At 38.5% G+C, this 144179-nt stretch overlaps 3 protein-coding genes across 10 annotated transcripts; 2 read left to right on the top strand and 1 right to left on the bottom strand.

Moving 5' to 3' along the window:
• Window positions 1-5791: 5791 nt before the first annotated feature.
• Window positions 5792-13371, top strand: RGS20 (regulator of G protein signaling 20; the record flags this gene model as incomplete). The annotated part of the gene is made up of 4 exons (XM_081325598.1): window positions 5792-5937; window positions 11019-11096; window positions 11900-12134; window positions 13183-13371. The coding sequence occupies 4 exons, from the start codon at window positions 5792-5794 to the stop codon at window positions 13369-13371; spliced, it is 648 nt and encodes a 215-aa protein (XP_081181724.1).
• Window positions 13372-23297: 9926 nt separating this feature from the next.
• On the bottom strand, window positions 23298-74598 carry LOC308664822 (transcription elongation factor A protein 1). Of its 8 annotated transcripts, XM_081322360.1 has the most exons (17): window positions 72948-73160; window positions 70529-70560; window positions 69330-69395; window positions 66607-66654; window positions 63827-63897; window positions 62502-62575; window positions 59218-59319; window positions 58460-58636; window positions 37233-37295; window positions 35294-35399; window positions 33222-33309; window positions 32286-32434; window positions 30720-30776; window positions 29603-29757; window positions 28108-28254; window positions 25381-25452; window positions 23298-24172 (listed from the first exon to the last, which is right to left on the bottom strand). In XM_081322360.1, the coding sequence occupies exons 1-17, from the start codon at window positions 73014-73016 to the stop codon at window positions 24164-24166; spliced, it is 1485 nt and encodes a 494-aa protein (XP_081178486.1). In that variant the 5' UTR covers window positions 73017-73160; the 3' UTR covers window positions 23298-24163. The 8 variants fall into 8 exon arrangements, with proteins under 8 accessions (XP_081178486.1, XP_081178479.1, XP_081178480.1 ...); XM_081322353.1 differs by lacking the exons at window positions 58460-58636; window positions 59218-59319; window positions 62502-62575; ... (3 more) ...; window positions 70529-70560; window positions 72948-73160 and adding exons at window positions 42986-43064; window positions 44813-45303; XM_081322354.1 differs by lacking the exons at window positions 58460-58636; window positions 59218-59319; window positions 62502-62575; ... (3 more) ...; window positions 70529-70560; window positions 72948-73160 and adding exons at window positions 42986-43064; window positions 43153-43481.
• Window position 74599: 1 nt separating this feature from the next.
• Window positions 74600-86399, top strand: MRPL15 (mitochondrial ribosomal protein L15). Its single transcript, XM_081322361.1, has 5 exons — window positions 74600-74948; window positions 76223-76371; window positions 79286-79451; window positions 85439-85562; window positions 85950-86399. The coding sequence occupies exons 1-5, from the start codon at window positions 74832-74834 to the stop codon at window positions 86285-86287; spliced, it is 894 nt and encodes a 297-aa protein (XP_081178487.1). The 5' UTR covers window positions 74600-74831; the 3' UTR covers window positions 86288-86399.
• Window positions 86400-144179: the final 57780 nt, after the last annotated feature.

Below are 144179 nucleotides of genomic sequence, written 5' to 3' on the forward strand. Positions count from 1 at the left end.
TGCCATCGGCCTGGCCTTGCCTGAAAGCAAAGGGATGGAAGCTCAGGACACTAGGAGGGCATCGGGTTAGTGAAAGCTACTCTGTTGGTTGTTGTTTTTTTCTTTCCTTCCGACAAACACTCTTGTTTATTCCTCTATTAATCTTCCCAGAGGGAGACCTAAGCAGGAAACGGCGTCGCTCCCTCTCCCGCCCCTCTCTTCAGGCTTATTTTCCCTCTGTGTGTTGTTTATTGCTTCACATGTCAACTAACCGAGCTGGCATTTATACACGCACATGCCTGCAGGTGTTTCCACCAGCCGAAGTAATTCACGGGACCGGGAATGGAGAGTGAAGGTGGGGGGGGAAAGAGAGAGGAGTATCAATTCAGCCGCCGCCGGTTCATTTGAGCGACTTTTCGGGAACTGTCCGAGGTCCTGAAAGGACAGCAAGTGACGCTTCCTCCGTAAAGGGCGGTCTCTTTGGTTCCCAAAGCCTTCAGTTCGCCACATTTCTAGCCAGTCTCTTCGCTTTCGGGCAACAAAAATACGCAATAAGCGAAAGGACTCGGGAAGTTTGGTAACTGAAAAAAACGGGGGAGGGCTTTTGAGCGAGAAGAACTGGGGAATAAATCAATCGCGACCGTGCAAGTGATAGTGCCAACAGAGGTGAGCAAGGCAAGGATTTCCACCTGACTCCGGAGATCGAAGAGAAAGCTGTAAGTACTTCAATCACTACCCTAGAACGGGTTGCGGAAATCTATCGGAATGGCATTCACCTCTTTGCTCTTGCCGTGCCCTTAGACGCTGGGGACACAACGGTTAAAGATGTGTCTTGAGTTTTCCAGTTAGGAATACAAAGGTTTCCACTCCTAGGTTCAGATGTCACAGATCCTTGATGAGACTCAGAAACAGACGCATCGGACGCGAGAAGCCAGGCGGGAAGAAAGAACAGCGTGTTCAATCAGAAGGTCGCTCTCCTTGGAGGGCTGTGGAAAGTAGGGGCGGTAGTTTTGTCAGGTTGACGTTTGCGATTATTCTGGTTTTCCTAGGAAACCTTAAGGAGGCACGGTGGGAGAGGAAAATTTAACGGCATTGCCAACTCCGACTGGACGTTAATCTGGGGAAAAAAATGCCAGGCAAGGTCAGCATCAAAAAACTTAATATGATTCATTCGGAACTGAGGAAGAACGAACATGGGTTGGAAAAGAATTGTACAGTACGAACCAGGGGGGGGGGAAATACCTGTATTTGCACATAAGAAATATTCGAAGGAGGTGGATGGGTGGATGAGAAAGTATTGCGTTTATTCTTGTCTTCCAAGCTAAAAAAAAAAACCTTGCTGGAATAGATTCGATCTAGCAAACGCACACACACACACACACACACACACACACACTGAACACACGTTATTTTTGAAGAGGCAAAAACAGGAAACGAACGGAAAGTAACACACGCCTTCAGTCAGCCAAATCTTTCGCAGTTTAACACGAGAGGGCGCAATTTCGAACTAGCGAGAAGAGCAGGCAGGCAGGCAGGACACTACAAGTGATCCAAAGTTAGCAAACTTTCTATTGCCAGCCTAAAAGCCTAAAATAATTTTGAAACTAACTTCAAAAAAGAATAATAAAATAGAACAATAAATATATTTTCAGGTAGATGGGATGAGCCCATCAACATATTCATGATTTGCCAAAAAGAAAAGAGGTATCTGGCTGGTTGATCTCACAAATTCCCGAATTTAGGACCTACCTCTTCTTGAACAAAATTAGCACACTTCTTCTGCATTTCTCAACTTTGCAACTGGCTGAGGATGATGGCTGTTGTGGACAAAGACATTTGGAAGGAGGGGCTCTGTGGGATAGATAAGTGATCATAATGTCTGGATGAAATTCCAGTTCAGAAAGATTCTTTATAAATATCTCATAAAGGCTTAAAAGGTTTTAGACTGTTTATAGTAACTGGATAGTTCTAATTTTCACTGCTGGTGCTATTTTAATGTTCTGCAGAGCTTATTTGCTTAGGGAAGAAGGATTATGTGTTTGGGGAAATTATTTTCTAAGCTCCATTGAAGATGATCCTTTTGATCTCAAAAGGCAGACTAAAAGAACTCTCAGAAATACTTAAACCAGGGCTTTTTTTGTCATAGAATGCTCAGAACAGAGTTCTGGCACCTTTTTTGGATGGAACCTTCTAGGGTAGGCAAGGTGGGTTGTATGACACATGTGAGTTCCGGCACCTTTTTCTTTTACAAAAAAAGCACTGCTTAAACCTAGACCAGCATGTGCTTTAAAAAGTCAACATATGCTTGCAAATAATACATGATCAAATTTGTGGCTAGATTAGCTATTGTATACACAACAATGTGAAATTACAGCTTCCAATTCTTTAGCAGTTATTGACCTTTGTACATATCAAGTTCTCCCCAAGAACCTACATTGATGTAACGCATCAGTTTAATAAATGTGCGGATCCAACCAAGATGGCAACTGACAGATGGAAATTTTGTTAGTGCTCACATTTTCTAAGCGCTGTGCAAGATTTTTTGGTTGGCACCCAGTGTATCAATAACCACTGGGACCATAATAGCCAGTTTGTGTCATTGTTTTATTATTATTGTAGTTGGTTGCCCGATCAGCCACATGTTTAGACTGTATTTAGCACATTTGTCTTCCCATTGAGATTTTCCCAAGGACCTGTGATAGCCAGACATTATTTTTATAATATGAAAGGTATCGTTGCAGGAGGTAAACTGTTCCAAGTAAAGTGATTGTGTCAATATATATATTCTCCAGTTCTTTCTCTTCTCTTCTGCTGTCTCCAGGTATTGTAATGTCTACTATTCAGACTTCCTTTGTCTTTCTTATCAATAGTTGTTAAGTATGGGGTGTTCTATGGCATATGTTTCTCTGTCTGAATACTAAAGTCCCAAAGCACTTTAGCTTCCTCGTTTTCGATTGTTTTGTCTATTTTGTAGTCCCACCAGTTCTTGATTGCAGGTGAGAGATATTTTTTGCAGCTGTTTCAATGAACCACTGTTGCTTCTTTGCCATGCTGTTATTTGTAATCGGTCTGTGGGATCTTCTTGCGGCACCACTATTTCTTCTCTTTGCAGAGATAATATTTATTGTCTGTTGCTGTCTTCTGGTTTTATATGCAATTTGTTCTTAAAGCTTGGTCTTGTACAGCTAGAATTAGCTCTTTTGACTCTTTCTTCAACTTCCCTGCTCTTAGCTATTGCCAGAGTTATCTGTTTTGTCTGCTAGGTTTTTTTTAATGTACCGAGCATGCAATCTATGTTTTTAGTCTTTGTTTATGCGATGCGTAAGTAATTTTTTCTCCAATAGCTGCTGACCCTGGTTGCTCAGTCAATAATCTTGAATCTGTAGCCCCCTTGTCACCAGATCTCTAGGAACTCCAACATCTAGTTTGGTTCTTATTAACCTGGGCATTGACTGATCCAATATAGGCTTCAGTAAAGTTACGTCTGATCATATCGTTTATGGGAGAGACACACTTGGTCTGGCTGCTCTAATGAGACCTATCCAGCATGGCACAGCTCTCATCTTTCTCCCAGCATGCAACCCCCACAACCATATCAAAGTAATACCTCACTGGGGGTTATTACTATCATTATTAAAGCTATTTTAGTTCATTGCACAGTCGGCCAGATGTTTAGACTGGACTTGGCATTTTTATCCAGCTACTGAGTTCTTCCCAAGGGCCTGAAATAGGCAGATCTTCTTGTTGATGGTGTAAAGCAGGTGTGTCAAACTGCCGGCCCATGGGCCAGATGTGTCATGATGAAACTGTGCCCACCCCATTGCCGGCAATGGGAAAAAAGTCACAAGTTTGACACCCCTGGTGTAAAGGTATCAGTTATTATTATGATTGGTCACACAGTTACCAAGATGTTTAGATGATTTGGCATTTTTATCCATCTATTGACTCCTTCCCAAAGATCTGGGATCAGCAGTTTTTGTTGTTTGATTGTGTTAATTATTATTCTAAAATATCATTATTATGCAAATAACCTGACCAAGAAATGATATTCAGTTGATTCAGGGACTAGTAGTAGACTTAACAAGTAAACTGGAAACAGATATAAACTGAAACTTGATGTTTATAGAAGTATGTTCTTATAAATGACATTTATTTCAGGAAGATGAAAATAAAGCACAAAGAGCACAATGAAATAAAAATACCTCCCATTCTCTACTCAACATTTGGTTACTCAGTATTCTGTCATATAATTGAGTTACACTATATTGCCAAAAAAATCCTGAATCTGAAAGCACCTTTTCTGACTAAATTTTTTTATTAAAAAAGGCATAAGCTATGCTTTTTAATAAAATGTGTTAGTTGGAAAACGGTGCCACCAGACTCCTCTTTATACTCCGTCACTGGAAACTTGCAAAAAAAGGTTAAAGTTGCATTTTTATTTTCTCCTGCCCTCTTTTAATATCAAAAGCCTCTTCTTTGTTATATATCAAATTCAAAGCAAAGAATCTTGATGTTCAATCATTTGACCAATCAATGTTAGGGAACCTAAGCAACAAAAATAATAATAATACAACATGGTAGGCTATGAAGTAGCTTAATTTTGGACATTAGCTTGTAATTTATTATGCACATCATAAATTGTCAGATGGACATTGCAGACAGCTATATTTTGCTTCATAGTGAAAACGTTGAATAAATGAATATGACAGTTAGATGGGAGAATTCTAAAGCTAATATACTTAATTCACCCAAAGTGGATAACCCAAATTTATTACATTCATTTGCATTCCACCTTTAAATATGGTGTGTGCGTATGTATGTATGTATGTATGTATGTATGTATGTATGCTTTTTAAATGAGTTATCCACTATGGCTGAAATAATGTATATTATTTTTAGAATTCTCCCATCTAGCTGTCATATTCATTTATTCATTCATTCCTACTAAGTTGCAATGCTTTTTGTGTTTCTGATGCATTTTTGTGTTTCTGGTGGGTTTTATTGCATTTCTCACTGCTATTTGGCCATATAAAAGATACTGCCTTTGCTGTTAGGTGCTACTAGATGCATGACTCCTAGTGCTGTAGAACAGAAAGATGCTGTACAGCTATTTCTGCTTTTCCCTCCTTAACACTTTTTTCCTAGCCAGAAAACATGAAATTATCTGTTATCTGTTTACTTCTACAAAAAAGCCAGGACATTTACATGATACCACCTTTTTTCAATACATCTTCAAGAATATAGAAGACACAGGAGGAGAAAAAAACCTCATCCAGAAATTCTAAAACAGAAAAGGCAATAAATAACCCGAAACGTTAGAGCATTCAATAGGTTTTGTATTTCTGGAATAAAGTGTAGTATTTTCTCCTCCCTTTTCTTTTAGAACAAGTCTTTCTTAAATAGGAATACAAGTTCAGTTTTGGTATAATTTGGGAACAATAGTAAGCCGGAATAAAGCAGTATGTAATAATATACCATCTGTTTTATTATAGCTTTCATTTGTTATGCAAGCCAAAGAACTTTTGGAAATAATGATTAGGTTAATCTTCTTGTCAATCCTGAAAATATGCTTTTCAGACTCAACAACACTCTTTCTGCCTCATTCACAGGATTTTTGCTGAATGACAAAGCAGCTGTCAGGGAAATGAGGAAGCCGATGTGTTCCATTTGTTAAAACATAGATCTGTTTGCATTTCAAACAGCAATTAGAAAAACTACTGGTTGCCCTTGCAGCATGGCAGCTATCAGCAATCCAGCATATACATTTTTCTGGCATGTTTAACCTATTTCCTAATATTCTGTTTTGCAGCCCATGGGATCAGAGCAGGTGGAAATGCGCAAAAGGCAGACCTCTGCATCTCAGGAGATACCAAGCTCCCTACTTGCCCAGTCTGGGGTAGAGATTCAGGGCTCTAACCCCTGTTGCTTCTGCTGGTGCTGCTGTTGCAGTTGTTCCTGGTATGTCTTTACAATATATTCAATCCACCCACAGGGAAGATGACAGCTAGTTACCATAGGAACATAGACATACGTCCCTTGGGTAATCAGATAAGCAGGAAAGGAAGATACCTAGACTAAGCTAGGCAACAGCTGTGTGGAGATGAAAACAAAATCATGCTGTTTGCAGAGTTGGACCAAGATGCAGGATTGATGCTATCCATACATTATGTGTTTCCCATTTAATTTTCTAAACAGGAAAACTTCATTCACAAATACATTTTAGATCTATAAAGTTGGAAGTGGCTTAAATGGCTGACTCAGGTATGTCAAACTCGCAATGTCATGTGATGTTGCGTGACGTATTGCGACTTTTTCCCCATTGCCAGCAATGGGGTGGGCACGGTTTCAACATGAAGCATCCGGGCCGTGGGCGGGCAGTTTGACATGCCTGGGCTAAATGGACCAATAATCTGATTCAGGGTTAAATTAGATTATTCATAAAATGTGAATTGCACTGCTTAGTGCTCCACTTTTTTTTTACTTTATTTCAAGTACAATAGGCTATTGAATTCAGGAAGTGAATTATTTATTGGGATAAATATAAATGTATATGCAATGCTTGTAGGTAAAAAAAATGGTGCTATTGGAATTTTTCAAAACACCAGGGAATGGATTTTTTAAAAAGCCTGGAAAGAAGAAAATCTACCCAGTACTCAGTCAGGATTCTGCCAACCTGCTCCTACAACACAGTACATAAAATCCAGACATGGAGTAGCATGAAATGCATTTCATAGATGGCCGTATGTAGCTGTTATATTGTGAATGGTAGGTTCTTCAGTACAGAAGCATTTCAGAAGACCTTGAATCATTTGATACATAGTAGATAAAACAATGTTATTTTAACCAGCACTCTTGAAAGAAAGAAAATTAGATTATTGTCTCTGCAAAAGTGCTGGTAGATGAAGAAAATAGCTTCAACCTGAAATTAGTATTTGAAAATATTTGCTAAATGCAACTGTGAGGCAGAAAAGAAGATAGTACTGTAAAACTATTTATACACAAAGGCACTCATAATTCTTCAACAAGCCAGAGTCAAAGCAATCTCTTTTGAACAGAACAAATTTAAGATTCTTTGCTGATACATTTGGGGCTTGCTCTGTTGAGAACTGGCCTTACCTGGGCTTGAAAGCCAAGCAGTCTTCACTTGAATGAAAAATGTCAAGGAAATACAGTGCTGCAGCTAGACAGGGAAGTTGAGAAAATGCCCCCAAAATGACAGTGGCAAACCACTTCCTTATTCTTGCTAAAGAAATCAAACAGGCCATGTTGCTAGTCATTAGGAATCAAGCTTGATTTGCAAAAGACATGGAAGACTTATCCAACATGGAAGACTTATCCAACAGGGAAGACCTATCCAACAGGGAACCACTCTTTGTGTTTAAGTTATGTGAAGTACAAAATATCAGCCACAAACACACTGCAGCCAATTGGGATAACATAGAATCTGTAACCTAAAGTAGTGTGCCGATATCTCTGAGTTAACATATTTTTAGAAAAATTGTCTTATTTCTTACCCACCAGTCTATTTTATTCACGTTTTCGTCAATAAATTGTAAGACAGAACTTTTACTCATATCAACATTAAGAATAGCCCAGTCCATGTAGTGCCCGCTAGTTGTTCTGGATTTCATTTTCAAACATTATATTTACAATAATACTTAGATTGCTCAATGGGCTTGAAAGCTGTTTTTATCACTGGTTCCATATTTGCAGGAAAACTTTAAATGATCACAATTTATTCTCCCATAAATTTGAGACTGACAATCTACTGAGTAGATATATATGGTAACTTTAAGAAATCCAGAACAGATCAATTTGGACAGTTAATTATTTCTTTGACTTGAAAGGCATATATTTCAAATAATAAGTATATATATACAGTACTTCAAAGTTCTTAATAGTTTCAAACATTTATTTCTATTACAGGTATAAAGAAAAATACAAATCAATTTCTGCATAATAAAACTTTTCCTTTTTATTTCATATAAATAGTTATATTTTTTTTACTTTTAAAATATAGTTACAATGATGGAAACAATTGCTCAGTTAAGTATTAAAAATACTTGTTAAATCATCAGATAACTGTGATGCCAAAAAAAGTCCTCACACTTTTAGTGGCTTGGAATCTGACTAGAAATAGAATAATCTGAACATGGTTTATTTCTTTGGAATAACAATTTTGGGAACAAATACTGATGTGAAACAAGCTACAAATGAATGTTCTACTTATACTCCTAAGTTTACAAAAAAAGCATTTCTTCCAATAATCTGAATTGAAAGAAAAAATGAATAAGAATAGTATCCTTAAGTATAGAATCGTCAATATTTGAAGCATAAACTGAGAAGAGACAACCAGTTAGACTTTTGTGAAGCCATAACTTATGCTCTATCATTTCAACAACTTAGAATCAATACTTTTTAGATGAAATTATAAACAGTTTACAACTATAATAAATCTTCCATGAAGAAACGTCTACATTAAAAGATCACATCCATTAGTCTGAGGCATGACAATTTTATTTATCTGGAGAAGGAATGATGTCTCCTCATGGTTTTGTCAGGGATTTTAGGCTGACTTATTCCCACTCATTGTTGATCCAGATAATCTTGCTTTATAAATTTATTAAGTTCATTTGCATTCTACCTTTAAATATGGTAGCATATAAATAATACAACTATGAAAAACTTATCTTGGCAATAAAGGTGGAAGGCAGTAAGGAATTTTTCAATGTCATATTGATCGAGAAATGGAAGATGTATGGTATGTTTCAACCAAGACATGAAAATCTATTTCAAGTCCACTTTCAGTTATGGAAGTTTACACGGTGATTTGGGGCCAGTCACTAAGTTTTATCCCAACCTATCCATTTTATGCTGTTCTCGCAGAAAAAATGTAAGAGGAAATACTATCTGTGCTGCTTTGAGCTCTTGAATGGAAAGAGGAATATAAATCTGGCAAATAATAAATAAGTTCAAAGGCAGTATTTGAAAAAGCCAGTACAGATAACTGCACTCAAAACAAAAGCAAACAAGGGGGTGGGGAGTAGCATCTAATGATGTTTATGTTCTCATTTATCATTCCAAAAGGCATCCACCGGGTAGGCAGAGAACAGAACACATGCCGATCCCCACAAAAACGCTTAATTTCCATCCCGAATCCTGGGGGAAATCTTCCATTAAATTATTTATTAAATTTATATGCTGCCCATCTCGTCACTGAAGGAGCCTAAAACATATTCTACAAATCTAGTATGCTTTTTAGACATACCTACTAAGACCACCTGTCTGTCTCATTACTGCCTATCTAAATTCATCTGGGCCACCTCTTAAGGCTGTCTAACTCTTTCTTTTTTTTAACTTGGTCAACTGCTCCAATGCTTGCTCTGAAGTCTGTTACATGCCCTGCTCTTGGTGCTTTCTTATTTTCTATTTTTTCTCCATTAACAGCCCTCCCTTGACTGGTGGAATAACTTTTCAATTTAGGTGTATATTGATTCCCAGACAGCTTTTTTGTGGTCCTTGAAATTCTTGAGAAAATGTTTCTACATTTTTGTTCCCATTAAGTTTTGTGGGATGGGTTCAAGTGTATCTCAGATGATGATGATATCCACCAGATTACTGACACTTGAAGTAAGCATCATATTCAACTAAGGTTACCTTAAAGGAAAACAACCTTTATCTAACTGTTAAGTATATAAATACTCATTAGACTCTTAGTTGCAACAGGACTGAAGTCTGAATTTCCTAATTAAATTGTTTTTAAAGAAAAAAGAGAAGGGAATCTTTGAGTGGATAAACAGTGAGACATGTTCAGCACCATATGCTGTTTTCTTGACTTAGATCCATTACAACTTTGAAAAGCTAAAATATACTGTAGTAAGATTATTAAAGATAGAGGTTTCCCTGTCCAATCATGTCCAAATCTAGGGTCAGCGCTCATCTCCGTTTCTTGGCCAAGGGAGTTGGCGTTGTCTGAAGATAATTTTGCATGGTCATGAGGCCAGCATGGCTATACATCAAAGACGCATGAAACACTTGTTACCTTCCCACCAAAGTGGTATCTATTAATCTACTCACATTTCCATGCTTTCAAACTGTAAGGCAGGCAGAACCTGGGTAGGAACAGGGCCTCACCATGTTGCGCAGTGCTCAGGTCTTGAACCTGGGTTATCAGCTGACAAGCTCAGCATCTTTAAGTGCCAAGCCACTGCACCCCTTATTAAGATCATTACTCCTATCAAAATCAGATTCCCCCCCCCTTTTTTTTAAAATAAAATAGTCCAATTAGAGATTTTTGACACTGCAACTCCTTTCATCCAGAACTTTGAGATAAACGAGTCAGGAACTGGAACAAAAGTTTTGTAGAGACAAGGAAATTAAGACAACTATAAAGACACTGTCTATTTACATGATCTAGTATTGCAAATTGGGAAGAAATAGAAAGCCAAGACTTACCACAGTCTATCCCACTGAACATTTATCTAATTCTAAATCAAACATAAAATTTCTTTCAAGGCAAGAAGGTAGAGCAGTTCTTTCCAATGCAAGATTCCCTGTAGATTTATGAGTTCAAAAGAGGAAGCATAGGAAGCAGTCTAATAAAATTACGAGAAAGGGATCTTCTCAACATAAGAACAAATAGCAGTGTGGGGAGTACACATAAATAACCCTGAGTGGCTGGACATCAAAGTGCTATTTTGCTTTCAGATAAAACTCCCAGTGTAGCATTTTGCCATTCTTGTCCTCTTGTATTCTGCAGATTTTCTACAAGAAATCACATTTGCTAAAATATTGTTTTCTCTTCTGTCCGATATTTTTAAAATAAAGCACAGACAAATGATGTATTATATGAACCAATATTTTTCTACGATGCCTTATTGTTCAACACATCACATTTAGAAGAAATTGTGTGGTACTTTAGTGCAATTCTTTTACTGGGGGAAATAGAATGTAATCTATATTCAGGTATCAACCCTAGTGGTAAATTTAAAATCTCAGCAAATTGTTTATTTCAGTTTTACCACTCTGTTTTATTACAGTCTTACTGTTAGGAATCAAGATGAAAGAGCAGTAGCACATGAAATTGGATCAGAAATGATTCCGTACTGTGATCAAAGGTAAGGATTAACTGGGGAATAAAACCATTGTGTGGATTTAAAGATCTGGTAATTCTCAGACAGCATGATCATGGTGACTGGGAGTGATGGTAGTTGTAGTATTACATATTTGAATGAATGAATGAATGAATGAATGAACCTTTATTGTCAAAGTACAACCATGTATACATTGAGATTGGCTGAGCCTCCCTTCGTGCCCCCACAATTCACAGTGACAACAAACCCACCATCTTGTTACACCATGTGAGCTAACTGCATAACACACCACATTGCACATCACAATGGATAAGGTTATTACTAACCTTATACCAGTTTAGCATATTTTAGTTACCAAGATATAGATCACTGTATACATTCACCTGCAAACGGAGTCTAGTTAAAATGTGGCTATGAAAATATGAAAAATTAATGTAAGAGTGTTTTTCTATTTTAACATTTTACTTTATGAAAACATTAAAAGAATAAGACTTTTTTTACTTTAGTTCCTTATACTGCAGCAACAGGATAGCATATAACAGAGAATATGAGAATACTGGTCATACTGAGTAAATATATATAGTACATAATAGCAGTGGTTGGATAAGTAATAAACATACTATAATAACATAATAGATGGGAAAAATACTGACTGTATGTTAACAACATAAGATACCATTACTACTTTTGTTCTTTTTTTCACGTTTTAACTAAATTGCTTCAAATTTCAGATTTATCAATGCATAAAAACCTCCCAAATTCCACATTTTCCTCTCATACAGTGGTAACAACATTTACTATTTTTCATTCATTTATTTCATTTATAGCTCAATACATAGTTTGGAAGAAGCAAGTGCTTGGAGGCATTCCTTTGATAAACTGATGGCAACACCTTCAGGCCGAAATGCTTTCAGAGAATTCCTTCGGACAGAATACAGTGAAGAAAACATGCTTTTCTGGTTGGCCTGTGAGGACTTAAAACAGGAATCCAACAAGAATGTAATTGAGGAAAAAGTCAGGCGAATATATGAAGATTATGTTTCTATTCTTTCTCCAAGAGAGGTTTGTAACATTTTGCAATACCCTTGATTTTAAATGAGTCAACCAAAGATGTACGATGAACTGTTCCAAGTTGATCCTGCTCAGATGGCATATTTTAAAGATTAAGACTGTTACAAGATTGTTAAGATTTTTAAAGTTTGATAGTTTTAAAATTATTTTTTTATAAGATTTAAACATTTATTTTGTGAGGTGATTTGAGTGGGAGTTCTTCTTGGACTAAAAACTGAAATACTAAAATGTTAGAATATATTTGTTCTAACTGAAAAGAATAAATTATCTTTAAGCATACAAACAAGGATAGGGATAAGTGCATAAGTAGGGGACAGATATAAAATTTAAACTTTTCTTTCTAGAAGACTAACTTAGCTCAATTTCATAGGATAAGTTTTCAAAAGATTTATTTTTGGATTCTTTTCTCATTGCTAATGAAGTCCATCTACATAGTAAATTGCTACATACATAGATTTATTAAAATCTAACCTTGTTGCAATTATACAATGCCTTAGAATACCTTTCAGGTATTGATAAATACTAGTTGTGTAATATTCCAATAAACAATTATCACTTAAAATCATACAATAGATTTTTAACATACAATTCTTATCCTTCAATACAAAATTTTTAAAACAAGTGTTTATATTTCATGAAGACAAGGGATTGCACTTGTGAAAGCTCTTTGAATGTTTTATTTGATTTGTGATGGAAAATTGTTTTAATCCCTGATGGAGATTTATATACCTTAATATGATGGATTCCAAAATGTCCATGTCTGTTTTAAATCCATCCTGGATATGCTTCAAATGCTAACCATTTGAAGAAAACCTTTTTGTTTCTCTTTCTTCAAGGAAAACCAAAAATTATGGATTTTAAAATAAGATGAAAGTAGAACATTGTCAAATGTTTTAGTGGTAACAGAATGTCCTCCAATTATAAAAAATGTCTACACAATTTTCAGGACCATTGTGATACTATCAAATTGTTTTCATTGTTAGCAACAGAATTGAGGAAATATATTATTGAACACTTTAATAAATTCATTTATTAACAGGTCAGTCTGGACTCCAGGGTAAGAGGAATTATTAACCGGAATATAATGGAACCATCAATACATACTTTTGATGAAGCACAATTCCAAGTTTATATGTTGATGCTCAGAGATTCCTACCCTCGGTTTGTGAACTCTGCTATTTACAAAGACTTAGTTGTGTCACATTTTCAAACACCTGCTGAACCATAGAATTTAAATGAATTATTTTGCATCTAACTACCTACCTACACAAATAAAACTTTGGTCTATCATCCATTAATATGGGATTTAGAATCAACAAGCTGATTACATAACAGTAATTCAGTAACAAGTGTATCTACAGTATGCTGCTGTTACTGCAATGGTAACAGTGTTCCAAAGTTTACACATTCTAAAATTTCACATTATTTCCTGAATTTTAAGTAGTTCTGCCTAAATTATATATGCTGATGGAAGATATATAAGAAAAGTTAACAGCAGGAACATACACTGCAGTAAAATTCAGAAATTCATACAGCTTTTAAATGACAATTCCATGATCTATCTGGAGTACTTCACTATCCAGGTGTCCTGTCAGTGAGACTGGAACACTCTTCCCAGTGTTTTTATTTTAAAAATGAATTATTATGCTTGATTCAAGTTTTCTCCTACATCAGGGTATGGCAAAGGATAAAAGAACTACTTGGATCAAACAGGCGTCAGTTCTTTCCATTCTGCTCATTGTATAATCCATACTATGCCACTGATAAGATCTTTCAAATATTAAAGCAACTCATATCAAAGCTGTTACAAAGTTGTAAGGAAAAATCTGATCTTGAATTTTGTCCTCCAGAGCCTTACCACTGATGTTGGACAACAAAATCCAAGAAATCTTATGGCTGTTGGGGTTTTATCTGTCAGGATCTCTGATTTAGCCAAACCTACTTAAAACTTACATAAAATAAAACATTTTAAGTTTAATTTGTATAACAATAATGCTTGTTTACTGAAAGCTTACCAAAATTGGAATCTTTGACCAAGCCTAAGAGGATTTCTATGAATTCTGAAAATTTTTCTCAGTAAAACTTACTTGAAATGATTACTTTGCCCTGTACTAAGCAAATACTTGCTTTGATATTGAAATATTCACGATAACCCCAAAGGGGCTTTTTTTCAAAAGGCAACTGGACTTTGTTTTTCCTTGAAGATGTTTCGCTTCTCATCCAAGAAGCTTCAGAACTGAAGAAGCTTCTTGGATGAGAAGTGTAATGTCTTCAAGGAAAAACAAAGTCCAGTTGCCTTTTGAAAAAAGCACCTTTGGGAAAACCATGACCTGGGTGACTGAGAATCTCCATAGACATATTCACATAATAATTTATTCATGCTTATATGACAACTTGCATTGAGTTCTAGAACTGATTTCCTTCATTTTTCTCTCTACCAACAAAAAGTTCAGCTTAGGCATTATTCTTAGAATTCAGAATAATCCACTTCTCTTTTAAAGAAAAACCAAATTTTACTTACAAACGTAATGTCAGGAGTAGCATGACCATTTCTTCATCAGTAGCATGAGAGCATTTCAAAGCTAACAACAAAGCAAAGCAAAAGGCACAAACAAAAAAAGGCACTGAAGAGATGTCAACCCATGTTATTACTGAATTCATGATTGTTAATATTTCTAGAAAAGATATAGAAAACACATGAGAACTTGGTAATTACTGCTCTAAATTAAGCATCCAATATGTATCTCAGCTACTTTCGTTATGTAAACAGCAATCATAGTTTTAAATATTCATAAACTGGGAAGCCATTTTAATCTAAGAATATCAATTTGTTAACTATAGAACTTGTTAAAATCTTGCTTTCCAACTGATTTGGGGGGAACTCTGAAAATTGTTCCACTGTTTAAATTAGAAAACAGCCTGGGATTTTAAAGAATGCATACATTATAAAAAACTAATAACTCTGAACATCCTTAATAAAGAATAGCTTTACATTTATTTCATAATTACTTCCTGCTATTAAGAGTTCATAGAATTGGTATTAATCTTGCTTTAAAATTTTACCCAAATACCAGAATAGAACTATGTGATTTGTGCAGAAATGTATATTACTTAATAATAAGTTGGAAGGGACCTTGGAGGTCATCTAGTCCAACCCCCTGCTCAGGCAGGAAACCCTATACCATTTCAGACAAATGGCTGGCCAGTCTCTTCTTAAAAACATCCAGTGTTGGAGCATTCACCACTTCTGGAGGCAGGTTGTTCCACTGGTTAATTGTTCTAACTGTCAGGAAGTTTCTTCTTAGTTCTAGGTTGCTTCTCTCCTTGACTAGTTTCCATCCGTTAATTTTTGTCCTGCTTTCAGGTGCTTTGGAGAATAGCTTCACTCCCTCTTCCTTGTGGTAGCCCCTGAGATATTGGAACACTGCTATCATGTCACCCCTCACCCTTCTCTTCATTAAACTACACATACCCAATTCCAGCAACCGTTCCCTATATGTTTTAGCCTCCAGTCCCCCAATCATCTTTGTTGCTCTTCTCTGTACTCTTTCTAGAGTCTTGACATCTTTTTACATCGTGGTGACCAAAACTGGATGCAGTATTCCAGGTGTGGATGCAGTTTCACCAGCAACACCAGAATATATTTACAGCTTTAAGTATCGATTCATTAGAATACCTTGTGTGGTGTTGGCCATAGAATTAGAATTGAAGGGGACCTTATAGTCCAACCAGTACAACTCTCTACCCAGTACAGGTAGTTAGGGAAACTTCAACAGCCCATTTGAAGAGCCCCTAATGAAAGGTAGCCCAAGACTTACAACCATTCATTTAGTGACTGCTTGAAGTTACAATGGTACTGAAAAAAGTGACATATGAGTGTTTGTCACATGGCAGTTGCAGCATCCCCATGGTCATGTCATCAAAATTTGGACACTTGGCAACTGACTCATACTTATGATGGTTGCTGTGTCCCAGGGTCATGTGATTATTTTTGCAACCTTCTGACAAGCAAAGTCAATGGGGAAGCAGATTCACTTTTAAGCCATTTTACTAGCTTAACTGCAGTGATTCATTTAATAACTCAGTCCTAGAGGAGATCAATCCTGACTGCTCTTTAGAAGGCCAGATCCTGAAGCTAAAACTCAAGTACTTTGGCCACCTAATGAGAAGGAAGGACTCACTGGAGAAGAGCCTAATGCTGGGAAAGATCGAGGGCAATAGAAGAAGGGGACGACAGAGAATGAGGTGGCTGGATGGAGTCACTGAAGCAGTAGGCGTGAGCTTAAATGGACTCCAGAAGATGGTAGAGGACAGGAAGGCCTGGAGGAATGTTGTCCATAGGGTCGCGATGGGTCGGACACGACTTCGCAGCTAACAACAACAACAACAACAAGAAAGATTGTAAAATGGAGCAAAACTCACTTAACAACTGTCTTGCTTAGCAACAGAAATTTTGGGCTCAACTGTGATTGTAAGTCAAGGATTACCTATAGCAGCCTGTTACCAATTCACATTTCAGTCAGGACCTTTCTTGTGCTATCTAGCTGAACCTCATGCCTTGTGCATACTTCTTCATCCTTAATCACTGTATGCACTGTATCTTCACATACACAAAGTAGGAACTACTTGTTTTAGCTATGAAAGAAAGTGGAGCTAAATTCTGTAGCAACGAAAGGATTATGTAAATTTCACTCAGTAAAGCAATATTCACTATTATACTTTGATTAAATCTACAAAGAAAGTTTTAAAAATGTTCTTAAAATAATTACTTGTAAGTCAAATATATGTAATGATTGAAAAGTACGTGTAGAAGAAAGTTCACCGAATCTTTACCATCCTATTTACATTAATTTAAAAACACATGCAAATCTTCCTCAATAACTGGTCTTTTTGGGTATGAAGTATCCTCTAGCAAATAGCAATAAATTAAATATTATTTTTTCCCTTTTTCAGAAATAGATTTAATTATGAATTTTCTGTGAATGCCTTTTATACCCCTCATGAAGTAAAAAAATCAGATTGTATTAAAAAACAGATCCATTAAAATAGAATAGAGTAGATTTACTTTTCTTCTTTTCCAGCCTATAATCAGTATTCCCACTTGGGGACTGCAAAACAAAAACATTGTTAGGCTTCTCTCCACTGGGACAAAATACTCAGATATACTAATTTACTTTTCTGTTCAATGCAGCAAGCTGAAGTTGTGTTTTATTTTTCCATGTTAACCCATTTTTTTAAAAAAAGAAAACTTACAAGCCATCACCACACAATGCCAAGGGAGAAGATACAGAACAAAGCTGATATTTCACCTGTGACCATAAATTCCATTACCTTAGTCTGTAAATAAAATCAACTGTAACTGTATAACTCAAGAAAACATGTTCCACACTATTGCTCTGAGTTGCACAGAAGAAAGTATCTCTTGATATAACTTTGGTTCTCATTCTCCCTCCCTATTACCATTTGAACGACTGATAAACTGCTACCAAATCCATATTAACGTATAGTGACAACATGAATAATACTTTCCAGGCACTATTACATAAGTACAACAGGAGATTCAAATAAGTATATAGTTTTCCTCAAAATACACTGCAGTTTAGAGATATAAAATTTCATAAATATTAAAGGAACGAGAGAGGAAGTCCCTCTATTTAAAAGCTCAGAAAAATGTGTAAATTATTGATATATAAAATAATATAAAATTATAATATTGAGATACTATAAATACACATACTTAGAGGTAAGTCAGTATAATGCAGGGGTGTCAAACTGCCAGCCCGCAGGCTGGACGTGTCACGATGAAACCCCACCCACCCCATTGCCGGCAATGGGGAAAAAGCTCCGATACGTTGCGCGATGACACGTGACGTCGCGGGTTTGACATGCCTGGTATAGTGGATCTTGTTCAGACAATCACACAAAAAACTGCAATTAATTGAAAGAATATTTTGACTACAACATTTATTTATAACTAAATAAAACAAGAAATATAAAGGCAGTACTCTATTGCCAGGCATGTCAAACTGCCGGCCTGTGGGCTGGATGTATTACGCCAAAACAACGCCTACCCCATTGCCGGTTTCAGGCCCGGGTACAGCACGGAGACAGCATTGGTCGCTCTGGTGAATTTTTATTTTATTTTTTATTTTATTTTAATTCCATTTATATCCCGCCCTTCTCCGAAGACTCAGGGCGGCTTTACAAACTTAGCAGTAGCCTTCATTCTATGTATATGCCTGCTTATTAGGGCTTTCACACACCCCAAGCGGCATTATTACAAAGTCAGCTTATTGCCCCCAACAATCTGGGTCCTCATTTTACCTACCTCGGAAGGATGGAAGGCTGAGTCAACCTTGAGCCTGGTGGGATGCGAACCTGCACTAATTGCAGGCAGATGGTGTTACTTAAGGAGGCATTAGCCCACTGCTCCACCAAGAATGATCTCTGGAGGGCTCGGGACAGGGGATATTCCTCTGTCCTAGTCCTATTAGACCTCTCAGCGGCTTTCGATACCATCGACCATGGTATCCTGCTGCGGCGTCTCAGGGGATTGGGAGGCACGGTCCTTCAGTGGTTTTCCTCCTATCTCCTGGGACGCTCGCAGTCGGCGTTGGCAGGGGGGCAGAGGTCGACCCCGAGGTCTCTTGTTTGTGGAGTTCCTCAGGGGTCGGTCCTCTCGCCTCTCCTGTTCAACATCTACATGAAACCGCTGGGTGAGATCATTCGTGGTTTTGGAGTTGGGTATCATCAGTATGCTGATGATACCCAGCTTTTCATTTCGACCCCAAACCACCCCAGTGATGCCCTCGACGTGATGCCCCATTGCCTGGAGGCAGTTCGGGTCTGGATGGGGAGGAACAGACTTCAACTCAACCCCGACAAGACTGAGTGGCTGTGCATACTGGCATCCCGGGATATTCAGAATATTCCACCTCTTTCCATGGGGGGTGAGCTTTTACCCCCCGTAGATAGGGCTCGCAACTTGGGAGTCCTCCTAGATTCGCAGCTTACTTTGGAAGATCATATAGTGGCTGTTACTAGGGGGGCTTTTGCCCAGGTTCGCCTGGTGCGCCAGTTGTGGCCCTATCTAGACTGGGATGCCCTGTGTACGGTCACTCATGCGCTCGTGACCTCTCGTCTGGACTACTGCAACGCTCTCTACATGGGGCTTCCCTTGAAGACCACTCGGAGGCTCCAGCTGGTACAGAATGCAGCCGCGAGAGTTGTCTTCTGAGTTTCCCGGTACTCCCATGTTACACCTTTGCTCCGCGAGCTGCATTGGCTACCAGTTGTCTTCCGGGTGAGGTTCAAGGTTTTGGTAATGGTTTTCAAGGCCCTACATGGCATGGGTCCGGAGTACCTCGGGGATCACCTGCTGCCGGCGTCAACTTCCCTCCGCCCTGTGCGTTCCCACAGAGAGGGCCTCCTCAGGGTGCCACCGGTCAGAGAATGTCAGCTGGTGGCCCCCAGGGGGAGGGCCTTCTCTGTGGGCGCCCTGGCTTTATGGAATCAGCTGCCGGTTGAGCTCCGGATGGCACCGGACCTTCGCTCCTTCCGACACGGTCTGAAGACCTACCTATTTGAACAAGCCGGCCTGGCCTGATGGGGGATGTGCTGGGGTTTTTATTGTGGATTTTTATATTATTCTACTGTTTTAGCTCGGGCCCTTATTTAATTCTTTTTTAATTTTTGTATTCTGTATTTTTATATGTGCCCTGTTCACCGCCCTGAGTCCTTCGGGAGAAGGGCGGTATACAAATATAATAAATGAAATGAAATGAAATGGGAGAAAAGTCCTGATACGTTGCGTGGTGTCATGTGATGTCGCGAGTTTGACATGCCTGCTCTATACTGTCATTGCACAGATCTTTTTTTGCTAAGAAAGATTGAGTCAGTGTCACATTATTTCATCAGAAATCATCATCACAATATGGACTAGTAACAGACATGGATATGGAATTGAAGTTATATTACTGAACACTTGAATGTAAAAGCTATCTGCAGCAGTTATCTTAAAGGAAGGGTGAAAAAAGTAAATGAAATGGAAGGGCTAGGTCAGTAGGACCTTCTACTCAAGTCAGTTCTAGTCTCTTCAAAATAAATCAAAAGATATAACAAAAAGAGAAATCTGTAATTTACATATAACAAAGACAATAGTTCCAGAATTAAATACAGGATGTAAAGCTGTATTCACTACGTGGCAGTCCACCCATTTTGTTCAAAAAATGAATGTTCTAAATGAAAAGCAGAACAATTACAGTGCTGAGCATTTAAGCATATTCCTAGCATCTCCACTGAAGACTTTTTCAAAATAAAAATGAATCTCTAACGAACATGAACCAGATTTCAGCCACCAACATGATCCAGTGGTAGGGAGGCATTCTCAACATCAAGTTCTTAAGCTGTAAGGAATAACATCTCTCACTGCTGTTGTGAACTTAATATATATGGAGTAACTATGTAAAAGTAAATTCATTTCATTATTGTTAAAGTATTGACATATAGGTTGTATAGGGATTTCCAGTTTGTCCTGAAATGAACTCAAGCTAAGTGAAATATTTCTGAGTGTCAACAAATTTAAGTGTCCTTGACTCAGCATTTTGCAAGATTCAGATTTACCATCACAAAAAGTAAAATCTATTATAACAAAATCAATATACCACAGGGCTTGAGGGATGAAAACTATTATTATTCCAAGCTGGTGTTTATTGAGAAATAGGACACCCATTAGCAACTTGCAATATTCTTTTTTCTGCCAGTCTCAGTGAGAAATCAGTGCTCTTTAAAATCAATCAATTCCACAGAACATTAGTGCTGTTTAATTATTCTTTTCATTAGAAAATATTAACATTGTATGGACACTTTTATCTAGGAAAACCAATTGATCCTAATCTCAGTAGATTATACTTTTTGCCCTTTAAATTTATTTCATTAGTAAAAATTTCAGATACAATTAAATATATCGTATTTCTAGATTGCCCCAAAGAATTCACTCATTAAAAATGGTATCAGCATACACCTTGTATTTGGAGAAGAAAAATATATAACCAGAGGAAAATCAGAGCATTTTCATTCTAAGCTTTCCACTGTCCTAGTTTAGAAAACTTTTGTTAAGAAATCTTAAAAAGATGAGTTATATTCTATTTTTTAAAAAAAACAAGTTTTATGGTGCCACTTTAAATATGAATTTCATTTACTCATATGTTCTTTTGGTGAAACAAATCCACTTCAGTAGATAGAATACATTTCTGTGAGATTTTATAAATGTATATAATTATAGGGAAATTATAACTGTAACCAAAGGTTCCTAGCTACTGATTCTTCCCATTAGTATTTCCTCTAAGAACCAAATCAAAATGTTTAATAGTGCTACTTTGGGTAGATCTAACTCCCATATAGATTATTGCAGTCAACCCAATTGTGGGGGGAGGGGGATTAAAGGAGGAAATTGTTCCTGATTTTTTATGTAAACAACTGACTCAAGAATGGAGTCTACAAATATTCTGATACCATAATAAATATATAAAACTGAATTGTAAATGAAACATATAGTATAAAGATAATTGTTCTAGTATTACTTTTATTTCAATTATCTATTTTATTCACTGAGGTTTTTTTAAAAAAACTTTTGCTTACCTCCACACTATATATCTTTCCAACTACTTCTAGCATATTGTTAATTTATATTAGAATTAGAATAATTTTTATTATGGTTACAGACCAGCATTACAAATAAAACACACTAAATAATAATAATAGAAATCAATAGTTGTACCAATAGTTATAGGAGCCCTTGGAGCAATACCCAAAGGGCTGCCTGGATACATGGAAAGCTTGAACTTATGAGACCCCAATATCCTGACTTCGCAAAAAAAAAAAAACACTCTACACTCCCTTAACAACTCCTAAGTGCTTGGTTAGGACTTGAACTTTTAAGTTTTTACCAGTACCAGACTGTGAATTAAATTGAAGATTAAATCTTAAATAATAATTAGACCTGAATATTCTGACTTTGCAAAAATCACCCTACTCAGAACTGCCTGTGTACTCAGACCCTACCTTAACAGCTTTTAGGTCCTTAAATCAATAACGATAATAATAATATGATGATGATGGTAATAATAATAATAATGCTGCAGCAAAATTAAAGTGTCTGGTTCATTGATATTGCAAGATCAGGTGATGCGCAAATTGAAAAGAAACAATTAGAAAAAAATAATGAAATATTGTGATTTGCAAATTGAAGTTGTGTGATTATGGAGGAAGAAGTCAATGGCTGCACCAAAAGTAATAAGAGCAATACCAAAAGGAAGCAATACTCAAAGGGCTACCTAGATACATGGAAATTTTGAACTTATTAGACCTGAATATCCTGACTTTGCAAAAACTACCCTACTCAGAACTGCTTCTATACTCAGATGCTACCTTAACAGCTCTTAGGTCCTTTGATAGGACATGAACTGTTAGGTTTTTACCATTCTCAGACTGTGAGTCGAATTGAAGATTGACAGTAGTAGTAGTAGTAGTAGTAGTAGTAGTAGTAGTAGTAAAAACAATAATAAAAAGAAGAAAGGCAAGATAATATTTTACAATTACTAGTGGGTTGTTAGTGGACAAAGTCTGGCTAATTTTGCAGACAATAGAACAAAATTTAGCTACATTCAAAGAAACTATATTGATCCAATAACAGCAATTGTATGCTAAAAGATGGGCATTTCCTGGATCAGGTGAGGTCCTTATAGAAAGTATAGTGTAGTAGGACATGAACTGTAGTTTCGATAGTTCCTTGTCATCAGGGGCACAGTCTGAGCTTATATGGAATTATTTTAGATTAGCTGTCCAAAACTGCTATGGGAGGTGCATTGCAGCATGCTAAAGTTAGTGTTCTTCAGAGTCTGGAGATAATTATATAATGTAAGTATCTCTGTGCTTTAAAAAGAGAAGTTTGGTTGCTCAAAAAAACATTGTTAGGAAGAGCAGACTGACTTTGTTGGGCTTCCAAGTCTTTGATATGTTGTTTAAATGTAGTAAATGCACACGTGTATCCCATTAAGAGCACTTTCCTCTTAATTTAATTTGCCAATGGGGAAAAAGTCCCGATATGTCGCAAGTTTGACATGCCTGTATTAAACTATGCAATTTTTTCAACAATATTTTTTATTTTTGAAAATTGCTTTTAGCAAATATTTTAAAGACAGTTTGAGAAACAATACACCACCAAAACCTGTAGAGAAAATTTACAGTTTTATTTCTGACCTCTAAGGTCTAGGACTCATTCTACACTATTTTTCAGTAAAATGTATTTCTTACCAAATGTCTGTGTGATTGGTAAGTTACATAATGTTTTTGGTCATGTTTGGAAAACAAAAGAGAGCAAACAAAACAGATCAAACCAATACATTAAAAGGTAGATTAGAGTTCATTAATATAAAAATACTGCACACATTTTATGCTGTATAATAGTAGGGATATATCAATACAAATTTCAAAACTATTTGAAGTTTGATAATACAAAAAAAGGTTTTTGTATGTTATGGAACAAGAAATATTATGATGAATTGCAAAAATGATTTATAGAGCCTACTACCCACATGAGATATGGATTATTTTGTTAGTATAATGAAAAACTATTTGCTTTAAAACACTGAAACGATTCAAATGGAGTATGATATTGTGAATTTTACAAAAAAAAATTCAACCATGTATGTCAAAAGCAAATAAGTACAATAAATTCTTTATAAAATTAAGAAAAAAAAGAGTTACCCAAATTTCATTGGTAAAAGTTTAATGTAGAGTTGCTTATAAAAATGGAAAAAATATTACACCATACAACTGAGCATCCTGGCTCTGACTATTAACTACAGGGATGGTCATGTCAAAAACAAAATCTAATTTCAGAGTTATCTGCTTAAAAGGAAGCAAACAAACAAAAACATCTCTGCTAGGAATTGGATGCTTTACCTAGTTCTTAAAACTAATTATAAAATTATTTTTAACTGGTCCAACAATTTCTTCTTCTAGCAGAACTGTAAAAAGAAAAGAAAAGAAAAGAAATATTTATAAGATAGGCACACATAGCTAGGTTCACACCATTTGTTTTCTATGAATGCAAAAATTGGATATTTTGCTTCTTGGACACATCCTGAGTATTCTGTTTTAGCATCAGGATTTATATCAAAATTCCCTTCAATTTTGAGCATTTAATTAAAAAACATAGAGATATAGTAAATCTATTTTGCAGTTTTACAATTTCATAAGCAGAATCATATATATATATATATATATATATATATATATATATATATATGTATGTATGTATGTATGTATATGTATATGTATATGTATATGTATATGTGTGTGTGTGTGTGTGTGTGTATATATATATGTAAATTTTTTTGGCTTGCTAACAAAGAATAAAGCAAGCCAAAAAAAAAATTACACAAATATGAGCTGCCAATACTGTGGCTACTGCCTGTAGATGGCCTTGGGCTAGGCTGAAACAGGAAATAAGATTTGTCCCGTGTCTGGGACCAAGCAAGTGTATTCTAAATACTTAATAAACATTTAACATATATATATATGTGTGTGTGTGTGTGTAAGTATATGCATATGTATATGTATATCTATATGTATATGTATATACACACATACACATATATATATACACATACACACATATATACATATATGTATATATGTTAAATGCTTGTTATATATATATATATATATATATATATATATATATATATATATATATATATATATATATATATATATGTATTCCACTTTATTTACTATAGTTTTATTGCTCTTATAGATTTATTAAAATAAACATTATATTACTGTTTAAATTCAAATGTGCTACCTTCTGGAATATTTTAAAATATTTTAAAAAGTGATTCCTCATAGAGCAAATGTAAACCAGTAAAAAGTATACTTTTTCCAATAGAGGTCTGCTAAAAGCTTCTGACAAAACAATCTGTATATAATAGGTTTTAGAAATCTTGCTGTTTATTTTCCTCTATTATCATTTATGCAACATTTGGCAATATCTAACCATATAATTATAATATTTGCATTCCAATCTTACTTCTCTTTTAATATTAGGCTGCTTCATTTTCATTACTCTAATTAAATATATACAGAATAAAACAAATGCTTCATGAAACAAAAGCTTTAGCATTCAAAAAAAGCCAATACTGCACAAAATACAAACAAAGCTAGTTATTTTTACCTTCCATCTGTTTCCACATTCATTGCACACAACAAAGGTTGTCATAGGTTCATCAGCACTTCTGGTTTGAACCTACCAAAGAAAAACCCCAAACAACAGAAAATAGCAATGTTACTTGGCTATATTTATATAATGTTCTTATTTTGTTGTACTACAATAGCACAATCTGATTTACTGATAAAAATAACTAAACCATCCAATAGCCCAAACTATTCTAGTCACAATATAACACCTAAGTTTGAATAAAAACATATATGATAAAATTAAGTTAAATGCAGAATGAAAACACCATAAAAATTAGTCAGCTGCAAGATGGACATTGAAAATGAAAAACAATATGAATTAAGATACAATTAAAAGTTCATTTTAAAGCTTGGGAAAATACAAAGCTCTTCACCTAATGTCAAAATGATACTGATGTGGATATCAGGCAAGCCTGGAAAGGAATTCCATAACTGGGTTCCATCTCAGAAAAAAAAACTCTGTCCCTTGTAGAGACCCACCTTACCTCCTTTGGTGGGGGCAACTGGAGAAGGACCTTACTGGAAAATGTTACGGTTTGATTAGGTACAGACAGCAGAAGGTGCTCCTTCAAGTAGCCTAATCCTAAATAGGTTAAGGGTTATTATGATGAAAACCACCATTTTGAATTGTTTATTCAGATATGAATGCCCAGTTTGTTTAATCAAGGTTAGTTTTTTTAGTAATGTATGCTAATACTAACTTTTAATTCAATGTTACAACTTTAGTGACTTCCAAAATATTGAGTTCATAATTTTCATATGAAATATTAAGTGAACTCATAATCCTGTTTAACAGCTAAGATTCTCTCTTGTATGCCTCTGTGACATTTGCCATAATCTTTCCTCATGGCTTTAAGAACAATGACAGATGAATTTTTAACTCAAAAGTTCTCTAGCGAGGATAGCCAGTGGTAAAAGAAGAGAGTTTCTTGTTGTTAGATGCGAAGTCGTGTCCGACCCATCGCGACCCCATGGACAACGTTCCTCCAGGCCTTCCTATCCTCTACCATCTTCTGGAGTCCATTTAGGCTCACGCCTACTGCTTCAGTGACTCCATCCAGCCACCTCATTCTCTGTCGTCCCCTTCTTCTCTTGCCCTCCATCTTTCCCAGCATTAGGCTATTCTCCAGTGAGTCCTTCCTTCTCATTAGGTGGCCAAAGTATTTGAGGTTTAGCTTCAGGATCTGGCCTTCTAAAGAGCAGTCAGGGTTGATCTCCTCTAGCACTGACCGGTTTGATCGCCTTGCAGTCCAAGGGACTCGCAGGAGTCTTCTCCAGCACCATAGTTCAAAGGCCTCAATTCTTTGGCGCTCAGTCTTTCTTATGGTCCAACTTTCACAGCCATACATTGCAACTGGGAAGACCATAGCCTTGAGTATATGCACTTTGGTTGGCAGGGTGATGTGTCTGCTTTTTAGTGTGCTGTCAAGATTTGCCATGGCTTTCCTCCCCAGGAGCAAGCGTCTTTTAATTTCTTGGCTGCAGTCTCCGTCTGTGGTGATCTTGGAGCCCAGGAAAATAAAATCTGTCACTACCTCCATTTCTTCCCCATCTATTTACCAGGAATTGAGAGGGCCGGATGCCATGATCTTGGTTTTCTTAATGTTAAGTTTCAAGCCAACTTTTGCACTCTCCTTCTTTACCAGCAACAAGAGGCTCTTTAGTTCCTCTTCACTTTCTGCCATTAGAGTGGTATCATTTGCATATCTTAGGTTGTTGATATTTCTCCTGGCAATGTTAATTCCAACTTTTGATTCGTCTAGCCCTGCCTTTCTCATGATATGCTCTGCATATAAGTTAAACAGGCAGGGCGACAGTATACAGCCTTGCCGGAATCCTTTCCTTCTGGCAAATCCAAGATGATTACATTTTGCCCAGCATTACTCTCAAAAACAGTTTTCCATATAGATGTGTGTGGAATTACACTAATGGTTAAGTATGAAAAGTATGGGGGAATGATTAAGCCAGCAGGGTGACTTTGGACCAGTCACTCTCACTCAGCTCAACCCAACTCATAGAGTTGCAGTGGGGAAAATAGGAGGAAAAGGGAGTATTAGGTATTTTCACTACCTTGAGTAACTTATAGTAAAAGGATTAAAAAAAGAGATAGGTGATAGACAGAAAGAGATAAAAGTTACTAACTCCAAAAGCATATACTGTGATGGGCATGTAGAAATGTCTAAATCACAAACCACAGTATCTACAAAACACATATTTTTGAACTATTAAGGTAGTTGAATCTTTTTACTGTCTTCTTGATTCCCTTATAACAGATATGTCAAACACAAGGCCTGGGGGCCAGATCCGGCCCGCGAAGTGGTTTCAGGTGGTCCGCGAAGCCATCCTGGAAACAGTGAGGGAATGGCCCCCACTGCCTTGGCCCTGGCCCAGAGACCCTCCTTCTGCCAGAGACCCTCAGATCTGTCCCACTCCTGCCCAGGCCCCCATAAGCACCCTTGATGCGAACTATGTAGAGCTGGCCATGCCCACCCAGTAGGCAATACGCACTCTAGCCATGCCCACCCAGTAGGCCACACCCACCCAGGCCATACCCTGAGGGCAACTGCAATGCTGATGCGGCCCTCAATGAAATTGAGTTTGACACCCCTGCCTTATAATATGCTTTTAGCATATTATTTAGTATCATTTAACATATTTCACAAAATTGCAAATGTTGAATGCTACTTGAGTACAAATGATATACCTGGGTGTAAGTACAGTTCTTCTTTTTACATTTACCACAGGTAAATAGATCAGTCTGTGTTCCTCCTGTTTTAGCCATCTGGTGCTCTCTTATAGCTTCTTTGGTAAGGTTCTTCCTCATTTCTTTCAGTTCATCACTTGCCATCTCCTACAGTGACCACAAAAAAAAATCATATTAGTTTTACTCTTTTTCAATATACACACATACACACTTTATTTACTAGGCAGTAGCTTTGCCCTTTAATTTGTAAAAGCAAAAATATTACTAATATTTATGATGTATGCATTAGCCTTATTGACTAATTTTAGATTATTCTATATATTGGATTATCAGATTTATTTGGGAGGCTTACAAAATGATCATTTATTTTACTGAAAATCCTGTTTGAGGACTAGAAATCATTCCTGTACTTCAGCCTCTAAGTGCTATCAAAAGCTATAACCGAGTGCCTGCTGTCTGAAAACATAACAGAGCCCATGTATCTTAGATATTGTACAATAGTCTGTTATTATATAGAACCTTTAAATAATTTATTCTCCATAGCTGCCTGTGGGAAAAAATATATTTTTCAAATGGTTGAAGTGACATAAAGAAACTGATTATATTTACAGATAGTCTTCAGGTTACAAGGGAAATTGGGACAGAATTTCCATTACTAAGCAATGAAATCATAAATTTTAATATTCTGCTATTCGAACAATACTTAAGGTATTAGGCCTGCGACTACTTGAATTAGGTATATTATACTGAAGATACACAATTCAGGCAACCAAGTTAGGAGACATCAAAGATTTAAGGTTTTTGATCCCTCTGCTGCCTTTTTCTAACGGTTTTCAACTATAGATATGGTAGCCTTACTTGGACCATCTGGGTTTTAAGCTATAGCGAAAAGTCAAGAAAATGGAATAAAAGAAGGTAATGGCAAAGGATTCTATATTATTGCCAAGAAAACTGTACTATCACATCCAGGAAGCTGAGCTCAAGCTGAAGTATTTCTTTAAGACATTATACCCAATTAGAGCAGTGATCTGTCTGGCACAACACTATCTACATCAACTGAAAGTAGGTCTTCAAGATTTCAAGTAGAAGCTGCTCCAAGCCATATCAGGAGGTGCCAGGAACTGAATCAAAGGCTGCATGCAAAGCATATGTTGTTTCACCCATTTCTGCTATTCTGTGGAGACTTCACAGCAATAGGTTATAGCCTTCTATATTGCTCAAACTTGCAAAGTATAATTTTTAATACTTTTAAATTATATGGTATAATTTAACAATACATTCAGAATGTTTTCCAAAATGCAAATAATACTGTGTTTTAATTTTGAAATACAAAAAGCCAGATTTTTGCTTAAACAAATCAAGTAGGCAGGAAGACTCTGGAACTATTTTCAACTGAGATATGTAAATGTTGCTTTAGTGAATCAACTAAATGTGGATTCATACTTGTATTTTATATTAAGAAAATAAAAATTGTAATATATTGAATGTTTATTACCTCTGCTGTCATTTTAGCAAATCTATCAGGAAGTATATTTCCACATAAAACATTTTTCCTTAAATTAGGATTTTTTGTATCTTTAAGATTTGCTATCCTGCTGCGCACTCTATTTTTATATTTCATGTCAGTATTTTTTAGCTCCTGAAATATAGGTGTTCATGAATTAAGGAAATAATGTGATAAATGCAGAATTGATTTATTTTACAAATACTTGACCACATTTTATAATTGTCAATTTTTAATTAGAGCAGACAGTATTATATGTAAAATATTAACTAAATAGATATTAGCCACAAACTATCAAGTTTGTCTTGCTTACATGAATTAAATATGCACAAAAGCAATATGCTATTTTAATGGTGTATATATATATATATGTAAAGGTAAAGTTTCCCCCGCACATGCGTGCTAGTCGTTTCCGACTCTAGGGGCCGGTGCTCATCTCCGTTTCAAAGCCGAAGAGCCAGCGTTTGTCCGAGGACGTCTCCGTGGTCATGTGGCCGGCATGACTAGACGCCAAAGGCGCACGGAACACTGTTACCTTCCCACCGTAGTGGTCCCTATTTTTCTACTTGCATTTTTACGTGCTTTCGAACTGCTAGGTTGGCAGAAGCTGGGACGAGTAACAGGCGCTCACTCTGTTATGCGGCACTCGGGATTCGACCCGCCAAACTGCCGACCTTCTGATCGACAAGCTCAGCGTCCTAACCCACTGAGCCACCGCATCCCTATATATATATACACAATTTAAAGCACAAATCAATGTGCTTAGCAATATTTTAAAATAATATTTTTATAATCTCAGTTAACTCAAAGGCATGTATACACTTTGTCCTGTTATTAACAAAATCTATTAATATACACAACATTCTAAACATATTTTAACAAAAGTATATCCTTTTTACCACACAATTTATTTAAAGTGTTACCTGATCTAAAGTACTTTTTCTGTATTCAATAGTTTATAAAAATGTAAGTATATTAATGAACACAATACAGACTGATTTAAACAACAATAGTAGCCCACTGAAAATTAAAGAACAAAATATTTTAAAAGAGGTTAAGAATTAAACTACAGAACAACATCGAATTTTCATTATATAGCAAAGGATATCTTCTTCAATCTGAGAACCTAGTTCTTCCTCATCAGCACCAATAGCAATATAATCATCTGAAAAATAAATTAGTTGGGAATCAGTTTTATATACATATGTTCAGATGCAAATAAAATTGTGTTTAGTAAAATGTGCTAAGTAAATTATACAATAACTGCAGTAGATTCTCTCCACATCTAGACAGTATCATAAAAACAAGATAGAAAAAAACCAAGCACAAAAATAACTAAAATATTCGTAAGCTGGCTATCCAAACAATTCAAACATAAAACATCACAAACTAGGGGAGTACCATCCACCCTACCCCAAGACCTGAGTAAATAGATTTTCAACGCCTTCTGGAACATCACTGTGGGAAGCGTATGAGAGTCAGGGATGGCCTCATTACAGAAGGAAGGTACCCCTACAGAGCAGGTGAACTTCCTAGGTATTGAAAGAGGACACCATTTCATTGATGTGACCTAAAGCACATCACTCTGCAACATTGTATCAGATGGACAGAAAGTGAAGAAGACAGGTAGCTTAGGCCCTATACCAGGAGTCGGCAACCTTAAACACTCAAAGAGCCACTTGGACTCATTTCTCCCAGAAAAGAAAACATTGGGAGCCACAAAACCCTTTTGACATCTAAAATGAAGATAACACTGCATATATCCTTTTTTACCTTTATGCTATGTATAAAAAAACTATAGCGTGTTGCATTTATGAAATCAATGAACTGCTGCAAAGAAAACAAATTTTTATGCCGGAGAAAGAGGTGAAAAAAACCTTTCTCCTTCATCCCAACAGGTGAAAACAATTTTAGTAGCTTACCTGCCATCTTTAAATACAGCATAATTATGCCCATACCTCATCTCTTAATTTAAAAAATCAAAATATTTCATTAAAGGTTCTTTACTAAAAGTCCAGTAAGGACAACATATATTCATATTCTCTCTCTCTCCTCTCCCTCTCGATCTTGCTCTCTCTCTTTCTTCTCTCTCTCTTTCCTCTCCCCCCTCTCTCCGTCTCTTTCCTCTCCCTCTTTCTCTCTCCTTCTCTCCTTCCTCTCCCTCTCTCTCTTTCCTCTCTCTTTCCCTCTTCTAATTCTCTCTTTCACTCCCCCCTTTGAATTAGAAATTATTAACTTTTTAACACCTTTCACAGTGAAGACATCCATATGATATTAACTGGTCCAAGACATTTAACCAGGTTACTTTTATACTTCACTTCCCCACTGCTTTTTTTGTGTAACTTGTAACTTTCTACAGTACTGACACAAGACATCTCCTTATGTAATATCAAATGTGTATCCAATCCACTTGCTGTAAATTCAAAATTGCAACAATTATCAGTTCAGAGCTAAGAATAATAAGGCCATTCTCAAAAAGAAATTACATGACAGATTCACAGCAACTAAAAATAATAAGCACACGTACTGCAACATATAGTGGATCCTCTAAAAAATTGTTTTTCACCATGCACTTAATATTGTCTTATAGCAGGGTTCTTAATAGCCTTGCATTTTGTATTAAATAAAAGTAGAAAGAAAACATGGGATAGAATGAGAAATATATAATTCTTACCCCCCGTTTTGAGAGCTGCTGCCAACATTTCTCTGCATTTCATCCGTACAGAATCAGATGTGCTTGGAGCCCGGGGAAAAGAAGAGATATATGTGTCTGATGAAATGTTAGAATCCTCTTTCTTGCTGTTTGAATTGCTACTGGAACTGCTAAATAGGCAAACAGACAAAATACTTTTTTTGTTCTGTTTCATTACGAATCAGCAGTACCCACAAGGGATGGGTCAAAAAAGACAAGTTGGACCCATCACACTATTTTTACTGATCAAATGACCCTTTTAAATACCTAACTCTACCCTAGACACAAAATAAGTTCATAAAAAATAGTAGTAACAAGTAGCCTTTGATACAGTACTGTTAATTTGAAAATATTACTTCCTTGATTCCTACCGATCTTGTAAAGTGTCATGGAACATTAATTCATAATACTAACTGAAAGAAAATAACACACTGGGTAGCTACTGATGGGACCGTGAATCAAATCTTATGAAACTATAACAATATTACTAGACAGCACTATGATTCACTGGTATACTATAGGCATCAATATTATTCCAAATCAACTCTTCCCATCAAAATTCCTCTAGTATTAAATATATTTCCATTTATATGATGAAGTTCATAAACGCAGAAATAAATATTTGGTCAATGCCAAGTATTAAAGTAGCACAAAAATAATGCATTATTTCTCACTTAAATATTCCAATCTAAACTGACAGGACTTCATCTAACCAAATGTTAAATGTACCTGTACATGGTATAAAACTATTTTGTAATCTTTTTTCCATATATTCTTTCATCATGTCCTTTAAATATTACTCTTGATAGTTTGTACACTATTTTTCCTACTATTTTTTCCCATCCTAATGTTTACAAACGTAAAGAGTTATTGTTAAGTTTTCTTCTACCATTTAAGCAAAAAGGTTATAAGAAGTACCTTTCTTCCCTTGCTTCAGGACTATTTTGTGAAGATGATGCTGATTCTTTTTTCTTTTCTTCAGATTCTTTGTCATTTGATGGCCCATCTAAAATGAATATATAATACATAAAAAGCAATAATAGTTCCGTGGATGAAATAAGGGAATGCCAATCCAAGATAAGATTAGGGAGTGCCTGACTGCAATGAATAAATTTAAGTAATTAATTAATTATAGCTGATTAATTAATCAATTAGCTTTATAACAACAGGCCAGATAAATCTTTGCTTCCTGTTCTTCCCCTTTCTGTTTTGCCCTTTATGTAGCCATTTCATCCTACTTAACTACTGTCTAGTTTTGTCTAATCTCAAGATGTCACTTAACACTATGCATAACTGAAACTTCCCAACAAGCTTCAAGAGGCACAATCAGCTTTTCTAATTCTTAATATAAAAATTAAAATAATTTTATCATCACAAAGAACATTCAAAGGAAAAGAGAGCTCATGCTGCTATTTTCTGAAACTATATCTATTCTAAACTGCTCTTTTCCACAGATAGAAAAATTAGTATTTTTTTCTCACGGAGAGAAAGTGTAGCTAGAAGGGGGATATGTATGTAAGAAATAAATCTGTGAGTAAAAGAGTTACATTCATCTCTCCTAGTGTAGCAACTCTGAAATAGCTCACTGAACTTCTGTTGTGATTCAGGGTCAGCCTGTGGGTTCGGCAGTTGGGTCGGACGAATCAGAGGAGGAGGGGGTGTACTAGACCTTGCTGAGGGGGTTGAAGATCTTGCTGATGATAGCCCTCAGGCAGGCCCCTCCCACTTGGTCACCATGGAGACCCAGCTGTGTGAGCCTGACAGTGTGGATGAAGATGACCCACAGCTGGCCCTGTTCAAGGACGCCCAACGCAGGAGGCAGTCAAGTAGGAGTAAACAGAGGAAGGCTGTGGGGCTTCTCGGAAGGAGGCAGAGAGAGGCCACGCCCTGAACTCTTTATAAAGGGAATGTTTGGGGAGGGCTGGTTTGCTGAAAGCAACCGCTCAGATAGTGTTTCAAAGCTCCGGTATCTTGGTGTCTTGTTTGTTTTTGTAATAAATTTGGCAGACGTATTCCAGCCTCTTGCCGTCTGTAAAGGGGTTGCCTTTTTTGCAAGGCCGGTAGCAGGCTGGTACAGAACATTCTCTGCCCATGGAAGCCTTTAAATGGGGATGAAATAGGGATGTCATAGTAGTTTAAAATATGGGGCAAATAAGACAGGGAATAAAACCAAGAAAAGACTAATCACAGACAGAAATATGTATTATCAACGTTAATGAATCAAGAATCCAATTAAAAGGTAGATGTTGGATTACAAAGGAAATAATTATTCCATGAACAGTATCCTAATCTCCATGTCATGGTATACAATTTACACCATTCCAGTTATAGGCTAGCTAAGATCCTTGTCATTCACATCAGGCTGGAAAATTATAGATTTTGAGAGAATTTTCCAAGATAGATTCATCAGCACTGTTTAATCCAAGGTTCTTTTTTTAAGTTTAGTGAAAGGTTACTGTAGTAAGAATAGTTTCAATTAGGTTTCTATAGTTTACTGATCCATCTTCAAAATGCTGCGTTATTTTTTAGATTGTTATCTTTCTTATGTATAGTTTCCTAAATATATTAGATTATATTTTAATACTTTGTTTATATTTTAGGTTTTCGCTATAGCCTCACTGCAGTATGTCTGAAGGTAAATTTTTAAAAGAACATACATTTTGAAATGCTCTTTTCCTCATGCTTTATCTCAATTGTCTAACACACATAATTTATTTATTTATTTATTTATAATAAACTACTTGAGAATTTTCCAGGATACCCATACTCCACATCCACAAACACATTCCTCAGATCAACTAAGCAATTAGTAGCATGTAGAATGACCATGAAGGAATAACTCTTAAGGTATGCTATAGTTTCATTCATCACCACAGGCAAAAACCATAAGGAGAAACTGGATATACAAGATCAAGTAAAGGAGTTAATATTAAGATTAATTTGAAAATCATCTAGAAATGAGAAAATGAAAAAACTTAGTGCATCTGTACCTAATAATTTCTTCCATGATTTAATGAGGGATTTTGCTAGAGATGTAATTTCTTCATCTGTACTTTGTTTCCGAATTGCATTCACAGACATTCCAATTCTTGTAGACTGAAAATTAAACAGTTAAGATCATTAATGACAGGTATGTGCAAGATGAAATATATATGCCATTAAATCCCCCCTTCTAAAAATACATTGAAATAGTTATTGGTTGTGGTAAATATAAGAAGTTTTTAAATCTCTTATCAAATAGTTATTTAAAGTTCTAGTTGAGGTTATGGTGATAGATAAATGATATAAGATTTCTATATTTTCTTAAACGTACAGTATTAGCATAACAATGCAAGTTATTTCAAGCAGATTGATAAAACTTTAGGAACACTTTTATGATAAGAAAAAAATATTACATTTTACTTAACTAATTTATGGCTAGGGTATGATAGAGGTTAACGTTCCAGATTTTTAGCTGTATAGCTGTGCATAAGTTTCAATTTCAATTGCTTTGTGAAATAAAACTAAGTAATTTCAAAAAACCCTGACAATTTAAAGTTTCACATAATGATGGAGACTTGAGTCTGACATTTCTTACATGCAGCAGAACCTGTTTATGTGATTTCTTTTTGGTTTTTTTTCTTTTTATATATTTTCAAAATAAAGCATGCTGATCTACTACCATCTATTGTACTAGAAAAACGTTTATAAGGAATTCTTACAATTGAACAAACCAGCCATTGTTCATAGTTAAAAAGTTAATGCTCAATTGTCAATGTTTACACAGATTTGTTCTTTTTTAATTCTATCTTATCCACTCTACTTGCAATAAAAATAGCTATGGGCATGTGTGTTCTGGCGCTAACAATTTTATGTACACACATCAGTTTAGAATACTGATTTCTCACATGTCTGCACAACATAACTATACCTATTTTTATTTACATTATTAAACATGAATATTTATAACAGACTAGTAAGAAAATAGATGTCTTAAATAAATTTTATACTTTCACTCCCTTCGAAAAATCAGATTCCCTGATCACCTCATCTGTAATTTCAGGTCGCCCAGGTGACAAATCTCTTCAGTGATCTGATGAGGCAACTACAGTATCTTTCCCTTAAATGTCTTATGAAAAATAGATTTACATCCTGATTTTATGAAAAATTAGATATCCTTTTAATATACATATTTTTATCACCTTTCTACATTTTGTGGAATAATATTTTTATTTTTTTATACTTTTTAATATATTTTTAAATACCCAGAGTCACTGAAAGTTAGGTGGCATATAAATTTATAAATAAATAAATACAAGATATGAAACTCAACCATATCTTAATACAGGATATACAGGTAATCCTCAACTTCATTTAGTGACTGTTCAAAGTTACATCATTGAAAAAAGTGACTTATGACCATTTCTCACACTTATGACCATTGCAGCATGCCCACAGATACGTTTTCAAAATTCATATACTTGGCAAATGACTCATATTTATGACCGTTGCAGTGTTCCCAGGTCATGCAATCACCTTGTGTGACCTTCTGACAAGCAAATGGGGAAGTAGATTCACTTAACATCTGTGTTACTAACTTAATAGCTGCAATGATTCACTGAACAACTTTTGCAAAAAATGTCATAGAATGAGGCAAAACTCACTTAACAAATGTCTCGCTTAGCAACAGAAATTTCAGGGTCAACAGTGGTCATAAGTCAAGGACTACTTGTATAACCATTATAAATCTACTAGCAAGATGCAATAATCATAATCAAAAATATGTTTCCTTATCAATACATTTACAGCATTTATGTTTGAAATGAACATCTGACAAATCGCTTTCTCTTTGTAAGGAATCCAAAATATCATACTGATGAATGTTAGCTTCTGCATCTCTGTGTTTATAGCATAAACAAATTCAGTATTTGCAGGGGGGGGGAAGCATACCTGTAACAGTTCCAGAGTCATAGGCATATTCTTAAGTTCCTTGAGTAAATCAAGAGCCCCACCCTGTAAAACAGATTAAATATTAAATATACCTATTGCCATGTACTTATTTCATTCATCTTCAAATCTATAATACAAATGTTAGTGAAAATGATACTAATAAACATTTCAAAAGATTTATTCATGTTTGCTCCAAGAACAATGGACAACTCATCCTTAAAAACGTGAACTGGGTCGATCCTAAAATAAAATCTACCTATGTGAAGCCAGTGACATTTAATTAAAAATTTCTGAAGATTACTAATTTTTTCCAATATCCTGCACAGTAGTGAAATTCAATCTAAAAAAACCTATAGAATTAGCACAAAACCAAATAGTATCCAAGATGTCCCTAGGATGAGGAAGCTACATTGTTAAAAAAAATTCATTATATTTTCACTGGTTTACAGTCTGATTTCTATTTAATGCTGAGCTCCTAATTTATTTTTTAAACACAGTAAAGTGGGGGAGGGGAAAGTATACTTTACCAGAGCATTCAAACAGTTTAAGTTTTAGAGTATACTCTTATGTTGATCTGATTGAAAGATCAGATTTGTAAGATTTGTAAAAACTTGCTTCTCTAGCAACATGTTAGACCTGACTATTAAAAGAAATATTCTGGTGGAAATTATGAAATAGAACTGATTTATGAATGATTTAATCGAGTATAACTACAATATATAAAAAGGACATATTTGCACCAACTTTATTCTTGCTGCACAGAATTTTCCTTGTTGAAAGAATAAATTCCTTTTTGCTGAAAGAGTTTTAAAAAACTATCAGTTAATGTCAACTTCATAGTTATATCACAACTACTGAACGCTAAATTACAACACCCAACTATAAAAAAAATATCCATCCAAGAAACGGACAGATTAGACAGTTCCCGTCAGACTTTAGCTTCACATCACATACATTTTATTATGAAAGTAAGGAATTCTTGTGATGGGAAAGTATTAAAAAATGTCTTTAAAGCAACCCATCCTCAGGACCCATGAGAATTTAACCAGTTAGTAAGACTTCTCCACTTAGTACCCCAGGAATCAAGTTTGGTTTGGCAATTAAAAGTCTAAGTCTAGAAATTGGGTAACCATGAGTTCTAGTCTTGCTTTAGGCATGAAGCCAGCTGTATGACTTTATCATTGAGACACAAATTTGCAGACGACACCAAGCTGGCAGGAATAGCCAATACTCCAGAAGATAGGCTTAAGATACAGGAGGATCTGGACAGACTTGAACACTGGGCACTATCTAACAAAATGAAATTCAATTGTGAAAAAAGTATGGTTCTACATTTAGGCAGGAAAAATCAAATGCACAGGTATAGTATAGGGGGTACCTTGCTCAATAGTAGTAACTGTGAGAGAGATCTCGGAGTCCTAGTGGACAATCACTTAAATATGAGCCAGCAGTGTGCTGCAGCTGCCAAAAAAGCCAACACAGTGCTAGGCTGCATTAACAGAGGGATAGAATCAAGATCATGTGAAGTACTAATACCACTTTACAATGCCTTGGTAAGGCCACACCTGGAATACTGCATCCAGTTTTGGTCACCACGATGTAAAAAAGATGTCGAGACTCTAGAAAGAGTACAGAGAAGAGCAACAAAGATGATTGGGGGACTGGAGGCTAAAACATATAGGGAACGGTTGCTGGAATTGGGTATGCGTAGTTTAATGAAGAGAAGGGTGAGGGGTGACATGATAGCAGTGTTCCAATATCTCAGGGGCTGCCACAAAGAAGAGGGAATCAAGCTATTCTCCAAAGCACCCGAAGGCAGGACAAGTAGCAACAGATGGAAACTAGTCAAGGAGAGAAGCAACCTAGAACTAAGGAGAAACTTCCTGACAGTTAGAACAACTAACCAGTGGAACAACCTGCCTCCAGAAGTGGTGAATGCTCCAACACTGGAAGTTTTTAAGAAGAGACTGGCCAGCCATTTGTCTGAAATGGTATAGGGTTTCCTGCCTGAGCAGGGGGTTGGACTAGATGACCTCCAAGGTCCCTTCCAACTACTATTTCTTCTTCTTCTTCTTCTTCTTCTTCTTCTTCTTCTTCTTCTTCTTCTTCTTCTTCTTCTTATTCTTATTCTTATTATTATTATTATTATTATTATTATTATTATTTTATCATCTCAGCCCTAGGAATAAGGCAATAGTAAACCTTCTGAAAAATATTGCCAAGAAAACTGCAAAGACTTACCCATGGAATCACCAGGAGCCATGAATGACTTCATGAATATGGTTGTTTGAAATGTCTTTCCCTAACACACTAATCCTCATATGCTCTCTTGGAAAAAGTTAGGCATTCTACTTTACTACATTATCTAGCCACTTGTTATGCTTACTAGGGCCACAGCCTTAATACATAAAATACAATAAGTTTCCCCCATTCAAATCTTATACTGAAGCTCCAAGTATATATTCAGTCCCATAATCTCCCCTGCTGGGGATAGGGGGAGGAGGTGTATTAGCACAGCATTCAGATAGCATTTTTCCTTTTTCTCTTATTCTGTCTCTTATTTACTGTTATCCAAGTTGAGAAATTGTCTGCTTATTTGCTGTTTTTCTTTTCTACTCTCCCGTACATAGAGCATTCATCTCATATACAATCCAGTGGTTAGCATTAGTAACCAAATTATTCTATGATGGTTTTCCTAGAAATTATTTATATGCTCTGTATCTCTGCATACCATACGATAGAGTTTATCTATTATATCTATCACATTTATAATTGTGTGCTAATTTTAATTGTTTTTATTCTGTTTACAAATAATATGTAAGTTGTTCGGTCAAAAATAACTGGGATAGCATACAAGCCTAGAAAAACAGGTTAAAAAAGTTATGCAGGAAGTGAAGAAGTTGCCCCTCCAAAGACAAGGTCATTTAAGGAATACCATATAGTCCATAAAATCACTAAATTTTTCACTAAAATTTAAGACACTACAAGCATCACAAATATATGCCTGTTGCCAAGCCTTCAAGTTTTGATCATGTGACTATGGGGATGCTGCAACAATTGTAAAAGGGAAAAAAGATTGTAAGTCAGTTTTTTCAATGTTGTTGTAACTTTGAGTAGTAACTAAACGAGTAGCTGTAAGTCAAGGACTACCTGCATATTACTAAACTGATTTCCTTTCTTAAGCATTTCTGACAGCAAATCTCAATTAATTTCAGGGTAACATTTCTAAGAAACTGAAGCCATCTACCTAAAATACAACTGTAAAACAGGCATTAAAAACAAGATTCAAAAATACTTTCTAAACACTTTCTGAACAAAAATACTTCTGCACAATACAGAAATTTCTTTCATTAATTGTTCTTTCATTAATTTGCAAAAATTTAACCTGTACTACAAAATATGTCTAAAACGACAAAAATATTAACTTCCATTATTATTGCAGCCCTCTTCCCTTATTAAATAATACAAAAGCTACCCAAGTGTGGACAGCATGATGGAAAGCATATAATTTAAATAAACAAATCAATAAGTATTTTTGACTGGTTTCAGTCATGACCATGAAAGTATTTAGTGGCTTGCCACAATAGACATGTTTATCTCATATTTAAAGATATCCTCATTCACATATATTTATAGTATTGTTTACTTACTTGATTTTAATACATTGTTCTACAATATTTACAAAATAGATGTCACTACTGATTGCCAAGACATTGTTCTTTATCCTGGTGTTCTCAGATGTGTTAGGACTACCAGAACTCTCAGTCAGCCTATGGCAGGCATGTCAAACTCGCGACGTCACGTGACGTCATGTGATGTATCGTGACTTTTTCCCCATTGCCAGCAATGGGGTGGGCGCGATTTTAGTATGATGCATCTGGCCCATGGGCCAGCAGTTTGACATGCCTGGCCTATGGCAACTCCCCACAGAAGCATATAATTAAAAACAGAACAGTTTTAAGACTGCAGTAGGGATGTATGATCTGTAGTTTATTGAGTTCATGGGGCCTCCAAACTTTTAATGATAACTAAGTACCTAAAATATTACAAATGCCCCCCAAAAAACAAACCTCTGCAGCAAATGATAAATATACACAACAAACAGAAACCTAACCAGGCATTTATATAACATTATTGCTTATGAGTCTTCAAATTTTGATCCTTAATGTTAAAAAAAAATGATGGTAAAGTCTGGCTGTATAATACAGGTAATCCTCAACTTACAATTGAGCCCAAATTTCCATTGCTAAGCAAGGTAGTTGTTAAGTAAGGTTTGCATCATTTAACAATCTTTTTGCCAGTTTTTAAGCAAATCACTGCAATTGTTAAGTGAATCATGTGTTCATTAAGTGAATCTGGCTTGCCCATTGACTTTGTTTATCTGAAGCCAGGTGGGAAGGTTACCAATGATGATCACAAGACCCTGGGACAGTGCAGTTGTCTTAAATACACACCAGTTGCCAAGCACCCAAATTTGAAACATCCGCCCATGGTGATGCTATAATGGTCATAAGCATGAAAACCGGTCATAAATCCCATTTTTCAGTGCCATTGTAACTTTGGTCACTAAACAAATATTTGTAAGTTGAGGACTATCTGTTCTAGAAGATTTCCAATCTCAGCAACTGAATAATGTCACACAAGCATTAGCAACACAAACTCATTATATGGTCTAGCTAGCAGCTCAAATGCTTTACCCATAAGGGGAAGCTAAAATCAAGATCTATACCTAAATGCCAGCCCAGAATATGATAATCTTTTATGGGAAAATTCCAAATAACACTTTTGTTCAGAATGAACTTATAATATGGCCTAAGTATACATGAAGCCATAGTTTACATTATTAACTCTTCTCAGATAGACAGATCACATGCCCTATTTCTTAAGTTTCTACTAAACCTATTGGGGCACAGTAAATTTATCAACACTGAAAACCTTACATGAATCAGTCTTAGGTCACATCCATTATTCCACAGATACACTATATCGGCAAGCAATGGTCTCCAGGATCATATGGAATTTTTTTCCAATTACATACAAAGTTGCCAAAGATCAAACCTATATGCTAGTATGTGTTTTATGACTGAGCCATAATTCAGGCTTCATGTATCAGGAATTTAGAACTGGAACTTTAAGCAGACATTGTGGGGGAAAGGAAGATTCTACTGAAAAATTTCTAAAACCTGTGCGTGAATCCAATAGGAATTCTCCCTCCTTTCCTCTCTCATATTTTCATTTATACTATCATAAGATATGCTAATTGGGAGCCACGTTTCACTAAATTTGGTGGGTCTTATCTTTCTTTATAATTCAGAAGATTAAAAATCAGCTATAACCTAATATTTTTTTGAATTATAATTATGTTAATTTATTATGGAAAATAACAGATAGGGAAACTCTAAGCACATAGAACTAACTATTGCTAATCAAATATTTGTGAACTTTGAAAATAATTCTATCATTTATATTTTAAGGTTTGATGTAAAACTACTCAATGACACATGTAGTTCATTATTACTTTTTTAAAATACCACTAAAATACTGTATGATTCTATACTACAAGTCTTAATCTATACACAGAGGTGTTGCTGTAAATAATAGAGAAAACACTTTTGTGCCTACTCAAAAGCATCTTCTACTAAATTAAATATTTATCTCAGGCTTGTGAATATAGAATGGCAGCATAATGCACATGGAAAAATATTTAGTACACTCTGATTCTATAGCTAATAATAGGAAAAGCTACTGCTTACCTTTTCTTGTCTAATCTTACTCAACTGCTCTTGATTTTTGAATATCCATATGTGCAACTTTACCTCTGTCAACTTGAACCTATTCATTACACAATAAGGTAATTCATTACACTAAATATACTATAAAAGCATTAATATACTATCACTATAATAAAAGCAAATATTACCTTAACAATGCCACCATATCATGGTTCAAGCAGCTTAAAAGACTCAAATGTATTTGGAAAAATATCTGACTGCACAAATCTGCATATTAAATCCATAATAACATAAAGAATATGAGAGAGCTTCGGTCAAAAGTTCATTTTAATTAATAGCAGAAACTTCTTTCACTAAAAATTGTGGCAAGGCTGGCTTTGCTCTAAAATTCATTGTATGTATGTGTGTATGTATTAAATAAAATATATTTTAGCAAATAGTACTTCTTTGTGCAATATCTCCAATTTTATCTTTTCTGCAAGTAACTATATTTTAAATAAACTCAACATACATAAGTTAGAATTGTAATTATCCCCAGCTAATGTTTTCACTAAGTTTGTGACTTTCATGTAGCTTTGCATCTGAGTATTTTTATGGTTGTTTGGTAACGGTACCAAGAAGTTTTTTCTTGGTAGTCACTGAATACTTTTCCTATTTAATGCAAATCACATATTTCTTAACACCACCAAAATCTGAATTCTTCAAATATACTTCTTCACTTCACAGTTGGAACTTGAGATTGCTCAGAGATGCAGGAAGTTGTAGCTTAGCAATATCTAAAATCCAGAGGCTCCTCTCTGGAATAGGTAATGCTGTTTTAGATTAGTGTTTTAAACTTACAATTATTTAAGATTATATCTTATAATAATATATAGTGTGGACAGCATTTTGAATCAAAACTTTTGTTTATTGTAAATAAACATTACAATAAAACATTTTCAGATTTCAATATCCACACACAGTAGCAATTCAGTGAAGCCAACTGCACCATCTAAATTTTAACATGTTTAGTAACAATCTCAATGGATGCTCAAATTTACAACAGATAAAAGAACGCAGTATGGTGAATTATAACTGCAAAACGGAAGTCTGATATATACTTATAGAATAAGTGTCTTCCAGACATTTTTGACTACAGATCCCATAACTCCATATAACCAGAAAAGCCACATCGTCTTCGGGGAAAAGGAGAAAAGGGGCTGGCACCATTCTTAAAGAGAGGTAGCATAGGTCTTAAGCAGGGGTCTTCAAACTTGGCCCTTTTATGACTTGTGGACTTCAACTCCCAGAATTCCTCAGCCAGCTTTGCTGGCTGAGGAATTCTGGGAGTTGAAGTCCACAAGTCATAAAAGGGCCAAGTTTGAAGACCCCTGGTCTTAAGGATAGAACAGCTTTCCAACAAAATTAAACCCCATAACATCAATCTGGTTTTAAAACTCAGCGAGCCTTCGATTCTCTCTGAAGCTCCAGTGGGATCCCAATTTTCGATTTTCCGGAAGTAAGTGAAGAATTGGGCCTTTCTCCAGGGCAGTAAGTGCAGCCAGAGGACTTTCTCTGGATTTGAATGCGACGTACGACTAGGGCTCATTAACTGGCCCAGACACGGAGACTGGCTCCCGTCACGCGAACTGCGCTTTCCACATATGACAGCTGGAACATCACAAAAGACGAACTGCGTGCGAACGGAGCCTTGCCCTCCATTAGCCCCTTATTTATTTCCCCCCCCCCGTCCGGAAAAAGGCGGGCGCCCCGTTGAGGTGCAGCGCCGCTGATTGGTCGGACAGAAGTTTAAGTCGGGCGCGCGAGGGGGCTAACGGACATTTCTCCCTCCTTCCCGATTGACCTCACCGCGTTCTTCTTCTGCACCATCTTGTCCATCTTCTTAGCGATGCGGATGATTTCATCTTCAGTGGTCATGGCGGCTGCCGGGTCCGCGGCGCCGCCTCTCTCTCTCTCAGGGGCGACTGAGCAGAAGTGAGCTTCCACCTTCGATGCCGCTTCTACGCCACGAATGCCGAAGCTTTCGGCGCAAAGCAAAGATGGAGCCGCCAAATCGCTGTCGGGGGGTCGCTGTGAACATCAACCGGCCAGGAGCGACAGCTCGGCAGCCGTGGCGCCAGGCCGTGCTGAATCAAACCTCGCTAAAGAGAGCCAGGCAATGCTCCGGAAAACCGAACACATCGATTAAGGGTAAAAAAATAGGAGGTGGAGCTTCGTCTCACTTCAGAGTTCCGTCCGCTCAGCGGAAATGGAGGATTGAGCTCTTCGCGGGGAGGGAGGGAAAAAGAGATGGTCGTTGGCCAAAATGACGCAGAAGGAAAATCTTTGTAACCTCAGGATAGGTGGCTGTGAGTTGTTCCGTCTAGGGCAGGGGTAGGCAACCTCGGCTCTTTTATGACTCCTGGACTTCAACTCCCAGAATTCCTGAGCCAGCCTTGCTGGCTCAGGAATTCTGGGAGTTGAAGTCCAGGAGTCATAAAAGAGCCGAAGTTGCCTACCCCTGGTCTAGGGCAACAAATGGAAAAAAGGAGAAGCGGTGGTTGCGATCTCGAGGAGGTAATATAACTCTAATATTATTTATGCAGGCGTGAGGTACCTCCAGGTGTATTGGACTACAAACTCAACGTGCCCAAATAATGACTGGAGTTTGCAGTCCAATTTATTTGAAAGGCTGTGGATTGGGAAGGCTTGTCAAAGAGAAATGTATTTTCAAAGATCCAAGAATTTCCTGAACTTAAAAAATTGTACACTGCTTTTTTATCCTCTTTTATTGAAAATATCAAACTTTAAAACAGTATTTTAGAACAGCCATGGGTGCAATCTTCTCTGTAGGATATAAAACTGATAAAGTATTTGGGACATTTTGAATAAATGTATTTTAATCTAGAATGCAAGAGAATATATAAAATTCAGCAAGACTCTTTGGCAGCGGCATTTAGTATTTCTTGGCTGAAAAAAGTATCGGTGATTACTGATTTACTAATTTAAATTTTCAGAATGGTTTTGCAATTATATGTGCATTGGGATTTCATGAAGAGATGGATTTATATGTAGTAATTCTACTTTCCATTGTAACTGTAATAAAGTATTTTTCTGGCAAAGCTTCTGCCTCTGAGCTCATTTTATTATTCTTGTGAATTGTATGATACCACAAAAACCTATTGCAGAGGATTAAGGTTCACAAAGCATCTGTAGTTTTATTCTTGCAACGAGAATACATGCTACAAAATAAATGCATCTTTTACTTAGTGAGGGGAAAAAGTATTTGATCCCTTGCTGATTTTGTACATTTGCTCACTGATAAAGAAATGATCAATCTATAATTTTAATGGTAAGATTATTTTAACAGTGACAGTAACAAAAAAATCCAGAAATACACATTTCAAAAAAAGTTCTAAATTGATTTGCATTTTAATGAGTGAAATAAGTATTTGACCCCTTCGCAAAACAACCTAGTTGAGTGACTTTGGGCCTAGTTGAAGTGACTGTGGAAAATAGGAGGAAGTGGGAGCATTAGATATGTTTGCTCCCTAGAGTTACTTATAAAAATAATAAAGGTTAAATTATATATATATATTATATGCTGGTGATGACCTATAAAGCCCTAAATGGCGAGGGTCCGGGATATTTGAGGGAACACCTGCTGCCAGCATCAAGCTCCCTTCGTCCAGTGCGCTCCCACAGGGAGGGTCTCCTCAGGGTGCCGCCGGTTAAAGACTGCCGGCGGGTAACACCCAGGGGTAGGGCCTTCTCAGTGGGTGCGCCTGCCCTGTGGAACCAGCTGCCTGCGGAGCGTAGGACTGCCCCCAACCTTCGTTCATTCCGCCGGGACCTGAAGACCTGGCTCTTCGAGCTCTCTGGCCCAGGCTGAGAATATTTTTAATTTTAATTTTAACTGGGTTTTAATTTTCTCAGGGTTCTATTTAATCTCTTTTAATTTTGTTTTAACGTTTGTATTGACTGTTTTTTAAATGCCCTGTAAACCGCCCTGAGTCCTTCGGGAAAGGGCGGTATATAAATCTAAATAAATAAAATAAATAAATAAATTACTTAGTACTTGGTGGCAAAACCCTTGTTGCAATCAGAGAGATCAGACGTTTCTTGTAGTTGGCCACCAGGTTTGCACACATCTCGGGAGGGATTTTGTTCCACTCCTCTTTGTAGGTCCTCTCCAAGTCATTAAGATTTCGAGGCTGATGTTTGGCAGCTCGAACCTTCAGCTTCCTCCACAGATTTTCTATGGAATTAAGGTCTGGCCACTCTAGGACCTTAATGTGCATCTTCTTCAGCCACTGTTGTGACTCAGGGCCAGCCTGTGGGTCCGACAGCCGGCTCTGATGTATCGGATGACTCTGAGGGGGAGGAGGGAAACGAACCGGCTGATGATGGTTTGGAGGAGGGAAACGAACCGGCTGATGATGGTTTGGAGGCTTTGCAGAGTCCTCAGCCGGGGACCTCTTCTCAGCTGCGTGAGCCCGAGAGTGCGGAGGAAGATGACCCACAGCTGGCCCTGTTCAAGGACGCCCGACGCAGGAGGCAGTCAAGCAGGAACAAACAAAGAAAGGCTGCAGGACTCCTCGGGAGGAGGCTCAGGGAGACCACGCCCTGAGCTCTCTATAAAAGGAGTGTTTGGGGAGGGGCTGGTTGCTGAAAGCAACTTTTCCGCTTGAGAAGACAAGCTCTAGTGTTTTTGTTAACTGCGTAATTAAATCTTGGCAGAAGCCTTTTAGCCTTGGACGCTTTCCAGTCTCTTCTTTTCGAATAGGGGTTGCGAGAAGAGGGCTGGTTCAGAACAGTTTGCTTTCAGCCACCCACCCCTTATTACTTCGATGGAGCAGCTTCTTGCCGAGAATGCCCAGCTCAACCAGCAACTCACCTTGCTGGCCACTCAGGTGGCACAACTGCAGGCTCAGGTACATGCTGCCCCCCCACCCAGGAGGAAATGTCAGATAGCTATGCCGGATAAATTTGCTGGTAAACCAGAACTGTTTCCTGCCTTCCTGGGACAATGCCAGCTTTATATCAGCGTGAGAGCAGCTGATTTCCCCACTGACCGAGATAAGGTGGGATTCGTGTTGAGCCTTCTGTCGGGAGATGCAGCTCGTTGGGGCACGCCTCTGTTGGCACAGCCTAGCCCTTTGTTGGATAACTTTGGGGGGTTTTGTGACCATATGCGCCTCATGTACGAGGACCCGATTAAGGCGCAGACTGCCACCCGACGCCTGAAAGCTTTGAGGCAGGGTCAGCGCCCTCTACAGGCCTATATCAGCGATTTCCGGCTGCTTAGCCAGGATTCCGCCTGGAATGAGGCTGCGCTCGTGGATGCCTTTCAGGATGGCTTGTCAGAGGAGATGTTGGATGAGCTGGCCCGCGTGGACATTCCCTCAGACCTGAATGGGCTGATCCATCTTTGTCTGCGGATCGATGCCCGGCTGCAGCAGCGTAAGAGTCGCCGTGCCACCCCACAGACCCCTGCCGCCCCTGTTGTGCGTGAGCCCCCAGTCCAGAGGGAGGAGCCAATGGAGCTGGGTGCCGCCAGGTCCCGTCTATCGGTGACGGAAATGGACAGACGACGATCGGAGGGGTTGTGTTTTTACTGTGGGGACCCTGGACATTTGGCTGCTTCTTGCCCGAAGAAGCGTCAGCGGGCGTCAGTGACCAAGCCGGCTCTGAGAAAGTCCCCTGCTTTGCTGTCGGGAAACGGCCCGAGCCCGATCTAGACGGTGTGAACGATCGGGCGAACCACAACGGCCACGCCGAGCGACGCCGTTCCGACGGTGCCTGTGAACCTCCACGGCATTTGATTTTGGAGGCACGACTGATCCTTCCTGGCAAGCCAGAGGGGATTCCGGTCCATGCCTTAATTGACTCTGGGGCTACCACTAACTTTATGGATTCGGCCTTTGTGGCCAAATGGGCTGTTCCCCAGTGTCCAGTGGATCCGCCCATGCTTGTGGAGACCATCGATGGTCGAGTGCTCCTGTCCGGGCCTATTACGGCCGCCACGCAACCCGTGTGTATGGCCATCAGTACCCATGTGGAGGCCATTCAGTTCTACGTCACTTCGGAACTGCACTTCCCCGTGGTCTTGGGACTGGCGTGGCTCCGGGCGCATGATCCACAGATCTATTGGTCTCAGAACTTGGTCACCTTCCCAAGTTTGCAGTGCGTGGACCACACCCGCCATATCTGTGCCGGCCAGGTGGAGGGTTCCCCAGGGGTTTCCTTGCCTCCCGAACTGTCCGACTTTGCTGACGTGTTCAGTGAGTCAGAGGCGGACCAATTACCCCTGCACAGGCCCTACGACTGCTCCATTGACCTAGTCCCTGATGCGCCTCTCCCAGTGGGGCGTTTGTACTCCATGTCGGAGCCCGAGTTGGCTGCATTGCGGGACTTCCTGACAAAGAACTTGGCTCGTGGTTTCATCCGGCCCTCGTCCTCGCCAGTGTCTGCGCCCGTGCTCTTCGTCAAAAAGAAGTCGGGCGAGTTACGACTTTGCTGTGACTACCGGAAACTCAATGCCATCACGGTGCGTAACCGCTACCCGCTGCCCCTCATCCCCGAGCTCTTGGACCGACTCCGGGAGGCTAAGATCTTCACGAAACTGGACCTGCGTGGAGCTTACAACCTCGTCAGGGTTCGGCCGGGTGATGAGTGGAAGACGGCGTTTGGTACTCGCTATGGACATTTCGAGTACACGGTGATGCCGTTTGGCCTGACCAACGCCCCCGCTGTGTTTCAGCATTTTATGAACGACATCTTTCGGGATCTGTTGGACCAGTTTGTTGTGATTTACCTGGACGACATCCTGATTTACTCCCCGTCGCGTGAAGCGCATCATCAGCATCTCCGTCAGGTCCTGCAGCGCCTCCGGAAACATCGGCTGTTTGCCAAGTTGGAGAAGTGCCAGTTCTACCAGGTGACCATTGATTTCTTGGGCCACCGCATTTCTCCTGAGGGCATCGCCATGGAACCGAGTAAAGTTGAGTCGTTGCAGAGTTGGCAACCCCCGCGTCGCGTGAAGGATGTTCAGCGACTTCTTGGATTTGCCAACTACTATCGGACATTCATCCCTGGCTTTGCTGCCTTGACAGCCCCCCTCACCCGGCTCCTGCAGAAGAAGACTCGGTTCCAGTGGAACGCCCCCGAACAACAGGCGTTCCAAGCTTTGAAGGACGCCTTCATGAAGGAGCCCATCTTGAAGCATCCTGACCCGCAACGGCCGTTTGTCGTGGAGGCGGACGCCTCCGACATTGCCATTGGGGCCGTGTTACTCCAGGCAGCGACGCCCAACGGTACCCTTTTCCCTTGCGCGTATCACTCTCGGAAATTGAACCCCTCGGAGCGCAACTATACCATCTGGGAGAAGGAGCTGCTGGCCATCAAGGCGGCGTTCGAGGCTTGGAGGCATCATCTGGAGGGGGCGCGGCATCAGATCGAGGTCCGGACGGACCACAAGAATCTGGAAAGCCTGCAGACCGCTCGGAATTTGAACCAACGCCAGATCCGGTGGTCCCTCTTCTTTGCGAGGTTTGACTTCCGGGTGCGGTACATACCAAGCGGGCACAACCAGAGAGCGGATGCTCTGTCCAGGAAGCCCGAGTACACCCGAGTGGAAGACAAGCTTCCGCCCAGGACAGTGATCCCCGTCGAGTCTTTTGCTGCGGTGCGGGAGCCGGTGGATATACGGGCTCGGATCCGGGAGGCGCAGCAGCAGGAGGCGTGGGTGGCTCAGCGGAAGGAAGAGGTGGGGCCAGATTCGCCTTGGTCGGTCACGGATGGACTCCTGTATTATCGTGACCGGCTCTATGTTCCAGGAGGGCCACTCAGGGGACTCGTCCTCAGCCAATGTCATGATAACCCGGCTGCGGGGCATTTTGGCCTGTTCAAGACTCTGAACCTGGTCTCCCGTACCTTCTGGTGGCCCCGAATCCGACACGATGTCCAGTCTTATGTCACCTCCTGCGTCCCATGCAGGCAGGCCAAGTCAGCGACAGGGGCCCCGCCTGGTTTACTGCAGCCTTTGCCAACGCCCAAGAGACCCTGGGGGGCTGTGTCCATGGACTTTCTGACGGATCTACCCCCATCCTCCGGCTTCACGACAGTGTTTGTGGTGGTGGACATGTTGACCAAGATGGCGCACTTCATCCCCTGTCGCGGCTTACCGTCAGCTCGCGCCACTAGTCGCATGTTCATCCAACAGGTGTTCCGGCTGCACGGCCTTCCCGATAGAGTCGTCTCCGATAGGGGGGCCCAGTTTACAGCCCGCTTCTGGCAGGAGTTGATGCGGGCGTTGGACATTAAGGTTTGCCTCTCGTCCGCGCATCATCCTCAGACCGACGGGGGTACCGAGAAGGTCATCGGCATCTTAGAGCAGTATCTGCGCTGCTACGTTAACCTGCAGCAGGACAATTGGGTGGACTACTTGGCCATAGCCGAGTTTGCCTTTAACAACTCGCAGCACACCTCCACGCAGATGACACCGTTCTTGGCCAACGTGGGTTATCACCCCCGGTTTTTCCCCCTTTCTCCCGTGGACTCACCGGAGCCGGCAGCGAACGAATTCATGGCGGAGTTACAGGCAATCCATCGGTTGGTGCGACGGCAGCTGGAGAAGGCCAAGGCCGACTACAAGAGGTTCGCCGATCGGTCGAGAAGGGATACGCCTCCACTATCGGTGGGGGATCGGGTCTGGCTGTCCACCAGGAACCTGCCATCCACTCGGCCGGCGAGGAAGCTGGACCACCGTTACCTTGGACCGTTCCCAGTCGAGGCCGTCATCAACCCGGTCGCCTATCGTTTAACTCTGCCACGTTCCCTGCGCGTGCACCCCGTCTTCCATCGGTCCTTGCTGGTCCCCGAACGACCGGCCTGTCCACTTCGCCAGGCGGAACCTCCACCATCAGGAACTCGTGATGGAGGCAGCACCCCCGAGTACGAGGTCGCCAGCATCAGGGATTCCCGCTGGCTGAAAGGTCGCTTCCAGTACCTGATCGAGTGGAAAGGGTACGGGCCGGAGGACTTCACATGGGAAGACGCGACCGCCGTTCATGCCCCTGCATTGGTGACTGCTTTTCACGAACAGTTTCCATCCCGACCGCATCCGGATCGGCAGACCCGGGGGAAGGGCCCTGCGGTGCGGGATAGTGTTGTGACTCAGGGCCAGCCTGTGGGTCCGACAGCCGGCTCTGATGTATCGGATGACTCTGAGGGGGAGGAGGGAAACGAACCGGCTGATGATGGTTTGGAGGAGGGAAACGAACCGGCTGATGATGGTTTGGAGGCTTTGCAGAGTCCTCAGCCGGGGACCTCTTCTCAGCTGCGTGAGCCCGAGAGTGCGGAGGAAGATGACCCACAGCTGGCCCTGTTCAAGGACGCCCGACGCAGGAGGCAGTCAAGCAGGAACAAACAAAGAAAGGCTGCAGGACTCCTCGGGAGGAGGCTCAGGGAGACCACGCCCTGAGCTCTCTATAAAAGGAGTGTTTGGGGAGGGGCTGGTTGCTGAAAGCAACTTTTCCGCTTGAGAAGACAAGCTCTAGTGTTTTTGTTAACTGCGTAATTAAATCTTGGCAGAAGCCTTTTAGCCTTGGACGCTTTCCAGTCTCTTCTTTTCGAATAGGGGTTGCGAGAAGAGGGCTGGTTCAGAACAGCCACTCCTTTGTTGCCTTGGTTCATTGTCATGCTGGAATTCCCATCCACGGCCCATTTTCAATGCCTTGACTGAAGGAAGTAGGATCTTATCCAAGATTTAACAGTATATGGCCCCGCCTTCGTCCCTTTGATGCGGTGAAGTTGTCCTGTCTCCTTAGCAGGAAAATACCCCCAAAGCATAATGTTTCCACCTCCATGTTTGATGGTGGGGATGGTGTTCTTGGGGTCACAGGCAGCATTCCTCATAACATGGTAAGTTGCACTGATGCCAGAGCATCACCCAGTTCTCTGAATCAGAAGTTAATTGGCAAACTTCAGATGGGCCTGTACATGTGCTTTCTTGAGTAGGGGGAGCTTGCAAGTGCTACAGGATTTCAGTCCTTCATGGCGTAGTGTTGTCAATTGTTTTCTTGGTAACAATGGTCCCAACTCCCTTGAGATCATTCACAAGATCCTCCCATGTAGTTCTGGGCTGACCCCTCACCATTCTCATGATCATTGAAACTCCAAGAGGTGATCTTGCATGGAGCCCCAGACTGAGGGAGATTGAGTTATTTTGTTTCTTCTGTTTGCAAATAATCACACCAACTGTTACCTTCTCACCAAGCTGCTTGGTGATAGTCTTGTAGCCCATTCCAGCTTTGTGTAGGTCTACAACAGACATGTCAAACACAAGGCCTGGGGGCCAGATCTGGCCCACGAAGCCATCCTGGAAACAGTGAGGGAACAGCCCCCACTGCCTTGGCCCTGGCCCAGAGACCCTCCTTCTGCCAGACCCTCGGATCTGTCCCACTCCTGCCCAGGCCCCCATAGGCACCCTTGATGGGAACGATGTAGAGCTGACCATGCCCACCTAGTAGGCCATATGCACTCTAGCCACGCCCACCCAGACCATACCCACCCGGCCCCCTGAAGGCAACTGCAATGCTGATGCGGCCCTCAATGAAATTGAGTTTGACACCCCTGGTCTACAATCTTGTCCCTGACATCCTTGGACAGCTCTTTGGTCTTGGCCATGGTGGAGAGTTTGGAATTTGATTAAGAGAGTGCTCCTAATCTTATTGCCTGCATAAAAGACACCTGGGAGCCAGAAATTTTGCTGATAGGGGATCAAATACTTAGTTCACTCATTAAAAGGCAAATCAATTTATAACTATTTTGAAATGTTTTTCTGGATTTGTTTTTTGTTATTCTGTCACTGTTAAAACCTACAATTAAAATTATAGACTAATCATTTCTTTGGCAGTGGGCAAAACCAGCAGTGGGCAAAACCAGCAGGGGATCAAATACTTTTTTCCCTTACTGTACCATGGAATCAACTGATTTTTTTTTGTATCTATACTTGCTTCTGCGTGTTTATAACTCAGTTTGAATTATGTGTTCAAATTTAAACATGATCATTTACAATGGTTGGTTTGTTGATACACTTAAGTCACACAACCAAGGTTTGTAGCCAAATTTTATAGAAACCCATTTTTTATTATTAGTTTATGATTTGGTGAGTTTTACAGTATGAAAATGTGCTGAACAAGTAATGATTTAAATAACAATCGATAAATGTATAGCATAACTGTAACTAATTGTAATATAATGCTCTCCCAAAGCCTTAGCATTTTGCATCAGCTGTATGGGATGATACTGACTTGTTTATTTTTATCCTGCTTAAAAGCAATCCAAGGCGGTGAACACAACTTTCTCCTTCTATTTTCCCTGCAACAACCACCCTGTGAGGTAGATTGGGATGAGAGTGTATAACTGGTCCAAAGTCACCAGCTGGTTTCCATGTCAAGATGGGACTTGAACTCATGGTCTTCCGCTTTCTAGTGCCTTAATCAGTAGACCACACTGGCTCTCTTTGGTTTATGATATCTATTAATATGCTACATATGTTGCTTAAGATCTTTTAGGTATCTGAAGGCATGCCTGTTATACATGAAACACAAACAACTGGGGAAAAATACTTTATTGCAATGAGCCTGATTATTAAAGTATCTTAGTGAACAGTATGAATCCAAATATTGATTTTCATGCTGCACTTAAGTTTTTTTTTAAATTGTAACCATACTGTTACTATATCTCTTAAATGAACAATTTCTCGTTTTTCTTATTTATAATGTAGAGATGCATATGGGATGCAACATTTGTCATACAAGAATTGTTTCATTCATTGATTGTTCAGAATTTATTCAGTTAATAGATTACAATTTCCATCTCAGATGTTTCCAATAGATTTCTTGCCATAAACATAGTATAAAATCAAAGTGTTATCTTAGCTATGAACTTCCTAAAATGTAGGATAAAGAAAAGCCAAACTATTTATAAAATACTCCAACCTGAACATATGGCTTCATTTACATCCTATACATACTTTCTGGAAACAATATTTGACAGTCAATAGCACCTATTTATTAAAAAAATGCATTTAGAATTTAGTGAAGTGCAATACACTTCCTAAGGCAAACAAATTAGTAGACCAGAAATTCATGTTAGAATAGAGTACACCTTCAGCAATTCATTCACTGCAATGAACACTATATTTCAAGATAAACTAAAAAAGAAACCCTAGATTCAATCCTGATGAATCTATTAGACTTGCCTCAATTGTCACAGCATGATATAAAACAATAAAGAGTGGCATTTTATTTAAACATTCCAATTAAAAACAATTTAATATTTAATACTCTTAAACTTTGATTGTTTAGCACAGTATTGTACATCAGATTCCAAAGTATACTGAACTTTATTTGGAGACTACTATATTTTGATGTCAGTAGTTGCATGTAAAGTTTTTTAACTTAAAAAAATGAGTTTGTTTTGCATTTCTGATGTTTAAGAGAAGAACTGAAGCAGTTACCATTGTATAATAAATATTTTAACATTACTTTCTGTTAAGTCAATTTTCTAAAATCGTACATGTTATTGTTTATAAAAAAAACCTCTGAATACTGTTGAAATGCTTTCTTCTTGGAGCCAGCATCTGTGTAAGCAACTAGTCTCCAATAAAAACAAAACTGATAAAATCATACTGTTCCCATATTCAAGTACTATGTACACAAACTCTTCTGGAGATTCCTATAATTAAAACAGCTCAGACACTTTCAGTACAGAAACATTAACTTCTTTCAAGGGCCAAATTCATTCATCAGAATCCAGAATGTGGATTTTAAAATATTGTTTCAGGCTGCAATAGGGAACAAGCTATACATTTCCTTGCTTTCCAAATTCTATAAAGAGTAAGCCAAATGAAACCTCCATGATATTGGCAATACACACCAGAAAAAAATTTACAATTTGAAATTAGGTATTCCAAACACAGCTTTCTTGCCCAGTTCTGCTGATATATAGATTGCTCTGTTTAATTAGCTAAAGGCCCAGCAAAGATCAAGAAACGTGATGTCAGAACATAGACAAAAGTGTCAAAGGGCATGATTATCTGCTCCTCCAATTAGTAACTCTAATTACATTTTTAATTCTGTATGTAAGTGCTTATCAGTTGCAGATTTAATGAGTGATTCCATTAGGCTCCATGTCTCCTTAAGTAAAATATTAATGAATAGAAGAAACTTTAGAAAGTGCCATTTCACCATCAATAACACAGTAGCAAGGTGATGCTGAAAAAAAATCAGCAAAATATTGGGATATGATGAATGGCTTGAAAGAACGAACATAACCAGTTTTTCCCCACACATACAATATTGACTACCAAACCTGTAGCACTATTTCTAAAGGATTCTTACACTTATGCTATAAAATTAAGGATTTTTTTTCATTTCTATATGTATACAAAGTACACATAAAGTAATATGAATGTATAGAATTAGCTGTGTATATGTACAAACGTTGGAACTTCTGCAGGAAGGTGTATTTATCTGAAATTAAATTTCAAGTCTTATTAAAAATTTAGATGGAAATTTTTCATGACAAGGGTGAAGTTGTGGTACCTTGTTTCTGAATAACCTGGTCCAGGGACGTTGAAAATGTTGCTTGCACAAACTGTTCCATGAATAGAACAGCTAGTTTGCAGTGCTCTACACCAAACTGAACTATGCTTTGTTAATCGGTGGAGGAGGAAACAGCAGAAAAAAGCCAAGGCTGAAAGGTTGCCTTGGTGATGGCATATTGGATATTAGTCGCAACTGAGGAGAAAAAGCAAAGTGCTGGAAAAATCACAGGCAGCAGTGTGATATGCCATTCTGAATATCAGTGGTAGTGGTTGAAGGCAAGCCATGGGAAGAGCAAGGAGATGGCAGCAAAACATACCTCTTGCTGAGGAGGAAATAATGTACACCAGTCTTTATTCTAACTTTCTCCCAAAAGCTACTCTGGTATCCCATCCCTCCAAATTTTGTTTTGAATAACCAAACATTACATTTCTGCAAAGCTGTAATTGATTTAGAACAGTTTAACCAAATTTTCACACAGTGATCTTTTTCACATTTAAAATATGCTTTGTATGAACCCCTTCTCTTATCTCATGTCAGTTGATTGTGCAATGCTTTAACCAACAACCTTGATTTCTTTTTTGGAGCAGAACAAGACAAATATATACAATATATTTTCTGATTTTGATTTTTTTAAAAAAATTAGCTACTTGAAAGCTCAAATTTTGCAATATATTAAAAATTCTAATGATCTTTATTATATTTATATTCTATGTATAACTGAGTGACATCTATGTCTAAATTTATCTCAGTAAGGACAGCTGAATGAGAAACATTTGTTATAGAGATAAATACTTTTTCAAAGATTCTAAGTAGCAGGGCATACACTTCAGTTACACTACTGTATTCCTCCAAGGTGTAGGGATAATTTAAAGACTTGAGTCTTATCTTGAACTTGCAATAATATTGGTTAAATGTGAACGTTAAGAATACTCGTTCTACCATTGCATGCTTAGTTTTATACACTGCATATACAAGTGTCAATTTAGCTAGTAATATAACAGGATTTGGAAAACAATTTTGTTCTGGATTATAAAAGGGCTCCATAACTTTAAATTTGGAATGATCTAGCAAGGAAGATAATACCTAATTATATTCCCACATGCCTTTCCACTGCCATATATCTATGTTATGGCCAATGGGATTTAAAAGGAGTATTGTTTCTCATGAAGTTATAGTTTCTAATCTTTGCAATACAGTTAACACTGTAGGCACAGAGATGCTTTAGAAATAGGTACATGAAAAAACAATCTAGTACACACGATGCTGGTGCATTTAACTGAAGGCTTCTCACATATTTCAGTCAATTGGAGGTAGGTGCTCGTCAATAAATTGCTTCACATCCATCATTTCCTATTTATGAATGAAAAACAGTAATTTAGTTTAGATAGTGATACCAATATTTTTTACTACTACAGAAAGAATACATAACTGGACTTCTCACTATGCAAGGAACTTTTCATTCTGGTCTGCAATCAACACTATTACTTTACTAAAATCAGGTTTTTCATTCAGTGTCCTGATTTATATTTTCAACTTATCTGGACTAGTTATAATAACCAATTATATTGAAACAAGTGCCCCTGAACTCATTGCCACTGAACTCATATGATCACAATTTCCAACGTCAGCTTCCCACAAGCAAATCAATGAGGAAGCCAAAAGGAAGTCATTGAGGAAATCAAAAGTTGTCCTCATGTGAGAGCCTCACTTAATTACCCACGTGATCCTCATTTAATGATAACAAGTGAGACTGTTGGAATAGTCACTACTCAGTTCCATGCTTGCTTGATATCACAAAACAGTTCCTGATCCCAACTACTGTTGTAACCCAAAGACTACCTGTACCTCTTAATTCTTATTTTCCCCTGATTAAAATAACTCAATGTAACACAATCATTACCTCAATACATGAGCTATGCATCATGCCTGAGTAAATTTTGAAAGTTATGTTGCCAGGATAAAGCATTTTCTTTAGTGTTTCAGAAGTCACACTTCCAAACATTAAAGGAACCAAAGGATCACGGTCACCATGGCACTGGAGAATAGAAATGTCTTTGTTGATGCAACTAATGGAACCCTAGAAAAAATGTTACAAGAAGTCACATTATTATGAGCAAGGCATATTACTCAGGCTGTTTATTTGTCATATGTTCATATTTTTATTTCAGCCTACCTCTCAGCAGGTATGTCACCATTCTTTTCATCTATATAATCACATAATATGGAATGTTATGCAGAAAGAGTATTTGGTTGGTATCATTTGCTAAATTTTGTGACCAAATAAAAATTCAAATTTCAGGCTGTTTAACCCAGGATTAACACTAAACTCTACATTTGCTGTTTTTGAAATTTACGGAATACAGGATTGGAATCTAGATATCATCTTTGTTTTTCTCTGGCACAAAGTGGAATTTGATAATCCCTTTAAAATTACTGCAGTATTATTTGTAAAGCACAATAAACAAACAATAACTATTATTAACAATTTGTAAACTGTCCAAAATTGCTGGCAATCAGCATAACTATGCTGATTAGTAAATTATTATGGTTCATCGCAGTCAGCCAGATGTTTAGGCTGGATTTGGCATTTTTATTAGGGTCTTATATTTGACAGTACAAATAAAAATTAACACTCATTTTTATGAAACCAATGACTACCTGTGGAAATGAAGTCCGCAGTGGAAGCCAACAGCTGAGTCCTATAACACCCCCTAACTTCTGTTGTGTTGTGAGGGCAGTGTATAAAGATAAAGCTCCTCCCTAATAAAAATCAAGGTAAAGTTCATTAGTAGAATCGTAATCAAATATTGAACAACAAACATAATTTACTTTTAAAAATTGGAATTTAAATTATATTTATTTCATAATATTTCAGAAACTCATCAAGCATTTATAATGCAGTAGCATTAGTTGTTTGTCACATCAATTAGTTTAAACATGTAGAAACACTTGCCAGAAGTATATTTTCTTTCTCTCTCTCTCTCTCTCTCAAGGTATGAACATGACTTCTGAACACAGATTGTAAAATGGTGAACCTTTATATAAAGGAGAACTCTGTTTAATTCAATTCATAAGATGTTTTAGTATAATTTATTTTGTATGTCATAGAGATAGATAGATAGATAGATAGATAGATAGATAGATAGATAGATAGATAGATAGATAGATAGATAGATAGATGTTTTCTGAGGTTTTCGCGGGTGTTTGTATGTGGATCTTTGGTCATTCGGGTTTTTCCCCGCGTAGAACTAAAGGTGTAGGAGCAACGTTTCGACGGAATCCCATCCGTCATCATCAGGCTGGTGGCTTCAGCTTCCTTCTTCTGAAGAAGGAAGCTGAAGCCACCAGCCTGATGATGACGGATGGGATTCCGTCGAAACGTTGCTCCTACACCTTTAGTTCTACGCGGGGGAAAAACCCGAATGACCAAAGATCCACATAGATAGATAGATAAATAGATAGATAGATAGACAGACAGACAGACAGACAGACATAGATAGTCTTTTATTATCCCATGTATTTTCAAGTTCATGTTCATTTATTTAAGAAGCTAACCCAAGAGACGGCTCTACACATGGACATCACCAGACGGTCAACACAGAAATTAGATTGACTATGTGCTCTGCAGCCAAAGATGGAGAAGCTCTATACAGTCAGTAAAAACAAGACCAGGAGCTGGCTGTGGCTCAGACCATTGTTGCTTCTTGTTGCAAAATTTAGGCTTAAACTGAAGAAAGTAGGGAAAAGTACTAGGCCACTCAGGTATGAACTAAAGCATATCCCTGAGAAATATACAGTAGAGGTGACAAATAGATTTAAGGAATTAGATCTGATAGACAGAGTGCCTGAAGAACTATGGACGGTGGTTCGCAACATTGTACAAGAAGTAGTAACTAAAACTATCTCAAAGAAAAAGAAAGGCAAGAAAGCAAAATGGCTCTCTGAGGAAGCTTTGCCAATAGCTGAGGAAAGGAGGGAAGCGAAAGGCAAGGGAGAAAAAGAAAGATACACCGAATTGAATGCAGAATTCCAGATAATAGCTAGAAGAGATAAGAATGCCTTCTTAAATGAAGAGTGCAAAGAAATAGAAGAAAATAATAGAATAGGGAGGACTAGAGATCTCTTCAAGAAAATTGGAGAGATGAAGGGAACGTTTCACGCAAAAATGGGCATGATAAAGGACCAAAAAGCAGGGACCTAACAGAGGCAGAAGAGATTAAGAAGAGGTGGCAAAATTACACAGAACTATACAAGAACGAGCTTAACATCCCTGATAATCACGATGAGGTGGTCACTGACCTCGAGCCAGACATCCTAGAATGTGAAGTGAAATGGGCCTTAGGAAAGCTGAGCAACAACAAAGCTAGTGGAGGTGACAGTATTCCAGCTGAGCTATTCAAAATCTTAAAAGATGATGCAGTAAAAGTGCTACGCTCAATTTGCCAGCAAATTTGGAAAACTCAGCAGTGGCCATAGGATTGGAAAAGATCAGTTTACATTCCAATTCCAAAGAAAGGCAGTGCCAAAGAATGTTCAAACTATCGCACCATTGCACTCATTTCACATGCTAGTAAAGTTATGCTTAAAATCCAACAAGCTAGACTCCAGCAGTATGTGGATCAAGAACTACCAGAAGTACAGGCAGGATTTTGAAGAGGCAGAAGAACTAGAGATCAAATTGCCAACTTACGATGGATCATGGAGAAAGCTAGGGAGTTCCAGAAAAACATCTACTTCTGCTTCATTGACTATGCTAAAGCATTTGATTGTGTGGATCACAACAAACTGTGGCAAGTTCTTAAAGAGATGGGAGTACCAGACCATCTTATTTGTCTCTTGAGAAACCTATATGCGGGTCAAGAAGCAACAGTGAGAACTGGACACGGAACCACTGATTGGTTCAAAATTGGGAAAGGAGTCCGGCAAGGCTGTATACTGTCGCCCTGCCTATTTAATTTATATGCAGAGCACATCATGAGAAAGGCAGGGCTAGATGAATCAAAAGTTGGAATTAAGATTGCCGGGAGAAATATCAACAACCTAAGTTATGTAGATGATACCACTCTAATGGCAGAAAGTGAAGAACTAAAGAGCCTCTTGTTACGAGTGAAGGAAGGAGAGAGCAAAAGTTGAAACTAAACATTAAGAAAACCAAGATCATGGCATCCGGCCCTCTCAATTCCTGGCAAATAGATGGGGAAGAAATGGAGGTAGTGACAGATTTTATTTTCCTGGGCTCCAAGATCACCGCAGACGGGGACTGCAGCCAAGAAATTAAAAGACACTTGCTCCTTGGGAGGAAAGCCATGGCAAATCTAGACAGCACACTAAAAAGCAGAGACATCACCCTGCCAACAAAAGTGCGTATAGTCAAGGCTATGGTCTTCCCAGTTGCAATGTATGGCAGTGAAAGTTGGACCATAAGAAAGGCTGAGCGCCAAAGAATTGAGGCCTTTGAACTATGGTGCTGGAGAAGACTCCTGCGAGTCAGTCCTGGAGATCAACCCTGACTGCTCTTTAGAAGGCCAGATCCTGAAGTTGAAACTCAAATACTTTGGCCACCTAATGAGAAGGAAGGACTCACTGGAAAAGAGCCTAATGCTGGGAAAGGTTGAGGGCAAGAGAAGAAAGGGATGACAGAGAATGAGGTGGCTGGATGGAATCACTGAACCAGTAGGCGTGAGCCTAAATGGACTCCTGAAGATGGTAGAGGACAGGAAGGCCTGGAGGAACGTTGTCCATGGGGTCGCGATGGGTCGGAGACTACTCCGCAACTAACAACAACAAAATAACTGTAAATGAAAAGATGCTTGGGAGCTTTCTGCAGAATCAATATTTTGATTAATAATCCAGAATAATTAAAAGAACTATTTTAATTACTTACAACAGATTTGCCACACTGTTAGGTGTCCATAGAATCGGAATTGTTAGATTAATATTACCTGAGAAAATCCTCCCAAAATTATTCTGTTTGAGGGTATTCCATTTCTTACTTCTTGTTCTATAAGTGTGTTCACTGAAAAAAGAACTGAATGTTAACTATGCTTATAAAAGAAATACCAGACCATCACAGAAAGATTGGATGCAATAATTGTGTAAAGGTTCCCCTCACTTTGGAGTTTTCACTTTAGGATGGCTAGGTATTGACATATTAATCATTTTTATGTTTTACTATTCTATCTTCTCATGTAATTTTGGAACTATATAGATTCCACTGTTTTAGAATAAAGCCTAAAGAAAATAATTGGTTATATTTATGCAATAGTCACTTAATATTATTAAATGTGTACTTTACTTTAAATTGTTGGGATTCTGTGAACCCCAACCCCCACCCCAATTTTCAGTCACAGCAGAAAAAGTAGGACTTGTCCACTGATATTCAGATGTGGAATATCTCCTACCCCTCAGTTTGTAGCGACAAGGACTCATAACTTTTTTGTGGATTTAAAAGGCAGGCAGGGAATTCTTGATGTCAGAACAAGTTTGTAATCTAATCTGACCAGGTGGAAAGTCTGGGCTGATTGGAAAAAGATGCTCTTCAACAGGAAGAAATGGAAAGTATTATTATATTTAGGAAGGAAAATATGTCATATATACAAGATTGAGGATTCATAACCTGGACAGGATTTGGGTATGGCCACTGACAAGCTCAATATGAGCCAATAGTTGAGACAGCTGCTGAAAGAGCTAAGGAAATTCTGGGTTTTTTTAGAAGCAGCACCATATCAAAGATGCATATTTTACCCATATAGCTAAAATATTTTATGTAGCCGACCATTAAAAAAGGTTAGAGTTCTCCATCTTGGAGCATTTTAAGAAGTGGCTGGACAGCCATGTTTTAAGAACAGTATAATCTCCTGATACTGGGAGCACTTTAGATGATTATGTTCCCTTCCAACTGCCCAATTCTGAGTATATATCATTTTGCTGCCATCTACCAATCATCTGGATTTCTTCAGGACAGATGATCTTCACAGATCATATTCTTGCTATTCAATGCCATCTTTTTAAAATCATAAAATATCAGAAGCTTTATTTTCATTTATAGTTTATTGGCTGAAGTACTAATTTGTTTATTCATTTATATATCTGCTTACTTAACATACAACTCAATAGTACTGTTTAGATATGAAATTATTTGCACGATTCTATAATATCAATGGAACATAGCTAACTTTACAAAGTACAGGCTTATAAGCAGGATGGAAATTGGTAAATTCCCAAGCAATTATAATTATCTACTTCATCAAATACAATACGAACATACCATTCTCTGATGCTTGTTTGATCCCAGCTTCATCTTCCTGTGAATCTGGAGCAAGTCCAAAAATATCGAACCTTTAATCAAACAATTATTTTGTATTTTATTATGCAAGTAACTTCACAACAGCAATTATTACAATAAGCATAAATAAAGTTATACATTTTTAATCTTGTATCCAGCAGTCTTAATGAAGCTCAGTCTTCCATAAAATATATACCTATAACAGAAAACTAAGCCTTGAAAACTGAAATTTCAGGATTTCTAATTATACTTTTCATAGAATAAGGAACTCTGTTTTCTTCCAAACATCCCTATCAGGTAAAGTTCTTCTGGTGAAACATACCAAAACAACACTTGCTCAACAAGTTGATAATCATACATTTAGTTGAAAAGTCTGTAGAACTCATGAGAATTGACAAGACAAAAATTAGTCAACTGCAGGATAATTTTTTTCAGCTTTATATCAAACTCTTAACACTGTGAAATTGGAAAAGGGATCCAGCTAGGTACCATAAAGAAATTGTGTAAAATTCTTGGTTTCAAATTGAGAGTGGTGAGTATACGGTATAGTGAAAACATCTTGTCGAGATATTTAAGAGTGTCAGATGACCTCTATGCATTTTCAGCAGTATAGTCCCCATGGATTATTTTTACTACTAGCAGAATGAAGACCTACTTGCTCAACCTTGCAGCCATCTATGTTGCAGGATGGTTTTTGGACCTTTTGGCAGGTGCAATATCAATACTTATGTTCTAATCAGACTTCCTTGAAACACTATGGTAGGGCCTTCAATATTATTTAGGACCAATAATATTCTTAAAAGCATTGCCTACGTATAGTAGAACAAAAATGTGACTTCAAGCAAATTTTAGGGAAGGAAAATATGTTATGGAGATGGCCCACCAAAGATAGAACAGGGGTGTCAAACTGCCGGCCCGCGGGCTGGACACATCATCTGGAAGGCACGCCCACCCCATTGCCAGCAATGGCAAAACAGTCCCGATACATCTTGCGACGTCACAAGTTTGACATGTCTGATATAGAGGTTGAATAGCTGTTGGGTCAACATGCAGTCTTGCTTAATGCCTTTCTCAGTTTTAACAACACTGGTAAGAGGGCATGGGGTTACATCTTAGTCTGAATGAAATACATTCATGTATCATGCATATAAAATGAAGTAAATGCTGGTGAATTAAGGAGGCCTGCAATTTCTTACACAATTTATATGGAAGTATATGGAATAAAACATTGCTTAAAATCAACAAAAGCAACATAGAGGAAGACGTGAGAAATATTTTTCAATGAAATGCTGGAGTACAAGGTACTGATTAATGTGACTTGACTTCTTATAAAATCCTACAAGCAGACTTTCTTGTTTCAACCAGTTCCAGAATTTCCACTGTAGGTATCTTGCATACAGATTGCTGGTGATGTTGAGGTCAATAGCTGTGTAATTACCAGGTTATCATCTCTCTTTTTTATACTTAGGAACAAATATTGAAAGTCTCAGATCCTTGCAGACTCAGCCCAGGTATCAGCCACATTAGAGGCCCAGAAAACAAGATTGCTTTTAATGGGCTGTAAAAGGATTTGATCATGAGTGTTCTTCATGTGCCCATTAGGGAATATCTAGCCGATGAAGGGCAAATTGGAGATTTTTAAGGAGATCTAACTTCAAAAACTCACTTATCATTTGATTTCGTTGATGAGGGGTCCACTTGGCTCAACAAGAACTTTTATGATTCTTAACTGCATGGCCATTTATCATTCTGATAAGGAAATAACTTATATATAAAGACTCTTTGAATGTGATGAGCATTATCTGCTCATTTGTTTAAATATGTAAGGGAGAGCTGGCTGATTGAAAGTTAGAAGTATGTGCTGGGTAAGTAGTGAAAAAAAATCAGATCTGGAGGTTAAGAGTTGAGGCAGGAAGGTCATGATTATCTTGGAGCTACCCATCTATGGCATGGATTTCTAGAAAGGGACAGACTGCTAGAATGTTAATGTGGCCAGGTTCTGCTGAAGTACCTCGACAATCTGTAGACAGAAGGCTTGTTGGAAGCACGGCTGCAATGTTGTTCAGTCATTGTAATATAAAGATCTTTCTGCTCGTAATAGATAAGCATCAAGGAAAGCCTGAGTGATGTAAATGGGGTGGGGGAAAAGCGGGCACTTGTTTTATGGGTTACCTCCATTATCACTCTGCTCCAGAGACTGGCTTGGATTGAATCTTTTGAGGGTCAGGGAGGCAGCCTGGCTTCTCTGTTATGATTTTGGGAGGGGGTAGAAGAGGGGAACCTAAAGCTGTAAATCCATTATTCGTGATTCATGCTGACTGTGTAGTAGGGAGATAGGAGTTGATCCTCATCTATTTCCCTGTTTTAATTGGGTTTATGAAGCCCAGCATCATTATTGGAACTGGTCTAAATTCTTTTCTTTCCTCTATGTGACATTTAAGCTGTAGGGGCTGAACCAGAGGAGTAAGGCCAGTTAAAAGCTGAGTGCTTGCTTGAGGAGCTACTATTAGTAGACAACTTGGCTCCTTGCCGTTTATAAACTATAGTCTATAGTTGGGACACACTCGTACCCCAAGCCTATATATCTTATTAAATGTGCCATATGAAATTAGCATCTGTGGCTAATTAAGTCCCTTTCCATTTATTCTTCATTATTATTTATTTAGTATAAACAGTATAAGCCACAGGAATGAGTAAGTGCAAGAATGTTTCAAAATTAAAAACAAAGAATTGCGGGGGGGGAAGATTAATCCCTCACTTACCAGGAAGGCATGGCCATATTCATGTTGAGAGAAACTGGCATGATGGGCCTTGAAATAGTGTAAAGAAAGATTCAACTTAAAAGTCAGCAAGAATATTTTAAATATTCCCTTCTGCATTTTAACAAAAGTTAAATTTTAAAAAAATCTGCAACCCTTAACTAATATAATCACATATAATCAGTAATATAATCCCTAATTCCTGATGATATCATGATTTAAAAAGCTTTAACAACTTGAAAGAATTGTAGCTGATAATATTAGTCAGTCCCCATAGTACTACATAACTTGATATTTACAGTGATAACTGCTAGGACTCATTTTTCACATGTGCCTTGAATTTTTATTCTACTTGTATTGCATTTCTTCCAAAAGGTACAGCCCAGCAATAAAAAGGTAACAAACTAAGTGTACAGTAAGATCATGTTCTATTAGTCCTGTAATTTGTTTTTATTTTTTTAAATCATAGAATTACATTATACTGTTTCCTAACACGTCTTTTCCTAATTTCCTATTACATTGTGATAATCTATATTATTATCTGTCCAAAGTTTAAAGTAGCTTAAGGATATTCCAGAGAAGATGAAATAATTGTTTAAATTCAGGTACCTTGCAAAATTAATCATGAAGTACCAAATGTTTAGAATACATCCGACATCCTTTTCTTTCAGAATTTAGGATAGATGCTTTTCTTTATATAACTTAGGTAAATAGATTTAAAGTTCTAAATCTATCAGAAGTGTTTTTCTTTCTTTTTAATTTGAAGACCTGACACTCTATTCAATTTCCTTTTTACAAAATACAAACACTAAAATAATGGGTCCATAAAGCATCCACTAACATACTGTCAATCCAAAATATAAGGAGGTTGAAATTATGGTAAAATAAAATTTCTGACACCCTGTATTGCTCTTCTTGCAATCTTTCATATGATGCTGTTATCTTTTTTATAATCCAGTCAATCAAGTGTCAAGAATTCTTGAAGTTACTGAGCCATGCATGCATTGCCAATTATGTGGCATCTTCCTTAGCTGTACACAAGCCAGCCCCGACAGGTTTTTGTAACCATTTGTTCTTTCAAACAATTACGAATTTTAGATGGTGGTTCTGGGGAATTTGCTTTTCTGCAATTTCTTGCCCTTCACATAATGTGGAATGGGACAATTTGCTGTGGAATAACTCACCATGACCAACTTATGGCATGACAACTCAATGCAAGATATATATAATTATTACTAATAATATTATTAATAATATTTAAGAGGAACAGGTCTAGAGTACAGTTTATCTCACATTAAGTTGTCCTGCGGGAGTTGTCCCAAAGCAAGTTCACTGCGGTGAGCTGTCCCACAGAGGGTTGGCCACGGTGAGCTATCCTGGTGACCTGGTGGTAAAAGATGACCACAAGTTGTCCTAGACCCCACATAATGTGTGATTACTTGGCATACAGGAATTTACAAGAACTATCTATCTATCTACCTACCTACCTATCTATCATTCTATTCTCATCAGTGTAGAGAGGATTAGTTTTTTTGCTTGTCCCAACTCATTTGCTAAGAATTAGCAATAGTACTTGGACATATATAGGTAGTCCTCGACTTACAATAGTTCACTTAGTGACCATTCAAAGTTACGACAATACTGAAAAAGTGACTTATGGTTATTTTTCTCATGATGGTTGCAGCATCCCCATGGCCATGTGATCAAAACTGAGACACTTGATAACTGATTCATATTTATGAGTTGCAGCATCCCAGGATCATTTGATAACCTTTTGCAATTTATTACAAGCAAAGTCACTGGGGAAGCCAGATTCACTTAACAATCACGTTATTAACTGAACAACTGCAGTGATTCACTTTACTGTGGCAAGAAAGGTCATAAAATGGGGCAAAATTTACTTAAAATAAATGTTTCACTCAGCAACAGAAATTTTGGGCTCAATTGTGGTCATAAGTCGAGGACTACCTGTACTGCTCCATAGTGCTTTATAACACTCTCTGAGCAGTCTACAACATCAACATATTGCCCTCAACAATCTGGGTTCTCATTTTACCAACATAGGAAGGATGGAAGGCTGAATCAACCTTGAGCCAATCAGAATCAAATTCCTGGTGTGTGGGCAGAGTTAGCTGCAATACTGCATTCTGTACAGCTCTTAGTTAAATAGGCTGGAGCTTCTTCAAAACTGAGGAATAGGAATAATCAAACAGATCCAGGGAAAAAGAAACCATGGACTTTTGAAGCCAGCGTCCTAGAGTGGAAGGGCTGCTTGGGGGGGGGGGAGGGATTCTTTCTGAAAAAGGCTGGGAACTTTTCTTCCACATCTGAAGGCTCAAAAGGTTAGCACTCAGATGGGAGGAAAATACCATGGTGGGCTGATGAAAGGAATTTGGGGGGGGGTCCAAACTTAGTTTTCCTAGCCCAGAGCAGGAACTTCCTTCTGTACACAGAGGGAAGCTGCCTGTCCTCTCTTGGCAGGGAGCTCTTTCCCTGTCCTTTTAATGTTTTGCAGTCACTTAGTGACTGCACCTGGGAGAATTAGGGTAATAGTCGTTGAGAGAGGCAATCACTGTTCTGACTTGCAACCATAATGGGCAGGCTCCGTTATGGTCATAAGTTAAGGACTATCTGTAATTTCTTTCCCATAAATAGGTCACAGAATTCTGTCAGATTTACTCTTGAGAACTTTAACGAAACAGCAAGCGGAAAATAGTAATACTTACGCATGCGGACAAATATACTTTACGTGTGGACTCCTAATACCAGCAAATGCTTCTGCCCAGCCATGCCTATAAGAATATAGAAAACAAATTCCCATTAAAAATATTCTCAGCTGTTGCTATATATTGTCTGCTCTTTAAAGAGCCACAGAGTGCCACAGTTTTCTTCCACCTTTGCTTTAAACAGGTAGTGCTACCAATTGGGACTTCTCTGTCACAGCATCTACGTTGTGATATGATGCCCACCCAGCTATCTGTATCTCTTCCACCTAATGATGTTCCAAGGAACTTTAAAAATATGGCTGTTCTCTTAGAGTTTGGGGTTATAAAATATTGTCAGCATTCCATGGTATTTGGGTGTTATAAATTTTTAAAAATATGTCTTTCTTTTTCAAACTGTAAGCTGCCCAGAATCATTCTAAATTTGGGCAGCTCCTAAATGTAAAAAATTCAAGATGTAACATTATGTTATTAGGTATATGAATGGAGCTATGAGACTAAACATACTGAAATTATCCAGAGAAAGGGAATCTCAAAATACTGGGATTTTATCTGCAATACTCAATTTGTAATACTACAAAATCTAGTATATAAATAATTCCATGGATGAAACTGTGCATTCAAAATGACTATTTCAGGGGTTATGAGATTAGAACAAAACATTTAATGTTCCATAATTTCTGACTTCGGAACTAAAAAAATTTATCCAGCATTCTCTGGTGTAGTCTGACATCTTGCATTTGGATTGGCTTTTTTCTCAGGCTTATTAGGACTTATTTCTGAATATATGCATATGAAACTGAACGGCCAAGATCTTATAAAAGATTTATTTTAAAATAAAACTTCTACAAGCAAGTTCTACTCTTGTTTTGACTTAATCATGGCAATTTAAAGTCAAATAATAATCTGCACATGCTGAATTTTATCAAAATAACTGAAAAGGACTATTCATATAATTCAAATTCTTTCATTAACTGAATCTTTAAGAAGCATGTACTAATATCTTCCAATACCCAGTTCTCCAATTAATACTGTTACCATGAAGTCAGTTTCAACTCTTACTGACCACACAGGCATCTATCAAATGAAATGTAAACACTAACTTCAGCATAGCATAACACTACATTTTCTTTGCAAATTGCAAAGAATAAAAGGTAGTTTTAAAGGTAAAGATTGTTTATTTAAAATGCCATTTTACTTACCCAGTATCTCCTAATCCATGGAGAAATATGACCTAGGATTGAATAGTATATGCATAGCGTTACTACATGCTGGAAAGTTAGCTCTTCCAAAAACGTTCTGTTCTTATATCCCATAAATCTAACTGCAATAGACACTGCTAAAGATAAAGTGTGCCTGCTTAAATATAACAAATATATCAAAAGGGCATAATTTTGATAGTATCAGCAAGTGCACTCATTTGACATACTACTTATAACTGCTGGTTTGTGTGGATAGAAAGAGACAGAAAGAGAGAAATTTTCTGAGATTGTGGATTTGGGGTTTTACGATATCCATAACATAAATATAAGCAAATTTCAGAAGATTCTGTGGAAACTTTCTAAACTAACTAGAGCTCACAGAAATAACTCATCTTGATTCCCACCTTCGCCTCTGTCACCAATATCTCAACACAACCTATTCCACCAACCTGTCCACCCACAATATTTCCAACACTTTCTCTTACTTTCCTTACCTGACATCCTTCAGCTGCCAATGTTCAACTCCTACCGCACAGCATATCAGTGTGCTTACCCCATAATGTTCCCAGAACCTTCTCTTCTATCCCTCTCCTGCCTCTCAACCACTACCAATATCCTTGATTTTTCCCACTCTTCCTTAAAACACATACTTACACCACCTATATTTCAGTCCATAGGGACAAGAAAACAACCCTTTTGTTCCATACTCCAACCAAACATATGTTTTGATTTAAGCACAGATTGCAATGAGTTATTTGAATCATGAAAACTGTTCATACAATGTTTTTATTAATGATGAAAGAAGGCAGATTGAGTATAAAATAGTGATCAGTTCAAAAGAAGTTCACTGAGGTGATTTAGTCATATAAAAAGAATTACAAAAAATTATGGGTTGAAAGGAACTGGAAGACTAAGAAACGTTCAGTTAGATGGAATTGATGAGGTCTTCAAAACCCAGAATTGGTCCACAGTGGTGATATTAAAGATAGGAATGAAAAGTTACTCATAAGAAAACAGCAACCCAGAAGTATGTGGGTATGATTTTTATCCTTTTTCTTAAAATATTCTGAGTGGGTTGACATCTTCACACCCATAACAACTCAAAGATCACTTTTCAGATCACTGGCAGATCAGATTCCACTAACAGAGATGAAGTTCAGACTTTTTTCTGTCAATGTATATCATTTACACCTCTTTACACTGAACGTAATAGCTATACTGAAACTGGATCGCTTCATAATTCCCTTTTGATTTTACAATCTTGAATAGTTTAGTATCATCAATAAATGTAACCATCAAGTGCTCATTTAAATTTAAACTTTGGGTATCCAAGGATATCAAATTATCTACCCTTTGTCTAAAATCATAATGATCCAATAGTATTGCTAACAGAAAATAGCTGAGAAATATTGTGTGCAACAGAATCCATTAAGTTTTTTTCACAACTTAGCACTTCAAATCATTTTTATCAATTACGTGCACAATGCCTTTAGTGCTACTTCTTTAGGATACTCTTGAATGCTAGCTGACATTAACACAATTCTTGCTAATTCACACTTCAGTTATTTTGATACAAGAATTCACACCAAGCCACTTAGGAAAGACACAATTAAAAATGGTGAAAAAGTGGTTTTCAGCTAAAAATATAAATGCGTTGTCTTCCCTATACGGTATCTTTTCAATAATTTCATGTACCATACCTGACATTTTTAATTTTTTGCTTTTTTAAAAATACTATCTCCCCGTAAAGAACTTACAGTAGGATATCGTAAAACATTTTTTTCCCACATAATTTGAAGCTTCTTCATAAAGTATTAAAAGTTGGAAGGAGGAGGTCATCAAAGCAGCTGTCCTAATTAAATTTCTAAGCACGTTTGATGACCCAGGAAATGAAGCACAGTGGGCATTGTTTAATTTTGAAAATGTATATATATATCAGATTATTACTCTTGCGTTCCTGCTGTTGGGCCAAAACCCCTCCAGATCGCAGCGAACGGTCAAGACCAGGGGTCTTCAAACTTGGCCCTTTTATGACTTGTGGACTTCAACTCCCAGAATTCCTCAGCCAGCTTTGCTGGCTGAGGAATTCTGGGAGTTGAAGTCCACAAGTCATAAAAGGGCCAAGTTTGAAGACCCCTGGTCAAGACCATCAGAAAAGCTCAGGCTTTCGGGCAATATTATTCCCAGGAAATAGGAGGGCGCCGCAGGCCTCCAGCGCCAACTCGCCTGTTCGGTCAGAAAACCTCTGCACGGGTGAGTCTATGAGCGTTACTCAAAAGCAAGGCCCGCTGCAGGAAGCCTTGCTGAACCGGAACCGACCCTTTCCTCTTCTTTCCCTCTTTGCCCGGCCAGCTTCTATCCCGTCGCGCCCTCTTGCTCCGGGAGATAAGAACCGCCTGGAGATCCGTTACTCACTCACCGCGGCGGTAGCCTTCTTCGCGGCCGGGACAATGGCTGGGAGCGGAGCAGACATGGTGTTGCCGCACATACACTGGGATAGCCTCTCGCGTCGGCCAGTCAGACGTTGACGGGGCGGGCGGGAGGTGGGGAAACGGGCGGGACAGGAACCCGATTGGAACTAGAGAGAGACGAAGGATACTCAGCAGGCCCGCCTCCCTTCCCAGTAATGCAGGGGTCTTCAAACTTGGCCCTTTTATGACTTGTGGACTTCAACTCCCAGAATTCCTCAGCCAGCTTTGCTGGCTGAGGAATTCTGGGAGTTGAAGTCCACAAGTCATAAAAGGGCCAAGTTTGAAGACCTCTGCAGTAATGGGTTGGGAGGGGGGAGCGCGCGGGGTGCCCGACCCCTGCTGCTCAGTTGAGAGCAAAAGCAGCCGTTGAAACGGGGGCGGGAAGGAAAAAAGGAACGCTCGAGCGCGGTCTTGGCTCTTCTCGCGCTCCCGCGCGTGCGCTCTTGCTACGAATTCAGACTTTCAAACCCCCCCCCCCTGCGGACCCCGTTAAGACCGGCCAATGGCAAAGGATTCTGGGAGCTTCCAGTTCAGGTCACGTGGCTTTCTCTGGGGCTTTGTTGGACTCCGCTAGCGGAAGCCGCGAAGTGTTTTTTTTTGCAAACGAGTATTTAAATTTTACAGGAAACATTAAGCGGGTTTCCTTTTTTGCTTTTGATACCTTGCTTTCTTTTAGCTGATTCAAAGATTGGCAACATGTGATTTTCCAACGATCTTCCAAATCATTCCTCACCATAGAATTACTATTCCTTTTGATAGTCGGACTTCATCAAGAAGGGGTGTGTGTGGGGGGGGTGTTATCATATATTATCCATCTTTAAAAAGCATGGTTTATTTTTATTTTTTAAAGTACAAGGAGACAATCAAAATTTCTCTTCCTCCTGTTTTTGCCACAAATCTGTGAAGTGAGTTGAGCTGAGATTTAGAAATGGCTTCTTCGTGTTAATCTGTCCATTAAATATCTTTCGGGGAGGAAAAAAATTGGAGCGATTAAACTTTGTAAGGAAATGCGACAGCTGTCTAAAAGAGAAATGAAGAATGTCAATATTATTGCAGCTGTGTGGCATTAGGCAGCAGCCTGTCCTGCCGAGTAGAACAAAAACAATATTTTAGCCTCAGAGATTTTGCACGTATTATAAAAATGTGCATTAATTTTTAATATTTATATTGGAAATCTAGGTTTCTTTTAAACCCACATATAAGCATATGTGTAGGTGTAGTCAGCGTGCACCAATTCTGACATGTAATCTTCGTTCTAATACGTAAGCTGGTTAAACTAAGAGCTTTAAGTGATGGTTGAAAATCAAAAGTTTTTGAAAACTCAGCACCGTATTTTAATTGACATCCTTTGCCGAAACAGATCTCCAATACAACTCAATAAAAAGTGCATATTAATCAAAAACAAGCTATGGAATCAACATGCATTCAGATGCACAAGTATTGTAAGAGCGTGAATAATTTTCACACAGCCCCTTGGCACCTTCGCTACCCCAGTCAGTACGTTATAGTTTTATCAAAATCAGACTAAAGGGATCCCACGGGGGGGAGGGAAGAAAATTTTCGTTTCCTACCCTACAAAATTAGCCAGCGCGTAACGCTGCGATTTCCCGACAACTGTTGTCTTTCCTATAGCTTTCACGCGCAATGACTGCAACACCCGAAACTGCGGTAAAAAGCAAACTCTTCAGCAAACCGTGAGGAGGACTCCTCCTTTTTTCGTTCCTCTATGTCTCCCTACGCGCCTGCGCGAGAGGCCGCGGACGAGCTTTTTCCTTTTCACGCAGCGCGACGGTTCTCCTTGCTGCCGCCCTTGATTTAATTGCGGGAAGGCGATGGCGGCTTCGCGGGCACCTGGCGGGGGGAACAGGACGAAAGCCTTGGAGTTGTTGCGGGGCCTGCCTAGGGTCAGCCTCGCCAACTTACGGCCTAACCCTGATGCCCGGCGAAGGGTGAGTTGAATGCTTCCTGTGCTTCTCTCGCTCTCCTCTGGGCTGCTGCTGCTCCAAATGTAGGCCGCTTTTACCTTGTTTTCGGGGGAAACGAAAGAAAGCTAGACGTCCCTTGCCGCAGGATTCCCTTCCCTTCTCGCCCTCCGCTTAGCCCTTTCTGTAGTTTTTCCTACAGTAGTTTTTACACCTTCTCCGCATTCACTCACCCTATATCGCAGGGCTCTTCAAACTTGGCCCTTTTATGACTTGTGTACTTCAACTCCCAGAATTCCTCAGCCAGCATGCCTGGCTGAGGAATTCTGGGAGTTGAAGTCCACAAGTCATAAAAGGGCCAAGTTTGAAGACCCCTGCTATATCGGGTAGACAACCTCGGCTCTTTTATGACTCATGGACTTCAACTCCCAGAATTCCTGAGTCAGCTATGCTGACTCAGGAATTCTGGGAGTTGAAGTCCATGAGTCATAAAAGAGCCGAGGTTGCCTACCCCTGCCCTATATTAATAATAAGGCTTTTCTTTCACTTGAATGTTTTCTCTAATCCATTAAAAATATGCTGATTTGTTACATTGCCAAGCAATGTAGAATATATATATAAAGTCAGTGCTTTTTTTGTAAAAGAAAAAGGTGCCGGAACTCACACACGTCATACAACCAACCCCTCCTTGCCTACCCTACAAGGTTCCATCCAAAAAAAGGTGCTGGAACTCCGTTCTGAGCATTTTATGACAAAAAGAAGCCCTGTATAAAGTTGTTTCAGTATCCAAACTGGTAGGGGAATGAGATATTTTACAATGGTTTTTGTGCATTCCTAGTGGAATATATAAGGGAGGTGGTGGCTCAGTGGGTTAGGAGGCTGAGCTTGTCGATCAGATGGTCGGCAGTTTGGCGGGTCGAATCCCGAGTGAGCGCCTGTTGCTCGTCCCAGCTTCTGCCAACCTAGCAGTTGGAAAGCATGTAATAATGCAAGTAGAAAAATAGGGACCACTACGGTGGGAAGGTAACAGCGTTCCGTGCGCCTTTGGCATCTAGTCATGCTGGCCACATAACCACGGATACGTCCTCGGACAAGCGCTGGCTTTTTGGCTTTCAAACAGAGATGAGCAATGGCCCCTAGAGTTGGAAACGACTAGCACGCATGTGCGGGGGAACCTTTACCTAGTTGAATAGAGTTGTAAGGAATGGGATAGCCTAATGAAGACAAAAGAATAAAAGAGGAGGCTGGAATTGAATTAAATTTGAATATGAAACTCATGTAAACATATTGCTATTTTTAAGATAAAACAACAAGGTCGTGGAAGATATAATCCTCCAAAGAGAACTGGCGGGCAAGCGAAATCTGGGTCACTCCCTCGATTAGGCTTTGAAGGTGGCCAAACACCTTTTTATCTGGTTATTCCAAAATATGGCTACAATGAAGGACACCAGTAAGTTTATTCCATTATTATTCTATGTACAAAAATGTGAAATAACATCTGCTGGTTCTTTAGCTGGTGTTCGCTTTCAAGTACATTGAATTTTATTTATTTTATTTTATTTATTTTAATTCCATTTATATCCCGCCCTTCTCCGAAGACTCAGGGCGGCTTACAAGCTTAGCAATAGCCTTCATTCTAAGTATATGTCTGCTTATTAGGGCTTTCACACACACACCCCAAGCGGCATTATTACAAAGTCAGCTTAATTGCCCCCAACAATCTGGGTCCTCATTTTACCTACCTCGGAAGGATGGAAGGCTGAGTCAACCTTGAGCCTGGTGGGATGCGAACCTGCACTAATGTCCTATAGGAGTAGTATTTCTGTGAATCCAGGGTGGCCTTATGTAATTGACAGGTGGAAATGTTGTCAATGTACATATTTTCTAAATGGCATCCAATAATGATAATTTATTATTATCTTAGGCATAAAAGCTGGCTAGGTGACTTTGGACCAAACATTGTCTCTCAGCCCAACCCACTAACAGAGTTATTATGGGAAAGTAGGGGGTAGAGGTATTAGGTATGTTTGCTGCCTTGAATTATATCTTATCAATCTATGTATTTATTTATATAACAGATAAGATTAAATGTTTATCATAATCAACTTTTCTTTATTATTTTAAGACATGAAATTAGTCTAGTCTTTTCCACTACAATTGGAATCCTTCCTCAGATCTCATTACAAATGATTTCTGAAATCTGATAGTTGATTTCCACAATGAAAAACATAAATGTACCTTATGAGTATTTTAATGTATGTTCATCTAAATTGTAGTGATTGGCTTAACATTTTGAATAGTGTCTCTATAACCACGAATGAGAGAATTGTCCTATAATTGTACTTACAATTGTAATTGTCCTGTAATTCTCATAATTTCATAGCTAATAATACAGGAGATAGAGTTAAAGGAGTTTGAAGTTAGTAAAAATCAGCTGTTGTGTGGTTTGACTTGTCAGATCTTAAGACTCTTTTAGTGTGTGGTTGTTGTGACTGTCTTGTTTTGCACGGTTGTTTGGTGTGTTTGAATGAAAGTACCGGTAAGTGTTGTGGTTGTCAGTTGTGAGTGATTTTGTGGGATGTTTGATCTGGCTTGTTATTTTTTGTTTTATTGTGCACGGTGGGACAGATTTCAGTTTTGATCGTGGTCTCAACATTCTATTGTTATTTGGGTGTTGTGTGTGTTTGTTTTGTTGTGTGTGGTTATTTAGTGAAGTTGCAAGATTTGTGTCTTGGGTGTTGTGGTCAGAAGTGGTGTTGTCTTTACACAATAGAGCCGATTTTACAGCAACGAGGCAAAGAAACACGAAGGAGAGCGAATTTCTTACACCAGACATGTCAAATACAAGGCCTGGGGGCCAGATCCAGCCCGGGAAGTGGTTTCATGCGGCCCGCGAAGCCATCCTGGAAACAGTGAGGGAACAGCCCCCACTGCCTTGGCCCTGGCCCAGAGACCCTCCTCCTGCCAGAGACCCTCAGATATGACCCATTCCTGCCCAGGCCCCCATAGGCACCCTGGATGCGAAAGATAAAGAGCTGGTCATGTCCCCCCAGTAGGCCATACGCACTTTAGCCACACCCACCCAGTAGGCCACGCCCACCCAGGCCACACCCACCTGGCCCCCTGAGGGCAACCGCAATGCTGATGCGGCCCTCGATGAAATTGAGTTTGACACCCCTGGCTTACACACTCCACGAGGACATCTGCTACCTTCCACAGCAGAATCAAGCCTACGACGACCACACGCGAGGGAACGAGACGACCTCCTTGACTCTACTTCGAACGAAGAGCCTGTCAGCCAGTGCATGACTGCACGCGGCGCAACAAGACTTACGCGCCTAACAGCTGATACGTGCCAAGCAGCTGCTAGGCGCGACTTTTAAAAACCAGAGACTGGCCTTTTCCAGCAAAGCCGGAACCACTGTGATTATAAACGAGCGAGCTTGTCACAAACAGGCCACACCCACATTCCACAATTTGAACGTTATAACTGAGCCCTTGCTCTGATGATGTCAACAGCTTGTTGATGAAAGCTCAGCAATAAAGAAGAATTTTCTCTTATATCCCGGAGTTCATCATTTTTATTTTTACTAACTTCAAATGTCTACACCCGGGATTCCAGTTTTTAAATTTATTAAATATAGTTAAAGGAGTGTGTGTATATTCACAAGAGTTGCAATTAAGGATGATCACATATCATTATTGTTCATACATAATGTATGTTTTTAAAGGTGTCTTACCTATCTGTACTCACTAGTACTATCAGTTCTTCAATGAATAATCAGGCCATAAATTTCATTCCAACATTATAAGAAGGACATCTACAACTTTTTTCTTTGTCTAGCTGTAAATTTCCATTTAACAATTATATTGTTCAAAAGATATGGACATCTGAAAATAGTGAGTATTCAATATTTACTTCAAATTAATATAAATAATTTTACTAGAACATGATAATTTCAGGTCATCAGAAAAACACATTTTAATTGCATTATTCAGATGTTATAACTGATATTAACTGATATTATGCTTGCTTTCCTTTATCTTCATATTTGCAATTTATAGCTAGGCTGTTAAAGGGAATTGTTTAAAAGAAGATTTTGTAAGAGAAATGTGTACCTTTTTATTTCTGAATTGTTAATTGGCATGGGATCTGTCAGTGCACAATATTAAGCTGGTCTTTGTTTTGCAAAACACGGTTCCCACATAAAGATACATAGTCTTGAGTGAATCTGTAGGATTGCAGAAGAATATTTCATCTTTCATTGATGTCCAAGAACAATGTGTTGATGTATTATACTATCAATATTCTTAAATTCCTTGGATTTACTTTCTGAATGTTGTATTTTCTTTTCATTTCACAGTCTCAGACGCCAATATCCACCCATCAGTCTCAAAAAGCTGCAATATCTTATTGACTTAGGCAGAATTGATCCCATGCAACCAATAGATCTTACCCAGCTGATAAATGCCAGAGGTGTAACATTACAGCCATTCAAAAGACATTATGGTGTCCATCTTGTGGAGGAGGCAAGTCTATAGCGTGTTTTTTAAAATAATTTAATTTTGAAAGTATACATTCGCCCTACTCCTGGGAACAATTTGTCCCATATTAACAAATACATACCGTATATACTTGAATATAAGCCGACTCGAATATAAGCCGAGACCCCTAATTTTACCCCCCAAAAATGGTAAAAGTTGGTGACTCGAGTATAAGCCGAGGCTGGGAAATGCAGCAGCTCACCTTATGCTCCTCTCCAGAGATCTTCCCTCAGCAGCGGCCGGCAAAGTAGCTCGCACGCGAAACAAGCCCGGCAGAGGAGCCGGAGCGGCGAGCAGAGGCGCCCGGCCCAGATCCTGCAAGGCCCGGCCGAGACGCGCCCCCAGCAGCGGAGCTGCTCCGGCTCCTCTGCCGGGCTTGTTTTGCATGTGAGCTACTTTGCCTGATGCTGAGAAGACCCGCTTGGGCACTCGGGTTGGTGTCAGTCTCCGCAGGCCCTTCTCGTTTCCAGGAACGTCAAGCGCGCTTGGCTCCCCACCCCCACGGCAGGGCAGGGCAGGGCAGAGACTTGCTCGCCCTTCTGACGGCCCTGAAGAGAAACGAAGGGCTTGCAAACTCCCCGCGAGAAGCTGGGCGAAGCGCGCGGCTGGGCGAGTGTGTGCCTGCGCGCGTATTTACGAAAGAAACGCTCCGAGAGTTCTTCTTTCTCCGCCCCCTTGGGGGGAACTCTAGCGACTACTGTAGCCGCGCTTCTCTTCTCGGCTCCGAAAATAGGGATTTCTACTCTCTCTCTCTCTCTCCCCTCCCCACCCCGCATTCTCCTGCCTCTTCGATTGCGACAATAAAAGGGCGAAGGGTGCGCTGGTTTCTTCCTCCTTCCTCCCCCCCTCCCCTCCCCTCCCCGATTGTCAGGTGAGGCAGCTGGAGGTCTGGCCGGGAGATTGTAGCCGTTTTGAAACGCCGCGTCTTGAAACGCCCGATCAGCTGATTTTCGGGTGGAAGAGCCGCGGCTTGAATCTGTTTGCATCTGCCTTAATTAGACCGAAACGGCCTGAATTTGACCAGAGTTGCTTTGTAATGGCTGGAGGAACTGCAGAGGAGGTCTTGCCGGGAGATTGTGGCCGTTTTGAAACGCCGCGGCTTGAAACGCCCGATCAGCTGATTTTCGGGGCGGAAAGAGCCACGGCTTGAATCTGCTTGTATTTGTTTGAACTTAACCAGAAACGGCTCGTAATGGCTGGAGGAACTGCGGAGGGAGTGAATGCTCCAGCCTGGAATATTTGGAAAGGCTGGGGGAACCGGATGAACTGCAGCTTAAGCGACTGTTGCCGGAGGAGCCATGGCTTGAAACGCCCCAGTTTTGGGGCAGCGTTTGCTTGTTCCCTCCCTCCCTCCCCTTTCCCTCCTCTCTAAATCCTTCCTTCCTTCCTTCCTTCCTTCCTTCCTCCCTCCCTCCCTCCCTCCCCTTTCCCTCCTCTCTAAATCCTTCCTTCCTTCCTTCCTTCCTTCCTTCCTTCCTTCCTTCCTTCCTTCCTTCCTTCCTTCCTTCCTTCCTTCCTTCCTTCCTTCCTTCCTTCCCCAGCCCTAATCCGGAAAGTGGAAGGAAAGAAGAGTAAAGGCTGGGCAGAGGAGGAGGGGAAGTGCAACCCTGCACTATTCAGCTCAGTGAAGTCACGCTTGAAACGGCTTGAAACGCCCGATCAGCTGATTTTCGGGGCGGAAAGAGCCACGGCTTGAATCTGCTTGTATTTGTTTGAACTTAACCAGAAACGGCTCGTAATGGCTGGAGGAACTGCGGAGGGAGTGAATGCTCCAGCCTGGAATATTTGGAAAGGCTGGGGGAACCGGATGAACTGCAGCTTAAGCGACTGTTCCCGGAGGAGCCATGGCTTGAAACGCCCCAGTTTTGGGGCAGCGTTTGCTTGTTCCCTCCCTCCCTCCCTCCCTCCCTCCCCTTTCCCTCCTCTCTAAATCCTTCCTTCCTTCCTTCCTTCCTTCCTTCCTCCCTCCCTCCCTCCCCTTTCCCTCCTCTCTAAATCCTTCCTTCCTTCCTTCCTTCCTTCCTCCCTCCCTCCCCTTTCCCTCCTCTCTAAATCCTTCCTTCCTTCCTTCCTTCCTTCCTTCCTTCCTTCCTTCCTTCCTTCCCCAGCCCTAATCCGGAAAGTGGAAGGAAAGAAGAGTAAAGGCTGGGCGGAGGAGGAGGGGAAGTGCAACCCTGCACTATTCAGCTCAGTGAAGTCACGCTTGAAACGGCTTGAAACGCCCGATCAGCTGATTTTCGGGGCGGAAAGAGCCACGGCTTGAATCTGCTTGTATTTGTTTGAACTTAACCAGAAACGGCTCGTAATGGCTGGAGGAACTGCGGAGGGAGTGAATGCTCCAGCCTGGAATATTTGGAAAGGCTGGGGGAACCGGATGAACTGCAGCTTAAGCGACTGTTCCCGGAGGAGCCATGGCTTGAAACGCCCCAGTTTTGGGGCAGCGTTTGCTTGTTCCCTCCCTCCCTCCCTCCCTCCCCTTTCCCTCCTCTCTAAATCCTTCCTTCCTTCCTTCCTTCCTTCCTTCCTTCCTTCCTCCCTCCCTCCCTCCCTCCCCTTTCCCTCCTCTCTAAATCCTTCCTTCCTTCCTTCCTTCCTTCCTTCCTTCCTTCCTTCCTTCCCCAGCCCTAATCCGGAAAGTGGAAGGAAAGAAGAGTAAAGGCTGGGCGGAGGAGGAGGGGAAGTGCAACCCTGCACTATTCAGCTCAGTGAAGTCACGCTTGAAACGGCTTGAAACGCCCGATCAGCTGATTTTCGGGGCGGAAAGCGTGCGGTGTTGTTGTGTTTTTTTTCCTCCCCCCGAAAGTGAACGGCAGCTTTCCGTACTAGTGTATTGGCATGTCAAGACACCAGCACAAAGACCAAGGTACAAGCAGCCCTCCTTCAGTCATTATTGAAACATTTGATCAGCCCAACTTCTTCTTCTTATTATTATTATTAAATCTGTTTTTTAACCAAGCGTGACTTCACTGAGCTGAATAGTGCAGGGTTGCACTTCCCCTCCTCCTCCGCCCAGCCTTTACTCTTCTTTCCTTCCACTTTCCGGATTAGGGCTGGGGAAGGAAGGAAGGAAGGAAGGAAGGAAGGAAGGAAGGAAGGAAGGAAGGATTTAGAGAGGAGGGAAAGGGGAGGGAGGGAGGAAGGAAGGAAGGAAGGAAGGAAGGATTTAGAGAGGAGGGAAAGGGGAGGGAGGGAGGGAGGAAGGAAGGAAGGAAGGAAGGAAGGAAGGAAGGATTTAGAGAGGAGGGAAAGGGGAGGGAGGGAGGGAGGGAGGGAGGGAGGGAACAAGCAAACGCTGCCCCAAAACTGGGGCGTTTCAAGCCATGGCTCCTCCGGGAACAGTCGCTTAAGCTGCAGTTCATCCGGTTCCCCCAGCCTTTCCAAATATTCCAGGCTGGAGCATTCACTCCCTCCGCAGTTCCTCCAGCCATTACGAGCCGTTTCTGGTTAAGTTCAAACAAATACAAGCAGATTCAAGCCGTGGCTCTTTCCGCCCCGAAAATCAGCTGATCGGGCGTTTCAAGCCGTTTCAAGCGTGACTTCACTGAGCTGAATAGTGCAGGGTTGCACTTCCCCTCCTCCTCCGCCCAGCCTTTACTCTTCTTTCCTTCCACTTTCCGGATTAGGGCTGGGGAAGGAAGGAAGGAAGGAAGGAAGGAAGGAAGGAAGGATTTAGAGAGGAGGGAAAGGGGAGGGAGGGAGGGAGGAAGGAAGGAAGGAAGGAAGGAAGGAAGGAAGGAAGGAAGGAAGGAAGGATTTAGAGAGGAGGGAAAGGGGAGGGAGGGAGGGAACAAGCAAATGCTGCCCCAAAACTGGGGCGTTTCAAGCCATGGCTCCTCCGGCAACAGTCGCTTAAGCTGCAGTTCATCCGGTTCCCCCAGCCTTTCCAAATATTCCAGGCTGGAGCATTCACTCCCTCCGCAGTTCCTCCAGCCATTACGAGCCGTTTCTGGTTAAGTTCAAACAAATACAAGCAGATTCAAGCCGTGGCTCTTTCCGCCCCGAAAATCAGCTGATCGGGCGTTTCAAGCCGCGGCGTTTCAAAACGGCCACAATCTCCCGGCAAGACCTCCTCTGCAGTTCCTCCAGCCATTACAAAGCAACTCTGGTCAAATTCAGGCCGTTTCGGTCTAATTCAGGCAGATGCAAACAGATTCAAGCCGCGGCTCTTCCACCCGAAAATCAGCTGATCGGGCGTTTCAAGACGCGGCGTTTCAAAACGGCTACAATCTCCCGGCCAGACCTCCAGCTGCCTCACCTGACAATCGGGGAGGGGAGGGGAGGGGGGGAGGAAGGAGGAAGAAACCAGCGCACCCTTCGCCCTTTTATTGTCGCAATCGAAGAGGCAGGAGAATGCGGGGTGGGGAGGGGAGAGAGAGAGAGAGAGTAGAAATCCCTATTTTCGGAGCCGAGAAGAGAAGCGCGGCTACAGTAGTCGCTAGAGTTCCCCCCAAGGGGGCGGAGAAAGAAGAACTCTCGGAGCGTTTCTTTCGTAAATACGCGCGCAGGCACACACTCGCCCAGCCGCGCGCTTCGCCCAGCTTCTCGCGGGGAGTTTGCAAGCCCTTCGTTTCTCTTCAGGGCCGTCAGAAGGGCGAGCAAGTCTCTGCCCTGCCCTGCCCTGCCGTGGGGGTGGGGAGCCAAGCGCGCTTGACGTTCCTGGAAACGAGAAGGGCCTGCGGAGACTGACACCAACCCGAGTGCCCAAGCGGGTCTTCTCAGCATCAGGCAAAGTAGCTCACATGCAAAACAAGCCCGGCAGAGGAGCCGGAGCAGCTCCGCTGCTGGGGGCGCGTCTCGGCCGGGCCTTGCAGGATCTGGGCCGGGCGCCTCTGCTCGCCGCTCCGGCTCCTCTGCCGGGCTTGTTTCGCATGTGATTCTGGGCCAGGTGCTGCTGAGGGCGAGCAGAGGCGCCCGGGCGACCCCAGCAGCGTCAGGCAAAGTAGCTCGGCCGCGCGCAAGTCCTCGGTAAGTTCTTTTTTTTTTGTTGACTGGAGTATAAGCCGAAGTGGATTTTTTCAGCCCAAAAAGTGGGCTGAAAAATTCGGCTTATACTCAAGTATATACGGTAATTTTAAACAATGCTAAAAGAAATGTTGGAAGTGTGGTAAAACCTGGCTGCAGTAATGTACTTATTGAACAATTTCGATAATCTCAAACCATTGAATTTTTGTTTTTTAATGATAAATGAAGTATTTTGTTTAGGAGCTTTATGCATCTGAATAGTTTTTAAAAAGTTATTTAATAACATTTTAGAAACATATGCCTCCATAAAATGGCATATAATCAGTCAGAAAGATAAGAAATTTTTAAAATGACCATATCCTTAAACTGTTGGGACTACAATTTCAGTCTAAAGGCTACATTTGTCAGAGCTCTGTTACTGTTAGGAAATACCTGTGTAATTTATAGGAATTATATGGATAGGAGACCAGGAAGGCAGAAAATGAAATACAATCATCCCCAAAGAATGATCTGAGAATGAATAATCAAAAGACAGTTAAGATTTCTCTTCTTGTGAGATGCCACTGTACAAGCGTGAGAATATGACAAAGTACAGGTAGTCCTCACTTGACAATCACTCGTTCAGTGACTGAACTTAAAATGGCACTAAATGAGTGATATTTAAAATCTGTCCTTGAAGTTCCAGTTGTTGTAGTAACCCTGTGGTTGCGTGATTGCTTGACAGCCAGGCTTGATTTCCCACCATTTTCTTTTTTTATCATAGTACGACTGAATGAATGCTCCAGCTGGCTTGTTTTCAATCTTAACCTGGTCCCAGTTGTAATCTAGACCACTATAACTGGTACCAGGTTCAGTTTCCTGGCTGTCTTCAAAGACAGGATAGTATGAAATAAACTCCAGTAATCCTGAAATAACAGGATTGATAACTTGTATTTTAGAATGGGCAGATGGGTGAAGGATGTTTTAAAGTGATGCTATGTAATCTAACTTCAGTTTCTGTAAACTTACAGGGTGCTGATACTTTTGCAGCAAAAATAAACATTGAAGTACAGTGGGTATCTGAACTAGCCATAGCTGCTGTTGAAAAAAATGGTGGTGTAATTACTACAGCTTTTTATGATCCAAGGAGTTTGGGTAAGAATTTTCAATACATCTTCTTGTCCTTTGATCTTGCCAAATATTGTTTAAATACATCAATCTGTCATTGTTTAAAAATAAAAGCTTTACAAAAATAAATAAAATTATCTGTGAGACTTTTCACCAGATTTAATCTAAATGTTAGTTTTCTAGTCTTTGCCCTACAGATATTATTAGGGTAGAAAAATATGGTTGGGTTTATTTATTTATTTATTTTATTGCATTTATATACCGCCCTTTCCCTGAGGACAATATACAAAATGGACAATATACAAAATGGAAGCAAATGTATTTTTTATTTTGTGTTAATACAATTATTCCAGAAGTTGGATTGTTGAATGTGAAAATAATATTTTATCTCTCTATTCCATGTTTTACACATAGAGGTTCTTTGCAAACCAGTGCCATTTTTTCAGAGAGGCAAACCTATTCCAAGGCGAATGCTTCCTCCTGAAGATCTTGTCCGTTACTATACAGATCCTGCAAACCGAGGCTACTTGGCTGATCCTTCAAAAATTGCTGAAGCAAGGATGGAACTTTCTAAAAAATATGGTTATATCTTACCAGATATTACCAAAGATGAACTCTTCAAAATGTTGAGTACCCAGAAGGACCCTAGGCAGATTTTCTTTGGACTTGCTCCTGGTTGGATAATAAATATGTCAGAAAAGAAGATTTTGAAACCGACAGATGAGAGGTTGCTAAAATATTACAGCTCCTGAATATTGAAATTGGATATACCAGTTAGTGTTTATATATAATATATAGTATTGTTTTCTTTAAAAATGAATCAGTTGTAATAATACTAAAATAAAATATGAACATTTTTCTGCATTAGAGTTTATTTTCCTTATGTCAGATGCAATTTTTAGTATGATTAATCCTCAGTGTACAGACTTATTCTATCCCATACTTTTAAATCACTTATTGCAGATTTCTGGGTCTTTTTCCTGCATTGCTTTCTTCTAGCAGTTCAGTAAATATGCTTTTCATACCCTTTTAGCTTGGAGATCCAGATGAGTGGCAAAGCTTATGTAATAGTTACACTGATTTCTTGTTGTTTGTTCTATGTAGTTTTATACCTCAGCTGCTGGAGGTGTATGTTCTTTTTTATAGTTATGTCTTTTGGTGTTTTTTTTTACTGTTAGCTTTCCAGAGCCAAGTTGAGATAGATGGATATATACATTGAATAACAATGAATAAATATACGATCAGATAATGTCATCTTTAAGTACTGCAATTATTTAATATATATCTGGTATAATTTTAAAAGATAATTATAATTATACAAAGATATTCTATGTAAATATATGACTATTAGAGATTAAAACATAGTGGAGTATCAGGTATTGGCATTCAGTCAAGTTATGGATCCCTGCATTTTTGTTCATTTCATATGTTTAAATGAGTAATGTCAGATGGCAACATTGGCTAGTGAAGATTCTGATGTATAGATTTTATCACTTCCATTCCACATTGAACATGTTTCTTTAACTTTAGCTAAAAATAAAAAACAGTAACTAGAGCATAGTTAATATATTTCTTTTTATATTGTCCTGTATTCTAATGTTAGATTAAGAAGTTATACCTATTTTTGCAGGCATGATGGTTTAATTTGAGAGAGAACAAGGACAGGAAAATAGGAGTAGATTTCTCTCATTGGATAGCACAGACATGTCAAACACAAGGCCCGGGGGCCGGATCCGGCCCGTGAAGTGGTTTCATGTGGCCCGCGAAGCCATCCTGGAAACAGTGAGGGAACGGCCCCCACTGCCTTGGCCCTGGCCCAGAGACCCTCCTCCTGCCAGAGACCCTCAGATCTGTCCCACTCCTGCCCAGGCCCCCATAGGCACCCTTGATGCAAATCATGTAGAGCTGGCCACGCCCACCCAGTAAGCCATATGCACTCTAGCCACGCCCACCCAGGCCATACCCACCAGGCCCCCTGAGGGCAACCGCAATGCTGATGCGGCCCTCAATGAAATTGAGTTTGACACCCCTGGGATAGCACAACACTTCTTTTTAATGAATTGATTAATAATTACATTCCAGAATTTGAGACATTCAACAGAGAAGCTAATTAGCTGGCGGTAAGATCAGAAGTTACTCCTCCGATGAAGTTTAGGCAAAAGCCTCTTCTGTGTAAAATGTGTATACATATGTTATAAAGAACAGACTTATTTCCACTCAGTTTTATGTATGATGAGCAAGTTTCTGTAAGGGTTTAAGAATACTGCTCACCACATTCTTAATATAAAATGAACATATCGTGGTGGTGTATTCTAAATAAACTTCAGGTGAAAGGGAAACACTGATAAAATGGTAATGGGGAAAGAATGAAAACAGGAAACAGATGGCTAGTGACGTGCACTGATTGGATAGTACATATTTGTCAAGCACCCTTGTAGTCACAAGACAGCTGTATCCTGATACCAATTTTGTAACACTATCAATATGTTAAAGAGCCAAAAGTGCCACGTTCCACAAAATCCGGTCGTTTATTTTAGAAAGATAATTGAAAATTTAAAAGGAGCAAAGGTAGCTTTACTATATTTAAGAAAAGAAAAACTGCTCTAATTGTTTTTAAAATTCTCCCTTCAAATAGAATTTTACAATAGCAGTATTTTATATATTTGTTTTTAATCACATTGCTGTAAAGAATTTCCTACTTATTTGCCTATATGTTGCCAGATATCTATCACTGCCCCTTCCCCCTTGTAATTTTTCATATGTTGATTTCTTTTAATATGAACCAGCCAACTTCTCAAATCAAAGAACTTGTCTAAAAGCCAAATCTGTTTTTCACAGATTCAAGATGAATTGTTGGTTCAGCTTTCCTGTTTTGTTGTATATGTAGAAATCTAAAAGTACCATAACAGGAAAGGCACTCACTAAATTTGCTTCAGGATAAAGGACTTAGTTTTAGCCAATATATATTGAAATCATTGCAATGTTGCGAAACATTGTTTCCTGAGGATGAGATTGGCTTTGGACCAAAAAAACCTAACTCAAAAGTGAAGATTGTTGAAGAAATATAGAAATATTTGTTTCCATTGAGGTAAGTTTTATTACATTGTTGTTATATACGCAAACCTAAAGGTTTGATCATTGGGCACAGTCAAAATGTTTAGGAGGGTCAATAAGTCTAAGATATTACTAATAATGTATTGATTTCATTATCTTCCCAGCTGTCTCATACTTATTCCAAAATTGAAAAAGGTGAATATAGAAAGGTGGCTTTGAAGTTTGTCTTTCAAAATAAAATGAAAATATAATTGCTATAATAATATAAGCAGAATTTTGTTGTTTTGTCAGATCTCAGCTTTTCAATTCTGCTAATGGCTATTGGCATTTATTTTGGAGGTGCTTTGTAATAGTTCATAATCCCCAAATGTAGGCAAGTAAGTATTAAAGATGGCCATCACCCAGAACAAAGAATAGTGTTGCTTTTTATTTATTCATCATTCCACTGAACAGATTCTACTAAGAATAAACGTATGAGGTATTTGTATTAGAAAAAATGTGTGATGAGAAATATCACTGCAGTCAATACTGACTTCCACTTTTGTCCTAAACTGTTGCAAATCTATTATCGAGTATTTCCCTTCATTTGCTTCTCATTTGCCTCAAGTGTGTGCTCTGTATACAAGTATGGACTCTATGCATGTTTAAAAGGTAAAGGTTCCCCCGCACATGCGTGCTAGTCGTTTCCAACTCTAGGGGCCGGTCCTCATCTCCGTTTCAAAGCCGAAGAGCCAGCGCTTGTCCGAGGACATCTCCGTGGTCATGTGGCCGGCATGACTAGACGCCAAAGGCGCACGGAGAGCTGTTACCTTCCCACCGTAGTGGTCCCTATTTTTCTACTTGCATTTTTACGTGCTTTCGAACTGCTAGGTTGGCAGAAGCTGGGATGAGTAACAGGCGCTCACTCTGTTACGCGGCACTCGGGATTCGACCCGCCAAACTGCCGACCTTCTGATCAACAAGCTCAGCGTCCTAACCCACTGAGCCACCGTGTTTGGGTTAATGCAAATTACAGAAAAAAGAAACAGCAAAAGAAGACATGATACATCTCTCTGTAACTTTATGTCCTTGTTTCCACCACATTCACAAGCTGTTTCATACATAACTTTGCTCTTTAAATGTTCATCTTTTTTTTAAGATTCTCACCAACCCAATTCACAACTTTCTTGACACCATTTTTACAAGTTAGGAGAGGCAATAATCACATATTTTTCCAACAAAAAATTACTAGAGATAGTTGGCAATTGTGTTGTACCTATTGGCTACAGGTATTGAATAATGAGAGAGTGCCTACATCAGATCCAAAGGAGCCTTGCCTGATTTGCTCTTTAGTACGGCATAACTCTTAACAGCTACAATAGGCTGCTATGTCTTGGGCTGCACTTCATGACACCCCTAGACTTTCCAAGTAAGATCTTAGCACTTCAGCCCAAGACCTTTCCTCAGCACAACTCATAAGAAAAGGGAAAGGAAGATGCTTTGGATCTTTACACCCCAAATCCAGACCAACAAAACAAACTTTGTAATTCAGAAGTATAATAGCTGAGTAATTTTGTACTATTGCCTATAGAGATCTTAGTGAGAAATCCCCATATACAATAAATGATATGAACTATAGAAATTAGGAAAGAGAGAATACAGGAAAATATAGGGAAGACAACGCAGAATTCTAAACAAAATCAACCTGGCTAAATTGTTACCTTAAGGTACTGGGGATCAGTCCATATTCACTAAATTAACTGCCAATTTCTCCCCTAAATTTTGAATTTTGCTGCCTTTAACCACAGCTTCATTTAACTAAGAAGAGATTTTCCCTTAAGTTAAACAAGCTTTGGACTCTCAGAGGTATTCACTTCTGATTTGGCTTACTTCTTCATTGTATAAGATGAAGCTTTTCATTTCATCTTGCTTCAAATTGCCCTAGAATGTTTGGGGCACATTTGCCTTGTGCAGTCTTTTTCCAGCAGCTGCCACCACTAGCCAGACAACACTATGATATATTTAACAGGGAACTTTGGACCACTAAGAAGCTTTTCAGACTTGGCTCCAACTTCTGCAAACACATATCCTCAAAAATGGTCAAATGGATCACAAAGACATAGAACATACACAGATTTCTAAGTGAATGGAAAAGTTTATATTCCTGGCAGTCATCTGGTTGTTAGCACTTTTTCTGAGAGCTTTTGGGGCCACTTGGAGGTTTATCTGAGCCCTCAGAGTCGCCCGAATAGTGCAAATGAGAAGTGAAATGTCTTCAAGCAAAAACAAAGTCCAGTTGCTTTCTTAAAAAGCATCTTTGACACAGCTATGATCTGGATGATTGTGAATCTCCATAGACATATTGCAGGATAAGCATCACCTATCATATTCTCATCTAATCAGACGGGAGAATCTGGGAGGGCAAATGCCATCTTAGAACCATATCTTTGTTGCTATGTCAATAATGAGCACAACAACGTGGCCATAGGTTCCACCTGTGGCTGAATTTACCTAAATAATTCAGTTTGTCCCTCCACTCATTTGTTACCATTTGTTACCATTTTGCCTTCTGCTGAATGGCTCCAAAGCAGTTCAGAGTCCCTTTACAAATATTCTCTTAATAGTTATTACCAGCAATGTGGTAAAGTATAGTATCACTACAGTTGGTCTAATGTCTGTCTTTCTCCTACGTTTCTCCCCATTGCACAACCTCTAACATGTTAGGTTCCATTCCTTGAAGCAACACAAATCAATCCTGTGATTCTTCAACTTCAGTTTCCAGTAATCTGAAATTACATGGACTCTTCTCACCTGGTTCAAGAACAACCTCACTGGCCTTTTTGCACTTCATCTCGTCTGGTGAATGGGAGAAATTCAAACAGAGGACATTCTGAATTCTCAGCACAGGAGGGTTTGACTCACTGGAAGCGCTATTCAATCACTGACTGTTCCTGGGAGAATGACAGAGGATATGTGTACACCATTTATCCTCTGTTATTTCTATTTGCTTCATCCTTACAAATTCAAACTTTCTGGCTGGTTGCATAATAAGGTGCCTAGAGCTGACAGGTATTCTGAAAAAGAAAAAGCAAGAATTGAAACACTGAGCTAACTTTTCCTTTGTCTCCTTCCTACCCCGCTCCCTCAGTTTGATCCAAAAGAGAGAGCTTTGTCTGATGGACCTTCTGTTATTTGTATTTTACCTCTCTTTAGAAACTTAATAAAGTTGATTTTTAAAAAAAACAAACAAATATCTGACATGTTGGACATCCTGCCTGCTCCAGCTGAAGAAAGGGAGACTAAGCAAAGTGGGAAAACATATTCTTTTCCCCTGCTGAAGTTTGCTATTTTACTTTCTAATAGAGGAAGAATCTCTTCTCATCCCAAAGCACATGGTGGCAGCAACACTGTGCCTAGGGAGGAAAAGGCTTCTATCCCAGCCAGGTGATTCTGAGCTTAAGCAAAGGCACAGCGTTTGGCCCAAAGTTGTCATAGCTAAATCAGGGCTTGATCTTAGACCAATCCTTATCCTTCATTTTCAGACATTCTGAAGCAGTATAGGATAGTTATAGATTGAGGTCATAACCCTATACATACTTATGTTGTTGTTGTTGTTAGCTGCGAAGTCATGTCCGACCCATCGTGACCCTATGGACAACGTTCCTCCAGGCCTTCCTGTCCTCTACCATCTTCTGGAGTCAATTTAAGCTCACGCCTACAGCTTCAGTGACTCCATCCAGCCACCTCATTCTCCACCTCATTCTCTGTCGTCCCCATACATACTTATAAGCCCCATGAAATAAGAAAAGTTCAGAACTGTTGGATTATCATTCCTGTAAATCATCAGGATAATTATAAAGCCTACCAATAAACAGTGCATGTATGATTGATTCATATTTGTAAATTCTCTTATTACAGTTGCTAAAATTTATTTGCAATCCCCAAATTAATATTGACAGTGCTTTCATGGTCATTTTTGCAAAGCAGCAAAAAACTTTCATCGCCCAATACTGATCTTTCCAGTTCAGCTGCTAATTCAGTATTCACAGGGACATTATAGAATGTACTTAATATGAAAAGGGACACGGTGGCTCAGTGGGTTAGGATGCTGAGCTTGTCGATCAGAAGCTCGGCAGTTTGGCGGGTCGAATCCCGAGTGCCGCGTAACAGAGTGAGCACCTGTTACTCATCCCAGCTTCTGCCAACCTGGCAGTTTGAAAGCACATAAAAAATGCAAGTAGCAAAATAGGGACCACTACGGTGGGAAGGTAACAGCATTCCGTGTGCCTTTGGCATCTAGTCATGTCGGCCACATGACCACGGAGACGTCCTCGGACAAGCGCTGGCTCTTCGGCTTTGAAATAGAGATGAGCACCGGCCCCTAGAGTCGGAAACGACTAGCACGCATGTGCGGGAGAACCTTTACCTTTACTTTTAATATGAATAGCAAGAATTATTTTGAAAGTCCTATGTAAGATCTTAAAATAAACCATCAAAACCAAATAAGTAGAAAATGTGCATATTTTGGAATTGCCAACAGTTTCAAAATGCAAGCAAAGAGGAATCCTTTCAGAACCACTAGTATTTACCAGTAGAAGGCGGAAGGCTTTTATAAAATAGAAAATACCCATAATGAACACCAGGGGTTGGTATTACATTTCATTTAATTTGGAATAATGTTTTCTAATCCCCAATACTGCTTCTAATATCTTATAAAAGGATGTTAAACCACCCAATAATTATTACATGTTAAATTACTACAGGTTAAAACAGTAATCTTTCCTAACTTTGCTAATAAAACATGCAGAGGTCTGATTTGTACTCTGAAAAGCAGCCTTTGCAATCTTGTGACCCTTAAATGTGTTGACACCACAATTCCAAGAACAGGGGAGGAACTAGGAAGACTGCCTGCCTCAAATCAACGTGCCTTGGGCAGTGTAGCTTCAGCATAATTGAGATGTCCTCCAGAGTCATATTTGACTAAACAAGTCTTCTGCTCACACAGGAAAGAATGTTCAAGGTACATTTTATTTTGATGGCTTTAGGTATTGTGACAAGGAGGGCAGGACATTCATTATTCCAAAAGAAGTATAGATAGGAAAAACAGCCTTGTTCGATCAGTAGTTAGCCAGACCTTGAAATAGATAGTACAGTAGTCTCCAGCAAACATATAGCTGATTAGATAGAAGGTTGAATTACCATGTTCAATGGTGTCCTCAGAATGTGATCAAAAAAGTTAAGAAAGCGGCCGTAACAGTGTAATCAAAGCTATGCCCATTTTTATGTGTGTTGCACATTGATGCACGTTAAAAAAAAACTGAACAGACAAAGCTTTAATCACACTGTTATAGCCCCAATATTTATTTTTTTTTATTTTTTATTTTAATTCCATTTATATCCCGCCCTTCTCCGAAGACTCAGGACGGCTTACAAGCTTAGCAGTAGCCTTCATTCTATGTATATGCCTGCTTATTAGGGCTTTCATACACCCCCCCAAGCGGCATTATTACAAAGTCAGCTTAATTGCCCCCAACAATCTGGGTCCTCATTTTACCTACCTCGGAAGGATGGAAGGCTGAGTCAACCTTGAGCCTGGTGGGATGCGAACCTGCACTAATTGCAGGCAGCTGGTGTTACTTAAGGAGGCATTAGCCCACTGCTCCACCAAGGCTCCACCAAGGCTCAATATGATTTTGTTTTCCATACCTTTGGACAATTCCGATCATATCCATTGCACTCATGAGTGACAAATTGGCTTCCTGACATAGGTCAAGCTGTACAAGGTGCTCTGCATTCTAAGAGATGGGCATGTTCAGTAAGAAGAGTCATGTGGTTGCCACTACTATTCCAGCAGCCAACCTACTTCGGGGCAGGACCTTATGTTCTGGTCATTGCTAGTAGCAGGCAAACAAGATTGTCTGATAAAGTTTTCTTCTTATATCTTTAAAATATTAGATCTAGGACAGAGATTCAGTTCATGGTGCCCTTAGTATACAAAGATACAACATCCCAAATGGATAGTGCAAACATTTAAAATATCTATGGCATCCTTGTGAGTTTGCTGTGCCCTGGTGCACAGTTGGGAAGTATGGATTTAGGTTATTTCTCCATCCCTTGCATTTTTGGAGACAGATTAAAGGAGCTAATCTGTTTTCCAGTCTCAGGCAGAATTGTATTTTCACTCATTACTTACTGTGTGCCAAAGCAGCACAGAGAGCCATCAAAATGCAAGGCAAGGAATACATCAAAACAACAACCAAAAAATCAGATATAAAAGCTAGTGTAATAAAATGTGCTAATGAGGTTATCAGGCAAAGTCCATCTCAGAAATCCATCAGAGGTTTGTTACAAGGGGAAAAACACTTCTTGTATGGCACAACAACTATGTTATACTCTTTCCAGGGAAATAATTTGACATTTCCATCTCCTTGTTGTTAAGTCATGTCCAACTCTTCACAACCCCAAGGACCATAGCACATCAGGCCCTCCTGTCCTCCACTGTGTAACCATTTATTTATTTTATTTTATTTATTTTATTATATTTGTATACCGCCCTTCTCCCGAAGGACTCAGGGCAGTGAACAGGGCAATACATGTTAAAAAACAAGAATACAAAAGTTAAAAAAGATTAAACAAGATGCCCAAAAACTATAACAATAAGTTAAAATACATAAAAAACAATAAAACCCAAACCCATCACCCATCAGGCCAGGCCGGCTTGTTCGAACAGGTAAGTCTTTAGATCGCGCCGGAAGGAGAGAAGGTCGGGCGCCATCCGGAGCTCCATCGGAAGATGGTTCCATAAATCCGGCACGCCCACAGAGAACGCCCTCCCCCTGGGGGCCACCAGTCAACATTCTTTGACCGGTGGCACCCTGAGGAGGCCCTCTCTGTGGGAGCGCACTGGGCGGAGGGAAGTTGATGCCGGCCGCAGGTGCTCCCTGAGGTACTTGTTTAATTCCTTTTTAATTTTTGTATTGTTATTTATATATGCCCTGTTAACCGCCCTGAGTCCTTCGGGAGAAGGGCGGTATACAAGTAAAAAGTAATAACAGTAAAAAGTAAAGTAAAAGTATTCCGGAACCATGCCATGAAGGGCTTTGTAGGTCATTACCAGCACCTTGAATCTCACCCGGAAGACAACTGGGAGCCAATGCAGCTCGCGGAGCAGGGGTGTAACATGGGAGTATCGGGAGACTCCCAACACAACTCTCGCGGCTGCATTCTGTACCAGTTGGAGCCTCCGAGTGGTCCTCAAGGGCAGCCCCACTGTCCCTTTCTGCTTTTGCCTTCAATCTTTCCCAACATCAGGGTCTTTTTCAATGACTCCTCTCTTTTCATTAGATGGCCAAAGTATTTAAACTCTAGTTTCAGTATCTGTCCTTCCAAAGTCAGGATTGACAATTCTTTAGGATTGACTGATTTGATCTCCTTGCAGTCCAAAGGACTTTCCAGAGCCTTCTCCAGCACCACAATTCGAAAACATCTCCTAGATAATGGCAAATCTATTTTATTTATCTTTTTGTTATTTAAAATACTTTTACTTTTCACAGTGCTTTTATTGCTTCTATTGTTTGCTTTGAAATCATTGATAAAATAATTCAGACATTCCTATTTTACCCACAACAACAACCCTGTGAATGTGTTGAACTAAGAGAGCGTGACTGGCCCAAGGTCACCCAGCTAGCTTTCATAGCTAAGGCAGGTAGACTTGAACTCAAGGTCTCCTGCTTCCTATCCTGGTGCCTTAACCACTAGACTACACTGATTTAATGACACTTAACTACTAGACCCAACTGGCATTTTAGTATGTTTGCCCCCAAATGAAGACTAAATAGAGTGAGGACAAAGTAATACCAATTGGACAGTTTTACTCAGTACTTCCACAACTGCCCTGGGATTTGTTCTTTGTGTTGTAACTCTTTAAGGTGGCAGGAAAGCCAGCTTGGTGTAATACAGGTAGTCCTCAACTTACAACCACAACTGAGCTCAAAATTTCTGCTGCTAAGTGAGACATTTGTTAAGTGAATTTTGCCCTATTTTACAACTTTTCTTTCTACAGTTGTTAAGTGAATCACTACTGTTGTTAACTTAGTAACATGTTTTTTTAAGTAAATCTGGCTTCCACATTGACTTTGCTTGACAGTAGGTCACAAAAGGTGATCACATGATCCCAGGACACTGCAACTATCATAAGTACGAATCAGTTGCCAACTGTCTGAATTTTGATCATGTGACCATGGGGATGTTGCAACGGTTGTAAGTTTGAAAGTCACAAGTAACTTTTTTCAGTCCCGTTGTAACTTTGAACAGTCACTAAGTGAACTGCCGTAAGTCGAGGACTACCTTTAGTCGAGGCATCGGGTTAGAAACTGTAGGGAAACTGTGAGTTCTAGTCCTGCCATGGGCACCAAGCCAGCTGGTGACTTTGGGCCAGTCACTTTCTCTCAGGCTTAGGAAGGAGGCAATGACAAAATACTTCTGAAAAGCCTGCCAAGAAAACTGCAGAGAATTGTTTAGGCAGTCTATGAAAATATGATTTAGCACCAAACCAATCCATTTCTAATATGTTTTTTAATGGAAAATTCACTTAAATTAATTCTTTTTCTGCAACTCTACTTGCCTTTCTTGAACAGGAACAGGCAGGAACAGCATACAGCGAACGGCACAACCGAGCATATGGGTTAGAGTAGACCCACCCAAGATGGGAGATTCCACAGAGTTTTGTGGAGAATAATAGCACTTAGATCCCATGGGACTTCCATACTCAGACAGACAGACAGACAGACAGACAGACAGGGAGTGGCCAATCAACCAGACATTGTGGTAGTAAATAAAGACCAGTAGACAGTGCTGGTGATAGATAAAGTGGTGCCAAGTGACAGCAACATGAGGAAGGAGTATGAGAAGTTGAAGAAGTACCAGGGCCTGAAGAAGGAATTAAAGAGGATGTGGAAAGTAAGGCCAAATTGGTTGCAGTGGTGCTAGATGTACTCAGAATTGTGATTTTTAAGCTGGCTCAAACAGATCTCAGGAACAGCATCAGAGCTCTCTTGCCAGAAGAGTACAGTTCTAGGTACAGCTAAGATACTATGCAAAATCCTCAAACTTCCAGGCTTTTAGGGAAGAAATTCCACCCATAGGGGTGAGAAGGGAATATATAAAAGTCAATCATCTCAACCTTGTACACCTTGATTCCTCTTTAACAAGAACCCAGTCTAATGTAAAGTTTTTGTTGCTTTATTAACAGCTTAGAGTTGCCAATTAAAGTGGCCTATAATTTTTTGTTGTTATTTCTCATTGTCTTCTTACTGTGACCCTAAGTGTGATTCCCAAATGCCCATGATGATTAAGGATTGTTCTTTGAACTTCTTGTATGCTGAGTTTCCTTTGTAGTACAGGGTGACACTTTTCTGTGTACTAGAATTGTGGGAAAATCAAAGATTGTGTCATAGGGTAAGTACAGTGATTTTGGCTTGCTCGTGTTCTTGGCTTCTCGGAACAGAGGATGGAGTGGAAGATGGGGTTATACTTTTTCTGACGCTACCTCTTACATTGAAAAGATTATTGCTGGAGAAACATCCCATCTCTTCCTTTAGTGGGTCTTTGCTTGCTGGGAACTGTATTCTGTTTCCCTGGGGTGGAGCACAGCCCTGTCCCATTTCCTATTGTAGAATTGTTTTACAAGTGAACTACTAGGCAGCTCTTGACTATAATTTCCTATGAATTTTCTGGCATACATTCTATCCTTCCCTGTCCTAGGTCCAAGTGACTTTCTCCACAGTAATTATTCACTTTACACATGTTCACCAAATACTTGCATTGCACTTATTTCTAATGCAGATGTCTATATTGATACATTGAAACGTGACCCCTCCTACCATGCAGTATGTGCATGGATCATAGAACTGCATTTGTTCTGCATTGCACAATGACATTGAGGAAGAGGAGGAGGAGGATCTAGCTAAAATACAAGGGGATTGTACATAACTAATATAGAACTAGTTGCTAAATGAGATACTCTGTTTTGATTTATAAAAAATGAGCGGAAGCACAACAAGAGCTAGTTTGCATTGGTTTTCTATGTTGCGATTATTTAAAACTGTTGTGAGTCATAAGGTAGCCTGCTAACTTAAAAGGAAATCAAACTGATGTCGGAGATATTTCTCTTTCTCACACATAATATAACAGAGTTTTAGTATATTCCTACTTTATATGCATCTTTTTTTGTCTAACTAAGCAAAGTTGTCTGTAAAGCACAAGTTGCTTGCTCTTTTCATTCTTTTATTTTTCTGTCAAGTTTGGTAGGAAATCCACACAGCAACAGTGAGAATGTTTATTGTAGCTGGGGAACTTTTGCCCTGTGAAGTCACCTCCTTCTAGTCATCGGTAGCTTTCTGATATTCTATCACAGGAAATTCCTGGTAGCCCACAAAAGCAGTCCCCGGAGTGCAGCTGGTAATAAGAAAAGTATTGCACTCCAATCACAACTGCAGAGGCTATGTCATGTCCAAAGCGGGATGGTGCACCTGTGCCCTGCAAAATCTAAAACCATATCTTTTCTAAGACAATGTTAAAATGCACTATAGAAGGGACAAAGGTCAAGTGAGTCCTTATTGTGCTGGACTTCATTGAAAACAAAACAAAACAAACAAAAGTAGTAGAGGATGTGCTTTGTCTCCTACAAGGTATTATAGGAATATATTTAGGTTTTATGCCTTTGAAGAATACGGTAACTGAACTATATAACTGCTCTTTTTGAAGTAGCAAGGAAGCTATAAACCAAGAAGCAGGGTGGGCAAAATTGGGTGAGGAATACATTGGTTTTATATCATAAAACCATAGAGATTGAGGGGGCAACTCAAATTATTGAGCCAAACTCAATGGTTACAAGAATCCAAAATAAAACTCCATAATAGATGGCTACCAATCTTAGCATAAATATATCCATTGAAGGAGAGTTTACCACCTCTCTTGATATCTCAGTTTGGTGTAGTGCTGCTATAGAAATTAGAGACCATGAGTTCTATTACTTCCTGGGGCTTGAAATCTGGCTGGCTGGGTGGGTTTAGGCCAATCTTTACAAGATTGCTGTTGTAAGGAAAACTGAAGATACAAGCATTATTGTATGAACAAAGGGCCTTCTTAAATTGTATAAAATAAAGATGGAATATAAATCTAATAATAAAAGCAGAATAGGCAATTGATTCCACTATTGAATTGATTATAATGTTAGGAAGATTTTCCTAACATTCAAACAGAACTTACACCTCAGGAACGAGAATCCATTTCTACTACCAATATGTTCATGAACAAATCTTGACATTCTCTGGTATATAATACTTGAAGAGTATTATTAGATCCTTTCTCATTCTTTTCTCAAGGCTAATATATTTTCCCAATACATTCACATTTTTCAGTATCTTGATTGATTAGAGATTAAATTCTGTGCATTTGTATACCACTCTTCAGTAACAAACTCTGAAGAGACATCTCAGAAAGAGAGTTTTTATATTTAGATAATTATTGCAAAAAGATGAGGAAAAGCTGACCTATAAAAAAAGGTAAAACTGAGCATCCAGTTACGTTTCTCTCTTTCTCATGTTTACTTTACCACAGAAACTTCTGTCTAATCTAGCAAAATCACCATGTGCTGTGAAACATTATGATGCTCTAGGGTATTGTATAGTTTTTGCCGATGTAGTTTAATACAGCTATTCATCTCAACCAGTTTAGACAGTAAAGACTGGTTTTTCCCCCCAAATCACAATACTATACAATTTACAGGATGCAAATATCCCCAGGCACCTTGTACAATGACTTTTAAAAACAAAACAAAACGCTTCCCATCTCCTCTAAAAGAACACACATTGTAAAAACTGTACAGTAAACAAAGATGAAAATATTCAGATCCTAATAAGCTACAATATTACAGAATTATGATTGTTTTTGAAGATAGCCTTCTCTAGAAGAGAAGTGAATGGAGATTTCAGGTATTTCAATGGAGGAACTACGGCAATTTCGCAATCTTACATTAAGCAATTTAATGGTGCAGCAGAATCTTACAATCTATAGGCATCCAAAATTACTTACAGAGGGGAGGTGGATGTTAGGAAAAATGACAAGCAGACCAGGCAGTACTGTGAGGATAAATAACACTGGCATTGATGCTTACTTACATAACACCCTTTCTTACCACTTTAAAAAAGATTTCTAGGTATATATAAATGTTCATTTTTGATTTCTTGCATAATCCTTTTCTACAACAGAATAATGCTTAGTATTACTAATCTAAATATGTTTAGTATACATTTGATCAAAGCAAGGACTATGTTACCCCTATTTGGTATTCTGTTTCAGAAGACTTTGTAAATGGCACTGTATGATCAAAGTAATTATTTTTCTTAATCATAATTGATTTTATTTATTTTTTGCTGTGATGCATCAGTAATGCAGCTGCGACTGTTAAAGCACAGAAAGTAATAGACAGAAGAAAAATATTGTTTTTCTTCTAGGGACCACCTAAATATCAGCCTCCCCACCCTCAAATAAGCTTATTCAGCGCAGAATATAAAATTACCTGAATCTCTGAAACAATCATAAATTCTGTGCTGTAAGTTTCAGTACAGAGTTCTTTCTTTTCTTTCTTTTTTTTGTGTGAAAAAATCTGCCAGCTACACTGTATAATGTGTGTCAGGTTTTGTGTGCTTCTCATGATTTAATCCCTTTATTTATTATTTATTAAATGTATATGCTACCTGACTCATCATCACATGATTCTTGGTGGATAACAACATAATAAAAGCAGTATTTAAAAGATTGAAACAATAAAACAGTAAGTATAACATTAAACTAAGAATTAGCAAAATTAACCATAACATACAATGGTGTGAAGGTGGGAGCTTCTATTTAGTCCAATAACCATTTTGTGATGGGTATCAGATGCAGCTGGATTGTCACAATAGTCTGACTGTTCAGTCATTTTCCTGAATGGAGAGCATGAAGCTAGGTAAAGGTGGGCAGATCATGCTTACTTTGCCCATATAGTAACATCCAGTTCATCATCTGTGGCTTTTCTTGAGCTGCTATACCAACTCTGCACTCACCACTTTGTTCATCCTACGTATATGAAATCAGTAAAACTATTTGATTAGATTGTGAATTTCCAACAAAGTTATACTCAGGTTTGGTACAGCTCTTTTCAAGAGCCCTAGTTGAGCAGGGAGGAGGTTACAGCATGTGGATTTATTGTCCTTTGCCTTTTACTCAGTTTTAAGCTCTCATATGGACAAGTGAAAACGTAAACAGAGCTAATATTTAGGGAGGGAAAAGATATGTGCTTTGATTTATAAACATGGAATGGCAGATAGAATTAACAGAAGATTTCTCATTGATTATGTAGGAATGCATGAGTCGCTGGGCTACTCTTTGAGCTTAATCCTGACAACTCACTCTTCTATTTATTTATTCAATTTGGCTGCTGCCTGACTTCAGCTCACTTACATATGCCCATATTATGCATGAAATTGGGGCTAGATGGAGAAACATATCTGCTAAGAATTTCTCAAATTCCAAAAAGTTCATTGGGTAGCATTCTTAGGACAGGAAAAGCCGTGGACATTTGTGGCAATGGACAATTATTTGGGTGACACTCATGTGTCATCAGAAATAAACAAAAGTATGGTTTTTTGGATAAAAATATGGTGGATTCTTCAAAATGTTTTTAAGAAAAAGATAAGATTTACTCCACAATTATTTTTACTGGGTATTATCTTGGACTCTTCTGTTATAGAAACCAAATTGATGTTACATTTAATAATGGCAGCCAGACTTCTGGTGGCGCAATATTGGAAGAAAGAAGACTTACCAACAATAGAACAATGGACACTTAAAGTAATGGACATGGCTGAAATGGCAAAAGTTTCAGCATACTTGAAAGAGCAATCTCAAGAAAAATATATTTTGGAATGGAGAAGATGGATTGATTATATTCAAAATAAATATGGAACTAAAAAGTTTCAAATAGCTTATGAATAATCTCTAGCAATTAAAAAGATGTGTTATTATAGTTATTATAGTTTTGTTATAAGGGAGTTAAAGAGTGGAAGGTTTGTTAATGTTTTAACAGATATTTAGCAGCATATGTTTGTATAAGATTGTTATACATAATACCCTGTATTCTGCTTTGGGAAGTCGGGGGGGGGAGGGAAGGGGGGGTGATGGGGAGGGGGGTTCAATTTATATGTTTCCTAAACTTTGTAAAACTTTTCAATAAAAAAAGAAATAAACAAAAGTATGCTCTTCAGCCTGTTGATCATCATGTGTTCATTAAGACAATTATGTGAAAAGAAATCAGGAATGCTCCATGGTCACATTTGCAACCATTTTATTTTAGCACTGCATCATGCTGAATAAAAAAAGACAGCATTTGGGGGCTGGGCTAGAAGAGGGAATGGACTAGAAGACTTCCAATGTCTCTTCCAGATTCTATTCTATTCTATTCTATTCTATTCTATTCTATTCTATTCTATTCTATTCTATTCTATTCTATTCTATTCTATTCTATTCTATTCTATTCTATTCTATTCTATTTCTGTCCTTTTAAAAAGCTACTTTGGAATTGATTGTTTAAATCTGATCCATAGCTAGCCAGACTGAAAGACTCACAAACTACTACTGTTGGTCAGTGAAAAGATGAAGTTTGTTTTTAGCTTTATGAAAGTGAATGCACGTTGTATGATGGATGGGGATAGGGGGCTTAGATGAAAACTCGATATGTTATTAAAATCTCTTTAAGAAGCTCTGCCTGGTCCTATTCAGAAGCTCAATTGGTCTTTGATGAGCCTTAATCTTGTGGGGCTTATGTTTACAGCATAGCTGCAGCAAGAGAAAAAACAAATATTGCATTAAATTTACTTTAGGTACCTCTGTCTTTTGCTCTCTCTTTCAGTCTCTGGCAGCATGTCAATTTCTATCTGTTAATGACAAAGCTCCTTCATTTGAAAACAATTTGTGGAAATTAATAAACACCTGGTCCTATTAGATCTCTCAACGGCTTTTGATACCATCGACCACGGTATCTTACTGCGTCGTCTTGAGAGGTTGGGAGTGGGAGGCACCGTTCTGTGGTGGTTCTCCTCCTACCTCTTGGGCCATTCGCAGACGGTGTTAGCAGGGGGGCAGAGGTCAAGTCCTAGGCCCCTTAGTTGTGGAGTGCCTCAGGGATCAGTGCTCTCGCCCCTCCTGTTCAACATCTATATGAAGCCACTGGGAGAGATCATCCGTGGCTTCGGGGTGAAGTATCATCAATATGCTGATGATACCCAGCTTTTCATCTCCACCCCGAACCAACCTAGTGATGCCCTCGATGTGATGTCCCGTTGCCTGGAAGCGGTACAGATTTGGATGGGAAAGAACAGACTTCGGCTCAACCCGGCCAAGACTGAGTGGCTATACATACCGTCATCTCGTTTAGTCCAAGAGGTTCCATCTTTGATTATAGGAGGAGAGATGTTACCTCCCATTGATAGAGCACGCAATCTGGGCGTCCTCTTAGATTCACGACTCAGTTTTGAAGATCATATTGGAGTCGTAGCTAGGGGGGCATTTGCCCAGATTCGCCTAATATACCAATTGTGCCCCTTTCTGGACCGAGATGCCCTATGTACAGTCACTCACGCACTTGTTACCTCCCGTATAGACTACTGCAATGCTCTCTACATGGGGCTGCCCTTGAAAACCACCCGGAGGCTTCAGCTGGTGCAGAATGCGGCTGCACGGGTAGTGATGGGAGCTCCCCGATACTCCCATATAACACCTCTGCTCCATGAGCTGCATTGGTTACCGGTTGCCCTCCGGGTGAGATTTAAGGTGCTGGTACTTACCTTTAAAGCCCTACATGGCTTAGGCCCGGGATACTTGCAGGACCATCTGCTATCGAGAACAAATTCCCATCGCCCAGTACGCTCACACAGAGAAGGCCTCCTCAGGGTACCGTCGGCTAGACAATGTCGGCTGGCGACCCCCAGGGGGAGGGCCTTCTCTGTGGGAGCGCCAGTCCTATGGAGTCAGCTCCCCCCTGAGCTTCGGATGGCCCAAAATCTCCAGTCCTTTCGCCGCGGCCTCAAAACACTCCTTTTCCACCTGATTGACCTGGACTGACAGGCATTTTAATTATATTTACAATTTTTAATTTATTTTTAATTTTTAATTTTAATTTATTGCACAGATGATTTTAATTTTATTTTTATCTTAATTTCTGTACTTATTATATGTTATTGTTGTTAGCCGCCCTGAGTCCTTCGGGAGATAGGGCGGGATATAAATCCCATTAATAAATAAATAAAATAAAATCTTTATTGAGAAAAGTCACTGGCAAATCAGAACAATTAATCTCCAGTTTTCAAGGACATATTAAAGATCACCTCATGGAATTCACAAACCTGTCCTTCAACAGTGAATTTGTTGATTGTTTCTGAATCTTTTACCATTTTCATGGCATATGGAATTTGCATCCAGTTTTAGCAGTAAATTAGTAATCTGTTTGCTGACTGAACAGCATTTTCAACTGAAACACCCAATTACTACCGGTAGTCAGCATGGGTACCACATTTCAATCTGCAAAAATTGAGATCAACACCAAACCAAGGACAACATTGGAACAGTGGATATTTAAAGTCTTCACATAAGGACTTTATATATTTTCACTGGGAAATGTAAATAAGTATTATGGAGAGAGATGGAAAGTGATGAGGATAATGCAGAAGGCAACCAGTCATTGGGTAAAGTACTTTCTCATTACTCAATGAGACAGCAGATGTTTTGGTTTCATTCCAGGGAATGAAAGTTACACATGGATGATGCATGGCCTGAATTAGAAAGAGGACTGGTATATATATTTTCTATCGCATTTGTAACATAACTGAAATTTTGAAGCACTATATAGAAAATAATCTGTGAGAAGTTGTAGGTGTAAGATATAGCAGAGACATGATGAGAGCTGGAAGGTATATATTCACAGGAAAATATGGGAAGCAAAGATATGGCAACATATCTTATAGTATGTACTATTTGTATGCATGTATGTATGTTTAGGATAAGAAGATATTCAAGACTCAAGCATGAATATTGTTACCAGAGTTGTGTCTCGTACTAGTTGCTTCATTTTTGCAACCTCATCTCAGCATCTCAAGAAAGTTACAATCCACACTGGTCTCATTAGGGTACAGCATTGCCTATCCTGATAAGAATTAGAAAACTTTTTTTCCCCATGTTTTGGCCCCTGTTGTAACTTGAGTCTGTTAGAATGCACTTCAATGAGTATAATATACAGTAGATATTTCTTAGTCAACAGGGATGGAATACCTACTGCTAAGACAAGAGCATAAAATAGAATTACTTGTAAATTAAAAGCAGACAGATAGTATATTTGGATGGCAAAGGATCAAGCTTAATCATGAGATTTTCTCTGCGGAGAAAGAGTAGTGTGTATTGAGGGATATGGCTCCAAAGGAAATTACTGTCTGGCACCTTTGCCTATTTCAGCTTACATAGTACAACTGTGAACAAAGAAATAGTTCTGCTTACATTAAAGACAAAGATTAAGTTCATTAAATTGAACAAGAGTAGGGAATGCACACAAGCAATTCTGAAACTTTTTATAGTAATGCCCTAGGCCCGAATGTTGTATGGCATTCTGTTGGGACCATTCCCACACTATACTATACTTAAAGCTATACAAAGTTTTTGTGAAACCTTCTCCAAATGTATAGATGTATATCTTTTTGTGATGTTCAGAGAGGAAGCAGGGTAACCAAAAATGAAGGTGAGATGCCACTTTCCCCCATAAGGAATGATTCCATTAGTTCTGAAGACCAATTTCTATCTTTGTAGCAACAAGTTATTGTGGGGAAACGTTATGTATTAAGGCTTGTCACTTGAACAACTGCTTCTTTGGACATATAGTTAAGATAAAAGAATCATTCGAGAAAGGAACCTAGATTAGAAATTCAGAATGAAATCAGCCATAGGCACATATAACACATTTAAATTAGCATGAATCACTGTAGATGGGACCTGGGCAGATACTTAATTCTTTAGTCTTTCCTGCCCGGCAAAGAGCTTTTCTTATAACCAGACTTTATATTTTACTCTCCTTGGTTTTTAATGGGAGATTTACCAAAGTCTTCATGTATACAAGAATTTGTCTATGCATCAGAATCGCTATTGAGACCATGACACATTTTACACTGCTCCTATGTCTGGCATTAGTGTCAGTCATTAGTATCAGGGGATATAAAAAAAAATCAGGTTTTTGAGATGTAAACATATCAGACCAAGATAAATCACTTCAGATTTTTTTCCACCTTTAATATAATATATAAACTGTAAAATTCAATTGAAAAAAAAAACCAAACTGAAATCTTTTAGGGGGAAAAATAACAATAAAAATGTACAACAATATAGTTGCATAAGTGTGCACACCCTTAAACTAATACTTATTGAAGCACCTTTTGATTTAATGATAGCATTTAGGGTTTTTTGGGCAGGAACCTATCAGCATGGCACATCATGTCTTGGCAATCTTTGCCCATTCTTTCATACAAAAACGTTCCAAATCTGTCAGATTGTGAATGCATCTCCTGTGCACAGCCCTCTTCAGGTCAACCCATAAGTTTTTGATTGGATTCAGGTCTGAACTCTGGTTGGGCCATTCCAAAACTTTGTTCTTTTGCTGAAGCCTTTCTTTTGTTAAGTGTCTTATAAAATATATTCTGAGTGTCACCTGTGTTATTCTACCTATTCTGGCCCCTTCTCCCAGTCTGAAAAATATAGTTTACTCGTGCTCTTTCATGTCTATGAATAAACAGACATTAGATCTAAAGTTAGGATCAGAAACAGTGTAGTTGTAATATCAAATGTTTCTTTTCAGTATTCTAAACAGCAGCAGTGAGACAGAACTTTTAAAGGATACTCCATTCCACCCTCCATTCTCATTTTCTCCTCTTTTTTCTGCTAGCTGACAGTAATTTTTGACAATGACAATCAACTGTGTTTTGGTTGGGTTGGGTTGGTTCTGACTGGAGTTAATGCTTCTTAATTCCCATTATTATAGTTATTTTGAAAACAATGGTATTCTCAAAGAAGCTATGTGTCATTAGCCCCATTTTGATTATACAGTCAGCTCCTGATCTTTTTTTAGATGTGCAAAATTTCTATATTTTATTATTGTTCCATGCTTCTGGAAATAAATGCATCATTAATAATATCTAGAAATACAGTGCATAATTTTAAGCACATATTCTGATCTCTGAAATAATAGAGGATACATAGAATAATATACTGAAGTAACATTTCTTGATGTACAATGATATGATGCAGGATGATATGATCCCAAAATAAACAATATAAGCAATCAAATAAAAATATAATTATCTAACCACAACTACCCCCACACTCAGACATACACACTTTCACATTGGACAATTGGCCTGTGATGGAGATGGAAGAATTTAGATGAACAGGATTATCTGATGGTTATTGCCTACCTTCCCCCTCTTGAGGGACCAATTAGTAATGACAGTAAATGTTGTTGTCCTTATTGAACTTATAATTGTTGTAAAAAGAAAGAGTAAAGGTAAGAATTATTAGAAGTGTTGCATTATTTAAGATGAATGTGATTTCTCTAGAGGTTTGCATACCGATGATTAACCAAAGGTGTGTGAAGAATAGAAATATCGTTATTTAGAATCTATAACAGGTATCTGATTAAATCCGGCTAGAACATTAACCTCCAATGATTATAATGTCTTCCTTAAACAACATTGCCTCTGACTTAATTTATCAGATATAAAATGAACTCCTTTAAAATAATTTTCAATGATTAATTCCTTTACAGTGATGATTGTGCAGAGTACACTGTTAGGGATGAATGTTAAAAATTAAAATATTAAGACTACTATACCATTAGGTTGAGATGTTTTTATGGGATTTTGTAGGATTCACATACTGGAAATTTTAAGTTCAATTTACTCTATATTTATGTGGTTGTGTTTATAGTACCTGTGTAAATCTTATTGCTCATTTAGAACCAGAATATTATGATGGCAATGGATTTATTACATTGTGTCATAATAGTACTGGTATACTATGTTGGCATCAATCCCAGATTGTTGGGGGCAATAAGCTGACTTTGTAATAATGCCGCTTGGGGGGGGCGAAAGCCCTAATAAGCAGGCATATACATAGAATGAAGGCTATTGCTAAGCACATTGATTTGTGCTTTAAATTGTAAGCCTCCCTGAGTCTTCGGAGAAGGGCGGGATATAAATGGGATTTTAAAAAAAATCCCAAGGGATACATTGTGTTAACCAAGCACCAGATTATTTGTTTATTAGTTTTACCAGGATATTTATGTCTCGTTTTCCATTATTTAAACAATACACAGAATAACTCCCACCATATGAAAATAATGAAGAAAAGGTCAGCATTTTAAAAAGTGGTATAAAAGTTGTCTGGAATACAAGATTGGTATCCAGAAATACAACCTGACAGGCAATCTTTTCTAATCATTTAACAGCCTTCAGATGTATTTGACTTAGACTGCCCAGATTTCCTACCAGTTTGGACAATTATAGAATTAGGAGTTCAACTTACCCACAGGGCACAGTATTTGGAATTATCTGCTGTAAACATTTACCTAGAACTACCTTCAACTAAACCTTCCTCTATGTGAGTGTGTATGTGTGCATGTTTATGTGTGTTGTAATGTTTTGTCTTGTTGAAAGAGCAAAATAGAAGATCTCAAATGAATAAATAAAATGACTTTTATTTTAGCAGTTTTAAGAGTTATTAATGGGCCTCCAAATTTTTTGCAATAAAACAAGTTTCTAGAAGAAAATAGAAGCAGCAGCAATAACAAAATAATCAAAGAAGATCTATATCTGAATAAAATTTGCACATGGAAATACAATTGCTACAAATCTGGATATAGATACTATAAGATAAATAGAAACATAGGACGGCATCTCATGCAAGGAAGATTATGACCAACTCTATTTCTGCCTATTTGATTTGTAATTAGATTCTAACTATTGTTGCTTTATTACCTTTAACCTGGAGTTGCTAAAAAGCTTTAAGCTAGCAAATAGTTCCTAATAGAGATCCTAAAGTAGGATCATTGGCCATTGCAGCAGAGAGTGAATCATCCGGAGTACCTCGGGGATCACCTGCTGCCGGCGTCAACTTCCCTCCACCCTGTGCGTTCCCACAGAGAGGGCCTCCTCAGGGTGCCACCGGTCAGAGAATGTCGGCTGGTGGCCCCCCAGGGGGAGGGCCTTCTCTGTGGGTGCCCCGGCTTTATGGAATCAGCTGCCGGTTGAGCTCCGGATGGCACCTGACCTTCGCTCCTTCCGATGCGGTCTGAAGACCTATCTATTTGAACAAGCCGGCTTGGCCTGATGGGGGATGTGTTGGGGTTTTATTGTGGATTCTATATTATTTTATTGTTTTAGCTTGGGCTCTTATTTAATTCTTTTTTAATTTTTGTAATCTGTATTTTCACCGCCCTGAGTCCTTCGGGAGAAGGGCGGTATACAAATATAATAATTAAATTAAATTAAATTAAATTCTAAATGTTAATATCTGTGTGTCCAATATTGTAGATGACATCAATATATCTCCTGCATTTCTCCTATGTAGCTGGCAACATTAATTAAAAGGCATCAGAACATTTGGACTATGACAGATGTTTTGGGGACTTTATAATCTTAACCTAACTCTTCAGCAGTAGCTTTTAAGATTCATGATTGCTTGTCTCTTTCCAGTTCAAGTTCACAGTGATAAATCTTTTTTTTTTTACAAAGATAGGTGTGGTGTGCTGATAGTATTCATGATTAAGTGTTTTCCTGTGTCAAATATAGCCCTTAATATACCACAAACAGACCCTTGATTTTTACACAAACTGATCTGGCTGCTAACAGGCTCTATGATATTTTATTTAATACTTAAAATAAATCTTGACACAGGAAAGAAAGTACAGAATTATTGTTTTAAGTGAACTGTGAGTGCTTATCTTCAAAGTGGCAGGGTTTCTATTGTATTTTGTAAAACTGTTCATTGCACTGGTTACAGAGGTTAGGCAGTATGTGAGAAGCTGGAAATTCCCAACATATATTCCACGTACTGCAGCTGACTTTAAAATAAAGGCTGGTGTATATACAGATTTTAAGAAACATTTTTCTTTAAATTTATTAATTTTTTGGGCAAATCTTACATGTACCAAAATTAGAATTCCTAGAATTCCTATTTGTTTTTTAAATTGCAACCAAAATGTGTGGCTAAAAGCGGTTTGAGCTGTGTTAGTGCAAACTAAGGCTGCATGAAATGGAATTAATTTTTGAATAACCATGGAAAGGATTGTGCTGCAAGTGCTTATAAAAAAGTGTTCTGTTATAAAAAAAATATATCCACAGCTGGATGGTATTTTTATGACTAATATTACAAAATAGTGACCAAACAATCATATTAACAGAATCCTTAATCAGCTGGATCATTAAAATGGGGTGGTGTGATTGAGAAAACACTGTTTTGAAGATCAAATCATGAAGTCTGGACTCAGTATTCTCAACTTGAGATTTAAAATTTAAATTAAAATTTTTAAAAGTGCTTACTTAATATAGATTTAACTTTAAAATGTGACCTGTTGGCAGGAAGGTCATTTCAAATATTGTTTCTTTTCATGAAACTTTATTCCAACAATAGTCGCATCATTCATAATTACAATGTCTGAATTCTACATCTTAATTCCTGAAAAGTTAGGATTCAGTATGTAAATACTACCAATTTGGTTAAAAGGGAAATATATTTTTCTTTTCTCTTTTTAAAAATTGCAAAAACACCAGAGAGTATATCATTATTGCTAAAAGTATACATTTAAACCTTAAGGAGATTAAAGTGAGATGTGATAGACGGAGCTGGTTCGTTTGATTTGTCAGTGCCAACTTTGCCTCTTTGAAGCTAAAAGAAATGGTGAGATTTTTCATCTTTGGCTGCTGTGTGTGCACTCCTTATTCATAGGGAGCCTGCCTAAATTGTTGTCTTGGTTTAAGACAAAAAAAAATAGAATAGGCTCTCCTGCTTGAGCAGGGGGCTGGACTAGAAGACCTCCAAGATCCCTTCCAACTCTGTTATTCTGTAATTACACCATTGTTAATTACAGCAGTCCTGAGTGAGAGAATAATGGTTATAACAAATAAGACAAAACCAAGATAGGATCCAAAAGCAACTACTATTTTGTATGAACTAAGACGCAAGACTATGGCAACAGAAGAGTCTGTGCTCAGCCAATAGAATGAGATGGATTTGGACTGAAAGCCACTTCAGTATGTTCTCAGTTAAGGACAGGTTTGAAATATTCTCTCAGGGCTTTCAACTATTTAGCCAATCCTAAATCATCAAAATTCTATTTGCCTTCATCAGTTATGTCAGGAACTGGTGTTTAGAAGTTTCTAAATTCAGTCCTGCTGTCCTCATAGAATAAACTTGGCTAACAACGTGGCTGGAAACTTTGTGGAAAGCTCCAAACAATCTGTCACGTGCAAATTATTTTCAGCTTCTGTTAATTACCTGCTTGCTTTGTAAACTCCAAGGGAAATCATGAGAAGTGGGTGTTCCAGAGCCTTGCAGGGTCCCTACAAAGCTTCATCAGACTTAGGTTTCCCTCTTAATACTACTCACCCCTAAAGAACCTGGTGGCAAATCCTCTCCTCTGATTCACTCATTACCTGAAACAATGTCCCAGCACAACTCCAGATTAGAAAATGGCAATTATACTGATAAATCCTTCACTAAGAAATGGTTTTGAAGTTTTTTATTTCAAAGGCATTGTTTGTAATCAGACCAGTATCATTTCCATTGTGTGCTTGTGTACCATGGCTGATAATGATGTGAACATTAGGAAAATTACCCTCTTCTCAAAGCATCTACGTTTTGAAATGTTTATCATGTAGCCCCTAGAGTTACATGCAACTTGGCAGGCTGCAATAAAACTTAAATCCTTTTGAAGCACTGATTAGGCTGGGGCTTAAATTTTGCTTTTATGGGGGATTTAGGCAAATGTTGCCACTGCTTCTGACTTCAACAAGGCTATGTGTGCCTCATTACTTGGAGTTTTCCAACACTAGATCTCAGAATTACTGTTAAAAGAAATGAAACACTCCCTAAAGCAATATGAAAAGTCCACTATCAGGCCAAAGATTTTATAATGTATACTTATAATAGTGATATTTTTGTAGGTTTAGATCAATAAATTCATTTGTATAAATATGAAGACCAAAATATTAAGATTTATGGCTCTTGGCGGCCACCCCTTTTTATTAGAGGATTTTTTTATTTATTTGATAACATCCAAATACATGTTAATAAAGGCATTTTTTTTCCTTCATCAATATCGGCCTGTATCCTATATTGTTTAGGAGGGTCTTCTAAATCTCCAGAGGACTACAAAACAAGACATTGTTTTCCTGGATTTTCCTGTGTTATCTTGGAATCCAAACCAGACTTTTGAAATCAGCAATCCACAGATTAGCTCACAATATCTCATAGCATAGAGATAATGAAATTTAGGAATACTCTTCTCACAACACAGTTATTTTTGGTGTGGGTACAGTGTTCAACTTAAATAGGAGAAAGCAATGTCAGCAATTCTTGTCAGACAACATCTAAATTCAAATCATTGCAATTCTGGTATAGGTAGGGAAAGCAAAGCCAATGAGCTATATTTCCTTCTTTTTTGATAATATAAACCTATCTTACTCAGCTATGGGGCATTTATATCTTACTATTTGGGAGCCATTCAGTGCTATGAAGCTTACTGTGGTTTTAATGAAAAGACTCAGTGCAACTTGGAATATTAATGACAGCAGTTTCATCATAAAACTCTGTGGAATGGAGTTTAAACAAAAAGAGTTAGGCTGCTTATCCCCGCAGTTTTCACAGCAAACACTGCATCCTTACTTCTTACTTATACAGGCCACAGTTAATTTGAAGCACAGAGCCATCTCAGAACTAATTCTCTTTGAAGTGGTAAACCCTGAGCCTTATGATTTGGGGCCTCACAGAATTGTTTGGTCATCTATCCATACAAGACAAGTAAAAATCTCCACACAGAAGAAATCATTTTGAAGGCTCTCTGTTTGACTAAAATATTAGCTCTCTCTTTAAACTTTTTCCATGGAAAACCTTTTTTTTGGCACATGGCAGTGATACTGCTAGACACAGAAAGTTTACTGTGTTACAAGGTGCCTTTATCTTTACACTGAAATTTATTAATTGTGATTTACATCTTAGCTCAGCACTGTAGCTGAACTGAAATATAACAATTCTCTAAGATTGCTCTTGGGCTAACACATCTTGGGGTTGTCCGTATGTTTGCTGCAAAAATATGGACAGCTGCCAAATGTCAGCAAAACATCAGCTTTTTGTTGTCACCTTGGGGATGTCCAGGTGTTTACAACCCATATATAGTAGCTCTAGGGCAATTAGACTGTTCAATGGCTGCACCTCTTTAAATGTATCATTACCATTAAATGATCATAATTTATCTCAAATAATAAAGAACAAGTTGTGGGACTTTTAATATAGTTCCCAAGACAAATTCCTTGACTACTCCAGAACCTGTCCATTTTTCCTCAGAATTTAAAGGCTGCTTTTATTTTGGAAGTCGGATCAAAATAATTTTAAAAGATGTTTGTTTTGTTCTCTTTCCAAGTTATCGTTGGCAAAGTGAGCAAGATGAAAAAAGGAAAAAAGCCCCTAATTCTGCACCTCTAATGACTAAGTCAAAATTATTCTGACATGTAAACTAGGATATGAAACCCAAACTTGTAAACAACTCCTTTTCTGACTGGACAGATGGTGATAAATTGCTTGAATTATTGTCTAATGATGGAAAGTCCTTTCAATTTGTAGTGAAATTGTTTACCATTAACATAATGATAAGCTTAACATGTTTCCATTGTTCTCTTTTTTCCAAACGTTTACGGTGTGTTCAAACAATTATGAATACCCACAAAAGCTCCTCCTGAATGGAATTAATTTATAAAACATGCAAAAGAAAGCTACTATAGGTCACAATCATATGGACACTGTGGTGTCAGCAAACATATATAAAGATAACAATATTTTGATAATTTAAGAATATTAAATCTACAGAAATATGACAGAGTTGTCATATTTATAGATAGTTATTATTATTAGTCTTCATTGATGTTTATGTATCTACATTCTAATTTCTTACCACATATATCCCCTGTTCTGTTAAAAATATTTTAATATTTCTGTTAGATATTACAGATATATTATTTGGCAAAGAAGCTGTTAATTCTTCTAGAGGGGTTCTGATGTGGAACGTTTCCAGCCTGCCTGTTCAGAGTTAAGAATTAAGAAACTACACTTATTACATGGTGTGCATGGGTGTAGTTTTTTTAAGCTCACTTGTCTCTAGGAAACCTTGCTAAAGATAACATTAATCACCATTTAACTGTCTTAGGCATAATTTTTATCCATGCCACAAAATATATATGTTACAATCCCATTTCATGCAGAGAAACTCACCTGTTTAATTGCAGATTAAAAGCTGATTTCTTCAGTGAAGTGTTAGCTATGTCAAATAAAACACATAATTGGTATTGTGCTTTCTCATTCTTCTAAGAAATATTTCTACATGAACTGGAAAAAAATTTCTGCTGATAGCTTCTTTTTATTTCAGAGTACCCAGAAACAGGTTTTCTCAAGTGGCCAATTAAATAGAATAACTGAAGTCCCAAAACATACAAGACTGAAGTCTATCTAAATCGAAAAGCAGTGTTCCAAATTTGTAAAAACCTTTTAGAAGTCTCTCTCAAAAATTTATTTAGATTAATTATTCTGGGATTAAATAGAAGAGAAACCTTGGAAAAACTAGAAAGGCAGAGGTGAGAGTGGTTGGTTTCAATCCAGATGAACTGTCCGGTCTCATTATTTCAGCCAAAGGACCCATTAGCAACCAAGCAGGAGGGTAGAAAGAATATCCAAGTCTGTACAGCAGACAAGGACACCAAAATGTGAAGGGGGTCTGAAACCCGGGTATTTAATGCACCATTCCCTGTTGCCATCACAATGAGGCATTGTTGGGTATAGAATCTGCTAAACAATGAGTTCTTGATAGGACATAATACCTATTCAGCTTCACACAACTTGCCCTTAAAAACATCCTTAGCTCAAATTTACCTTTGTTGCACATAATCCAACAAAGTGATTGACCTCTTCTGCACACATTCATCTATTTTATGTGGTTCACTGATGGGCTTACCTCTCCTCCTCTGGAAAAAAACACAGACTCAGCACTGACCTTAAAAAACAATGACTGTATAATTAATGTCTATATCATTAATTACCGTATAATACAAATGTTCCCTTAGTATATTATGGAAGAGTCAGTTATAAATATATATTTTTAAAAATACGGCTAGAGTATTCCTTAAGGCTAGCAACTTGAAGCATGTGTTTTGTATAGGTTTTCTCTAGTCTACTACTACGTCCTCCAGATTTATTGTGATTGAAACTCAATTACCACCACCATGGACAAAGAAACTCCATGTCCTACATACTGGATGATGCCAAACTGGGGTAAATATTTTGCTTCTTGTTAAGAATCCACGCTGTTATCCACTATATACAAGAGAGAGCCCTATTGAAACCAAAGAGATTTATGTCTGAGAAGATTAGAAGATTGTCAAAATAATATGCACAATAATAGAGTAATTTTCTATATATCTGTCAAATCTCAAAAGCACAACCATGTACTATAGCAACAGATTTACTTGCATGAGCATACATATGCAGGCTTGATTGAAAAAGCAAAAATAAATATTTATTTGAGCAACATCCCATCCTCCACATACAAACAGCCATTAATGCAACCTTCTGTATTACTAAGGCCTTTTATATGTCAAATATGATAGGATTTATACCATTTTCTAAACCAAAAATATATTTTGCTTATTTTTTATTTAGTGCACACACTTATGCAGTGTGTAAATAACGATTTAAGGGCTGACGTATTGTGTAAATTCAGTCCATTTTTTTCAATTAACCACAGTTAAGCAGAGGAGGCTTACCACAAATAGAAGGCTGTGTCAAAGGTTGCACTTGTGCAGAATGCTAAAGCCAGATTAATGACCAAACATATGTCTGAAGCTGGACCTCGATCAAAATGTGGTTAAAACAGAGTAGCATTACCACATTTTTACACCCAAGGTTTGTTGGATAACCTGCCTAAATTCCTATTATAGCTAGCAGATTTGCAAAAGATAGAGAGATCAGGAGGAGGGTTACAGCTGCTGCTGAAATGGGGCTCGTCTGAACTGACTTTGAATTTCATTTCATTTTCTTACAGTAGATTTTCATAGATTTCAGAAGTATTTTGAAACTATTTTTTCAAAAGGAAAATAACAGCCCCCCCCCCCAACCACTATAGAGTTGGCCGGTTACCATTGCAGGTGCTGTCTCCAGGCCACCTAGAACTGGTTTCAGATTTTTCAAGGTTTGATACTGTTCTATAGGTGAGTGCCTAACCATAAAAATGCCAGACAAATAAATACATTGGGAACTAAATATACTACAGATAATACTGTTGAGGGACAAAAACCATCCACTATAGCTTCTGCTGTGGCTTGCGAATTATTTTTCCAAGGCCTAAAAATTTGGAATTCCTGCTAAGCCTTTTTTTTAGTCATCTACAAATGTGTTACACATTGAAGTCTGCAGTGTAGACTTTACTTCTTGGCAGCTGTCTCCATATTCCCCCAAAGACATGCTATTTGCCTAATTACTAGGCACAAAAATGTTTTCACACACCACTCTGGATATTAATATTGAGATTAATAAAATAATATTGCGATCGAGTATGACTTCTGTTGGGAAGCCAAGCAGACTAGCTTTGCCTATGTTGCATGTATGATTTTCTACATTCTGCAATTTGTTAAAGATCTGTACATGTGCAAGATATTCCTCTCCATTAGTATAAGGATGAAAAAGTCTGATTCTTAGATTTCTAAGAGCTTTATGCAAATTCATTGTTGCAAATTTCTTTACTTGCCTGTTGTGTATAAATGAGGTTGGGCTACACTGGGCCAGATTTTTTTTTAAAAAAATAGCTAGTTGAGACACCTCATCATCAACATAGCCATACAAAGCCTGTCTTCCATAATGGTATAACAGTAACTTCTTAGTGAAGAGGTTGGCTACATTACACAGCCATAATCATATTAACTGCCTGCCTTAATTCAGGTTCTTTTTAGTATCATGCAAGAAATTGAGGCTGTTCTGAAAAGGAACATGTGTCATTGTGGTTGCCTTGTTGCTTTGATTCTTAAAGCAAAACACCCTAAAACTGGCTTTTGGACCATCTGTTTTAGCAATGCTATTTTCTTAGCAAATAGACTGAATTGTTCAAGGTTAAAAGGTAACACTTATTTTTATGCTCCCTAACATCTAGAATGCCATTTGCTACCTATCAGTTGAAGCCTCTCTGTGCGAAACATCCCTTACCTGATCTCTCCCCTGGGAATACTGTGTTCCAAAGTATCATTCCTACTAGAAGGATGCTCTTGAACATAAAGAAAACATCTTGCTATGTAACTTAAATATATTGCCTGAGAGAAAGTGTGCCCTGAATCATTTTAAAATTAGTCTTAATCACAGCTGAAAGTTGAGGAGCCAAATTCCCGAAGTTCACTGTTGCAAAGGAGCCAGTATGTATAATATCTGATTAGCAAACTAGGCTGTCATGTAAATATTGAGTATATTTACACAGTGGCATTTTAAGATGACGTCAATTCTTTTCCTTTCCAACCTAGTAAACTGCTGTGACTCAGTGCTGGTGCTAAACATTTAAAAGATTAAATCGAGGACACCAGAGTAATTGCTTTAACAGTTGCTCTAAGGATTTCCCAAGCAGAAGCATCATCTCCTGGGATTTCATGAAGTTAGTGATATAAATAGGAATGTATTTCATCCTCACTTTAAAAAGATTGTTTAAGAACAAGTGGGTTAGAGATTGGGGAGTTGTTTTGTTTAGGATTTTTTTTTAAAAAAAGAACAAAATAAGGGCATAACAATGTGCAGATTTTCAGGCACTCAACTGGTCTACCTACCCCTGGCATCTGATGGACCTGTTTGGGGAGCTGGGGGAATTACCTACTGATCCACTACACCACAGGTGTCAAACTCGCCACATCATGTGACGTGTTGTGACATATTGCGACTTTTTTTTTGCATTTCCTAACTGTATTTTTTGATTTAGAACAGTGTTTTTCAACATTTTCAATTTTAAGATTTGTGGATTTCAACTCCCAGAATTCCCTAGCCACCAGGGGAATTCCATGGACGGGAACTCTAGGAATTGAAATATACACATTTTAAAGTTGCCAAGTTTTTAAAAACACCGATTGAGAGGATGACAAAATATAAACAAAGTATCAGAATACACAGCAATAACCAAATTAAAACTAAACAAATGAAAAAAGAAAAAAAATAGATTATAGTCACACATAATCTGTTTACCCATGAGTCACCGAATAAACCACAATTTAATGTATTTACAAATCAGGCTAAATTGTAAAACATAGTTTACTTATTACAATAAGAAAAGACTGTGCAGACCACATTCTGCTTTAGCATGGTGTGCAAGCGCGATCTTGTCATTCATTGCTCAGTTGTTGCATATTGGTTATGCCAAAACCTGAATATGTATGCTCCCAGACTGTTTCCACCAGACACTTTAACAGGGAAATCACTATTAGTAGGAGATAGGATGAGTGATGGAACTCGCTCACTTTTGTCATTTGAGCTCACAAAATGCATTGTTTTCACTGCACTGGATCCTGATGATGATAACTTTATTGTCACTTTGAATGTACACCAATCGGCATACATCAAAATGAAATTTTGTTGCATATAGCTCTCAAAGGGTCACCACCTCCGATATATACTCCTTGTTCGTGGCCCGCTCAAATTTCACATTGTCCATTTTAGTCTCTAGGGAGTGAACGATGGCAAACAGGACAGATGGAAATGGGGCTCCATGTGGATTAGCCCTCAAATTCGCTTGTATTCTGACAACCTCGCCTTCTTTCCTTTTTCTGATCCTGACTCTTCCACCTTTTCCTTTAAGAGGCCTTGCTTCTTTTCACCCCTGGAGCACGCTGCTGCCGCCTCCACCAACTCCTCCAAAAGCCTCTCTCTCTTCCTCTGGGGCTGCCGACAGCCTCATCCAGTTCCTTCGCTCCATAAGCTCCAGGTCCTCTCCTCCTCTGCCTCCTCTGGAAACAGCCCTGATTTGCAGCCTCTACTCCAGCTCACCCTGTGGCTCATCTCACAGCTGATAATAGCAAACCAAGTCATCTGTTTGCAGAAAGCAAGAGGTATAATACCTCAAAATATTTTTATATACAGGTGGTCCTCGACTTACAACAGTTCATTTAGTGACAAAGTTACAACAGCACTGAAAAAAGTGACTTATGACCATTTTTCACACTTACGATTTTTGGAGCATTCCCCATGGTCATGTGATCAAAATTTGAACATTGGGCAATTGGCTCATATTTATGGCAATTGCAGCATGCCAGGGTCATGTGACCTTTTTGTGACCTTGTGACCTTCTGACAAGCAAAGTCAACGGAGAAGCCAGATTCACTCAACAACTGTGTTACTAACTTAACAACTGCAATGATTCACTTAACAACTGTGGCAAGAAATGTCATAAAATGGTCACTTAGAGTCACTTAACAACTGTTTCATTTAATAGCAGAAATTTTGGGGTCAACTGTGATTGTAAGTCAAGGACTACCTTAATTTGATGTTACTTTTTAATACTCTCCTTTCACACATTTTATACTTCTGAGGCTGTGTGTACTGTGACTTCTCCAGAAATAGTGATGTACTTCAATGAATATGCCAGTTTCCAGTCTTCGCTTTGCTGCACCTAGATTTAGTGTAATAGAAAGCAGTTATGGTAAGATTCAAGTCATGTGAAAAATCCACTGAAACAGATTGTTATGCTGAGTGATTCTTTCACTGAAGTAATGTGCAATGCTTGCCATCAAAGTTCACTGAATTAGTTGAGAGAACTCTGTTTACTTCACAGGGCCTTGGATCAGGGCCTCAGAGTACACTTTAAGAAAGCCCATAGAATTTCAGCCTGCTTAACCTGTTTATCTTTGATAAGATTTGTAAGAAATGCAAATAGAATAAATTTACTCAGAGTGATCAGCAAGGCTTGATAGTGTAAAGCAAGTTCCAGTATACAACATGTCCTAGAGACTCTGTCATATCTTAACAAGATGTAAAACACCTCTTGAAGAATGCTTGTTTAGGTTATCAGCCGTTTCTCTTTTATTTCAGTGGCAGAAGAAAAAAGGCCTGTAGAAAATAACACAAATAATGCAGTGTTGCTATTATTTTTATCTCATTCAATATTTATAAATATTTTTCCCTCCTTTAACAGTTCATTGATCCATCTCCAAAGAGATCTATATTCTTTCACAAGTTTCCTGGATTTATAGCATAGTAAACCATAATGTAGTTTGTTGGGTATGGGCTTAGCTTTTTGTGTAAGTAAATTATAGCACAATATGGAAACCAAATATGAGTAAGTGTAGCAGTATTCTAATATTTTGGCAGTTAAACTATAAAGGTCTGTCTCAGCATATTTGTACCTCTATCTACTGCATTTAAGAAAAGGGTCCTATTATAAATGTCCATATTTCATGTTCTTCCTGAATCCTGAAACTAATGTGTAAAGTGCTAAGAAAGGGAAAATGAATGGAATTAACATCAGAAAGAAGCCGATATATGGCTCCTGATGAAATGTTCATATCTTCTGAGCTATTGTGTAGTTTATCTAATTTTCACAGCTATCTGATCAGGCCTGTTTATTTCATAGCTGAATTATTGCTGAAGTTTGAGAGGGCATTGCTGGAAACAATAGAGTGAGTTAACAACATTACTAATTCATTTCCATGAAATGAAGTCTGGTTCATGAGGCAGTTTTCCCTTGGCCTTGGAACTTTCTTCACGACAACTTTAGTGTTGCTTCTGAAGAGAAAATCAGTTACACAGTATATTGGTTTAAAACATAGATGTAGCTTCAAACTATGAGCACATTCCTCTTTCTGCTTTGACCACATTTATTTTGTGCCTTGCATTACTCACTTGCAGGCCTCCTCTATATGCACACAGATACCACTTTCCAGAAGACCCATGGACAGTTTTTATCTCAGAATTCATGTTGGATTCCTATTTTTGTCCTTGGTAATTGCTCTCTTTTTCTCAGTTTCACTCATGCTGTTCATCCTAAACTGTGCCTTACAGAGAACTAAACTGAAATGCTTTCCTTTGAGTTGGTTGAGAGAAAAGAGTAGGAGAGGTTGAGGCAATTCTTTTATCTTTTCGTTTGTAGACAATGTCTTTCATATTTCTATAGTGGGCACTCTCATCCTAATTCCCTAAAAATAGAATGGAGATGATTCAGAATTGTCTTTGCTGCCACTGGCCTTGTAGCCCTGAGAACAAACCCTGATAACAAATAGATGGCTGCCATGCTCCTGTAACAACCACACAATCAATCAGTAACCCCACTCAATGCTCAAACAAAGTACCCGCACTCTTTACTCCCACTGATGTTCTTACTTGATAGACTGCAAAGTTAGGGTGCCTTTAAATGGAACCCTAAGCTAAGCTTCCAGGACCATTCCTTCCTTAGCTTTGCTTAGAAAAAAAAATGTTTCATATGTAAGGTATCATTTGATAGGGCCCGCAACTTGGGTGTCCTCCTGGATTCACGGCTCAGTTTGGAAGATCATATAGGAGCCGTGGCCAGGGGAGCTTTTGCCCAGGTTCGCCTGGTGCGCCAGTTACGGCCCTATCTGGACCGAGATGCCCTACGCACAGTCACCCATGCGCTCGTGACCTCCAGGCTAGACTACTGCAATGCTCTCTACATGGGGCTGCCCCTGAGGACCACTCGGAGGCTTCAACTGGTGCAGAATGCAGCCACGCGAGTTGTAATGGGAGTCTCCCGATACTCCCATGTAACACCTCTTCTCCGCGAGCTGCATTGGCTTCCAGTTGCCCTCCGGGTGAGATTCAAGGTGCTGGTGATGACCTATAAAGCCCTAAATGGCATGGGCATGGATTATCTAAGGGAGCACCTGCTGCCAGCGTCAATTTCCCATTGTCCTGTGCGCTCCCACAGGGAGGGCCTCCTCAGGGTACCGCCGGTCAAGGATTGCCGACGGGCGATCCACAGGGGGAGGGCGTTCTCTGTGGGCGCGCCTGCCCTATGGAATCGACTGCCAACGGAACTCCGGACTGCCCCCGACCTTCGTTCATTTCGCCGGGACCTAAAAACCTGGCTCTTGGAGCTATCTGGTCTGGACTGAGGGGTTTAATGTTTTTAAATTGTGATTTAATTTTTGTGGCTAGACTTAATTTAATTTATTTTAATTTATTTTAATTTTATATTGGATTGTTTTTAAATTTTGCCTTGTAAACCACCCTGAGTCCTTTGGGAATAGGGCGGTATATAAACCGAATAAATAAATAAATAAATTTTAAAAACTCTTCTTGTTCTGTAAAACATTGCTGAAAGCACAGTACTAGTAAATTGTTTTAATTACACATTATTTGAGAACAAAGTGTACTCCTTTGTGCTTGTCAATGGAAAGTCTTTAGTAATAGTTTAAAGAAGTTGGCCTGTGATAGGCTGCCAAATCAGCATCTGAAATAAGTCAGGTGAGGAGATCTAGAATGGTTCCCATGGATCAGTCTTTGATTATTCTGAACCAGAAATGGATTGCTTCCTTATGTGTATCTATGTGCAAGGGGATAAAAGCTAGGTAAAAGGGAAGTGGAACAATGACATGCCCTAGCATATTTGACACCTGGAGCAGATAATTTTTGTGTGTCCCTCTTCTTCATTCCTGAGAGTAGTGATTAAGGTGTCCTTTTAGCTGCTATATCAAACTAGAAATCAGGAAACTGAGTTTTAGTCCTGTCTAATCTACAAGGTTAGTTGGGTGAACTTGAACCAGTCTCTTTGCTCAGTCACAGGAAGCAGGAAATGACAAACCAGTTCTGAAAAATCTTGTCATGAAAACTGAAGAAGGCAGTCAGCAGAAATCAAAACTGACTTGAAGGCACAATTGCTTTCCTCCGTTGCTGCTGCCTTACAGCCTGTCAAACAATAGATCAGTCTGTGGGCAGCAGTGATCCAACTACTCATTTGCTATTACCCTTGTGTCTTCGAAAACATCCCTCTTATGCAGGCAACTAGGCTAGGGCAAGGAGTAAAATAGAAAATTTCAGAGGAGAAAAGGAAACATTTCACAGTGCTATAATATTTTATTGGAATTTCTGACCATGATGTAGACAAGCAAAATCTGTTTGTTAATATAATTCCTGTTAATGTAACCAGTATTAAAAAGGTATACCTAGTTAAGAATTAAGAATTCCTTCAGTACTGTAACTTTATATCTCCACTTACTTTTGAATGGAATATTTTATTTTGTACTACCAGCAGTGAGGCAGGTGGAGCAGTGTTTTTCTTCTTCTTGCAGAGAAGCCTTATAGCAATTGGTCCAACAGATCTAGAGGGACCAAGTTGGTGAAAACTTATGTAAACCATATGAGACAAAAAAAGAGCGTCTTCCTACATCCTGTTGTGTAAACACAGAGACGTCGTCCCCTTATTTGTTCCCACTTGCAGGAAAATAGAGTGGTGAATAAGTCCTCCCTTTACATTTCTTCAAATCCATTTCCAATTTGCTGTATATCTTTTATGGTTCAAAAATGAAAATACCATTCTATGTTGGTATACAGTACTTTACAGTACCATACAGTACAGATTTTGAGTCCACATATTGTTAGTCACCTCACTGGACATGTCTATACATTACATTAAAAGATGGATTATTTTACTTATGAACAACTCGTCTATTTCAGCATTAAATACACTACTATGAAATAAACACAATTACTATTTTTCTTACATCAAAAAATCTATTCATTCCAATTAAATTTCCTCAGGAAATATTCTAGGTAATGAGATTGGCTCTTCTTTCTAATATAAAAGGTTACCCAATTCATATTTTATGACTTCTCAAATTAAAGAAAAAATAGATTATTGCTTTAAATTTTGGAAGATGTCTTGACATAAAATTATTCACTATAGGATATTTTTCTTAACTAAGGAGTAAATTAAGAATTATTTCAAATGATCCTATGTTTGGGATTGCCCAGAGAATCCCACAGAGAAGGGTCTACTTGATTTGTCTGGGGATATTTCTGCCACTGAAAGTAGTTTCTAGAATTAAGACTGTAATTTACCTCAAAGTTCATGCAATACTTGCATGGTTTATTGGTTATAAAGGATGAACTTTGCATCTTCCTGGTAACATTACATTTTCTGAGGTGCTTGAGCTTCATTACTAAAGGTGAAAACAAAATGTTATTGTCCACAGTTGTTGCCCTTGCTAAAATAATAAGAAAACCACATTAAGAGAAAGATATAGTACCAAGTTTTTGAAGGAAAAGCACCCGTGGAGATATTCTTTGAAGCTTATCTGTTACAGAGTAATTTCATCCAATGCTCCAAAGCCAAGATCTGAAAATCTTTGAAGAGACGTACATAAGGATGAGGGAATAAGAAATATGAGGAAACTTATGTGTTCTTTAAAGGTAAAGGTAAAAGTTCCCCCGCACATACGTGCTCATCTCCATTTCAAAGCCGAAGAGCCAGCGTTTGTCCGAGGACGTCTCCGTGGTCATGTGGCCGGCATGACTAGATGCCAAAGGCGCACGGAACGCTGTTACCTTCCCACCGTAGTGGTCCCTATTTTTCTACTTGCATTTTTACGTGCTTTCGAACTGCTAGGTTGGCAGAAGCTGGGACGAGTAACAGGCACTCACTCTGTTACGCGGCACTCGGGATTCGACCCGCCAAACTGCCAACCTTCTGATCGACAAGCTCAGCGTCCTAACCCACTGAGCCACCACGTCCCTTTGATGTGTTCTTTAGAAGAGCTTAATTATAAGGAAGAGCAAATATAAAGGTAAGGAAGTGTGAATGCTAGCCTGCTGCAAGAGCTAGTTCACATACTACATTACAATAAATAAGGCTTCCACAGAACTTCCATCTGACAAATATGCCACTTTTAAAAACTTTTCACATCTTAAAAAGAATCCCTACCAAAAGAAGCAGATGGTTGGGACTGTAATGTTTTTCTTATCTGAGCTTATCAGGGACAAGGTTTAAGTTGATGGAACATTAAAATATTTAGATGTTTACTGGAAATAGTGCAGAATACTTAGGAAATTTGGGAGAGGCTGCTAGGCTCATGAGTGGTCTCTCAAGATATCCCACAATTGAATTGTCCCAAAGCAGGCAGTTCCTCCTAAACTTGCATGTAGAAAGCAACCAATTGTGTGACATTATACTCAGTAGTCCCTGGGGAGAGTAATGGAAGGGGAAAAGGGGGTGAGGTGGGTAAAGGCTGAATCAGATTGAAGTATCCCTTTCTAGTTCCTTGTTTGGCTGCAGCTGGGCCTCACCCACTTCTTGCCTTTAAATTGTCCATAAGCCAGTGCCAAGCGCCTCAGCCAAGGAGTTGTTGATGACATGTGAGTTGTATTCTTTCCAGATTGGTTTTCCTGCTTTGCTGTAGGAAAAATAAATGAAAGCTGTACCCCAACAAATATGACAGGAAAAATAACAATACTTGCATGGGGCTGATACCAGATCTATGCTCTCTCAGCTTCTCTCTCCCTTGTCAGCAACTAAGAAAGGTGACATTTAAGGAGGACTATTTTCAATCTGGGGGAAAAAGCAATCTAGATGTCACAAATTATTAAGCAAAGAATAAAATCTTAGGGTTTGAAACCTGGAAAAAAAGAGGAGGGAGGAGGAGGAGGAGGAGGAGGAGGAGGAGGAGGAGGAGGAAGAGGAGGAGATTGCTAATCTGCTCCAAATGCCTTGATCTTTGATCTTCAGGCAGTATTTCTCCAACACAGCCATCCACCAGAGTGTACTAAAATAGCCCAGTGCTACAACTTGGATGGTTGGCTGTAGTTTCACAAATCATAATATCTCAGTTACTTCCACACGGAAAATCAGTTCCTGATAATGTTATAAACTCATCAAGAGCCCCATATTAACAGTGTGTTGAAATCTATCTTTCAGTCTGGCACACAAAAAAACTGCTTTTGAAAAAATATCCTATTTTTTCTGTCTCTTTCTTTTTGCTGATGTTCTTAACCTTACTTTTGGTTTTTTCTATTAGACATATTGCAACATACTGCATCCTCCATGTCACCTCTAGTTCTCTGAATTAAAAAAAAACCCAGGGGAAGAATTTCCTGAGGTTTTCTTCTTATGGGATTTAATTAATGCCTAAACAGCTGAGGACTCCTGCAGTGTTGATTATGCATAAAAAAGGACATTCATTTTTCCTCCACCCCATTTGCAAATGCCAAAAATTGGGTAAATGCCAAACATTCCCCATATTCTTTCATTAGAATTATCTTCTGTTTTGAAAAACAGTTTTAAAAATATTTCTTCCCATTCTGTTAATGCAGAATAATGTGGTATCCCATACCTTGTACAAGTGATAGGGTTAAATAAATAAATAAATAAATAAATAAATAAATAAATAAATAAATAAATAAATAAATAAACAAACAAACAAACAAAGTAGCGGGGGGGGGAGTTTCCCAGAGTCATATAACAGGCTCTGAACCTGAAGGGTTTTTTTTTTAAAAAAGAATGTGTTAATAAACACAAAATAATGCCAATAATTAAACTTCTATTAAGCTATTTTATCTTAAGAACTTAACAGGATGTGATTGTTGGTTCTGTTTTGCAGACTTACCAAAGTTGTAGGGTCAATATTTCAATAGTTAAAGGGTTCCATTCATCCAGTTTATTTTCCTCCTTTCCACAGACACACATGTACTCCTCTTACATGAATATGTTAATAGGGGGGGGGGAGGAGGGAGGGGGAAGGGGGGATTTTTAAAGGAAAATTGTACCTTAAAACTTTTCAATAAAAAAAAAAAGACTAATGTTTCAGATAAATGTGAAAAGGTTTCCACTATCTTCTTTATTCAACTTTGTAAGCCAGGTGGTGATAGATCCAACTGATCTTAAAGGAAGAGAGAACACTTTGAAGATCTGTTCAAATGGAGACCCCAATAATTTCAGTATCACTCAATAGTAGAAAAAACAAGTACAAATAAATATGCCTATTACACAATCAATCAGGGACGCGGTGGCTCAGTGGGTTAGGACGCTGAGCTTGTCGATCAGAAGGTGGGCAGTTTGGCGGGTCGAATCCCGAGTGCCGCGTAGCAGAGTGAGCGCCTGTTACTCATCCCAGCTTCTGCCAACCTAGCAGTTCGAAAGCACGTCAAAATGCAAGTAGAAAAATAGGGACCACTACGGTGGGAAGGGAACAGTGTTCCGTGCGCCTTTGGCGTCTAGTCATGCCGGCCACATGACCACGGAGACGTCCTCGGACAAGCGCTGGCTCTTCGGCTTTGAAACGGAGATGAGCACCGGCCCCTAGAGTCGGAAACGACTAGCACGCATGTGCGGGGGAACCTTTACCTTTACCTTTACTATTACACAATCACAAACAACCCTTTCAAACAAAACAATCTTTGCTTCTAAGAGTAGAAAATGTTGCCATTCTGTGATGGGTGGTATTTTCCCTTGCTACAATGGTTCCCTACCAAAAAATATGATGCAGTATAATATCTTACTTTTTATTGGTTTTTCATAATAAAAAAATCATTTCAGCCACATGTTGATTCAATTAACATTTTAAAATAGTATTTTTTAAACCTCTGGTTTCTTACTTTTGGTATCACTTTTCATTCTCCAAATGTATTTATTTTTTCTCTTTGTTTTCTATTTTTTGTCAGGCATATTGGGTAATTTTAAATAATTTTAACAATCTAATAATTAGGTTGCAATGAAATTAAAAGAATCAGAGGTAATATTTGCTAACAGTCTTCTTCACCACAGAGTATGAAAGCAAGGTTGTAAAGAGACACAGGAAGAGAAGATACATCAAAAGAAAAGTGAAAGACAAGTACAGCATTGGTTATACTTTTATCTTACTTTTCTTTCATGATGGAATTAAAGATAACAAATATAGTGTTGTGGAATGTGCTAATTAAATCAGAGGTGGAGGGTGTAGACCTGCCTCTTTTCTCTTCCATTCATCTTGTTAGTATGGTAAACTGTAAGGGGCAATAAGAATTGTATTTAGCACTTTTAGGAGAGCACACATTTCCAACCTCTGTAGCTACATTTCATGTTTCAAATACCTTCAGACCATCCAAGTGACTAATATAAGAACTTTAGTAAATAAAACTGAAACATTTATGTAAATTATTTTCCACATTCTGTGCACAGATTCCTGGGCTGTCCTATAGGTTAAAACTATGATATCACAAATAATTTACACACTACATTTATGATACCTACTTATGGCCTTTAAGAATAATTGTTTATATGTTAAACATGTCAAGAAATTAATCCACCTTTCTGTCATTAGTTGCCATCCCATTATAGAGCAAGTTTCTCTTTCCAACACATGTTGTGCAGCACTGGATATGTGGAATTTCATCCTACTATTGTTGATCCTAACTGACTTTGAGATCCTTGTGTGCACCAAAGGCTGTATTTGTTTGCTGTTCCACAAAGTAAAGGGGAATTTTGACACCTGATAGCTTTCTTTTAATTAGCTTTGATAACTCTTGCTTTAAACAATGCTAGTTTAGATGTCTTATAAAGAAATCCTCCATTATTCCTAATCATAATTACATTGTATTGGAATGTAAGCATAGTAAGAGTTTTAGCAGTATATTGGCTTTTCTTTCATCTCTGGGTTTTTCAAACAGGTGTCATGCAACTTGAAATGCTTCTTTGTAAATAGAGATGGAGTTTTTAGCTTTCATGAAGATAATGTGAGAATCTAAGCAAAATAGGTTCTACCTTGACATCTGAAAAATATTACTGTAGTGTAAAATAAAATACTTGGGGAGGGGAGTCAATGGACTCTAAATTATAAGAGTACAACTTTATGGCATAACAAATGTTTGTGGATAACAATAAAAATGCTATCACACTTATAATCTTGTGCACTTCATTTGCAGAATTCCACGGGCATTTTTAAATATTTCCAAAATATAGAACATATAAAATATATGTCTGTATAGTTTATGTGTTATGTGGTTACAGGGAAGAATGAATGAAAATAAGAATAGCGTGAGAGTTCAGAAGTAGTATGATTTTGGAAAGTACACTTTGTACTCATCGGTAAATAAACAATGTAAGAAATGGATCAGGATGTTAAAAATTTGATTTACTAGTATGGAACTTGTAAGACATTGTGATAGTTCAAAAGCAGATCTGCAGATCAGCTGCTAAACTTTCCCATGGATTAAAATGTGAGGTACAAAAAAGTGTGAGAAGCTTTGTACCTTAATCCATAGACTGCCTTAAATGCTGGGATTTAATTAGTTTCTGTATTTATATTTCATTTACCTAATCTCCATAGAGTATTAATGTATCTTGGGTAAATAACTGCATATATGATGCTGCATAGATATTTTTTAATGTCCCTCCCACCCTCTGCCTTCACTTTAATCAAAATGCTGGTGGAGGTTATTAAATATTTATTAGCTGCAGTGCATTAAATGTATTCATCAAGGATTGTGATCTCAATAAACACATCTGTCTCTTATAATGTTATAGTATTTATATAAAAAAGAGTCAGAAACAAACCATAGATATGTACATATTACATTTGTGAAAATATATTTCAGAATACACAGTATCAGGGGTGCATTTCATAAGAGTTAAATGCATATAACAGTGCATTTCATGCAATGCCATTTTTGTATGAATCTTTCTATTGTTCTTTTCTGTCCTTCTCATATGTTACATCTTCATTTTGCTATAACACCATTTTTACCAGAGTGCCACCACTGACAGAATAGTTCATATTGGTTGCTGTATAACTGCTCTTGATTGTTCACCATGAAATAATTTACCTAACTGTTAATACAAGGGTAACTTTAGAGAGACAAAATGCAACTTCATAAGATGGAAAACTCAGCCAACATAGCAAAATTAAAATTAAACAATAATATTCTTCTGAAGTTTCTATGGGACCTTTCTATTATTGGTCACAAGAGGTCAGGACCTTTAATCACAAAAATGTTTCATCAATAGCCATAATTTGTAAAAGGGAAAGGGAAAGGTGAACCAATAAGTAGCCAAAGGCTTCCTATTGTCCATTTTCCTCCTTTAATTGCCTTCTAATTACTGTACGTGAAAGTTGTGTGTTACTTCCTGGTTGTATTAGTACTTCTCATAGTTTCTAAGACTGTGGAGAAACCTAATCATTCCTAAGCTTTCCGTAACTTGTGAAGTCTTTTCTGTGGGTTCAGAGAGTTTCCAGCAATTAAATGCAATAGGCAGTTAATAAAGAAATGAAAATTTCTTAAGGGTTTGGCTTTTAAGTTTATTTTTAACAAACATGTAAAAAGAAAATGATGATCTTTCCAGAACAAAACAGATTAGGTGAGTGTAGGCTTCTTGAGTTGAGAGTTTGTTTTTTTGCTAAGTTCCAGCAACGTATTATGAAATCCTAGGTATCTCCAGAGACCACCTTAAGGGACATAGGTTAGATCACATTTTCCTAAGGGTGATCGGTGAACTTTCCATCATGCCCCACAAAATGACTAAAGTGTGAATGCAGAACAAGGTCAGAAGTCTGCAGATATTCATGAATACGGAGGACTGATATGTCCTTGTCATTCTGTGGAACCAACTTTTCAGATCGTATTAGGTAGATAAGTACTTCAGCCCAGTAATTTCTTGCACACAAAGTACTTTCATTTATAACAGCATTACTATTCATTAAAGTCAAAGGAGAAGCTTTGAATATTTACACAATGATGCATCTGCACCATTTCCTACTTCAGTAAAGTAAATATGGATGGCTGATCAAATGCAGCTCAGAGCACACTTTGGTTTCTGCGCTAGAGTAACTGGCTGCTTTCATGTTAATTTCACCATATAGACTGCCTGAAACAATATCTTAGTAATAGGCACCTGATATTTACATGCTGCTGTAACAATAGTGTGCTTTGGCTCATTATATGTTTTTTCCAGTTATCATATGAAGCAGTCTCATTAAGGACATTGTCTTTTGTATACATGTATATACAAAACTTCTTTTGTATATTTGTATACAGGTGACTAGCGTGCAAGTTCAGCATGTGGTTGAATCACTAAGTGGTAAGTGGCACTGTGTTGTACTTTGAAGCTTAATTATGCTGTGCAGAGAATGGATCCCAGCAAACGTCTATACAGAGTGTTTATTTCCCTCCAGTAGTGAGCTTCTCTTAGTCTGAGAAAAAGGATGGCCTGCTAGATACTTAGAAGCAATGCACAGTTTACTAATCCTGTCTAAATAAGACACAGTTTCACATGTTACAGGCATTAAGACAAAGGAATTATCTCAAATGCAAGACATTATATTTAGCAGTTTTAAAGAGTAAGCAATTTAGCTTTCAGGGATTTCCTTGTTTTCAGCAGTAATAATATGCAGCCGATTAAAATGTTCTTTTCCTGACTTATTTTTAAATGAATACAGAATGGTCTTCTTGTATACATGTATACTTTATGGAAAGGTTTCTTACAAACAGAAGGAAGCAATAAGTGGCACCCAATATCTGGCATTAATAATTATATTATTCAACAAAAGCTATTTACCAAACCAGAATATTGGTGTAGCATTTTTTCCCCTGTACATACATCTACTAAAATACCAAATAGCAATTTTATACACAAACAAACATTTATTCATTCCTGGCATTGATATTTTGCCATTAAGACTGCAATCTGTAATTAACAAAGGAATATGATAAAGGGGTTCCCATTTCACCCTCACAGTTTTGTTAAAAGGGTAAAAATAAATCTGAGACTAACAAAGACATGGCAGCTAGTTATACGATTTTGCAGATACCCCTGTTTTCCATATATATGTCCAGAGATCAACAGAAAACCAAGATCAATCATAAACCAATTGCCCCCATCCAAGTGCTGATAACACACAAAGCCATTAATAAGTAGATTAAATAAGGGACAGATGAAAAGTGTTAAATGTTCCAAATTGGCTATTCATATTAAGTCCAGTCACAACATGGTTTGATGTATTAGAGAGTCTGGGAAACATTTGAATGTTTAAGTGTAGTTTTCACTTCCAGGAATGCTGGAGTGTGATTAAGAAGGGCTGCTCCAGCTTTAAAGCCCAAAACCTGAATAAGCCTGTTATGTTATGCCATGACTTTCATATACTAGTTGGTGGGTATAGTCACCATTTTAAGGAAATTGTGCTGAGACACTGCAGGTGCACACATTTCGGAGATGTATATGTTGACTTGTTGATGAAACGTTTTCCTTCTTAGTGCACATGGTGATGTTTTTTGTATTAGTCATCAAATGGTGGGTATTTTCTGGGATATTCACAGCTGTTGGGCATGTTTCCAGAGATATAGACTTCTCTACTGCCCAGATTATTCCTCTGGGAAGTGGTTTCCATTCCTCCTGCTCCTGATTCTGCTGATAGGCAGCTTCCTTGTTAGTGACAGGTCAGGCTCTTGCTCTAGCAGAGAATTAATCATATGCCTTAAATCAAATAAATATATAAAGAATTGACTGCTCATATGTTATATGGGATCATGAATATGGATGAATAATTGTTTAGCTTCAGAGAATTGTCAGATTTCTCAAAGGTCTCCATAAAGTAGGATTTGTTTTTTGGGATACAACCACTGCCTTTCCATTTCTAATTCATTACAGATAGACATTCAATGAACTTGTTAAATAGAATTATTATGCTTCTCCTATGGACAGAATGCTTAGCTATAATATATTAAAACTGAATTGGATCAATACTTATCAACCATAGGGAATGAAAAATGGGAGAACGGAAGAATTATGCACAAAAATTCCATTCCACATTAAGCAGTGCTTAATTAAATGTATACATGGGAATGAATAGCTCAGCATTCAGTTATTACTCTCAATGGCTTCACATCATGGGACCATATTGAGTGTCTGATTGTAGCTTCACACTTGCTCATAAAAAGGAACTTCACCCACGTTTTCCCAACCTTATGCATCCGTCAAATAGACTCTTAAACATCAACCTGTCTTCCGGAGTAGTTGTGGTGGAGATGCAAGCATTGGTTCCACTGCCAAGTGGTATTCCGTCTCTAGAGAAATTTGAAGAACCTGAATAAAGTCCTGCTGTTGCATGATCAGTTTTCTTATTCTTTTATGCAAAAATATTATACCTCAAACATCATGCTTCCATCATACTAAGCTAAGCACATTGGTTTGTGCTTAAATTGTAAGCCGCCCTGAGTCTTCGGAGAAGGGCGGGATATAAATGGGATTAAAATAAAAATAAAATAAATACTTTTGGGAAATGCCATCTTTGATAAAGATGTGAACAGAGTCCTCAGATTAAGCAGAATTTTAGGTATAGTCCTTAAGCAACCATGGGGGGGAAAGTTTGATGTTTAAAAAAGAAACTGGGGGGAGGACTTTCCCTTTTGTTCAGTGATCTACTTCATACTGAGGTTAAAGCAGGGGATGGGGACAGGAACATACAGGTGGCTTTGGGAAATGTGCCATCGAAAGCTGCTCATTTTTAGCTATGGCATAATGGAAGCATTTTTGTATTAAATCCGTTTCCTTCAATATGGTCAAGGTCAACTTGAATTGCTATAAACAAGGAGCTTTGCTTCCTAGAGGCAGCAGTGGAGAAATGATGTTTTTGCTGCAGTCTTGGCAAAGACCACACAGGCAAAACAACAAAACGAGAGAGGAGATACATTTTCAATGGGGACAGCTGTGCAGATTTTTGACTCGTAACTTTGCTTATCTTTAAAAAAAATAGATTCAGTTGTTCTGCAACCTGAATATAAGAACCTGTCCTGCTCCCTTCACTTTGCAATCATTCTTTCTGGCCTGATAGTACTTCCTTCCTAACCTCTCATGGCTTCCTGTTTCAAGCCTTATCACTACAAAAAACTTGCCACTGGGCTGGCTAGGCCAATTGGAATGCAGGACTTCTATAGTCCATAAATGGAAATCTTTTCTTTTTTACCCTTTTTTGAAAAAAACAAAAAAACCTATCATCTTTGAGAGGTCAGTCAGTTCTTTCTTCCCAATGCACTGATTCTTCTACAGGTTCAGAATAAAATATTGGAGAAAACCTGTATGCAATGGCAAAGTTGAATCATTTATTTATTCAGTTTGTTTGAAAATTTATTTATTTATTTATTTATTTATTTATTTATTTATTTATTTATTTATTTATTTATTTTATTACATTTATATACCGCCCTTTCCCGAAGGACTCAGGGCGGTTTACAGGGTGATTAAAAACAAAGATACAAAAGTTAAAAACAGATTAAAAAAAATTATATTCATCCCTGCATAAGTAAAACCCCAGTTAAAATTAAAATTAAAACTAAAATTAAAATTCTCAGCCTGGGCCAGAGAGCTCGAAGAGCCAGGTCTTCAGGTCCCGGCGGAATGAACGGAGGTCGGGGGCAGTCCTCAGCTCCACTGGCAGCTGGTTCCAAAGGGCAGGTGCACCCACTGAGAAGGCCCTATCCCTGGGTGTCATCCGCAGGCAATCTCTTATTGATATAATATGTATGCTAATTTATACTATCTTCTTATATTTTCCTTTTGGAAAGTTAGGAAATGTGGATTCCCAATGTTAAAAAGCTAGGGAATGTTGAAATGATTAATATTTTAGTAAGTGAGTGTTTGAAAAGAAAGTGAATAAGTAAACATGACTTCTGCTCTACCTGGTTTGTAGATAGAAGTTCTGGGTAGCTGCGCTACTTGCAGTACATTGAAATCAAATTGGTGAAATCAAAACTGATCAGTGGGGCTATTTTAGCCTTACTTTCCCCATCCTCTCTAGTTCTTCCTTGAGGCCCTGCTATCTCTCCAGCTTCTCTTACTCCTTCTTTCTGCTGTTGATGTCACTTGTCACCACAATATTTATCACCACTACTGTTTACTATTACCACCATGTTTGGTTGATTCACCAGTACCTGCAAGTCTGTTTTCTTCTGGAATTCCCACAAGATCTTAGCCTTGTTATTCTCCGCCTTCTGTGGAATCTCCCACCTGGACTCGGAGGATCTCGTTCATATAGTATGCAGGTGTTCCTGTACACAATGCCAGCTACTTAGTTGTAGCTTAGTTGACAAGCTACAACTACATATATACTGCTCCTGCCTACATCTTTTTTAAAGGGGGTCCAAGGTGAAGAAAGGCTTGAGAACCATTGGTTAACACATAGTGGTAGGGTATAAGATGCAGATTGATTTGTAAAGTCCCACTGAAAATCATTTTTTTTAATTAGGAAAGTTGTAATAATTCTTGACTGCATAGAAGTTCAGTGGTTGCCAATGAACGCTATCCAAAAGCATAGAAAAAACATAATGAATTAAATATCAAAGATTATCTCCAAATGTAAGAATTATCACTGACTGGATAAACATATTGGTCTAGAACATTCTATGGTGCCTCTGGTTGCAGCTTTCATAAAAGTGCCAATAGGGTAAAAGTTCATATTCTTTTGCTTAGTATACCAAGTTAATGTTGTTAAATGACTATTGTCTTGAGAATATTAATATTCCCTTCACATTGTGTTTATTTCTCTTTTTTGGCCTGATTGCCTGCTTGTGCCTGATAGTGGTTATGTTTGTATATGAGCACAAGGTTATCTGATAGTAATTCAGAATGCAACGAGATAAGCACTGTTTAAAGTGGGTTCAGGCCAAAACTGTATAAGCTAGGATATACTTTTAGAAAGTCTCATCAACAAAAGAAATAGTCCAATGTATTTCAGAAAGACTACTATAATGATCATCTCAGAGGAACTTTTATGCCAACAATTCATACTGAATGTAAGAATGCATTGGATAACCCCATTCAAGGCTGGTCAGTCCAATCATAAGGCAGCTGCCTCAGATGGAAGAACCTAGAGAACACGCAACGGGGATGTTGAAGAAAAGAATTCTCATGAATGTGTGTCTCATGACTTGATCTTTGACCTATAACTAATGTACAGTAGTGGAACATCTTGACCCCAGGAGTGAGGTCAACTCCCACCCTCTTGACCTTCCATAAGAGCCTCAAAACCAGATTCTACCAGTTGGCCTGGGGCTTCAATGGAGGAACATCCCAATGGAGGTGATAGATAAGTAAATAAGAGATTTCTCCTGCCCCATTTTTAGTTAGAGTTGATCATTTGTACTTTTATAGTATTTTATTTGTATTATGTACAAGTTTTGTATAGTTTTATCCTTTTAACACTGTAAGCTGCTCAGAGTTACCCTGAGGTAAGAACCTAGGATGTTGTAATGTATTGGTATATTCTGTGGCTGTCTGTGGAATTGGGGGGTGGGGGGGGAGGCAGGTAGTCCTTGTCTTACAGCAGTTCTTTTAGTGACTGTTCCTAGAGGCTTTCTTGGTGTCACCCCATGGCATGAGAATTGAATGGGGGAGGGGGGAAACAGAGATGGTTTGCAATTGTTTTAGCATGAAACAATCTGATTTCCTTAGGTAAGGCAGGTAAAACATGAAACATGTGTAACTGTATCATCATGCAATTGCCATGACTTACATACTTACGTCAAACATTGGATGCAAGTACAAAAGAGTGATGTCTGCATGATGTCATAGATGTTATCATTTTGACATCATTGTACCTTGCACCAAATGCTACTGTCTTTTGTCATTTGTAAGCCATGGTATATGACTTAGTTTTTTGTTTGAACAAACCAATATAACTTCCTCAGCTAGCCTTGACTAAAGCAAGCCTTAGTGAAAAAAAATGTTTATTGAATTAAAATTGGGAAATCCCCAAATTGCAAGACCCTTGACCTCACTATTTTAATCTTAGTATCACCATGGCTTGGAGTTTGCTGGATAACCAGGATTGTCACCAACATTGGTGTCAACAAATTTCAGAATAATAATGGTTGATCTTTTTTGTGAAAGGAGAAGTGTGAGTTTGCCTTGAATTCCACATACTTCTAGCCATATCTGAAAGGAAGAGATATGCATATCTTCCTCCAGAGAGACCTTTGTGTAGTATATTTGTGCTTTAAGGTCACTCCCATGGGATTCTAGCAAAGTAATTTAATCATGTGGATGAAAATGCAGAGAGAAAGTAGTACATTCTGAGTAAACCTAAAATTAACTTACTTATTATTATTCTTTATTACATGTGTTGGATTAGCACTTGCCCTTCCTTTGGAAAGGATTGTTAAAAGACAGTACCTTTTTGCTAAATATATACCAGTTACCTCCTCTGCTTTTTTCTGATCTCATCAAACAGTACATAGTGTCAGAAATGGTAACAAATTTTTACCAGCTGTCAAAGAAGCATTTTTTTCAACAGAAATCATTACAATTGATCAACATTTATGTTAACAATTATTTAAAATGATGTGTTATACAATACTTATATTTTAACACTTGGGACTTTGTTAGACCTGGGCATTTAGGCCACAGAGCACTTACTGGTTTCCTTCTCTGTCTGATTTTCTTCTTCATTTCTTTTAAAAAAATACACCGTCCTTCCAGAGTAAACAGTGAAGGGAAATAGACAAGTAGATACGTCACCACAAAAATATCCAAAGAAGTGGACTGTTGAAATGAATAGAAGCCATGGCTGTTGTTTCATTCTGCTTCTTTCAGTAACCTCAATAATGTGTATGGGATTTTTTTTTAGCCATATATAAACTAACGTATTTAATCAATAACTCTGTGCCCAAAAAATGTCCTAAACTAAAAACCATATGTTTTGTTTATGTCACCTATTTTTACAGCTTGAATCCAACTTCCTTATGCTTTACTGCACAAGAGCAGAGGCTAAAGATCCAGCAGTCCTTGTGGTAAAGCCAACCATTCCCTTGCACCTTGGCATTGTCCCTAAGCAGCTAGAAGAGTTTGGCTATATTGTGGAGCTACAGAAGGAAAAAGCATTTGGAAGTGGCTCTAAAACAGCCTCCCCATTCCTTGCAGTAGAGATGCCCTACTGGATCTTTAGCCTCTGCTCTTGTGAAGTACTAATACCACTTTACAATGCTTTGGTAAGGCCACACCTGGAATACTGCATCCAGTTTTGGTCACCACAATGTAAAAAAGATGTCGAGACTCTAGAAAGGGTACAGAGAAGAGCAACCAAGATGATTAGGGGGCTGGAGGCTAAAACATATAGGGAACGGTTGCTGGAATTGGGTATGTGTAGTTTAATGAAGAGAAGGGTGAGGGGTGACATGATAGCAGTGTTCCAATATCTCAGGGGCTGCCCCAAAGAAGAGGGAGTAAAGCTATTCTCCAAAGCACCTGAAAGCAGGACAAGAAGCAACGGATGGAAACTAGTCAAGGAGAGAAGCAACCTAGAACTAAGGAGAAACTTCCTGACAGTTAGAACAACTAACCAGTGGAACAACCTGCCTCCAGAGGTGGTGAATGCTCCAACACTGGAGGTTTTTAAGAAGAGACTGGACAGCCATTTGCCTGAAATGGTATAGGGTTTCCTGCCTGAGCAGGGGGTTGGACTAGATGACCTCCAAGGTCCCTTCCAACTTTATATTATTATTATTATTATTATTATTATTATTATTATTATTATTATTATTATTATTATTATTATTATTATTATTATTATTATTATTATTATTATTCCCCAAGCCATAGCAGTCCAGGGATCTGTGCAAAGTCTGGTATGGTTGGTAAGAGAAGTAAAAGAGACGGCTTTTACAAAGCAAAGAACCTTGAGTCTCCCAGTGTTGAAAGTTGAATGGCCCTGAAAAATCACTGCTCATAAATTGGATGGGAGCAGGGGGAATGTATCTGCAGCAACCTCGTGGCTAATAGAAGCAAAAGACCCTGCTGAGCCTAACTTTATTTTGATATAAAGTGCCACAGGTAGACCACACAGCATGGTTTCTGCCATAAAAGCAGTTCAGTTGCTTTCTCAGTCAGACAGGGCTGTCTTGAAGATGACATTATCTGTTTCTATCTTCTAAACACAGCTTAGGCGTCTCTAGCCTGTGGTTGGCATGCTGTGTGGAACAGCCTTCCAGAAAAAAAAGAATTGGTTGGCAAATTTATCCATCTTACATAAAGTACCATTGGTCCTTCATTTTTTAAAATTCTACCAGCAATTAGTTACTACCAATTTTAATCTGTATTTTAATATTTCACTCCACCAGACATTTAGCTAAAATATTGTAGCCTCATGGCAATGCCTCCCATAATACAGTATGATGTCTTTTACTAGCTTGCATGGAGTTTATTTGTTATACAATAGTTTTCTCTAGACTCGTTTCCCAATTTATTAACAAACATACGGTAATCACATTCATGGTCAATACAATGCTAATCTTTTATATGCATGCCTTTTAAAAAGTACTGTTAAATTAATTTACAAATTATAGTGGGGAGATGGGAAAGACCTCATAATGTAAGAATTTGCTGTTCCAAAAAGTTGCTAAACATCTTTTTGTATGATTGTATAAAGTAGTAAATGAAGCAAGTTGCCTACACATTAATATGCTCCTTGACGTCCCTCTGAGAATGACCTTTATGTCTGTTACTTATTACACATAGCCTTCATAACTGAAGTTTTCATTTCCCTGTTTTGTTGGTAAATGCTGAGTTTGACATTTTGGCTTAGACATTTGTTTATGTGTACATATTGTCTTGAAAATTGAGCAGAAAATGATCCCTGCTTGGCAAAGAATGATATCAGCATAAAAAAAACCCATTTACTTCCAAATGAAGAAACAGAACATATAGACTATATTTATTGAAGCAGCTGAGAGTTCTTAGGAATTTCCCTACCAATATTTATTTCTCTGATGTAAGGGTGAAAATGATTCTTATTTTGGCTCTGCTGGCATATATCATTATGATTTGTGTCTGTTTCCATTTGAAATGTCATTGCAGCAGAAGTATCTAACTTTTTTTGGAGCCAACAATAGCAAATGGTCTTTAAGTGAAGTTCTAGGAGATATACTTCAAAAAGGGGACAGGAACAAAAGAATATTATTTGTTATAATGTTATAAAATAACAACTTAATTCCATTTAAAATATAAATTGATTTAAATTAATTACATTTAGTAAAACACATTAGAGCCATTTTTTCCTTCTATCATATTGAATATTGTGTCTCAAAAATAATATTTTTCAGAGATCAGAGCACAAACCCAAGGTTTTGAGATTTGTGACTGCATATCTCTGTGCGAATAATATATACAGCATGTCTGGTGTTCACTTTGCAAAAATGGATCTACATGAAGGACATAGACATCCACTGTAACCTAGAGGGAACTAGCAGGACAAATAAAATCATTTCATATGTCAGTTTTAGCTCACATACAAGTAGTTTATTGACTAGCACATAGTTCTTTTATATTATATTATGATAGCTATTCTTCCAGAGTAGAAGAGAAGATAAAAGTGTCTTAATTGATTGATTATATACTATACTATTATATAGTATACTTGTATACTATACACTATTACATCATTCTTGATTCTTAGCACCTATATAGATAGATTTTCTCCATGGCAATCTGTCCCCAACCTGGTCTTTCAGGTCTTTCAATGGTATGCTCATCGCCCCTGTAGCAGAATCTATCCATCCAGTCAGCCTCTTCTTCTCTTTCCTTCTACAGTTGATTGTCGATTTATAATCATTTGCTTAATGATGGTTTGAATTAACAAGGACTTTGGAAAAGGTACTTTATGGCACGTAAGGCACTTTTGACCATCACAAAACATGGCACCAACCCCTGCAGTCCCATGATCACAATCTAGTTGCTTTGCAACCTCTTTGCACTTACAAACAGTTGCCAAGCACACTGCAATCATATGTTTACTATTTGAAGTCAATGGGGAAGCTGGCAGTGAAGTTTGCAAGCTTCTGCCACCTGCCAAGAGGACTCCCTCTCATCTCTGGGGACTCAGTGGCTGAATGAGCTGCTGATTTGTTTTATGATCCATGGTGTTTTTTTTGACTATCTACCGTCTCCTCAGGAATCTCCTCCAACACCAACATTTTTTTAAAAAAAATCAATATGTTTTCCATCCCATTTCTTCAATGTCCAACTTTTGCTTACAAAAAGTATCACAGGGAATAAATACTACAGCTTGCACATTTTTTATCTTTGTAGATATAGCCCCAGCACAGAATCTGAAATTTTCTCCAAAGACTCATGGCTGCTGTGTTAGTCTGTAGCATAATTCTTGACTGCTTGATTTTTGGTTGATAGTTGATCCTAAAAGGCAGAAGCTACCCGCCACTCAATACCTTCATTATCTGTTCTAATTCTGGTTTATTATACCTGTTGTCATTAGCTTGGTCTTCTTTATGTTTAACTTCAGTCCCATTTTTCACTGTGTTTCTTGACTTTTATTATTTGGGCTTGTAGATGCTTTGCATTTTTGGTATCAGGTTATTATATTTGGCAGACCACAAGTTAATTTCTTCCTCCAGTCTTAAATAAACTTATGTAAAATAGGCCTTAATAAGATTCAGGTTATATTGATCTCCACTTCCATTTCCAATCATATGATTTAAGGTCCTTTGTTCACGAGGCCTTAAAACAAAAATAACATACCGTACTTTATCTAACAATTGGGATTTCCTTTTGGAACACTTTTCCTTTAAAAGTAGCAGAATTTTCTTTTAAACTCAGTACTGTATAGTTTCTCTTTAAACTTGTAAGCATGGCCACAAATCTGCATATGAGTAACCAGCCATTTGTAGTCTGAATTTTCTTGCCTATTCTGCAATAATGATTAGATGACCAGATATATTCCTACTTCAAAAACAAAAGGAGCTGGTATTAAAAATGAGTATTGATAGCTAATTTTGTTTATGAGAACATTGCATTCATACTCTTCTTTGCGTGGGAGATATAAAACTGCCTTGGAGTAGAATTCCATTAACTTCTTCACATGCACAGTTCACAGGGCTAGGTATTATCAGGCTGATACTGTCTTATCAGAGAAACCTTTGCCCTTCTAAAAGGATGAAGGGGAATACTTGACTCTTCTATGTTCCTCTCGCAAGACGATACCTGCTCAGCCTTGTTGAAGACTGGAGACAATCTGTTTTGTTTTAGTGTTGTTCTGGATGCTGTTGTTAAGTTATGTTGATGAAATACTGGAAAATGACAGGATGATGAGTATTATTTTATATTTGGACTAATAAGAAAAAGCAGGACATGGTCAGTATTTACAACTGACAATCAAGGAGTTGCTGATATTCTTTATCTGAAATATAAAGCTGAGAGGTGAAACCTGCGTATCTTTTTATACTGCCTTCTGTGTGCTTATTCTGACCTGATATGTTATATAGCGGGAATGGAAAATTTTATTTCAGTGAAGAACATTTGACTTAAGGGAAGATCAGTGGTGGACATCATTGATCATAAGTGGAATATAAGGTTCTTTGTAGAATGCTATCATTCACATATGTTATCAGTTCATTTCATGAAATTAGCTTAAAAGTAGGCATATATGTAATTACATGAAGGTCTCAACTACAGTATTTCAGAAACAGGTCTTTATTTATTTGTAGCCTTTGAAACTACTACTCTTTTATGCTGATTTATAAAAAGTAAATGTAAAAACAAAACAACAGAAAAAGCAAATTAAAGCATAAAACTAGGGAAAATAATAAAAATATCCATTAAAATTGTGAAGAATTAATAGCATTTTAGCATTTGACATTTTAAAATATTAGCTGTTATTTTTGAAGGCTTTTGCAACAAAGTTTAAAATACATAATGAGCAGCCATTCACCCAGTTTAAATGGAAAAGGATAATAATAATAATAATAATAATAATAATAATAATAATAATAATAATAATAATAATAATAGTAATAGTAATAATAATAATAATAATAATAATAATAAAGTTGGAAGGGACGTTGAAGTCATCTAGCCCAACCCCCTGCTCAGGCAGGAAACCCTATACCATTTCGGACAAATGGCTGTCCAGTATTTTCTTAAAAACTTCCAGTGTTGGAGCATTCAGAATTAAAAGATTATCAAATGATCATTTCTATAGTAGTCCAGTTAATTTAAGGACAACTTTTAGTTTGAATCCAGATCTTGAGGATTCTTGAAAACATAATGGTTCATAAAAATGTTTGTAACTTCAGTATAAGGAGAGTAACATATAATGGGGGTTGTGAAAAATAGCAAAAAAGTGTGCTGTTAATACAGGGCTTTTCAACCAGTGGTACACGTACCACCAGTGGTACGTGTACCACCACCTGGCTGGTGGTACGCGTGTCCAGCCTATCTAATTATAGTGGGGGAGGGAACGAGTCAAAATGGAGCCGCACAGACCTGGAGATCAGCTGGAG

Source organism: Vipera berus (genome assembly GCF_964194415.1).
Source record: "Vipera berus genome assembly, chromosome: 3".
In the NCBI taxonomy this organism is placed as follows: Eukaryota; Metazoa; Chordata; class Lepidosauria; order Squamata; family Viperidae; genus Vipera; species Vipera berus.

Coding starts and splice junctions, on each gene's coding strand:
- LOC308664822 (XM_081322360.1), bottom strand. CDS start 73,016: ATGTGCGGCAACACCATGTCTGCTCCGCTCCCAGCCATTGTCCCGGCC. Junction 62,576..63,826: donor CAAACAAGCATCAGAGAATG/GTATGTTCGTAT, acceptor TTCTTTTTTCAG/TGAACACACTTATAGAACAA. Junction 25,453..28,107: donor AGAACTGTACTTACACCCAG/GTATATCATTTG, acceptor TTTCTTTGGTAG/GTTCAAACCAGAAGTGCTGA.
- MRPL15 (XM_081322361.1), top strand. CDS start 74,832: ATGGCGGCTTCGCGGGCACCTGGCGGGGGGAACAGGACGAAAGCCTTG. Junction 76,372..79,285: donor GGCTACAATGAAGGACACCA/GTAAGTTTATTC, acceptor TTCATTTCACAG/TCTCAGACGCCAATATCCAC. Junction 79,452..85,438: donor GTGTCCATCTTGTGGAGGAG/GCAAGTCTATAG, acceptor GTAAACTTACAG/GGTGCTGATACTTTTGCAGC.